We start from the raw sequence: 122,365 nt of genomic DNA, 5'->3' as shown, positions 1-122,365 counted from the left end.
GAATTTTTCTGTTTAAAATTTATCTGTTTATAAATTTATACGTTACATGCTGCGTCTTGACGAAGACTTCAGTAAATGGAATTTACGACCGCATTTTATTAAATAATTCGGAATCACGAAGAAAAGATTTTTATTTAAGTATTACTCAAATATTATTATTATTCCGCCAGAAACTAAGAGATCCGAGAAGTAGTAGCAAGATTTTCAGTATCTTGAAAATTTTATTTAAGTTTAATTTACATTTTTAACTAAAATATTAATTAAAAACAAAAAAAAACATTCAATTTTTTCCTTTTTTTTATATATAGCATACAGTGATGACATGCATAGTGCCTATTGAAACTACAACATAAAAATTCTTTTACCGCGTTTTTTAAAAAACATGTCTAACTGAGATACTTCACTTTTCATCCCGAGGGCAGCATGTTAAATGTGTATTTTTTTGAGTTTTTAGCTCTCATGTAAAATATTATGAACTTTTTTTTCGTAGGCAAAGATTTTTACTTTGTTTTTATTTATTTATCTCATAAAATGAAACATTATTTACAAAAATAATAAAACTATACTGCCAATTATATATAATATATTGATTAATAAAATTTCAAAAAAAGGCTACTCCGCATCACTTAACTTGGAAAAACTATATTTGAAAATAAATTTAAAAAAACGACTTATATTTGGGTACGTAAAAATAATTTTTTGCATTATAACAAATAAAAAATAAATAATCTTGTTAAAGGTAGCATAGTTTATTATAAAAAAAAAAAAACATTTATTATGGCCATGCCTACTCAATGCGAAAGTGTGTTTATCTGTTTGTTTGAGTTTCCTTCACGTCTCAACGGAGCAACTGATCGACGTGATTTTTTTACGTAAGGTTAGCCGAAGAGTTGAAAAATGTTATAAGCATCTTGTTATTTATTCCTAAATTAAAAACGTTATATAATAAAATATAGCATCAATGAAAAATATTATTTGCAAATGAATAGGAAGTAAGGTGGGTTTTAAAAAAATATTTATTTGAAATTAATTCTTCAAACTCCATAATTGACTTGTTTCATCTAAAGGTAGTTTGGTTTGCGTTTCCGTTTATTTTTTGTTATAATATGGTTGTGTATAAGTGAACAGAATAATGATGCTATATCGCCATAAACTAAAAAAAAATGTATTTTTTAAACTAGTGATAGTTGGAGAACCGGCAATCAATTCAGGATACTCTTTATCCCGAAAAAATATTTGCCCTTAATCGGGAAATTTATTTTGGAAAATGAGAAACTAATTAATTTACTGAGTAATTTCTCCCTAATACCATGCGAGAGAAGCCGCGGGTAAGCGCAAGTATAAATATATTTTTAAAAAATCATACAATTTAAAATCCACATTTTGGTTTTTTTTTTCAACACGAATTTATCAAATAATCAACAACGCAAAACATTGACAACTATTTATAAAATACCAATACATATGTTATCATTAAGTTATTTAAACTTTTATTATATTTTATAATATCATTATTTCTTTTATAAGACGAGTGATACTTCCATCTACAAATTTGGTGGCAGTGGTGAATCCTACGCTGATGGTAGGTGGGTATCCAGGCTTAAGAGCAGCATGGTGGAATGCGCTTCCTACGCTGATGGTAGGCCGGTGATCAAGCTTCAGTTTGTAGGCAGCGTGGATCGAAAGCGATGAAGCCAGTCACTGGTTATTCTTAATTTGTGAATTTAAGTATCGCTCATTTATTTCTAAAATAAATAAACGACCTTCCAAAAAGAATTTTGACTAACAAACACGAATGTTTGTATATGTATCTAGGGTGCTATTCTGAACCACACTCATGGCACGAGAAAACGGTTTTTCCCTTTTTTTGTTGAGATAATACGGCCGCGAGAGCATTTGGAACACCAGTCCTGTACCTTAAAAGATAAACCACGGATGTCACATTGAACGAAATGTTCAGGAAACAAGACTTTGTGATTGGAAAATTTCCAAAAGATCATATTTTCTGGCACCAAATGATATAATTTAAACTCTAAACTTTTCAATTTATATTAATCATTATTTTGATGATAAAATATCATATTTTAATAGCGTGCGTGGGGCGACTGATGTTTTTTCTATTTAAACAAAGTGGACTTTTGAAGTTAATTTAACTTAAAAAAGCATTTTTATGACGAAAGGGAACCTCGTTATTTCACGTATAAAACAACTTACTGCGATAATTAATTTCTGTATTTTCAACTTCAAAACAGTAAAAAATGGACTCCCGTGTTTTATCCTCTAAGGTAAAGATATTATAGAAACGAGTTATAAAATTTTATTGAAAAATCATAATTTTAAGTGTAAAAAGGATTAAACAATTATTGTATTCACAATTAAATAAAAATATTACCTTAAACGAATATGAGCCTCCATATGTTTTTTTAAAAATAATCCTCATAAAGATGAATAACAGACTGTGCAAATAGATCAGCCAAAAGCAGAGATTCAGATTAAAAGCTCTTTTTCCATTTTTTTTTATGCACCACAACAGGCCAGGAGGCCTAATTACAGTGATGAATTACATCACAAAGCACCCAGGCTTGAGAAAAATCACATTTTAATTTTTGTGTTCTTACCGGGAATCGAACCCGGAACCTTCCGTGCGTGAATCAAGCGTCTTGACCACTGCACCACGGAGGCCGCCAATGCCACATTTTAATGCTTCGACTTGGGTGTACCCTTAACAAAAATGTTTTCAGTCTCTGATGGAATATTATTCAATAAGGTAAATGTTTTTAGGTAGGTACATCCATAGAAATGTATTCGAAGAACGCATTTTTCGTGTTCCGTGTCTCGTTTAAAGCTGAATCAATTGACAGCGATTGCTATTCATTCGGGACCGTCGTTGTGTCATGATCAGAATAGTTTTATACATCGCGTGCGTAATAATGCACAGCATTTCAAATCACTCGATAAATTATAGTCACCCTGTTTCGTGGCAGTCAACGATGCACTGGGGGCTAATGAACTCGCTTCAAAACTGCACTTCGATTCACTGTGATTCGAAATTCGAATTGTTAAAATATGCAACGGTCGTTTCATGATTGGACAGCAGATTTCTGAGGCTTGAATAAATATTTTAACCCTTTAAGAGATACGAAGTTTAATGATAACATTGCGATTAAAATAAAAAAATTCAATCATTTTTTTTTTTTTTTGACAACTTACTATTTATAACATTGTTTTGAGAGTGTCCAAATGTTTGAAGACAGGCTCTATTTACTCTCAAAAAAGTTATTTAGATCTAAATTTGTTGCGACAGGGAAAGAAAATATTTTAATTTACGCTTTATTAAGTTAGTTCATAATATCTTAAGAACTAATATAAACTTTTAATAACATTACATTTTTTATCAAAATTTCTCAAAAACATTTATTTTTATTTTTTACATTATTTAATAAAATATGAAGTTACAACCTTTTGACAAAAAGAATCACATAATAACGCAAAATTGTAGAAACAAAAAAACGAAGCGAAATACCACACCAAAAAAGAGGTAACCTCTGGTGCTTGCTGTGGGATTATAATATTAATAATTTATGTACAAAATACACATATGTTAAAAATATTTTATTAGTCATATAAATCATTTTTTATAAATACGTTTATATACATATGCATGCAAATGCGCATGCGTGCGCACTCATATATAATCATACACACGCATACACACCCTCTCACATTCACCCTCACGCACATACACATACAACCACATACATACTATAACGTGGTGAAGAAAATTATAAAATGAGATATTTAAGTTGCTTAACATAATAACTTTTGAAAGGTATTGTAGGATTTTTTTTGTTTAAAATATATATTTCCTTCATTTTAACATATAAACTTAAATATGACTTAAATGTTAAATAGCAACATTAAATTAGGGAGATTAATAGACAATTCTTATCAAATTCACATTATTTATCAAATTAATTTGAAATATTTCAATGCCTTTCATTTGTTTTTTCATTTATTTATTTTATTTTTTTATTTATGCTTTATTAAGTAACTTCATAACATCTTAAAAACTAATATAAACTTTGTATTACATAACAATTTTTTTTATCAAATTTTCTTAATAACATTTTTTTTAATTGATTTTATATATTTCGATCTTTTCTATGTATCTCGTTTATTACTCCATGTAACTCATTGTACAGCTTCAATCCCTTGAACAATGAGTTTTGAGATTCGGTTTTTCTTCTCATTGGTAATCTTATCTTTTTTTTATCTCTTGTTTAATATTATATCTCTGGGGTATATTTTTTCTCCCAATATTCATATATTTTGTTTTTGAGATATTAAATTTTAATTTATCCACATTTAAGCATTTTGAGATATTTTCCAAATCGTTATTTATCTTATTTATATTATTTTATGTTTTTTTATTTTTTGAGAGGGAATATAGAAGTCTAGTAATTTACAGAGTTAAAATATGTCATAAGCTGGTTTAAATGGCCATTTTCACTATTTTTCATACGTTTAAACATTCAGATATCTTTAACTCTTCCATTTTTTGACATTTGTGAAGTAAAAAAGCAGAAATTTATTATATTTTACCTACTTAACTAGGCAACGCCTGAAAACATATTCTTATCCCAGTTAGTATTGTTCATATGTTGATATTGTTTTGGTTATGTTCAAGAGTTTACAGACAAACATCCATATAGGTAGATAGAGTGTCATCGGAAACCGTCTGGATTTTATTAATTATTTTTTTGTTTTTGAAGTTATTTTTGTAAATAACAAATATTGCATAGTATATATATATAGTTGTTTATACATATATTTAGCTGTACAAATTTTATTTGTACAGTTTTATTACTTTGTTTTATTTTTTCATTATAGCATGTTTTTCATTTTTTATTTTTATTATTAACTTTTAAGTACTTTTACAAGTTTTCTTCATTTTTTTACTTTAATTTTAATTTTTGAACAACTTATATTTATGTTTATTTTCCTTCTCTTTTTGTACTTTAATTAATAACCTTACATATAATTACTTTATAATATGGAAACTTCACTGGTCCATTAGAGTTAAGTCTAAGTTTGTAAAATATAAACTATGTAACTGAACTGTATGTTTCCTAAAGAAAAGAAAAAATATTTTTATAAACGTATATACAAAACATTACATTTGTGTGTGAGCTGGGGGTTATCTTGGGTTAAATATACGCAGTAGTCTTTAGTCACTAATAGCCGTATGCAGAGACAAAACTTAAGGTGAGGAAAGTACATTCTATTGTTTTCACCTTCGGGTTATTCTCCACATTTGAGATTAGAATGTAGTTTCCTCGCCTTAAGTTTTGTCTCTTCATACGGGTATAGTATCCTTTGCTCTGCCTAGAACAGGATCACCTGGATGCAGACCACAAAAAAATCATGGAGTGCAGCCGCCATCCTCAGTCATGAGGGAAAGGACGAGAATGAATTTGTTTTCGCGGGATCGACGAGTTTAAAGTGTTGAACATTACATGTGATGTTGACGTTAATTGCTAAAACAATACAAACGTAATGAGTCCTGACTCATTTGTGACGCAGTTATATCAAATGGATAGTGAAACTTTGGTCAAGTGTAGTAAACTATGGTTAACCGATTGTCAAAATGTTTTGCTGTGTTGCGTATAGCAGATGGTTTGCGAGTCCGACCCATTTGCTGAATAATATGCTTCATTAGTTCAACTTAAATTTGCTTTTAGTAAAAATTTATTATTGACTTATAAAAAGTGGAATGATAGAATTTGTTCTAAATAGCTATGTCAATGGGGAATAATTAAGTAGACGCGTTACTAGCTTAAGGAAAATGGTATGTCAATTTGTGGGTAATTGCCTACCATGTCCCTTTTTTCTAACGGTCTTTCGTCATGATCAAACGTGAGGATACAGAGAAATATGCTATCGTGTGTGACAAAAACATGCTTTAAAGAAGAATCTCAGTGCTACGGAAAATTGGATATAAAAAATGATTTTTTACGCGCAGTAAAAATTAGAGCATTAAATTGTACGGTGATGTTTCTTGACAATGTATGAAACAAATAATAAAAATGATTCAAATAAAAACTAACTGCTTTGAACGATGCCACTAGTTCTTTCAAATCAATCAATTATAGGGTGTCATGGTATATATCCGGTTTAAGGGAAGTCAATTCACCAATTAGCAGAACGCACACGTGGAGTAATTTTAAAATTACAGAACCTTTAAAAGCCATACCGCTAGTATAACGATATATAAACAAATATTTATTCTCAGATTGATAACCTAATGATAAATAATAATAAAAAAAAAATTCTGATTGCATTGCAATTGTAAAACAGAAAACAGATATACTTATTATATTTATTCGTAAATACAATATTATTTTCGGAACATGTGGATAATTTTGACAGCTGTCAGATAGTGTCTTTTCTATGGTAACGAGTAACACAAAAATAAATATGAATTAAAAAATATGTGTATTTCTTACATAAATAGCTGCATGCGTATCTTGATTTGCTGTGTTTATAAAAAGTCGTTGAAGGCAACTCAATATAAGTAAGTATAAGAATAACGTGTCTATTAATTTACTTGATATAATTAATTATGATATTATTTTAAAACACATAAACAAAAATCAATGTACAGTCTTTAAAACTAGGTAATCTTAGTAAAAAAGGCTCTAATTATTTTGAAATCAGCTTAGTTTCCAAATAATATTAAATAAGTGAATCACACTGAACAAATAAATTTAGAATATCTTATTTTTTTACACCGCAATAGACCAGAAGGTCCAACCATTTACAGTGATGAATTACATTACAGAATACCGAGACTTGAGAAAAGTCAGATTTAATTATTGTGTTTTCGAATCGAACCCGGGACCTTCCTTGCGTGAGTCTTGTGTCTTAACGCTTTACCACGGAGGTCACCTTTACAATTTATGAGATAGCTTTTTTTACTATGAAACTTCTAACTACGACAGCCTTATATATATTACTCCTGAAATTGTAACTAGGTTTCAGGTTATTCGAAATGAAAACATAATTTGATTAAAAAAATATTTTTAATATGAGACCACAACCATATTATTATTCCGTTTCTTTAAAAATATCTTATAAACATAAATCTGTGATAGTATCTCGAATAGAATACATGCTAAAGAAATAAAATGCATTGTGAATAACAATTTAATGAATCACTATCTACATTCATGGTGATTCTAATTCTCACGATAGAATTTACTTATGCATTTATGACAATAGAGCTTCGTTAATGAACGCACGCATTGTGTATCTGAATTATTGTTTGTCTACTAAATGCAGTTTTTTTTCATACAATATTAAAGATTTATACGCAAAAGTTGTTTGCTGTAAAAAACATAAAATGTCTCATGAAAATTACTGTTTTTAAAAAATGATAAGCCAAATATGTGATGCTAGAAAACAAATTTGTCCATCTCCAGCTGCCGTCATTCTTGAGATTTTTGATTAATACGACTACTTATGTCATTTTCCTTAATAATTAACAATTATTAGAATTGGTTTGTGGTCCCATGTATCTCTAGGATACTTAATTTTTTTAAGAAGATGAAGGTATTCTGCAAGATGTATGATTATCCCAACGTAGTGGAATGCATATTTGTGTAATATTTGCTTGAACACGTGTTATGTTATATTGACGCACATTTTTTCCCACTATCATAAATTTTGTTATACATGTTTAATTATGCATATTTAAAACATTACTAAATTTATTTATTTACGTACATAAGTTTAGTGTATAACTTTTGAGACATAAGTCTCAACTCCATGAGACTTAAAATCCTGTGTTAAGATGGGACGAGCAATCAGTTGACACAGATACATGAGTATATCACCACAAATATAGAATCAGAATAATAAAAAATATATTTAAAAAAAAACAATATGGTAAACAGTAAACTCAAACATTCGAAAAATCATCAAGGAGTTTTCTACTCAAAGTAGTTAACTAGTTATTATTTTATCTGATTGTAAAATAACTCGGTATTGGTTATCCTTTATTTCTCGTTTTTCGTAACTAATTTTTCGTTTAAAACATCGTATGGCCTTATTCAAAAAAATATTTTCTTTTTGAAAATGGATTACATTTTAGAGTGCTTAATTCTTATCAACGTGAATGTACTTAAGAGTAAATTATCTAATTAATATTGTATGTAATAGGTACAATCGAAGTAACTTAAAATTTAAGGCCGCTTTATTTTGGGACTAGGTCAAATATTTAAGTACCTTTTAAATGAAAATCAGTCATTTTTATTACATTTGATTTCAACGAGAAACATATAATTGAATGAATAAATTACATTGATTAATCTTATAAATGATTCCGATACTAAAACATTACTTTAATTATAAGGTGAGATGGTATAATATAAAACTTTTATTAGCATTTTAAATTATTTGATTTCATTTAAGAATATAATATCCATTTTTGTGGTCATGCACTGGATTTTAAACTGAGAAGTTAAACCAATTTTATATTTAGAAACCCAAAAAACATGAGACATTTTTGAGAAGAGAAAACGAAAGTCTAGCCAATAACATGTTATGAACCTTATAAATGCCCTTACTTCTGAAAGAATAGTAAATATAATATTTATTTATTATACTTTTAAAGTAAATAAAATTAACTTTTATAAAACTTTTAAAACAAATAAAGGAATGGATGAGGACAGGAATGTTTATTAAAAAAAAAAAGACTTTTTTTTCGCTATATAAATGTCAATTGACAAATGTGATAAATGTAAATCCCGATAGTTATCCCGTAATTCAATTTGATAAAAAAGAAATACCTATTTGCCGTATACTTTTTATAGCGTATTAAATTGATATTTTTTCATACTGTTTTTTTTTTTAAGTACTGAGTTTTTTCTCCGATAACATTCATCTTATCTATATTGATTAGACTAGAAACAGAAGATTACTTCGTATATTTTTTATAAAATTATATTGTAAAGACGTGATTTATTGTGATATTGATTTATATGACACTTCAAAATAAATTTTAGAACGCTGATTTATTTGAGGCATCCAAGACAAATAAAACACTTTTGAAGGTTGCCAAGAGTTTCTAGAAGAAATTCATCTTGAATTTATCCTCAAAGTACTGCTTTACTCAAAGCTTATCTTGGGTCATAAGCTTCTTATGCGGATGCCATTCTTTAAAGAATTATGTCTCCAAAAAAGTTTTCATAATTTCCAAGCGTAATAAGATTAAAACATGAGTAATAAATTTCTATTGCTGTGAAAGAAAAAATATTTTTAAAGGGTTAAGCTACTGAATTATTTTTGTTTTCTTTTACAATTTTTGTTAGTGTTTTTTTAAGCCTTTTTTAAATAGAAAGCGGTTTGATTGGGTAAATAAAATGTTTGTTGGTAATTAAATAAATTTTCATAATTGTTTTCATATTTCTATTTTAACCTTTGTACCTAAAACATGGAATTTTTATATTAATAATTCAATAATACTTGGTACTTAAATACTTTGTGCTTATGTTATCCGAAGTTTTTTCGTGCATCTCATTAATTTTTTGGTAAAAAAAACTAAACAAACATTGATATCTGTAAATGAATATAAACAAAGTAGATAAATACATTTAACGCTTTTTGAATAATCAAAGCCCTAATTGTACATTAAAAAAATACCATTATGCCAGAAAAGTAAATATTATATTATTTTACGCACTTCTTCAAGAAACAAAGTGTTTAATAAATGTTATCAAATATTTCTATATTACCACTTACTAACTTTTATATGTCAACAGGTTTAGAAATGTAATTGTCTCTTCATCGGGATATTAATTGCACTAACTAACGAGGTGAACAGGCAAAGAAAAGGAGGGTACGTCTAAAAACCGGTATGCATAAAAAAGTCGGTTTGTATTTTTATATAAGTATTTATATTAAGTTAGTATTTAAAATATCTATAATATAAATCAAAGTATTCTTCATAGCAGATTATTTAATCAAAATATACCTAAAACATGAAAATTTGTCAAGAAAATGCAAGGTGCAATTAGTTTTTTTTTTTAAACATTTAACAAATGAGGCACAATGAAGAGTATTTATTGTTTATTCCACAAAAAAAAAAATCTTTCTTTTTAAAAAACTAGATGATTTTAAAAAAAAATCAGAAAGTATTTTTTCTTGATATAAATTTTATCCATTTGGACAACCAAATTACAAAAATAATTTATTTCATTTTTGGAAAATTGTAAACGTGCTTCAAAGAAGATAACATCTCAACGTCCTTAAAATTACTGTCTTAATAAGCAACATGGGCATTTTTGAAATTAGCCAGATTTAAAATATCACGTTCAAATCTCGCTCACAATAATTTAGAAAGAAAAGATTTAATGATCACAAGCAAGATAAAAGACAAATTTTGTGAGAACTTTTAGACTGAGTGTTATGGCGATCATAATTAAATTAAGCTAGTATTTCGGTATTTTAGCTACAGAAGCGTAGAATCATCATTGGTAGTGAATTTACCAAGTTATGAGACAATTTGATTACAAAGCCTACGGCAAATAAAGCGCCAAAGGAAAATTATTTTTCAAAGGGACAAGGGCTTGAGAATAAATATTTCGTCGTAAATCTAGCGAAACACGAAAAACATAATATGGTAAAACTGTAAAAATAAAAAGAAATAAAAAAATAATCACAAAGCCAGTCAAATTATTTCACTGATAAAAATTACAAAGTAAATAATGAAAAATAAGTAAGTGTATAATATAAGGGTGAGTGGGTATGTGTACCTGGGTTGATGTATGCATGAAATTGAATAAGTACCTAAAATAAAGATTATGCATATTCAAACGGATAAAAATATCCTAATTAAGAGTAACATAATATTTGATGAGACACACACGTTTTTTTTTTTCATTATAATCAAACAATTATTCTGAGTGGTAATATTTACAAAACTTAATAAAAATTGCGTAACATTTTTCCCTTTAAAATAAGAATGCCTACTCATTTTATTAATATTACTTCAATAAATTTCATTTTCACTTCTCAATTAATTAAGACAGACCTTATCTTAGATAATCGGTTTATTAATAATTTAAAGAACACCTGTTCTTCTTAATTATGTTTGAGTTAGGAGGTTCCCTACCGTAACAATTCAATTTATGTCAAAACAGATTAATTTACGTTTCCTCGCAATTAATAAAACATGACAGATCCGGTGATTACTTTCCACATTTAAGCCTTTCATATTGCAAACATTCGAATTTTATAGATTTCGTTTATTTAAAATAACAAATATTTCGATTTAAGATATATATTTATCTATTTATCTATCTATCTAAAGAAATTTCTTGCTTTAAGCATGTGTATATGTTCAGAAGAATTGAGTGTTATGAATAAATTTGTCAAAAATCATCAATCATCAATCAGCTGTTATCATTGCATAGGTGGTATAGTGTAAACAATTATTTAAAGTATTGAGATAAGAGCTTTTACGCACATGTTTACATAAACTAGTGGCAAGCCTTTTTGTCGTTTTCGACTAGTTTTTAACATATCAAAAATAATATAATATCACCGTTATTTTACTTCATAAAGCGGGCTGTGGGACCGTGTAAGTATATAAAATACCTAGCATTGGCCACCCGCTAGTTTGTGGCTTGGGCCGCTGTTGCTACCAACGATGTGATGAAAATAATTAATTGAAAATCTTAACAAAAGCAATAAAAAGGGATATTTTTTTTTAATGGAAAAGACATTTGGAAAAAAAACTCAAAAATTATACTTTTGTTTTTAAAAATCATATGTTTACCAAAATAATTTCACTGATTGATTAACAAAGGCGAAAAAATTGAAATTGTTCTCGTGTGGGTTGCAATAAAGGTTCATTCAAAAAATTAGTTTTTAAGTCGTTTTGCTTAGTGACAAACTTGTTGGTATAAATAAATATAAAATTGTGCTCGAAAGTATCAAGAATTTACATAAGTTATCTCTCTCTTCTAAGTCGGTCCCTCATTGCTGAGGATCGTGATCACTATGAACACTTCTGATTAGTCTGTTTCACTCCAGTCTGTCCTCAGTCCGACGTACTGACTCATCAAATTTTAGCCCCGTCGCCACCTTTATTTGGTCAGTCCATCTATATGGGATTCTACCCCGGCTTCTCCTACCTTCAACTCGGCCAGACATTATTGCCTTTTCTAGATTGTCTGACTCACGTCTAGCAATATGTCCAAAGAAAGACAGTGTCCTTCTCAAACACATCACTGACAGACGAGTTGTAATATGGAGCTCTTCCAGTATCGATGCATTCGTCCTTCTGGCTGTCCAAGGCACTCGCAGCAGCCTTCTCCAACACCACATCTTGAATGCATCGATCCTCTTCCTCTCGTAGGCACGCATTGTCCACGTTTCAGCCCCATATAGGAAAACGGAGAATACTAGGGCTTCCATCAACCACTTTTTTGTGTTTATTGATATACCTCGATCTCGCCAAATCTTCTCCAAACGGTTCATTGCTTCTTTGGCCATTTGAATCCTGCGACCAATTTCAGGTCTGCAACTGCCGTTGTTGGAGATAAACGAGCCGAGGTTATTGTATACATTAGTTATAAAGGTATGTTATTCTAACTACAATATTATATAATCTGCATATTAAGATGGTTAGTTAATTTGCTATGTCCCGACTACGGTGTTATAAATTTAAGTTATGTATTTAATTTTTCATTTATTTATTGATTGCATATTTACGAAACCTGTTTTTAATTCTTATTTTGTATTTTTATTCTACACACGTTTATTCAAATCCATATTTGGTTGATTGTTTGTTAGTTTGTTTTTCCTTCACGTCGCAACGAAGACACCGATCAATTAGATCATCTAGACATAAGAATAGCCGTGAAGCTGAGAAGTGTTTTAGGTTACTTTTCATTCCCAAACAAATCTCTCTTTAAGGAAAATAAATTATTATTTAGCATTATAACGGAGATACCAATTGACGTATTTTTTTGCAAAAGCATAACCGAAGAGCTGACTAGTGTCACTAACTACTTTTTATCTAATATCTAAATATCACTACCTCGGAAAAATTCTAAGTGGAAAAAATAAATTCATAATAAAACAGAATCACGATGCTATGCCGCTATCAACTAACTGATCATCGGATTTGCATAACGATAGTCAAAGAATCAGAAATTGATGCATCCAATTTTTTATTACAAAAAAATCTCATTTCAACGGAATCTCTCTAATATCACGTTAGCAAAGTCGTGGCTAAAAGGTTATAACTAAATCAAAATGTTTTTGTCATTAAAAAAATTGTTTTCATTTTTATCCAATTATTTTTTAAGTAAACCAAACAATTTTTTATTAACGAAAACACAGTCCGTTCAAATACAAAATAATACGCCATTACGAAATGTTTTTACTGAGTGTGGAAGGAATAAAATATGTAGTAATAAAATTGTAGAAAATAATTCACCTACTTAATAAAACAATATTTGAATGGCTCGTGAAAGTTCAACACTGTATTGAGAAAGCATTGTAAGGAATTCAAGGCTGGTAGCAGTAATCATTTAATAATTATACCAGGCGTAATAAAATGACGAAAATTAAAATTGAGAGAAGGTTCTGTATATTTTACAATAATGCCGTCAGTACAATACAATAATTTATTACTGTCAGAGCGTTCTTTCTAGCATAATGGTTTGATATAGGTGACATTATGTCGTTTTATTTTTATGGTTTATAATTAAGCGAAAGTAAGATGGTTGGTCTGAATACTGGTTTAAAACAATGACTACAAAAATTCTGGAGGATTGATCGTTTGGTGGTGGGATTCTCCTTTTAAGTTATGAAACGAGAAAGAAGAGAACTTTCTCGGAACTGTTAGACTAACCTATGTTTATGTTGCTTGCAGACCCAAAGGTTAGCTCTAGTTGCTGGTTGCGTACTGCGAACCAATTTGTTTTATAAAATAATTCAACATGACATTGGAAAAAGCATCAAATTTATTATGCAACGCCATGTTATTAAATAAGTGTCAAGCTACAATTAAAGCGACAGCTGGGTAAAATTGTTTTGCTAAAATCGTAAACAGAAAGCCTGTTTAAAAAAAAAAAACATTGATAAAAGCGATAAAATATTAATTACAAAAATCAATGAAATAGTTAGTGTTTAATCAAGAATCTTTACGGTTGAATCCAGAAGTTGTCTAAGGACTTTTAATGAGAATCAGCACAGAGCAACAGTAAAACTAACACGTATGTATACAAATTAGTCAAATAACTTAATATTTATTTTTCTCTACTTATTTTTCATTGTTGATGTTTTTGTTCATTAAAAAAATATAATTAATTTACTTATTTCATATTATTATTTTTTCTTTTCTATATAAACATTTCATTAGGCATAACCCGTATCGAGGCATTCAATAACTTTATTTCTTAATGAACTATTATAAATGTTTATACGATTTTTTTGCTATCTTTAAGTTAACCTTATAACGTTATAAAAAACTGTATCACAAATTTGATTTTGAATACAATATTTGGTTCATCATTATCTCTAAAAATAAGATGAAAAGAGACGGTGTAAATCACGCCATCATTCTCAAACCTAAGGTTACCACACAGAGACTCGAGGAAGTTTTTTCTCACAGTATGTTAATGGTTTAAAATCTTAGAGTATATACATATACTCTAAGTTTAAAATACACACTACTGGGAAACTATGTAAAACAAGACAATAAAATATTTGTACAACTGTTTATTGATTTATTCGTTTTTCAAGAAGAAGACTCAACTTTGTTTTGTGTTTGGTATTTATTGAAGAAACGAGTATAATAAGTATAAATAACGTACTTATAGTCACACTAAGAGATAGTATCGATGTCAAAAATTTTGCAATAAGCGCAATCGAGGTGAAAATTAACATGAATCCTTGAGTTTACGTACTAAGTACTAACTAATACACCATACGTTTTAGCGTTGCTACTTTTTTTAATGATTGAATCATTTATTTATTCATTTCATAATCTTAGGCGATGCATAGGACACTATTTATCTTAATCGTTTCTGTTACATGGATGATAAGGTGATCAGTCTTACGTTTCAGCTGCCAGTTCAGAAGCAATAAAATAATGCAAAGTACAACCACATTTAAAACCAATATTTCACCACTATCCTGTGAGCTATAAAGACCAGGATGGCAAGCATGGTAGGCAAACGTGCCAAACACTGCACTTCGGGGTGGATTTACACGCGTTAATTTTTTTTTTTTTTTTTTACCTGAAAGCAGCAATTGACTTGCTTATACTCTCACGGTTCTAAATCTTTTATTTTATGCACAAAACCGTATTTTTTTCTACCCTGACACAGAATGGTAATTTTTAATAGAAATAACAATAAAAATAAAAGGTTAAAAAATTAAAACGTAAAAAAATGTAGACGTGGTCAAAATTGTCTTCATGCAAACGTAATCTTGTATTTTCTTCCAGGAGTATGAAACTAAAGCAATGTTTATTTTAAACACTTTAGATATTAATTGCTGCCGTGTCTTTACTATACGTTTTTTTAGTTGATTACTTGTATTATAAAGGAGCTAAGACCATCCAGAAATTTTTAAAAGCACCTAGTTTTATCACCCGTCTTTGGACGCACGGTATACAAATATGATAATTATTTTGTGCCAACGCTGATTATTTCTTTCAGATACTTTTTCTTAAAAAAAATAACAAAATCAATTCAGCTTTCGGGGTGCGCGAAACGGGAATACGAGACCTCAAGACATGCAGTTTTCTTTTTCGCACTGTATTTGGAAAAAAAATTGCGAGAGAGTGACAGAAAAAAAATATTCAAATACCCTTTCATCTGATCGCTCATCGACCAAACATCCTCTTGAACTTTTTGGTAGTGTTAAACAGTGTAATTCTTTTTGCTACATCTGGCCGGGATGGAAAGTACTGTTTTGTATGTTTTTATTATTATCTATTATCTACTGACAATTTTTTTTATAGAACAGAAAATCACGTAACTCCCCTTTATACCATGTAACAAAACAAAATAAAAACATATCTGCCGTCTCTAATATACTTCTTAAGAAATACAAATTTTCATTTGCGCAAGCCGGAACGTAGGGACTAGAATGTGTAATACGAGCACATGACCAATCATCGCTTGCTAAATGGACAAAAACTACGTGTTCTGTATTTAAAATACATTTAGTTCGAATAACACAATAACATTACAATGAAACGGTCATTTGAGCTGAAGCAAAGAAAGTAAACATATGCATAAACGGAAAATAAGTTTATCGAGCGACGACCACAAAAATATCGAAACCGACAGGAGCAGTATTATTTTTAACAGTAGATTATTTTTCATAATCAAGGAATATTGTACTTTAAAAACCGAGTTTTGTTGCGAATATTTATTTTATTAATAAAATGTCAAAACAAAGTTTGAGTCTCAAAGTGTATTATGCTTTGTTCATTAAGAAAAAAATGTGTTCTCCTGGAACACATTTTTTTTTGTTTACGATGTTTTAGCGATAATGGCTCAATATGGTCTACACCAGGGAATAAAGTACAAACAGACGAAGTTAATATCTAGTAAGTGAATTTAAGAATCGGAAGCATGTAATGTTGTTTATTTGAATATAAAATTTTAAAAAATCTGCAGTTAACCTAAAACAGTATACAGGCAACTACAAAATGAGTAGATAGGTACTAGAAACTTTTGAAAATTTGAAGTAAAAAATTTGAAGTATCATAATAAATCCTAATAATTAAAAAAAAAAATTAAATACTACAAAGAACATGTGTGTACATGTTATGTACTTTATGGGTTTTGTAAAATAACATATTATTTTCTTTGTACAAAATATTAACAATATTTTTGGTAGAATTACCGTACTAAAAAAAGTACTAAGCATCGATAAGGTTTTTTCAGATACAGAGAGAAGGATTGAAGAAATATAAATGAAAGAAAGTTTTTTTTACAGAAAAAAGTTGAAAAAATATCACGCCAAATTAATTCCAATTCCGTCCCTGCTGGCATTTCGTCTCGCTTCGGAAGCTTTGGGTATCAGAAATTAAATTTGAGGTTATTTCTTTTCTGGGCAGTTTTGTCAATTTGCCGAATGGACATCATCCACCTCTGGGATTTAGCTTTGAAGAAATATTCCGCGAATATCATTTGATTTCTCGGCGAAAATTCGCAAAGAAATTTTTGAACTGCCTTTTCGCATCTTCATTCCTGTGAATATCACTTCAAAGTGTTACTGAGATTATAAATACACTCAGATTGTGACAAGTAGTTGATATGGTTAAACTTTACCTCGTGGTACGAAAATTTCGTATCAGCTATAATTTGTGTAACGTGACCTTTGTAATTTTTATCGGATTCATTGTGAGAAAGCGAAATTGATAACATTTAACAAATTTTTTTTTGTGGGCTCTCCATTTTTTTTTCTTAACCCATATAATAAAAAAAAACATTCATAGGAGTATTGTTATTATTATTTTTAGCTTTAAATGTATGTAAAATACTTACGAAACTAAAAGAAAAAAGATTTTGTAATGTCTAAGTGATCGGTCGGTTTTTCTATTCCAACGTTTCTTATGTCTACTCAAAACCTTTTTTTGTGTCAATGTTCACAGCACAAATGCTATATATAAACAAAAACAAATTATTTACAATAAGCAATATAGTATTCTATTACAAAAGTATAAAATAATACAAAAATAGCATACATATTAAACATGCGATACATTATAAGTTAACATACTTAGTTAAATGCAAATAAAGATAACGCACTAAATTAGAAATACCAAAAAATATAAATCTTGATTTGTAAATATTGTTGCAATGTCTTGATATTGAATACGCTAGGTATAATACAAACTTTCCTGGGTTAAAAATTCAGGGGTTTACAATAATTTTAGAAAAAAAAGAGGCAAAAAAAGCTTATTTTAAACATTAAAAAAATTAATTTTAAAAATCAAGTCATACGTATAAATATATATTTAATTCACTAATTTGCTAATTCTCATAAACGTTTAAAATACTGTGTGAAAAACTTCTTTGAGTCACCGTGTGGTAACCTGAGGTTACCTTAGGTTAACTTAAGGTAATCTGAGTTAACCTCAGGAAATCTATGGTTAACCTTATGAAATCTGAGGTTAGGAAAAGATCGCCTGATAATCACCGTCTCTTAACATCTCAATAAAAATATATGTGTGTCCTGCTTAGTGATATAATTATATTACGTCTCTTTCTTTTAAATTACTGTTTTATATATTTCTCTCATGGTATTATTCTCTCTTTTTTTTTGGAACCATTAAATATATTATGAGTGCTTGGTTATTGATTCAAAGCTACAGTATTGTGCGAATTAACGGAATAACAGTTTTTTTTACATGTTTTACGTATAACAACACTCATATGTAAATTTGACACTTGTGTAGCGCCAAAATTATGAATTTGAGTTGATTAATTCTTTAAAAGCTTATACTGCTGTTTGTTGGTGTGCTATTTGTTGTTTTTTTTTTACACTTTCTCAATAAAAAACTAATTTTATGCATTGCTTGCATATTAAATAGTGTTTTCGAGTTTAAAAACTAACTGTGGCTCATATTGATCAAACGGTGAAATATTCAGTGAAGAAGATGTTTTGGGGCTGTTTTTCGTATATGAAGACCGGATCTTTGATACCAATAGAAGGAATGATGAAAAGCCTAAAGTAAAAATCTCTATTGGAGCAAGATTTGGGTACGGAACTGAGTAAATGTTGTCCTAATGGTGTGGCTGTATTTCAACAGGACTGAGTTCCTTGTCACATATCGAAGTTTATGCTTAAGTATATCAATGATAAAACGATAACTCTTTTAGTCTGGCCAGAAAATATACCTGACTTCAACCCTATAGAAAGTTTGTGGACGATTCGTAAATCAAGAATACGAAAATTGGACTGCACCACCGAAATAAAGATGATAGAAGCTGTGCTGATATTCAGATGTGGTTTCGAGATAACAGAATCAAACAACATTGCCAAAGTTTAATTGATTATATACCAAAACATGTTCAAGCCGTTATAAAAGCAAAATAAGAAGGAGAACATACATCCTATTAAATAAAAAATATTTGATGAATACAGGGAATTTTATTCCATAAATTCGCAAATTACAGTATAACCTTTAAATTCATTTCAACAGAGAGGGAAAACATTTTTGAAAAGGTAATATGGAAGTCTCCGTGGTGTAGTGGTCAAGACGCTTGACTCACGCACGGAAGGTTCCGGGTTCGATTCCCGGTGAGAACACAAAAATTTAAAAAATGTGATTTTTCTCAAGCCTGGGTGCTCTGTGATGTAATTCACCACTGTAATTAGGCCTCCTGGCCTGTTGTGGTGCAAAAAAAAAAATGTAAAAAAATGTAAAATGTAAAAATGTAAATGTCTAGGCATTTACAGGACTTATGACCTGTCATTGGCTGATTCAAGTGGCCACTTTACACACTGTGTAATTAGACTTCTAAATTCCCTTCTCAAAAATGTTGAAATGAATTTAAATATAAATGACTCCCTAGGGAGGGAATCCAGCCGGTCTGCAAGCATTTGGACATACTCAAACATTGTTACAGTATAACCGTTCAATCTTTAAATAATATTGTATCGAATTACTCGCTATCGAAATATTGTTTTTTACCAAACTAAGCAACAAGCCGGGTCATTACATATGTTTAAAATATATGGACTGTTATCTACTTAGCTGATAGACAGAGCAGAATAACAAAGTCTCAAGTCACTCCAATTCAGTTTGTCTGTGATTGTGGTTAGGGTCAGCGACACTCGATCGACGGTGTCCCGCATTACGATTCGGTTATATTAATAAATAATAAACACATGAAATGGAACCAATCAAATTTTTATCAGGTATCACAGGGGCGTCAGACCCTGCATTAAGACTGTTAATATCGATTCTTCTATCATATCCAATCTCGTGGTTTTATACATGTTACGTTCGCTCTAAAACCGTGAATCCAAAAAATGTCTTCCTCGCCGCGAGTGGTATAGTGATTGGATTATTTAATTTTGGTTTTGGTGTGCGTCATAGTGTTTACGCCGTGTTGTTTAGTTATGGATCCTCGTGGGTGTTAGGTCCAACAAAAATAAATGTGATCTTGAACTTAATCTTCCACATGGGTTATCTTATAATTGGATATTGGACAAATGATTTTGATTCGTACGAAATAACGTGGACTATGCCGCACTGCGTACTTACTTTGAGGTTAATCGGGTTATCTCAAGACTTGTGGGATGGAGCTCAAGACTATGAATCATTATCCAGTGCAAACAAGAAATCGGCCATTCGTTCCAGACTTCAAATACTCGAACTGTTTGCCTACGCGTTTTTTCCCGCAAGTTATTTAGTAGGCCCCCAATTCTCTCTGAAGAGACTGAAAGACTTTGTAAATGAAAAATTTGAGAACAATTTGAAACCTTCTAAATTGGTTGCCGGCTCACAGCGTGGATTGGTTGGGTTGTGTTACTTAATCGCGTATCAAATTGGAAATGCTTATTTAGATGAATCATACTTCCTTACGCAGGCGTTTATGGATTCCTCTATATTGTGGAAACATTTTATCTTAGCAGCTTGGCTTAAAATATTCTTCATGAAATACATATCGTGCTGGCTGCTGACAGAAGGTGTGCTAATATTTGTGATTGTGAGATAACATATACTCGTATTCATAAATTGATCACACACGATAATTTTATTGATTAACAAATATACATTTTATCAGTTGATTCGTGGTAAAAGATTCAATTTTAGTCAAACTATTAAAATTTAAAAATTTTCCATTTAAACAATTGACAATTTAAGAAATGTTTTACGTATCTTTTATTCACCAGCGTTACTCATATTTTTCAGGTGCCTGCATCACGTTCGGACTAGCGTACAATGGCCAATCGGATGATGAAACAGCTGTTTGGGACGGTTGTCGTAATATAAACCTCGGTATATACGAAGGAATAATACGATTCGGACAGTATGTAGATTGCTTCAATGTCAACACAAACGCTTGGGTAGCTCAATACGTCTACAAGAGAATGGCCTTCCTCGGTAATCGAGTAGTCAGTCAAGCAATTACACTGATATTCCTTGCTGTTTGGCATGGACTCCATAGCGGATATTACATGGCTTTCTTCATGCAGTTTACTATGATTCTCTTAGAAAAAGACTTGGAAAAAATCTTGTATAGCAACAAAGCTTTTACACGTATATCCCAATATAAAGCATTTATAATAGTTTCACTAATTGTTCGTAAAATTTATGTATCAGTTTTTATCGGTTACGCCATAATTCCTTTTGCTCTACTTAGTTTTAGTAAATGGTGGCTTGTTTATAAGTCTCTTTACTTTTCGGGATTTGTTTTGTTTTTCCCGTGGGCTTTTGTATATAAACCTTTTGTGAAAAATATTTTTGGTTCAAAAAAATCTAAAGAAATATCAAATTTAAAAGAAAAAAAATTAACTTAGAAATTCAAAATTAAATCTTGTGATTGTATTTTTATACTTTTAAAATAAAAAAAAATAAACAAAGGAAATATTTTGTCTTGCCCAATGTGTAACTTTTGTATTTATATGCAAATATTTTATGTTATGTCTGGTATTTGATGATTATAATAGTATATTTATCAAATCTCTGAAGTGTAAAAATTTAAAATGATTGACTGTCTCTCCCTCGGCGAATAAACGTTTATTCACTTAGGCCAAGTAGCCAAGTAGGACAATTTTAAGCCGCCCTCTCCCTTTGAAACTTATCAGATAAACAGTTTTAAATTAAGTGAAAAGGCAGAAACATTTAAGGTGGCCCCGACTCTGATATAACCTTCCTTCCTCTTTCCTTATCCCATACAAATTAATTAAGTGCTTTAAAATGTGATAAAAAGCTTCCCTTCACTTCAATTTAATCTAATCAAGATTTCTACTTCACGATTACGTAGATTTGAAAAAATAGTCTTCCTCTTGATTTTTTAGACTTCGTCCATGATTTTCTTAAACTTTTAGTATTGAACATAAAATGATTTTTCCACTCTAGTTGATTAGTGAAAGATAATTCGATAAAACTTTTTTTTTTGTTTTTGACCTATGCAGTATTATGATTACGTCGAAAAAAGTAGAGTTATAGTCCCCTAGTATATGAATAAAAAACAACATTTTTATTATTAACTCTTAAAAGACTGTGGTAAATAATCCCTTTGCACGCTGTAATCGTGTAACTACAAGTAAAAGACGGAATATTCTAAAGTTCAGACATTAAAAAAAAGCATGGAGACATATTGTTTAGTAATTCTTTTTCCATAATTTATGCAAATTAACATGTGATTTGGCTCTGTTATGGCAAAATAAATTTAAAATCCTAAATACACCGCTCATATTACGCGCGTGTGTACCTTGTAACTGTCATCAACCAACTGAATATGTTTTACATAACATCCATCACATAACAGCTTTTCTGTCTTCCTTGTTATGAGTTCCATATTCATGCTCTCTCGTATACAGATATGATGCTGAATTAGCGGACATTAATTCTTTGCGTAGCAAGGATAAATATTTTTTGTATTAACATCCAGCATAGTTATACAAATTTTACCTTCCAAATCCGGTTTTAAAATATCAATTTGAAGATTACAAAAAATACGAGTTCATCATTTGAAAAAATAAGAGAGATGTATTAAGTCTTGTATTCTATGTCGACTAGTGTGGCATCACAGCCACGCAAGAGCATTTGCTTGGGCAAATGGATGTCCAGGCTTTTGGCCAAAAATAGGATGCTTTAAAGATTACGTGACCCACTGCATCATTTACTATGACTCTGTAAATTGTTAACAGTAGACTCAAAATAAGGAGTCAATAAAATAAATTGATCATTTAATGGGGTGCATATAGTCAACTTTCAGAAGATTGCAATTTTGCAATCTTCCGAAAGTTCCGATTGAATTTTTAGAATATTATTATAACATTTAATGAAATTTACATTTTCTGACATATTTCATACTCTTAAAAGATTCCAAACAAAGTATTTTGCTTGAATATCTGTGGTAACTTTTTAGTTTCGAAAAGTATTTAAGTTTGATTACTTAAAAGTAAAATTCAAGACTATGTTTTTACTCAATGTTGTTAAAATAGGTATAAAGATGAAAATTTTAGCACCCCTGCATTAAACGTTTAAAAAAAAACAATTAATTTTGTACCATAGTTTATATTCTTTGTTGTATTTTGAAACAGAACACTTCTTATTCCAGGGTGATTAAACGACTTCTAATTCTAAAATTCATTATATCAAGTTGTTGTATTTATTTTAAAATAATATTTTTTAGTACTTAGATTCTCAAGAAACAAATTGCAAGAAAAAAAACTTATTTCAAACTATTCCATACAATAAAATAATGTGAATTTCTTTTTTTTTTAATTGATTAAAAAAAAGTTTTTTGAATAAGTTTTACAGTCAAAAAAATTTCATCAAAATTAAATTGGGACTTACCCGTGTGAATCTTTTGTGAGTCACCAGCTTCCACTGAGCAACCCAATTTTTATTAAAAAAAGTTAATGGTACAACTTCAAACGTACTAGAGTCAACAAAAGTTAACTGAAACGGTCAAAATGGTTTATTGTCTCTCATTGCCTAAAAATAAAGTATTTATTCTGGACAAAAAGTTTTGTATACTTAGAATAGAGTTTCAAGTTTTATCTCAAACATCATTAAATTGTTTAATTAATGAGGAATAATCTCTTATTAATCGAATTCATTATTAAATTCTAGAAAAAATGTTCATAAAAACAATACATATTTCATTTTAAATATTTCCTTATTATTCTATAAACAGCCTACGAAGAATTTAATTACTGACAAATAACAGCAATGGAGAATCTCTTTGAAAGGGGGAATTAGAAAAAAAATATGTCTTAAAAGACTGTGGTAATTTTTTTTTTGCGAGCGTAGATGCACATCATGCCTTAATCAAAAGACGAAATATTCTAAAGTTTAGAAATTTGAAAAAAAAAAACATGAATACATGCTGTGTAATATTTTTTTTCATTATTCATGAAAATCGTAAAATTATTTTGGCCTGTTACAGCAAAAAAAAAAACACAGATACAGCGCTCATTTTACGTGCTTGCGTCCCCCGTTTTTGTCAATAACCATTTGAATCTGTCTCAAACAAACACTAGCCACAGAACAGCGTCTCAGATTTATTGCTGTATTGATCAACGACCGCTTTTACCGCTCACGCGAAATTATCATTATATTTTTTAATTAGTTTCAACCAAAGGTATGTCTTTATTTGTATTTTATTTATGTAATTTCTGTGTTTTTTCTAATCATTCATAAATAAAATAATATATGAACAGGGAAAAATTTAAAAATGGTTGTGATATAAAAGTATGATTGGCGGAGGGGGGGGGGGGTGGATTTTTAAACTCAATTTATTCCAGAAGTTTATTTATATGATTGTATTTAAAATGATTAACCGGTTTTGTAACTTTTATTACATGTTTTATTTTATACTTTCCTTACCTACCTACTTCTTAAAAAAAATACAAAAATATTTAAGTAAATGAAACTGGCGACTAGGAATTATTTTTATTTTTAAAAACCAGTTGGGATAATTCAAATTGTGAATATGGGACTGTGACCAACCTTTCTCATATAATTTCCCAAGGGGATAAAAATATAAGTGCACAACGATACACCGAGGAGATGAGAGTATCCGATCTCCTAACCTGAACGTTTGGTCACTTTTTCGGAGCATAAAACGGGAAATTTTATTCATGACTTTTTGTCACAAACATAAAAAGGCAAATGATATTTTGTAAAAAATATATATCACACAAAAATATAAATGTCTTATTTGGGTTTTTCTGTGAAATGATATGAATGGGAAAAATGGTGCATGTACCTAAATGATATTAGATAGCAAGAGACAAAGTTTTTTAAAAAAAAAAACTGTTTATAAATAAAACAAACAAAAAATCATCCCTTTAAGAGCAAGCAGAGATGATAGAAAGCCATATTTCTGTCATTGCTTATAAATTTGGTTTCCTCTACATTCACAAATCTTTTCATGCACGCACGCCAATAATTATGACTTTTCAAAAGTCCATCATAAAATATGTGCTGGATTTGGATGTTCCGTGTCTTTCTCGGTCGTCCTCGTTTTCTGCATCTATCAACATTCGCATTTGCGTTCTTTCGCTCTTCGTGTCCAAACCAACGCAGAACTCCTTTCTTAATTTTATCGATAGTGCTGATCTCAGCCTTACCCAATATACGGATCTCGACATTTGCGCACCCATCGTACATAGCATTTCAACAGCATTCAATCTACTTGAATCTTTGTTTTTTCAATAAAATAAAATAATTTAAACCATTAAATCTTGACAGGTATTCATTAGATATTTGTAATAAAATGTATTTTTAATCAGGAAATATCAAAGACTAAGTATTTACAGAGCCAACAACCAATTGTTGGCTATTTTGAGTGATCACGTTACAAATTGCGTCACATTGACTATTGTGCCTATGTTTAAATTTTCCATATTTTATAATTATCACAAATGAGTTAAAACTTTTATTTATTTAAGTGAAATTATGTTCATAAAATGAATCAAAACAAGTTTATTTTTAACAGATTATTTTGAATTTTTCTACCGGCTGGTTTCAAAGCTATACAATAGGGTGGACCGATATTTTTTTTTCTGAATTTTGAAATGAAAGAGTTCTAAAAAGTTACCGTTTGGATTATCAGAATGCAAAAAAATATTTGATACTACTTTTGGCTCTTTAACCAGAGCTTGAAGTTTTCCAAAAATCATTTTTTTAGCGCTAACCCGGCTCTCATTATGTATTTAAGTAAGAAAATTAGTATTATTCAATTTTATAATGTGCATTCAACCTTATTTAATAAGCATCTAAGGGCGTGAGTTGCACTTCGTTTTGTAATAAATGGGTAGCATTGTTTTAATGAGCCATTGTTTTCGAATCAGTTCCGGGAGTGTAAACTTTTTTCGTTTCGGTAGTTTTTAAAACGTGTTTGAATTTGTAATGTAATTAAGCTATATCTTTAATTTAAAAAAAATAGTTTTATCTTCAATGTGATCCAAAATGCAACTTTTTAGACTCCTTTCACTTTGATGTTAAAAAAAATAAAAAAACTTCACACATCATTGGCTTCTTTATTGGTGGGTAGAAAAAAAAGGTTAAAGACAAATCTGTTTTCATTTATTTTATTTTAATAAGTAATCACAAAGTTGGTGCTTCAAATATAAAATTAAGATATTTTTTTTTTTTTTCGAAAGTCTGACTGACAGATTGACCACGCAATCCCATCGTAGCACACTATATCAAAAAATTATCACCTTACGTTAAATATGTACGCTATAAAATGGAAAACCGTTTTTTTAATTTAATCACTGTTTTTCTGGAAAGGGTGACATTATTTGCAGCAGTAATCTAGTTACATTTGCAATTTTCGAATAAAAACGTTTGAAGGAGCGAAGGGTTATGAATTTTCAAGTCTCACTTCACGTGTGAACGCTGGTTATAAAAATGTATGTGTTTTAAAAACTTGGAAAGTTTTAAGTGCTTCAATTAAATGTTATAAATTAATTCAAGGATTTAACGTACGTCAGGTTGAGTATTTATTACTGGGAAATAAAGCTCATGATTAAAGCCGTTAGTGTAACATTAAAAAATTAAGGATTCTAAAACGATAAATTCATGTTAAAGTCCCCTTTATCACTTAGGAAAGTAGTCGTTGCTTCTATAAGTGTTACAACACTTACTTTATTAATATCCCTAGTTAATTATCCTATAATTTATTATTCTATCCCTTAAACATACATACAAATTTTTTCTCTTGTCTATGAAGCCATTATTTCAGTTTATGATCAATGATTAACAAAAATGTTGTAATGGTGACATGTCACTTGTAAAATATACGTTATTTAGTAATATTTTCAAAAGTAGGTTATTTTACAATAATGTGTCAATTACTTAAACACTGGTTCAACCAACAAAATAACAAAGCTATTATTGATTGATCTAAAATATCACTTATTATTTATGTTATTACAATATAAGTACATAAATTACCCGTCTTATAACAATATCATGATATTTTTTGTATTTAAATGAATTAACTACAACTATTTATTTACTATTTTTTGTATTTTAATCCTAATGGATTATTGAATTCATTTAAAATACTACATTTATAAAATAATATATACTCTGTTGTTGACGAAAATATCTGTATCATCTTTTCAAAAGATTGATTTGTTTCGTTTCGTCTGGTAATTTATTGTATAACTTTAGTTTATTAGTCTCGGTTGTCATTGTCTGGTTTTAAAATGTTGTTTGTGATATTGTTTTAATATTCCCGTATTCTGTCCATGTTTATTACAGTTTTTTTTAAGTTTTCGTTATTTGTCTTCAATAGTATTAGTGGCTTTCATAAATAAACTTTACAGAATTCTAGCTAAATAAATTTTGTAACATTAAATGGTTTTTAAATAATTTCTTTAGTTGGTGTTAGATATAGGAGATCATATATTAACTTAAATATTGTATTTTGCTGTCGTTGTAGTCTATTTATGTCATTTTGTTTTCCCCATAGTCTTGCATATAACATATTTGGATTTTACGTAGACTTCGTACATTTTTTTTCCGTTATTCGAATAAAATTTCAGATTTAAATAAACACAACAGATAAAATATTTCAAAAAAAACAATTTTCGTAAATTTTGACAAAAACAAACTTTATGTGATTTTATTTATCCACTAATTATTTATAAGTTTACATCAATGGCACAAGTCTCAACTGCTTGGTATTTAAGTCCTGTTTTAAGTTAGAATAAATAATAAAGAATATATAGGTGAACAAAAATTTAAGCATTTAAACCATCTAAGTGAATATTTAAAAAAAAAAGTTTTCCAATTCGAAAATGCCTTCGCAGATTTTTTTATTACTGTTCTGTGTTTTCGTTCCAAAGATTACTATCATTACTCGCTATCTGATGATTTTAAAAATTAAAATAAAGTTGAAAAATAATATGATTATTTACAAAAAAACGAAAAATCCCCAAGTTTCTAGCTTACGTAATAAGGATATTATTAATATAACAAGCGTGGGTCGTATTTTACTGTCGGTCAAACAAAAGGTAACCTCTTAAGGTTGTTTAGCAAAAAATGGGGATTTTAAAACACAACGCTATAAAAACTATACCTATTTTATAATAGATTATACTAAATAACTAAAAAAAAAAACGTTCTTCCTACTACGAGAAGTGTCTTCTTTTCACATTGTTTTTTTATGTCCTTAGTAGGAATAGTTTTCTTAGAATCACCGTTTTTTCCTTTGTTTTGTTGAAATCTAAACGTTTTAACTATTTAAACCTTTGTTACCAAAATATATAAGAGGAGAAAAATACACTATTTTATAACTGCCATTTATAAAAAAAGAAACCTAAAACACCAAAATTTAACAAACCAATGCATTTTACCTAAATAATTAAAAACGTATTTATTAAATAAATATACTAAATACCATATTTTTTTCAGACAAATATTACTCACCAAATATTTTAACCACGCATCTGTGATGGCGAATGTTTGCACCCTAAAACAATAAATAAATAAACAAATTAAACTTAGGTAAACAAGTCATGCTGAAATTTTTTTAGCTTTAGGTGCCATTTTCAACGAGTAAATAACCCTTTTCAATAAAATAGGAATCAAGTCGTCGTAGAGTACAGTTTGAATCTCGGACCTTTTGATCCGTTAGTCCGCAACTAGCCATGGAACCACGACCCGGTACAATTCAGTTTGGTGATAAAAAAAATACATTGTAAGTTGACTATGTAAAGTTTGGAATTTGGACCTCAAGTATGGCAGGCAATCGTACAAATACCACAGTCAATATATTTAAATAAATGATACGTGTTCTTTAATCATCTACTACATATATGTTTTTGATTGAGATAAATTTAATTAGTTCTACTCGGTACAAAACATGTAATCTATTATTTCTAATCCCTTAAAGAAGATACAGAGGGTGTAGGCCGATAATATATATCACAGATTATTGGCGAAGAGAACAAATCGATGGATTATGTGGATTCACTTCCGCCAGGCCTTTCTAAATAATAATACCAAAACTTAATTTCTGATTGTAATTAAGGAATGGTATTTAACTGTGTGTTCATTGATTAAAAACCATTTTAATAGAGACAAAAAGACATATTTAAGAGATAAATATGACTGTCTGTAATAGTACAGACATACAGTTTTTTTAATTCAATTTGAACGGTCACTTTACAAACTTTTTAATATTAACAATTAAGAACGTTTTTTTTTTAAACACGATGTAAAAGGCGTTTGGTTTTAAAAAATAAATTAAAGCAAATACTGAAGTGCATCGATTGCCTGAAAAAACGCACTAAAATACGCTAAAAACTGACAAAAATATCAAAGTCTTTCACGATAGAATATTGTGTTTTAAAAAAACTATATTTTGTCGTGCATATAACCCCTAATTTCAATAATTTATATAAAGTGCTAATGAAATAAAAATAAAAACTATTAAGTTGAAATTAAATAACATTTAGGTTAAAAAAAATAGAACAAAGATTGTTTACGTTATTTGATGCGAATCACAATAAAACCCTATCTTGACAAACAACCCTTATTACAAAGTAGGTATTTATTTGAAAATTATCTAGCGGACAAAAAAAGAATTTGTGTTTATTTTGTATATTACAAATGTTAATAGTAATATATCTCTACAATTAGGATAAACTTTTCAAAATTCAAATAATAAATTTACTATTTATAGAAAAATAAAAAGTATTGGAATGATAGAAAAAATACCAACACGATAAATTGGACTGTTTATCAAATTATTTTATCATTATAAATAGTATGCTGACACACGTAAAATAAAACTAAAAATAAAACAAAAGGTAGTTATCACGACAATGAAACAAATGCATAAAAAATGTATGTCGTATAATTTTAGTATTTAAAAAACAAAAACCAACTTATTTTCGTTTTTTTACACTTTTGTTGCAAAAAATCAATTTGATCTTTTGGACACGAAACCATAGTCCGATATCAAAATTGTCATTAACATTTCAACCAATAGTTTATAATAACAATGGCAAAATTTCACTCGAAAACATGACAGGCATTTTTAATATTTTGTGCATGAAAAGTAAAACTGATGTTATGTTCGCAAAACACTAATGCATTATATGTATATATTTTGTAACTAAACCTTTGGACTATCACGAAATAATACATTTTTTAATCTTATTGTAAAAAACAAAACTGTCAATTTGAAATCAACTGCAATATATTACAAAGTTTCACTAGAATCTTCGTTAATTTACAAAGTACGCGCAGTGCAAAAAGGTGTGATTGCATCAAAGCGCAAAAAAATGCAAGATGCACGTGAAAAAGTCAACTTGATAATAAGCCACTTAACCCATTTAAACGGAGCAGTTATACGCTTCTCATACCAAGTAGGTGAATTATCTCAAACAAACAAAAAAATACGAGAATATTTACCACTTAGTATAAAGGGCAAAAGTTAAGATCTATTTCAACGGATATAATCAAGACTTGAAATGTGTATTGTTACGTGGTGGTGTTACTTTCTTTTTCATTCAGCACACTTTGGACTAGGATTAGCGGTAACTCTCTCCACGTAGATAAATGTTTATAATGATTGACGCAAATTCTATATTGGTGTCAATTTCAATAATTTCAAGTTTCTTTAATTTCAAATAAAAACTCCAAGTTCAAGGTACTCTCTTTCACAAGTTAATAAAAATATAAAATATGAGTTTAAAGGCAACAGTTGGATAAAAATCATATCTTAACCAAATCAAAATTACCTGCAGCTTTTGTAGGATACTTCCTGCTGTAAATTGTCCATTACAATTTCATACCGCTTTATAAGGTAAGTCACAAAATTTACTTTTAAAATATTTCATTCATTGTCAACCTCTTCTAGGCACGAATTATTATTAACTGAAGTCTTAACCATAGTAACAAGTAAAACACTTACAAAAAATACCTATTTTCAGTAGTCATAGAGAAAAAACAAAAGAGAATTGCAATGGTATATTCTTAGAGTATGGTATATTTGAGGTGTGGAATAGTAATTTGGTGAAAATCTGAATGCACTGTTTTTAAGGTATTCTTTTACAATTTCACTTCATATAAACTTAAATAAAAATATCAAAAAATCGATTGAGCAATACTGTTTCGATTTGTTTACATTTTCGTTTAAATTAAACGGATTCATATATAGCTAATAACTGTATCTTTTTTATTCTACGAGATCTCGCCGAACTCAGTAAAATCTGGTCGCAAATACTGTAACAATCGAATGCCCAAATACCTCATCAATAAAATACTAGTAAATAGAAAAATCATAAGCATGTAATCAGAAATAGGGATTTGATAAGGCTATCATTTAACAAAAAAGTATAAACCCGAAAGAAGATTATGTTTAAAGGTTTAAAAATGTATTATGAGATGCTTGAATGTTTGAAGTATGAAGAAAGTTTGAATAAATTTTAAAAAAATGTTTCATTTACTGCAAGATGATATGAATACAGTTTTCATTAACATATCTGAATAAATTAGTTCATATACTTATTGTAATATAAACTAACTAAAGAAATACATTTGAATATATATATATATATATATATATATATATTTTAATGATTATTTGGAATTATTATAATTTCTATCATATTTTTTTGTTCTAAGAATTTATATATAATTTATATTATACACAGTTTTGTATTATGGTAAATTTTTTAGTTGATTTCTTTCATTTTTTATTAAAAACTGATATTTTGGGCGTATTAACTTCTGCCTCTGATAATTTTATCAACGTTGATCAGATCGCAAAGGAAGATTTTATTCAAATTAGCTGCCGTTATGATTAATATTACAAAATACTTATTCGAGTTTGAATAATGACTTCAATCTGAAGAGATATATCAGGAGTGACCTCCAAAAGACGGATTGGAGTAAAATATTTTGTCAGCACGCGAGTGAAGATCTCAGGAAACCAAATTTCCTAATCTTTCAATTCGCCTACACATTTCCTGCACGATTTCGATTGTTCCCTCAATGCGAACAGATAAACCCACAGTCATTATTTCTTATAAAAAAATCCTAAAGGTGTCAAGAGAAGAGATAATAATACTATTTGACCTTAAGTCTCAGAGTTCGTAGGATATTATCTGTTATATTTTATCGATAATATTAATTTCAGACATAAATTAAATAATAAAACACGTGAAAAAAGTGAGTCTTATAACTGAAATGATTTTAATTTAACAATAATAGTTCATTAATTTATAATATCGTAAATGTACGTTATTCTTTAAAAATAACCAAGTAAACATGTTTACAATACATTTTTAAATATCTCGTGGGTAACAGCTTGCTAGCTAAATACCTCACAAAACATCTGATGACTTAAGAATTCTTAAAGGCGCCCACGTACAAAAAACATCGATAAGATTCTTATCGCCAAACTAAAAAAAACGCGAAAGAGTTTTCTGTAATCTGTGCCGCGATTATGTACATATCGAAACGGTACACTTAAATTCTGTTCTATCTCTATCTACTTTGGTATGTTCTACCGACTTGTCATCTCGACGTCTTATGATCGAATCCGACCAATGAATGACCCCAAAAATGTAGTCCAGATTCTTTACTTCAATTGAAAATAGTTCTAAATTATATTTTAAATAGGCTTCTGTGATAAAAAGTGCCCACTTGAAAGCGTTTACAATCTCATACAAATATCAATTCAAGCAAAAAATGCTCGCTTGAACATGATTTTTACAAAACTTTAGACAAATAGCAAGACGGTATGCATAACGATCATCTGTATTTATCTACCGAGCGATTATAAAGCTGTTTTTATAACTTCTCGATACGTACACTCAGGAAGATAGTCAAACGGATGGGAAAAATATGGTTACCAAATATTATTTTACAGGGGCAACATTTAATGCCTACACCCTCTCGTATGTTCATAGTGCAGAATCAATTCATGAATCTAGGCGCTCGTTTTTAAAACTGACTTATGTTGGAATTCAATTCGACTTCAAAATTTAGTTATTTCTTTCTCATATTTTAAATAAACTTTAAGGGAAAAAGTTCCAACCTCAAAACGATTGAAAATGTAAACAAATCGTAAGGAGAGGAAATTTCTAGGTGGAATATTTTTTTTCATACTTTTAATGCGTAGGTATGCGTATCAAGAGGTACTTGACCCATCGGACCCATCAAAATATAACGATGGGAGGATTGGTAGTATCTTCGTAATCACTCAAGAGAATTTATTTTTACCTTTGACGTCATAATGAAGCTATGTCACCTTAATGCGTAAATATTTGTACCGCAACGTACGCTTCCCCTTGTTACATATCGATGTATCTACTCAAAACTTGAACGGGGGGGGGTCGGTAGTGTATCTTCGTAATCGTGGGAATTTATCTTCAACTGTACCGTCATGGTGAATGTATGACGTTCTTAACTTCCCATCATAATTGCGACCCAGGTAGAAAAAATTAGGAAGTAAATAAATTATCCAGTAATAGGATTGAATTTGTTGTCAATTTGACAATATTGATTTTGCGTCACCGACGCCTTTATTTTAACTTTTAATGTTTACACCACTAAGGTAATGTACAATTTCAAACACTACGTCACATTTGAAACGATATATTTTCGTAAGTTTTTAACAGTTTTATAGTTTTGTGTTATTTTAAAGATAAAAGACTCAATAATTTCGACACTGTTGTGGCATTACTCTGTACAAATATGAAATTCATATTTAATGATTCGTAACAATGTGTTTCTTGCAAAGACTAAAAGTGTATTGACATTCGTGGTAGTATTGAAGTGAATTGTTTCACGTGCAATGCTAACTGCAATGATAAAATGTGTGACTGTAATGGCGTTTCTCGATACTATTTTCCGACCAGTGGACACTGGTCGCTGGTCGCTGGTCGGCGCACTTCTTGTAACACTTTTTGTCCCCTTTCTACGTGATTTGAGAGCAAATTCGTAGTCTCCCGGCGTAATTATTGACTTCGGCTTTCTTGCCGGTGTTGTAAAAACAATCGAATCGCGTCACACCGTATCGATTGCCAAAACTAATGCTTTTCTTCACCCGAATTGCTGACCGCATAAGTTTAGCCATTGATATTCATAGTTGTATTATTGCTTACCTTAATGATACAAACTAGACTGCAATACCAGTCTGGTGTAATTTTATTATGTCGATACATTTTTATGCAAAAATTCTGTTAAATGAAATCAACTTACACGCAATAGTAACTTCTCAATACCTTAGTACGTAATTGTTATGCTAAGAATTCTACGCATTAGTTTACTGACATGTATGTAGCAATACTCGAGATACCTTAAGCTAAATTTCAACCAAAAGCTATTAATAAAAAAAATTGTTTACAAACTAAAACGATATTTTATATCTTCTTCTTCTTCAGCTTTCTGTCTTCCACTGTTGGATATAGGCCTCTTCCATATCCTTTCATTTTTTTCGGTCGGTTGCTACTTGCAGCCAATTTTTACCCCATACAGCAGCTATGTTGTCAGACCATATTTTTTGAGGTCTTCTGACGCCTCGTTTATTCTCGCAGGGTCTCCATCTTAAAATTTTAAGGGTCCATCTCGTGGAGTCTTATTTCGCAACATGTCCTGCCCATTGCCACTTCAGTTCTTATACGCGATTCATGATATCCGTTATTCTGGTTCTCTTCCTAATTTCTTCATTTCTCTATCATATATATGTAATACATCTATTTAAATTCAACTTGACATTATTTATTGAAAGTTAGTAAATTACAGATATTTTATTTCTAAAACTTAGAAAATATGTTATTTCTGGGGAGCAGTGGTCAGCGTGGTTTACTACCATAAATCGGGCAGCTGGTTTGATTTTCAACATGTTAGGCACAATATATTTATAATATATTAGCATGTATATTCCACCTCATAATTCATATACATTCCACCTCATAATTCCTCGCTGTACTTAACAACTTACGGTTTGCGTGACTAGATCAGTGCTATTTAACGTGTAACAGCAAGAGCACCGCGATGTCATGTAGCATTATTTCGCTACAGTATTTTATGAAAAATGTATGAATTTTGAAGAAAACTCAAAATATTGTTAAACAGTGCAAAACGGTACCATGACAATCTTTATGGCGTAATAGTAAAAAAAAAATCGTTTTCATAGCATTTTAGTTAGGGTATTCCAAGTACTTCCCTCCAGAAATCCCTACAGGATTTTTTTTGCGCTTAGGAGTCAAGGAAAAGTTTAAGAGTTAAGAGTGAAGATACCTATCTATTATAAAACGACTATTGTTATTTTATTTATTTATTTATTTAGTTCTATGTAACATAGTCCAGTATATATTTACAACACAATATTTACATCTATACTTATTCTAACATTATTTATCACTAATATACACTTAGTATCCTAATTTATAATATTAACTGTTTCATATGTACATTTTCATTAATTAAATTCAATATTTACACTATAACTATATACTACCTAATATTTTTCATATATATACTTTTTACATTTAATTTGTTGATAATATTAAATAAAACCACGTGTTTATTTTTTTTCCTTGTTCTAAGGAAACATTTTACTTTTTAAATCCATTTATGCCATAACCTATTACTCAACAATAAATTATGATCTAAAACTATTTTTTGTCCAAACACACTTCAAAATTATGGGGCCAGGTTAGACAAAATACGCATAATAATTCGACCAGTTCGCGTCCTTCCAAAAATGTTCAGTAATTTCCATTAGAAACGTGGGACCAAAGTTTGGTTTATTCGTTCTATCACAGCTGTGCTCACTTTTAATTGTCCCCTACCATTTTAAGTGTACGAGAAAATATTATAAATGCAAATTACGAAGTTTAAGAACAGCAATTTAAAAGTTTGCCTCGCCATAAACGCCCCTCGATATAAAATAAACGTGTCAACAATAAAAAATTTAAACTTTATAAATAGGTATTTTCTAAATACATTTTTATAAATTATTTTAATGTGAGTCGTTTATTTCTTAAACCCGCTATATTTCTATGGCCGCATAGGTAGATAGTGGATTGTGGAAATATATGACTCTGTATTAAAGAAATAAAGAAGTCCAGGTATTGAAAGGGTTATGTTTATGAATGATTTTTTATTAAAAAAAACTTTCAACAGATTTAAAATTAAAATTATGGTTATTTTCTATCAGGTGGTTTGTGAATTCAGTTTACTCCCTCTAGTTTCACTCTTGTCTAGTTTCAAATATCACATCCATCTCACTCCACATCTTTAATATTTACAAGAACAATATGACAAAAAAGGCTTGACTTTAGGTTTTAGATTTTTTTTTGTTTATCCCACTGGGAACGAACCCGGAACCCTCCGTACTTAAGGCGAACGTCTAAACCATTACACCCCGACGGTGTCAACACTTATAAAGAAAACTTATTTTGATATTATTTAACTACGAGCTTCTTCATTTACTGTCAATAATCTTATATTTCTAAATAATAAAAAATTGCACCACACTAGGAATGTATAAAAGACAATGTTTTTTTTCTAGTCATAAATGTTTAGAAATTAAGTTCTGTAGTCTTTTTTCCATGTTTATGTATCGAAATTAAACAAAATATTTATGGCAATAGTATTAGGTTTTTTTTGTGCGGATTCAACAATATAAAACGGATTGTTTATTTATTAATATAAATAAAAGGGAATAAAAATGTGCTAGTCATATTTTATTCGTATCTTTAGAAATATATATCGATCTAGATAAAATTTGGCAGGTGAATCCAGAAATGAATATTACAAGAATCGACATCCTCAAATTATAGTTTACACATTTACACATACCCAAAACCATATGTTTTTTCTAGTATCGTAATTCAACACAATTATTTATTGAATTCATAATTTTTCAAGGTAATAAACCTGGTATTTGTAAATTAAATTAAGTTATGCCGTATTATTTACGGATAATGTAATAAAAGTGCCATATCAAATGTAATGAATTCTCGACGTTGTGCATTAATAAATTAAATTAAAATAACTTACTGCCTTTACGAATTTTAAATGACGCTTGTTAGTGCAGGAAAAAATAACGTAGCAAATAAATACTCTACGTTTTATTTGAAACAAGTACCAAGCCAAAGCTATAGTACCTCATTAAAATAATTTAATTATTATTTCACAGTTAAAAGCGTTTCATAATAATTGTACTGTTTTAAATAGCATTTTGTTACCAGCAGGTGGGCGTATTTTGGCATTGAAGTTATTCATATATGAGAGAATCTCTCTTATTTTTTTATATTGTGTATGTCCGCCTATGAGCAAAACATTGTTTTGTGTAATCACGATAGATTTCTAAATTGCGCAGACTCGTTATTTGATTACAAGAGTTTTACTTCAAAACTAGCAGGCAATAGTCGGCTATCGCAGACTGTTACACGGTAAGAACTTTGGCTCTTCAGGACTCATTTGATTAAAATTCCGGAGAGCATAAAATATTGGCCCTTTGGGCCTCAGGTTTAATTTTTTGCTGTTCAAAACAGCCTTAGTGTAGTTAAGAAGAATTTATTAATTCAAATAATATTACCAAAACCACAAAAAACTAACAGATACATTAAATAGAATAAAATTGAAAAATTAACAATATTTTATTAAAAACAATGACACTCAGCTATCGCCGAACGTTGCATGATACTAAATTCATCCTCAATAAGTCGTATGAAATCGGCCTTTAGGGCCTCAGTTGATCGGTTCCTTGGAGCTCGGACGCTCTCTAATACAAATTAAAATCAATATTCATTAATTTTGGCACTGTATAAGTAATTCATTGTAATTTCAATAAAACAAGAAATATTTTATCTTATTTAGGATACAACTGAACTATTTTTAACTTTCAAAACAATTTAAACTCATAAATTTAATATTTGAAGCACTAATTTTGTGGATATTTATTAAATTTAAAAAAACAGCTTGGTGTTTAATCACTTATTTTTTTCTACCGAATTTTTCAATTATTTTTTTTTACTCTGGAGTTTTTAATGTTTAAAATAATATATTTAAATAAGACAACTAACAAATTGAAAACGCGATTCATAATAAGAAAAAAATAATCAATAACCAAATAAACAATATTTCCTCAAGTCCAGTCCTGTCCAGTTTTAAAACCATCTCACATTACGCTTCCTATCCTTGCAAGACAAAAATACTTGATTTATTAGCTCCAAACGTAGCATAATATTAATAAAAATAAAAAAGGATAAAATTAATAAGTTAAGAATACACTGTAAAGAAGCCTGTCTATGAAACCGCTCCTTGGAAAAAAAAAATAGGAAGTGATATTCATTCATTCAGTTCATATTAAGTTTATTATTTTTAACTTATGCTCAGAATTACACGTGGATTATATTTGTGAACCGATTTTAAGCACCTATGTAAGATAATTGAATTCTATTATTTAACACTTTGATAATTGTGTTATTATTAATTGGCAAAAAACATAATCAAATTAGCACGGGTAATTTATATAAAAAAATAATTACTTTTTGCATCACAGTAATTATTATTATTCAACACAAAAGTCATAAGAAAGTAATTATTGCACAATTTTTGACAAAAAAGGCATACTTTCTATATTTGGTTACTGTCTGACAAGGCGACATTTCTTATTGTATCACATTATTTCAAATATTCCTACCTATGTACAAGTGCAGAAGGAAAGTATTTTTCAATTGATGAAAATTAATTTAAAAAAACACTATACGGAATACATAAATAAGTATTTATTTTAACACTTTATATACACAAACAGCTTACATACATATACACGAGGGCGGGCATATTGCAATAAGGCAATTTATTTCTATCTTCCCAAACTGTCTAATTTAAGAAAATCAGTGGTTTATGAACATATTGTTGGTTCATTAAAAAATAAAATATTCAGAAACACACATATTTTTTGAGAAATAAAAATTGACTAAATATCTACACTAGACTATACAGAGGGGAAGGGGGGGAAGAATTATAAACAAAAGGGAAAAAAGTTGGTGTTCAATTTTTCATTTTAATATAACGTGGTTTAGAAAATTGTACAAGATCTCTCGTAAGATCTTGTTCAGTTCCTTGTGCAATAATTAGCGTACCAAATGATTTGCAGTTTTACACAGGGCAATTTCTGAGATTGAAAATCATGCGTAAGCATGCGCAGTACGCAGTTATTTTCTGTGCCATGACAGATATCAGGCAGTTTCTCAGTTGACAAATTGTGCTATAGTAGACTACGCGACTGCTGACAATAACCCATATATTATTCTGCCATCAAAAACAAACTCCAGGTTTCTAAAATAAATTGGAAATTGAACCTTATTAAAAATCAGATTTTAAGAAAAGAACAGCAACCGTAAATTCAAAAATTGCAGTAAAACAAAAAATAAACAAAACATTGTTAATAGTATCACAAGTTGGGGATACGCACGCAGATATTTACTCAAACACTTGTTGAGCTTGTTTTTATACACCTGAATGGACTTGTTCCTATTCATTTATGCTTCGAATTCATAAATAAAAAATAAATAGTAGTGTTTCTACGTCACAAAACGTAAGTACGCAATCTAAAACAAGTGGTTTCATCTTAATTTCCTAATTAAAAACTATTACAGCACAACATCATTATACTTACAGGGGAATATTTTTACTCAATGAAAAAAAATATTGCCGTCAGGAATACAACATATTTAAGAAAGAAGTGAAAAGTTATATGTTCATTTTTGTGTAGCACTGACTTTTTATTTTTTGTAATTTATAGTTATTTTAAAATTTATAAAATTTTATCAATCAAAAATAAAATGAACAAACTATTGTAAGACGTGACTCTTTCTTTTACGTAATGGGAATCGTTCATGTTAATATGTGTATTGAGTTAATATAAAAATTGAATTTACATTTTATACTTATATTTGTTATCTAAATTTTATTTATTTACATACAAAAGTTTATTGTACATTATTTGAGACAAGTCCCAACCCCATGGAACTAAAAGTCCTGTGTTGAGATGGGACGAGCAATTATATGACACAGACACATAAGAATCTCATCACAAATATAGGATTAGAAACATAAAAAACAATTAAAAATTATTTAAAAAAACAAATATATTGCACATCAATATTGCACATCAATAAACTCAAGCTTTTGAAAAATCATCAAGGAGTTTCCTACTCAAATCCCTCCCACTGAGGAAAATCCAGTCCTTAACTCCTTTCTTGAAAATAGTTTTTGTCTTTAAGAGCTTATTACGTTCTTCCAAAATATTGAGCACTCTCGGTGCGATAAATGAGAGATGTCTCTGAGAAAAATTCGTACGGGTATTGGGTATGACATAATTCATGCTCTGGTAAAACCTTGTACGGACATTCTAGTGAGACCTCTCCTTATTGTTTCACCAGAAGTATGTAAGTGATTTTTTTAGATACAGTTGTCTCATATTCAGCACCTTCATGTATTGAAACAGCTGTTCTGACGGGTATGTTGGAGGGCGCCGGAACATTATTCCCAATAATAATTTCACAATAATTATGAGCGGCTTGAAAATGGATGCCGCACAACCCCCCTAGCCAAATATTCCAAAGGTTGCCGTGGATTAAAACAGATCAAAGTACACACTTCTGAGAAAGTCAATATCCAGAATTTCTCTAAGAGAGCAGAAAAGATGGCACAGCTTTCTCAACCTGGAGTTCAGTGACTGGACCTGAGCCTCCCATCGCAAATAAAAAAAAAAATTCTCCCGCCATTAACATAATAATTCGAATTACGTGCTTTGAAATAAACTTAAAAGCTTTTTTTCTCCACAAATTCCGCATAAAAGAGTTATAATTCATATTTGAATATAATAATGCTATCGTGTTGACTAATTAAAGTGCTAAATTTGTTATAAAATAGTTACAATATCTCAAAAAGACTTTTGGTTTGTTAGAATTGCTTTTACAAAGCTAATGAAGATATTAATTTGCGCATGCGTAGACTTCAGTACTGGGCTACCGCCTTAGGAATTATGGCCTGTTATAGCAAAATACGACTTCATTATTTAAAAAGTAAGAGACGCGTATCAAGTCTTGTATTTTATGTAAACTCATGTGACATCATAACTACACATGGGTTAACAATGATTATTTTATGTAAGTATGATTTTTTACAAATTATTATCAGTGAGGTACAAATAATAACAAGGCTTATCGTATATTCTCACGTGTAAAAGTGCCTATTTTCCAACAAATTAATCAATTATTTGGTTATTTAATGTCTCTGCTCCTTGTAATTAAAAACATTGACTAAATAATATGTTAGTTGTTAGTTTTCAAGAATGTATGTTAGCGACTACATAATAACGTAATAATGTAGGTTCTAGAAGAACCCTTTAGTTAAACGTAATTTCGCCCTTCCTTTCAAGCTCGGAATCCGCCATTAATTATTCTCGAAAAAACTTTACTGCTTCTGGAATATTCTTCGTACGTTCACAATGGCCGGCTGCTCCATTCCACATTCTTCTCTGCTGTGACGTCACATTCCCTTTTTGCAATTTATGACATGTAAGGACTGGAATATATTACATGCCATCTACGCGTGCTCTCTAAATGGAGATGAGACAATAAGGGAAAAGGTAAAACCGAAAAAGAAAAATAAATAAATGCTTTTTTGCTTAAATTCATTTATTTTTAAAACACCAAATACCAGGTTAGATGTGTAAGTTGTTATGCACAAAAATAAAATGTAATTATTGAAAGAATGAGGAAATATAATAATAAATAAATAGTCATTACTGTTATTTTCAATAACAGTAATGGCTATTTATTTAATTTTTTAATTTTTTTTATTATTTTCAAAATTTGTACATACTCTGTACATACGAGTATGTACAATCAAGTTTTTGATATCTGTTGTACAGACAAAGTTAAAACAGATTATGTTTTAAAATGTGATTTTATTACAAACAAATCAGATCCAGTGGTATCTATAGATCCTTTTTGTGAGTGTGCTCCCTTTACGTACTATTTTTCATACCCTTTATAAAATTTGTAGAGTAAGGTAGAACAATTTGCCAAGTATTTCGTTCACAATAAAGTTTTCGCTGACTTTCTGGAAGGGGAATTTCTTATGCTAGATTTGCCTACGCCATGCCAGGCGGACATTTTATAAGTAATAAGAGATACCGTAACAAATAAGTTTCCAATAGTTTTTTGTTAGCCCGACAAAAATTGTTCTCGTGATTTATTTTATGATTTTAATAGTTTCAATATACGATGCTCCTGACTACCCTTTTCGTAGAAAATTACTGTTTACTGAAGCGTTTGTCTAAAACTATTTTGAAACCTACTTATAGAGTTTCACTTTTAGTCTAGATACGTTTTTATTCAGTTTAATATTTTTATTACTTTATGACACAAAAGAATCTGGTATCTAGCGTTTCATTTTATCACTCCACGAAAACTGGTTTTGATGTCGCTTGAAATACAATATCCTGCCATTTTCTTTTTTTAAATATTTGTTTAATTTTCTACTCGAAGTATTCAAATTTCTGTTTTTATGTCCCCAATAACAATGGATTATATTTGAATATTTATTGCTAATATGTGTGAAAAGGTTTAAATTGTAAAACCCACAGCACCTTATCCTTTTTGCGAATATTTATGAGAGCTTTACATAAAATAATTTTTACATTGTTTTTTTGTTCGTTCGTATTCTTAATGAATATTTTATTATTCAACTTTAGTTTCTTAAGTAGCCATCGAATGCCTTAATTATTGTTATTAATTGTTTTTTTTTTAATATTCAAATACGCCGATTTTCACTGCGTTTGGTTACGTAGCGAATGAACTTGTAAATCTGTTGAGTTAAGAAGAAAACCACGTTAGGGGGAAGATTGACGAGTTGAGTTGTCAACTTGACGAAAAATAAAACCCGCTCTTCTTTTTAGAAAATCAAGTGAGAAACAACCTTTCTTGAACGTTTCCGACCATATGGACCAAACATTAAGTGTGGTTATTAACATTTTTTTATGGTAACATTAGTCAGATATTATAATTGACGCAAGCAACTGAAAATTGTACAAAATTATTTTTATTTTTGGATAAAAAAAAAAGGAATAATTAGTTCACAAATATGAAAGGTCTCTGACCACTTCTTTGATTGGCCAATTTTGAGTCGACCACATAGAAGCCACAAATGTGAAAAAAAGTTATAAAATTCGTTAATCATAATGGTATTATTTGCATGCTTCAGATACATGCAGAAAGGTCTCGGACGATTCAAAACTCTCTAATTATTTCTAAATCTTAATACTCAAATAAAATTATTCAAATATTCAAGTTATTAAGAAAAAAAACGTATTTTCTAAAAACTTCCCGGACCTTGTAGATGATAGATGTATTATTATTTGTATACAATTTTTATTAATGAAGAATCATTGTGAATTTTAAAGTAGATCCTTTGATTTTGAGAAAATTTTATCTCAAAACGTTGTAAATAATAATTTTGTTCTTATTTTGAGTAATTAAGTTTACAATCATGAGTAACTACGAGTATTAATATATTGCATTTGGTAAATTTAATATTACATAAAAAAAAACTAGCTGCTGGCGCACTTCACATCACACTACATCTTGTCTACATATATGCTCTGTATAGAATGAAAGTTACAACTTAACTCGCGTAAAATAATGTTTGGACAGTTCTTGTTACTTGTTAGACATGTGCAGTAAAATTGGCAAGTCTCGCTACTTAACTAAACGAAGTGTAAATTGCAAACATCTAAATTAAAATAATAGAGAATAGAAAAAATATAACAGAAACAACACTTTACAAAAATAAATGCTAACATGCTTGTTTTGTTAAAAATTAAACAAATACATGTCATTAAACGTTTTACGAAAATATAAGTTACAAATTAAAAACAACTAGGCTTATTTTATCAGCATTGTTAACTCTAGTGTGGCTGTGATGTAACGCGAGTCTTTATAGAATAAAAAACCTAAAAAATGTCTCTTATTTTTTGAAATGATAAAGTTGTATTTTTTTCAAATTTCAAAGGGATATTTTTACACCGGATTTGTAAAATAACAATGTGTTTAATTATGCAGAATTTTTATACAAATAATATTCTTGCTATGTAACATACTATGATATGAATGAAAGTTATGCCAATACAACAGAAAATCCTGTATAAGAAACAGCACGAAAATAGAACTTATGCCAAGGAAGACAATGATACTATTCTCTAGACAGTTTATTCATTCGTTCAATCCGTCGGTTGTTAGCAGTGAGCGGGAGTGTACACTAGTTAAATGGCGATTGGTTATATGATACGATTTTTTATTTATTTAGGTATAACGGGCCTCAATTATATTAAAATTTTTATAAAATATGGAAAAAGAATTATGAAACCGTGTATATCTGTTTTTTTTAAATGCCTTAACTTAAAGATTAACACGATGTTACAGCACCGCGCCCAGCAAGCAATTAAGAAAAGGGAATGTGAAAGTCAAGGTATTTACAGGTCCTATGAATGATTTGTTTAACTGGCTCCTTTACACATCGTGTAAAAAAACTGTTTGTCGTACAATTATTTTAATTGAAGGAGTACGTATGTTCAAACATAAGCGAAATAAGGACTGTTACACAGTGTGTTAAGTGGCCACTTGAACCAGCCAATGAAAGTTTATAAAAAAATACGAGAAATGCATTTATATTTCATGCGAGACATATTTCCGTTCTTTCGGATCTAGGTTTATAAAATCATAAATAGTTTTTTTTTTTAAATCTCACTGTTTCTTATCAATTGAATGGCATCACTTTCTCGCAATGAATTTGATCTCTTTTTTTATTGAATTGATTTGAACTTATTCTATACCGCTTATTGTATAACCGTCTTGCATATTAGCGAACATAAAATATTATAAACAAATACTCACAGTATCCGGCCAAATTTTCATTTTATAATAGCTGTCATTTTTTTCTTTTTTTCTTTTTTATCCTTATCCTATCCTTAACGTATTTTAGACCTTAATTTTAATAGGTATTTGCAATTTTTTTTGTAGATATGAATTGAAATTTTCGATTTAGTTTGTTTTTAATTTTTATCTTGTCTCGTTTACATTTATGAGCACCCACTATTTTTTAAAATTTTATTTATTTTTTAATTTTATTTAATTTTACAATACGCCCAAGGGGCATTTACAAAAAATATACGGGTAAGTACAAACATAGTAAGTAATAATTTAAAAAATAAACAACGCTTTTTTGTATACATGTAGAAACAATAAAAAGCATACTACTATGCAAAATAAAAAGTGAAACTTTACATGGTAAATAAAAAAAAAAATGGATTTAAGAAAAGTGATTGAATTAAAAAGCAAATTGTAAAAAAACTTGTAAAGAATTTAAAAATATATATATACGTAAAAAAAAATGGTATTAAGAAATTAATGTTAAAAACAAATAAAAAAAAAATAGTTTACAGTAAGTATATATAAGATAATAATATAATTTCTGGTACACAAAAATATTTGATACATTAATTTTAGAGAAAGATAGGATAATAATAAAACACATCAAAAACAGAGAAAAAATTGTATGAAAAAGAAAGTTTCATTACGATATTAATAATTAGTTTTTAAGAACGAATTGCATTTAAGAACGTTTTAAAATGGATAATTGTATAATTCGATCACAAGTTAATTTGTATGTGTACATATTTTTTCTCATGCTTAAACTTTATTCAAGTAAATGGCTATTCTTTAATTTTCATAACATTATTTTGCTCTATTTTCCTACTTTATTTTTTTTATTTTAAAACATTTTATCTAGTTTTGTTGAGTCCTTTTGTTTCTATCTTCTTAATAATATGCTTTATTTTTCAAAGCATCAAGAATAAAATAACATATGTCAATTATTTTTAATGTGAACAATATTATGCCTGTACCCTTTAATTAGATTTTTTATTAAAACCAATTTCTGAGTACCCGATAACAAACTTTTATTTAATAGTTTATCGGGACAAAATATGAATAATACTTTGTTTTCTTTTTATTATGTATTAAAATTGTAATATTGTGTATTTTATTGAAAAAAGATTCTTAACTATACTATAATAACCTTTTTTTATATTGACATTTTTTTTATGTAACTAGTAATGGAATATTCATGATTTTGTCAAGAAACAGTAGTGAAATAATAAATTTAATTTTGAAAATTACTTACTTTGCAATACTTAAGTACAGGTTCCAGTGTTCGTAAAAAACCCAATAATTTTAAATTCAGATCCTTACAAATAAAGCCATTTTGAGAAATTTTAATGTAATAATACACGTATTATAAACTATTATATTTTGAACAAATTTCAATTCACGTCTCATTTTTTTAAGGTTTTGCTGGGTTTGCAAGTAATACCCTCAACTAATCCACGAAGAAGTATAAAAGTTTGATATTTTTTCAGGCGTTGGCACTGTCTGGTAAGTGAAATAGTTTAGTCAGATAAAACTTACGTACATCAATAAAGATTTTAGCTCTTTAACAAATTACTCATAAAAATGAACAAATTGACGAATCGAAGAAATATGGGTGTTACATAGGCAAAATGATGAATATTACACACGATAATGATGATCGACTTATTTATGCAGTACTACTAAATTATCAAATTTAATTTTTGAGCATTTATTTCTAGATTGTGTGCACAAAATAAAATAGAACAATATTATTATCGGCATCAGATTTACTTTTTCTACACCCAGTAGCCAACGGGACTTTATTGGTGCGTCAATAATGCAGGGTATTTAGATCATTTGTTACTTCAGTTTCAGGTGGGAAGTATAACGTTTTAGGTGCCAGTCTAAGGACAGTGAAATATAACAATGAAACGCCTTTAAAATATATGTTTTACGTCTACCCTGCAAGAAATGAAACCAGGTTATCTATAGTCGATTCTCTTTTAAGAATCATAATATTACCTAAGAGTAGCCATTGAGTCGTAAATGCTATTTCAGGGTTCTGGTCCTACTTAAAACAAATGAGTTTATGGTATTTTTAATCCACCTGGACACGGAAAAAAATATAAAACCGGAAACCCAAATATTTTCTTAACTAATCTCATATTATGGCCAACGATAGTTTCGGAGTTTCGCTTTCACCCGAGATAAAAAGGAATTTTTGCAATTAATCATTTTGTCTTTAGTATAGTATTTTAATCAACGACGTGCGTCAGTCAATCGACTTCCAAATAATAAAAAATGTACAACTTTATTTCCAACATAAGTTTTTTTTTATAAAGTCTGTTCATCCAAAGCATTTGAAGTCGTAGGAAGTGAAAAAATATGTTTGAGCAATTATGTTTGAGTATTATGTAACAAAATTGATATGATTGAGACGATTACATCCAATATAAGTGTATGATTGGTAGGAAATGAGTATTTGCAATGATCAACGAACTTTCAATAATTTATTGCTATTAGCAGACACATCAAAGAATTGCCCGCGGTTAAGTAATTTCTCTTATATGTCTCGCTTGTCATTTATATGAAAAGTAAAAAAGGAACTTTGAACTGTTGCGTGTCAAAAAAAACTTTTGATTTTTTTACAAACCTGAGTGTGTTTATCCCCTCTTTTATTAACTAACGAACATATATTTTTTACAGTTTACAGTCAACAGTACGGTAAAGCTTTGCCAACAATTTTCCATGTACTCATTTTCATTTTTTTTTGTAGATATGTCTGGATTTCACTCCGCAAAATGTTCAATTTCGATAGTTTATTCCAGCAAAGATAGATAATTTTTGGAAAAAAGAATAATGATTTCGTTTCTGTAACATCGTAACAAAACTATTTTTCCAAATTTTTTTTGTTTCTAAAAATATGTTTTTTTTTTTTGTTAAGTTAAACATGTTTCTAGGGTAATATTTCTACTCGGCTGTTATTTTTATCATGCAAAATTCAATAAACAATAAGAATATATTTTTGTTTAAAAAAACAACATGTGTTTATTTTCATTTCAGAATAATAATCATCTAATTAAGTTGATGAAATATATCAGAATACTGTTTTTCAAAAACCAGGTACGGTTGTTTTTAGTAAGTGTCGCCGACTGATTGATCGGAAGTCAAACTTTCGAGTTCCGCTCTACCAAAACTAGATTCCTATTTTCTAGCGCAGAAAATGATAAGAAATTTTAGAAAATTGTTTGAAAATTAAAAAAGATGGGAAATAATTAATCGCTCACATATTAATTTTAAATAAATAAGTTTGATTGTTAAAATTTTTGGAAATGTTTATGACTACAGAAATACATTTTTCTGTTGGTTTAATGTGTTTTCTTTTCGGTTTTATTATTGTTTTTTTTTTCAAAATTGCCTTGATTGTACTTTTAGATTACCTCTGCATTCATTATTTTTTTTAAATACTTGCAAAAAAATTAATAAGTATGATTTTCGGTGTAATAAAAACATGTTATTATTTTTGTATAATATCTATATGAGTGGCCCTTGGGAAAGTTTTAAGTCATCAATGCGACCCGGGGTGCAATTTAAGTTGACCAGGCCTGCTGTAGAAGAATGCTTAAAATATAATTAATAAAAAAAGTTTGAAATGTAATTTAGACGTATGGGGAAAAAAAGCTTCAGAAAATACAATCGAGAAAAGAAAGCTGTGAACGTTTTATGCGAATTATATTATAATAAATAATTGAAGAAAAATGCTGTGTAAGAGAAAGCATATCTCTGACTTAAGAGAGTGGTTCCACTTTAGCTCCGAATTCGTATTAAGAGCGGCTGCGGACGTAATCAAAATTGATATAATATTAACCAACTTTATCTTGAAGAGTCACAAAAATAAGTGAATATGATTTATTAAGCTTTTAAATATTGAGATCGTACGTTAGTTTGCCGGAATTTTAACTATAATGTTATGCCTCAGCTTTCAATGGAAAATCGTGTGCGACCATTTGAGATTTCTTCCGTATACTTCATTAATGTACTTTGACTTTGAAGGACATGCACAAAGCATTAAAAACAAATGCTGATCGATGTTTTTGACCGAACTAAATAAACATATTATATCAATAAACAAAAGAAACTTTTTTGGAACAATACAGATAACAAGTAACTCTTACATAGACACGAATACATGTCAAATAATTTATAATAATAACCTTAAAGTTAAATAACAAAGGTTTTCTGTCCAAACGTTGGCTTGCCTTTTATTAGTTTGGAAAAAGTCTTTTTATTAATATGTAGACACGTTTATGATTGAATTCCAAAATTAAAAATTATTAATATTCAAATATTGAATTTAAGAAGGTACCTACAAACTTTTATATGGTTGAGTTCCAAAACATAAAATAATCATTTTTCAAATTCAAACCTGTTTTTACAAATTTCAAATTCTGCTATTATAACAACAGGAGTGCACTTTATTTAGAATTGCGATTTTCAAAAATGTATTGAATTTCAGTTAATATAATTTAAGTATTACCAAAAATCCAGTTAAAAGAAATAAATGGGGATAAATTACAGAGAATTTAAATAATCTGATTGGGATCCATAAAAATCAAATGTTGTTTGTAAACATTAAAAAATAAACCTTTTTTTAAAACAACACACATCCATTTTTTTTGTAAATACGTTCTCGTAGAATGCAACTCTGGTAGGTCGACGAAAAAAGAAGTTATGCTCCTAACTTTTTTAACAGGTTAGATTGAAAATTTATATTAATATATCTACAAACACGCACAGCGCAAAAACCTACATTTCGCTGAAAACTGCACGTAAATCGGTTAAGCTGTTTTGGAGGAGTTTAGTGACATTATACCTACAGAAGGATTATCTACATAAAGATAACAAGTTTGCCACCAAAACGTTTGCGCCAAGGTTTTTTTAATGCTGAATGATGATTTAAGGACAAAGAATTCTTCATCAGGACGTAAGATAACATAATAATAATAAAAATAATTTACGTTGACAAGAAAGAAAAAAAAGTAACTGAAACAATGTTTAACATATTAAACTTAAGTCAACATTTTTATACACTAATTGGTATTTTTGGCAAAAGCTTTTAAAAATATGTACATAACGTATTTATTAAATTAAAACAGAATGGTGAATGTTATAAAGTGCATAAAATGGCCACTTAACAATCCAACGGCAGGTCATAAACCCTGTAAATGCCTAGACTTCCATATTCCCTTCTCAAAAATGTTTTCCCTCTCTATTAATTAGATTTAAATAAAAATTAGATCTCAATAACTTTCTAAGGAAGAAATCCAGTCTGTTTGCAAACATTTGGGCATACTCAATACATTGTTGCTTCAACTCACTGGTAAAAGAAGTATTAGAATAGGAAAATTGTTTTCAGGCGTTGCTAAGTAGGTGAATTGGTTTTGCCGGATGAATCTCACCCTCATAATAAAGGTTTCAGTTCTTTTGCTTCACAAATGTCAACAGATGGGAGAATCGAGAAAATGTGGATTTTTAAACATGGGCAAAATGGTGAATGTTACACAATGTGTAAAGTGGCTACTTAAACCAGCCAATGAAAGGTCATAAGCCCTGTAAATGCATTGACTTCCGTATTTCCTTTTCAAAAATGTTTTCCCTCTCTAAAATAGAATAATATTGAAAGTAGCTTAGATTTTTTTTTTTTTTTTTTTTTTTTTTTATTTTATTTATTTAGGAAAAACAATCCTTGTTATTTAAAAAAATTTGATACAAAAATTCGTACATACATCTAGTCAAAGTTTTTCACAAATATAATGAGAGAACATGCTGCACAGTAAAGATAAAAAATAATATACTGCAGTATAAGACAACAATATGAAGGTTAGGGGATAAGGAAATATAGCGGAGTGGTGAAGGAGAGGGATTTTCATAATATAGTAGACCAATTTCAAATTTAATTTATTAAATTTCAAAATATTGATAAAATATGTTTTAATACACATTTTTCATGAGTTTTTACAAGCATTAATGTTTCAGTTGCAGATAACTTTATAAACAAAACTGAAAAATTTTATATTGCTGTTGATACCCAGTAAACTAGTGTAAAAACTATTAGGAATCAAAATAACCTTCGTATTTGAGTATATTACTAGATTTATCTGTTAACTGCACGCCATTGCGTGAAATAAAGGCCGTGAGATGAATTAATATGAGCATAAAGTACGTACCTACATTGTTTCATTGCAAATACAAATCAAACTGAGTTCTAGAAATAGCTTGTTATATAAGAAGGAATTTCTCCATGATTATAAAGACGCTATCTAGAATCACAGATTGCAGGGATTTCAAATTATTGAATGAGATTTCTTAAACAATAGACTATATAATAGATATATAACTCAACTTAAAAGAAAAGCTTTCCATAAAGATTTTAAAGATAGCGTTCCTTATACGAGTATTACACAAGTCGCTAGTTCAGTGAGACTTTTTTCAACAAAAGGAATGTTAACGACGAAATGAGCATTAGTTTAGTGACAGAATGACATCAGAAATAGTAAGGAATGGTTGCTAGTCTCGTTTTTCTAGTAGATAAATCGTGATAGGTGGTATAAAATATGGCACAGAACATGTCTTATCAATATGCAATATTAATAATAACGTAATAAAGGAATTTCATGATATCATAGATCAAGACAAGTGACAGCTAGGCGTTATTAAATTAAAGGTTCGTTCGATTGCAAAAAATAAACGAACAAATAAGTTATTATATAACATATAAAAACAAACGCAATTTCAAGTACCTACAGCACTAGCTGCGTTTCAAACATTAAAGTGTATTGTTTAAGAGGATATGCGTCGAAGAACGGTTTGATAAATATGTATTTAAATACTGTACTGTCACTCTCGCAGGTACCTTCCCGAATACTGTGCGAAAATGACAAATGCGTGTCCAACTGATTATATCTTACTAAAATTGACAAAATAAGGTTTATAGATTCCTCTTTTTTCAACCCCAAAACCATCTAAAAGAAATTTTCCATGTCGGATGGTTTGATTTTTTTAAACCGGTTATTTGTATGACAATAGACAAAAGTAGACGTTTTTAGGGATTTTTGGATGGTCTCTTATAAAAACACGTAAAATAAAAAATTAAATAAACAGTAGTTAGGCGCTAATAGTAGACACCTATAGTGTGTAAAAAAAACATTCCTCTAGTGCCATAATCCAGGGAGAATATACGAGAGTACATTCCTATGAAGAAAAGTCACAAAAATGAATGGAAGTAACTTGAACTCTAACTAAAATGTGTAACATTCTTTTACGCAGCCACTAATTATCATTTCACAGCCAATTGAATAAGCGATTAGAAAAAAAAGAACAGTGAATACATTTAAATAAAAATGTACTTTTGTTTTATTGCGTAAGATTTTGTTTTGAAATCATCAACTTATTTTTTTCATTTTTTTTCATTTGCAAACAATAAATAATAATACGTAATACACATAAATATTGAAACAATAAAAAAAATAGTCACTTTTTATTTTTCATCAATTACACATGTTAACATTAACTTAATACATATATATATATATGTATAAATATATATATATATTTAATATATATATTTAAAGATGTATAAAATGAGCAAAATAAATTATTAAATTGAATTTTAATTATTGTAAAAAAAAAAAAAAAATGTAAAAAAAATGCACAAATTAGTAATAAAATAAACGTTAATAAAATATTTAAGTTTGTTAGTGAAAATTCTTTATGGAAGTTGTAATTTTGTAATTTATTATATAAATAAAAGACGAGTGATACTTTAATCCACAAATTTGGAATATCCAGTGACCGGTTGATGTCACGAAAGCGATGAAACCGGTCATTGGATATTACAAAATTGTGGATTAAAGTATTACTCGTTTTTTATTTATATAATAAAAAATCAACAGAATGAAATACGTTTTTAAATCAAATTAATAATATAAATTATCAAAATAAAATTATTTAAAAAAAACATTTATTAATATTAAACAAATAATAACAATTTATAAAATATTATAAAAACAATTAGCAAAATATGCATTAAAACAAAACTAGCATTGTAATCCATCAAAATTAAATTTTAAAAAATAATTTATCAACTTTAAACCGCATTGTGTAAACACTTCTCAATCAAAGAAATCAGAAATTAAAAATATGTAAATAATATATGATATAGCACACATTGGCATTTCCTAAAGAATTATTTTGAATTAGCCGTATAACCAATTGCGATGTTCATTAAATGCATTGGCTGCATTGTTTTGGACGAGTGAACTTATAAAGTGAAGATTCCATTGTACTAGACCGTTGAACCGAAGTAGAAAATTCTCGAAACATTCTTCTCAACTTAAACCGACAGTATGAAGCGACGTGTTCCGTTTGATAACTCGGAGCACGTACATCTGCAAAGAGCGTATTTGTCGTGATACTCTCCTACTATTACTTTACATCGCGTAACAAACCATTAGCCATCATTTTTAGATCGAGACTCGTATTGTATAGATACAACATGACGGTGGTTACCGAATTCCGGCGAATGGACAACATGGCGGATCTTTTCAGCTTCCAGATTATTGGCGTGAAAGTATCGCTGTTTATTTTTGACCATAGCAAATGGATAAGTAATTTAACGGGTGAATTTCGTTCGCCGTCGAATCAGGTGTAAATGAAAGTTTTGGCGTGTGGCTCTACCGAGGTATATTAATTAAATCATTTATAAAAATCAGACAGCCTCGTGCGACTGAAAAAGTTTACAAGTGTAGTTATGTAATACTAAAAACGGTTGAATACTGTTATTTGTTTTATTTTTAATAATAGTTTAATTTGATATCGTTCGACTGGTACAAATACGGATCATTTGTTAAGAATTTCTGCGGTTTATTAAATACATAGCCGTGAAGGCCGAAATATTTTCGAAATATATGTATATGCAATAAATGCTATTGATAATTACATTTGTTTTCGTAATTGATGTTAATTTGTATCACAATAAACTGTATAAATGCTTTCAAATACTTGGCGTCGTGTTATAACGAAATGTTATAATATTCACGACAAAAACACAAAAAAAAACTTTTTATTTAAATAAACTAAAAAATATTTAAAACAGAAAAAATATGTAAAAATAAAGGTGTTCACATAAATTTTTTAGGCAATTCAATTGCCTTTTCCTTCGATTTTATTTATACTTTAAACCACGTTTTATATGATGAGTAATTTTTGTTGCTGAAAACTTTCGTTATAAAAGGATTTAATAGAATTAAATGAAACAAATAATAAGTGGCAATACAGCTTACCAAAAAATTTCAATTTGGCCACAAATATCAGTAAAAATACTTAGCATGGATATGAAATGGAAAAAAAAAATCCAAAAAAATGTTAAATAATCTAAATATTTAGTGTCCACGACTGAATTAAAACTGTTGCAATCACTGTTGCAATCACAATCACTGTTTAAAACTGAAATATAAAACTGTTAACTGCTTTAAAATAATATTATAAAAAAAAACTTATAATTTTTGACGATGAAACTTAACATATAACAAGTTATACAAAATGTTATAAAATATTTGTATATAATATTTTACTGACTATTTTAGGTCTACTGGTTTTGAGACGTATCCTCTCTATTTGTCAGGACACCAATTAAACCAACTTGCAAACCCCACTCTACTCCTTCACCATGGTTGTTGCACAAAAATATTAAACCAACAAGCCATGCATTTTAATGAGCAACCCTTATATGCACTGATTAGGTTACAAAAATACTTTGTTGGAGAAAAAGTTACAGAATAAAAAAGGAGGGGATGAAGGGAGGGTCTAAATTTATTAAGTATAGGGCGACTATTACAATGAAAACATCATATAATGGGCTATATTGAAAGGTCGTCTGATTATTGATCAAAGGAACCTTATTTTTTAATGCTTTCTTTATGTAAAATATTTCCTTATTGTTGATTTTTATCACATTATTATTTTTTAGTTAAATTTTATTTCAATTTTAACCTAATCAGTGCATGGAAAGGTTCATTATTAAATTATATTGCATGTTGGTTTTAGATTATTTTTCAACAACTATGGTGAAGTTGTATAGTGGGTTCTACATGTAGGTTTAATTGGTGTCCTGACGAAGAAACGGATAAATCTCAAAACCGGTCGACACAGAAAAGTCGGTATTTTTACATTTTTACATTTTTTTTCATTTTTTTTTGTACCACAACAGGCCAGGAGGCCTAATTACAGTGGTGAATTACATCACAGAGCACCCAGGATTGAGAAAAATCACATTTTCATTTTTGTGTTCTCACCGGGAATTGAACCCGGAACCTTCCGTGCGTGAGTCAAGCGTCTTGACCACTACACCACGGAGGCCGCCAGGTATGTGGTAATATACAAATATTTTATAACATGCACAGTAAACAAAAACCTCACCGCTGTAAAACATTTTCTTCTACTTGGTACTTAACAGATGATAATAATAGAGGTACTAAATTACCCGGAAAAAATATCGTTACTGAATGGGACAAATTAACACTCACAATACTTTTTTTAGGGATCATCGATTTTTTCCAAATATTACAAAAGCGTATTCGCTTTTCTCTTTTCTTTCAGTTAATGTTGTCGGTTGTTTTTTTAAGAAAACAATCTTCATTCTTTTACGAAAATAATCTTTTTTTTTTACGTTGTCCAACCTTGTAATTGAAAATGAAGGAACGATTTTGCGAAAAGCGTCTTCATATATAAATTTAATTCTGAGAGACAATTTGAAAACCAATTAAAAAAGTGGCTATTCGTTTTCTACTTGACACATCAATGAATTTAGATACGCTAGAATAAGATAAGTGAACAGTGGGAGAAGGACGAAATCCCCAGACACAATAAAAAATCAAACGTTGTTTATGGGTCCTGCCAGAGAAGGCTTCCATTTATTTTAACAAGGGTCCAAATAAACGAGATACGGTTTTGTCACGTAGTTGGTGATATTTTAGGAAAACAGAACAATATTTTAATGCTACAGACAAAAGCAAATACAATAAGAAGAACACTTCATCATTTCGCTTTTACTTATTTATTTATTTAATATTGCTCTATGCCTTTACTGTAGAAAGAAAATACGCATTTATCAATAATCAATATACAAATATCCAGCCAACATTTATATGCACATTTATTTCAGGTTATGGTCTTGTGATATTTATCCAGGCTTACGGATCAGAGGTTCAAAGATAGAATCCTGTTTTTTTACCATTTGTTTACTTTTTTCCAGCACAGTTATTTCATAAAAATGACACTTAAAGGAATTATTTAAAGAAATCAAAGCGACTAAAATATTATATTCATTTTAAAATTGATAATTTTGTGACGAGATTGAATTTTTTTATTGGCATTTTTTGATGCCAGTTCATTTTAATTATAAAAATTAACACATTTATTTATTAATTACTTTTACTGGTGATCGGATTTTGTCGTGACCAATATCGTCTGACTGGTCTAGTCCAGTTATAGTAATCAGTTATTTTATTGTGTTTTATATAATTTTAAGTCCATTTACAAAATATTTTGGTATAATTAATTGATTATAAGAAGGGGGAAAATAATAATATGAGTTTTGAATTTTTACGCATATAGCATTCGGGGATCGTCGGCGTCGACTGTTTTTTGCAAGTATTACATATTTGTTTCCAAAGAAATTCTAACCATTTGTTGAGAAATCAAAAACTGAGGGGCGTGTTTCTCTGTTAATATTGTATGTTAGTAGTGACTACAAATTTCCTGTATATACGTATGTACATAATTTGTTTTTTACTAATAGTATCGTTATATGTTAAAAACCTTAAAAAAAACGGGCGTCCTTTCAATAATCTATGCAGATACTCAATAAATCCATCGCATTATTATTTTTATCGCACCTTTAAGCAGAACCATTTATGTTATCATGATTGTATTGAAATAAATACATAAATATATACGGAATACGCAATATTGAATATTTAGTAATGTGATTTCGTTTAGTTAAAAATACATATAAAAAACATTTTTTTATGAAGATTGAAGAGGCCATGTCGTGCTGACTTTCTTTACTTTCATTTAAAGCGTGTACCTATTGAGTTTATCTGCCTACTGTGAAATGTGGTTAAAAAGCATATCAATAATGTATCATACAGTTGGGCCGAAAGACTGAATTTGCTTGAAAAATAAAGTTTAATTGATTAATTCATAGTTAAATTAAAAACACATTGAGCTGCATGATCACTTTCCACTGGTAACAAAACAAACCCAATAAGAATATAAAGACAACAAAATAGAATTATTAAACTTACATACTACTTATCCTCTCTGACCCTTACGACTGATTATACGAAAAAACACAACAATTTAGCATAAAACAAAAACTTGACGACAATGAAGGCGATAAAAATCGTTAGCAAAATTGCACTGGGAACATACAAAATGATAACATAGCATTAACCAAAAATGCCAATATACACAAATATAATATACCAGACAACAACCACAAAAAGCAAAAACAGACGTTGGACTGTCAAAAATACTATTTAATCGACTTTAACACTACAATGGCCTACCTTAGCACTCGAGACAAATTTAAAGTCAATCTGAAAAAGCAGTCAATGTCTACACTTTCCAGACAAAATAAAAAATGACTAGACCTTACATTCTTTCTTATATAACTCTTATGACTTTTTAAAAATAATAAATAAATAATGAAAAAACCATATAAGAAAAAAATACTAAAATAACGTTTTTCAAATTCTTTACCAAATTTAAAAGAATTATCAACATTTATCTCTCAGCGTCTATTGCTGCAAAAAGACCTGTAATGGTGCAGAGGTGAGATGATTTGTCCTTCTTATTAGGCGCCAGTAGAGGGAGGGCGAAATATTTCAGGGTAAAACCACCTTTTAACCTAATACTTCATGTCCACCATGCCAAAAATTAAGCCCAGGACTTAAATAGTGTAGGAGAACGCGCCGACCATTTCGCAACGAAGTCTTATCTATTAATTTTATTTTCCGAGTTTTTGCCTGAGGTAGCCATCGAATAAAAAACACTCGTTCGGAATCCTGGTTCTAATTTTTACACAGATCTGTATTTTTCGTTCATCTTGACATTTTAAGGATTCCAAAACTTATATTTTTTTGTTTATAGAACCTACATTTTTTTATATATTTTTAACAAAAATAAATATTTTTTTTGATAAGCAAATATAAAGGTCTATTCATTTATCTGTCATTGGCTGTTTAAGGTTACCACCTTACACAATATGTAATATTCATATTTTTTCCAAGCCTACAATTTGCACTTACAATTTTATTAATTTGTTTATTCCCAGAACAGTCAAAGTAGAAATAGTAATACGAAAATTATTTATTTATTTTTTATTTATTTATTCATATTTTTCGCTTACAAACTATAAATTAATAATAAAAATAATGTGACCTCACTGGGGTTTCCCGTGCCGAGGACACTTAACAATTTGGATTTTTTTTTATTACATTTGAGAATAAACAAAGAAGACTCACTTAAAAAACAAACATAATTAAACAAATATTCAGACAGTTTTAAAAACAAGGTATTTATATACATCTATATTATTTATATTACAAAACACTACAAAACACACAATGAAAACAACAAAAACCTAGCAATAGCCATACAGTTGTGGAGCAGTTGATTCAGCATTGGTATGGGCGAATGAGACAATCCATTTTACTTCTACCTAGCTCCACTATCCATTTTTTTATAGCCTTTTTAAACATTTTCTCATTACTAATTGCTTTAATAGATAGTGGAAGTAGGTTATAGATTTTAATTGAATAATACTCAAAATCCCTTTGTCTGAAAGTGGTATTAGTTTGTATTTGTTTAAGTTGTTTATGTGTTGAGGATCTAGTGATTATATTATTTGTATGTGATGTATTGTGGGGGTTATGTCTTTCATTTGAGTAAGAGTAGTGTTTGAATCTATAAGTGAGTATTGTTTTAGCGTATAATTGTTTTGGTGTCATAAGTTGTGATTTATGGAATATTTCTTCAGTGGATGTCTGTATCGGGACTCTGAGTATTATTTTAATGATGGATTTTTGTGCAACCAATACACTATTTAGAACTGTGTCACTCGCACCACCCCAACCGATTATACCGTACTCCAAAATTGATTGGCACAATGCAAAATAAATCTTTAAAAGTTCCTGTACATTAATTATATTTCGAATAGTTTTGAATAAATACGTTAATTTCTTAAGTTTATTAGTAACATTTTCAATCTGCTGTTTCCACTTTAAATTTATATCAACAATAACTCCTAAGTATTTGACATTGTCTGTCCTATTATCATCTGCATCAATTGCTCATCTTCACCTAATAATGCGTAGAATACTGCACTTATAAGTATATCTGCCGCAGCGTAAATACATCATGATTGTTTCATAAAGGTATGTATTTTATAAAGATGAGTATTTTACTTCAGGAGCCAGTCGACGGACCATAAAAATTGTATCTTATATAAAAATACTTAAAATAAAATAAATACGTTAATCAGTTCGGGGAACGAAGTCGAGACTTCTTGCATGATAGGCAAACGCAGTGACCAGGTGTTGAAAATATCATTAGCGGAATACGAAAATTGAAAAGTATTTTTTTTGTGGCATAACTTTGATTTTCTCTTTACCTGCATCACCTCAACTGAGAGTTGTCTGACCATAACACGTTTACGCAGAACTAAACCGGGTCATTGGAAATCTCGTAAATGCCGTCAATAGTCCATAATAAAGGTTTTCCTATGACAAAGCATGCTAACAAGTCGAGTTACTAGATCCAGATAAATGCACCCACATAATACACTTGCATACAGTCGATACTTGAACTTCAATCTATAGGTCTTTAACAGATCGAGTAATACAATAATAATTACATGGTATATTATCTTGATAACGTTGTCTGATATTGATTTATTCTCATTATTAATAATGTATTGATTGGACGGCCATGTAAGTAAAATAGCCAAAGTATTTTTCAAATATGGTAACATTATCTCTTGTCAAATTAATACCAGTTTTTTTTAGGTTTTGTCGCATCGTCGCACCGGAAGATTTTTTAGAATTATAAAATCTTTTCGGGATGCATTTAAATTAATAATAATTACTGTAAGCACTAAAATAATAGCTAAAAAAAGATGCTATATTATTGAATTTTTTTTTTGTCTGAAATATTATATATAGGTATACAATATTTGAGTTGGTCCAAATGTTCGTAGACGAAAGACTGGATTTCACCTCCTCTGGAGTTATTAAGATTAACAAATTACAACAGGGATGGAGAATACCTTAAATAAGAGAATATGGAAGTCTAGGCAATGCCTAGTATGTCAAATAATTCAGTCAGATGAATTTCTTCGCAACAATAAAGGTTTCAGTTCTATAACTTACTTACACTAAAATCAACAAATGGAAGAATGGAGAGAAATATGGATTAATTGTGTATGCAGACAATTGGTAGAATTCAGTATTTAATTTAGTGATGTATCCAAAATAAAACAAGTTTACTGGATTATAATTTTACTTTATTTTTTATGAAATATACAAAGGGTATATTGTGACGCGTTTCGTCTTGTTAGGACATTTTCAAACAAACTCACTTAAATATTTACAAAGTTTCCTTATTTACTAAAAATAATTGCTATTTTATGTTTGTGGATTTTTAGCCAAATCAGAACAGTAATTAAAATTCAATTAGGGTATACTGAGTATATAAGAAGAATATTTTGGTTATGTTGGGGAAAACCCTTCCATTATTTAAAAATATTTGTAATTGTATGACCATAAAATTAATATAATAATTATAAAAATATTGATTTCATTTATACAGGATTGTATTGAAAATGAAAATTTTTGCTGTAACTCTTTATTGGTGTTGAATTTTAATTACTTTACTTATTTTGGCTTGTATAATAATCCACAAACATAAAATAGTATATAAGGAAACTTTGTAAATATTTAAGTTAGTTTGTTTGAAAATGTCCTAACAATATACCCTTTGTATATTTTATAACAAATAAAGTAGAATTATAATCCAATAAACTTGTTTTATTTTGGATACATCACCAAATGAGAAAAAATATGGATGTTCAAACATAGGCAAAATGGTGAATGTTACACAGTGCGTAAAGTGGCCACTTAAAACAACCAATGACAGGTCATAAGCCCTGTAAATGTCTATACTTTCATATTCCCTTATTTAAGGTATTCTCCATCCCTGTTGTAATTTGTTGATAAAGGTTTACGATTACATTAGTTAATTACAGTGACACAACTAGAAACGACTCACGCCTGTGAACCTCCTCCGACTCACTAGAATATCCGTGTTGAATCGGAGCATTTACAATGCATTCATTAATAAACATGCACATTGCACACACATGCACACACACACACACACACACACACACACGCACACACACACATACATATATATTCACACACATATACAAGTATACATCGGTAGTCAGATGGCAGAAGGGACCATCTGTAATTTTCAAAAATGTTCAGGAGAGCTGGAATACGACTCAATTTCAAGACTTCAATCCCCAAACTAAAATATTTTAGTGTTGTTTTTCGATAATGAAATACCATTCTTAATCTATATGAATGTATTTAATGTAAAAAAAAGTAGATTTATTTACTGAAATATTAAATAAAACTTTTGAAAACTAAAAAATAGAAAAAAGTACAGATGTTCCCTTCTGCCATCTGACTACCGACATATTATAATTTATACATAAATATTATGTTTATATATAATGCATCATACAACATTTACATATTATTATATATTGTATAACTTAATATATTTATTTCTTTTACATTGTATCTATGCTGGTCATTCACCAGTTATTTCATAGTTTATCTCAGTTATCTATTTCCATTACATATAAGGGATAAGTAATTTTTTTTTTAATAAAGAAGATAATTTAAACAATGACTTGTTGGTGATGAATTTTGTTAATGTATTTTTAATTGACAGCAAAAAGAAAAAAAAAGGAAATTCATCAAAATGGTACATTTGAGTATGTTTTGTTAAAACAAAATTGTGTAATCTAAACGTTAAATAAAAAAAAGTTTACTAACGAAAATCGCTTTACAGATATTGCAGGCACTACGACGAATCGTGATTTGTAACAATATTAACAACGAATAACACTTGTAAAATGTAGAAATTAACTTTTAAAACAATATTCAGTTCATCAAACGAATAGGGTACTTGGTAAAACCATGAATTTACTGTGTGAAAAATTTGGTCAGAACATTATTTTTAGAAATGGTTCGGTTGATAGGCTTCCACGATCAGGTGATTTGACGACATTTATTTTTTTATTGAACTACGTTAAGTCAACTGTCTGTTCAAGTAAACCCGTAAGTTTTGAATCATTGGAAGCCAATTTAACGTTGGACATTTCAGACATAACCGAAAGCGCTACGTGATTACTAGTCGCGGAAGACATTTTTGGGATATTGTTATCAAAAAAATAATTTGTGATTAAATGTTTTCGAACACAATAAAAACAAACTTAGCCCAAAAAATATTTCCTTCATTTATTCTATGTAAAGTTATTTCATGTTTAAAAAAACACCGTGAATATTGAATAAATTATTTGTGATCATTTAATTTATTTAGTATATTAAATAAGGGGCGTTGAGACTAAAAGCGAATGCTGTTCATTTTGTAGTGAAATAAAGTTTTTATACATGCACGAGGTCTTGGGTTTGATTTCCGACATATCTATTTATTGAAAAACTGTATTTAATTTCAACTATGTATTTCATTTCAACGTTTAACTAAAAATCACACAATCGTGTAGATTAACATATAAGTGAAATATGTAGGTTTTCTGAATATAATTAAGAAATCTCATACTATCAAATTTGATTGAAGTCTTCCAAAACGACATAATAAAATTTAAAAATACATGTTTACCTACATAAGATTTGCTTTTTTAAAATTATATCTAATAGATACATATATTTTTTTTAATTCACAAGTAGGCAGATACCTATATTTTGGAGTGCAGTGAAGTAAGTATAGCGGACTCACGGATCAGAGGTTCAAGGTTCAAAACCCGCTCTACCCCAACTTGATAATCTTAATAGTGTATTATTAACAACGCATTTAAAATGCCCCAAAAATTAAAATATTTGGGTAAATGATCAAAGTGCAAATATTTCTGCAAACACTTTTATTTATTTAATATTCATTTTTTATTTACTATTTAAAAATAAATAAAAGCACTTTTTGGTTCGCAAATTTCAGTACTTACTTAATAATTACGGAAGTTACGCCATTTTAAGCATGTTTTTTTAAAAAAATATATAATTTTAAAGTAAAATATAAAAGTATTCAAAGGCATAATAGGATCGAAGAGCATTAATAAATCAATACTAAAACCTCTCAAATCTGCTCCAAAATCGATAGATAAAACTATTTTTAAAAAGCTATTTAGATACCCCATTTCAAATTGTTTGAGGAATTCGGGATCTAAGAAATAAGGTAAATTTATATAAAAAAAAATATTGTATAAATTTGTTACCCAAACATTCCAAAACCCCGATTCAATTAAATAAATTTAAAAAAAATGGTTACAGGGTTTTGGTAGAGAAAAATCAGAAAATTTACCAAGATAAATTCTTAAATAATAAATAGTAGATTTTAATATTATATCACGTTATAATATATTAACTAGTAGGTAGGTTTTTTTTATTTATTTTGCATCAAAATGTCTACCTTAAAACAGGTTGTACATAGTAAGGCAAATTAGACATAATCCAGAGAAATCTATTAACTAAAACATGTAGTCGACAATGAAATTTAATTATATTAATAAACCATGATTATTATTTTAATTCCATAAAATAAACATTTTGACTTTTTCACTCTATTCATATTATAAATGATATTTATTATCTTCACAGTCTAGATGGGAATCATAGTAGTATAATGGAAAAACCATAGCAGTTGTAATATAACCGGCACTCTGAACGCTAAAAAATAGCAATAATGCTATTAATTATCTTAATTATTTTTTTTGATTTACAGAAAAATTTATTTTGTAAAAAAAATTGTACGTAAAAAATGTTGCTTGAATTTCTAAGTTATATCAATGAGTATTCAGATGCTTTGAAACTGTGATTCACGAAATAGGTGAATGTTATTTTTGGATGTGACATCCTGCTAAAATTTCATTTTTAAATTATCAGGGTGTAACAATAATTCGATACCTAAGGTACTCAATTTGCCCAAAAAGGTTTGACAGTCGAAGAATTAAATACCATTTATTTAAAAATTTCAAATAAAACCGTCGTAATGGAATGTTAACAGTCGTGTTATCAAACAGGTTTAGGTTCGAATACATTTGTTTTTCAAAATTTATGTATGAATAAAAAATAATTACATCAACTTAAATTCTTCTCGACTCAAACTGTAAACACTTCGTCATTGCTTATTATTATACTTTACATTAACAAAAAGTTCTCGAATGAAACGAGTTTAATTTTTTTGTATTGACTCATCTTTGATAAAGCAATATTTTGTTGTTTTTTTTGCTTAGTCTGGGAGTTTTTTCTCATAAAACCCACGTAAAGTGATTCTCGTAATAAAACAAAAGAAGTAATATCTCAGTAATTTTTAAAAATAGATACTCGTTATGATTTTATTAAACAACATTAATACGCGTACGTTAATTTAACTCATTATTTTTTTATAATTTCAAAATAAATTCACGCAAATAAATTAAATGACTTAGCTGCTTGACTCACGCTCGAAGAGTTTGATTCTCGATAAGAACAAAAAAAAAATTGTTTCTTAAGCCTGAGTGTTCTGTGCCATTCACCAGTAGTTGGGCCTTTTGGCCTGTTGTGGTGAAATAAAAAAAAAATAACAACGTAATTTTAAAAATATAATAGATACAAGTCAATACTCGAAATATGTATTTTCGTGATAATAATTATAGTCATATTATATTTACATATTAATAATTATTCATTTCGTAAGTTTTATGAACTTATTCTAGTTGTATACACGTATATCCTTATTTATAATGTTTACAATTATGTTTTATGTGTACCTTTCTTTATAATTTATCTATCTTCACTACTAAAAATAAAAAAGGGTAACTAAACGATAGTTTTTTTATTAAAAATAGTTCGAAAGTTTTTTTTAAAATTTAGAAAAAAAATCCGTCAATCAGTTTAAAAAAAAAAATAAATTCAATTCAGTAGTTTTAATATTCACATTTCATTTTAAATATCATATGTGCATATTTATATAAATATATAAATTTATTTTATAAGTATGAGTATATTGAAGAATATGAATAAACATATTCATATTATTCAATGTACTAACATTATCATGTTTTAAAAATCCCATCATTAAAATACACTAGGTTTTAAAATATAACGACAACAAATAATTGTATTAATCTTTTGGCTAAAAATACTGACTATATAAATTCGATTAAATATCATAAATAAGATCATAACAGTAATTGGTGTAATTTAAAATAGCAGCGTTAAATAAACAGAACATCAAACATCCAAATAACTGAGTTGCCGCACTGTATCTGATCAGTGGAATAAAAGTAGTACACTTTCGCTTCACTTAAATGCGTCTTAGCTAATAAAACTTATATTTGTTTTTTTTGGAGTTTTAAATGGAACATTGTACTTCTAAAAAATAACTAAATAGGATTGCTTCGAACGATATAATGGTTAATAGCTTATTTTACACTTGATTTTTTTTGTCATGTATTCCCAACTTTTAATACCAGCACGTAATTTAACACAATATGTTTACCAATTGATTATAACCTATCTCGGCAAAAAAAAATTTAACATAAAAAATTGTAATTCTGTTTTCATTTTTATTTATAAAAATATGTATGTCACTGAAAAAAAAACTATGACAACTGCGGGAAATTGTATATCTCTTAAATATTTTTGTTGGTTGAGTTAAAAAAAAATTAACATAATTATTTTTAATATTTTTCTATTATATTCATTAATATTTTTAATTTATTTATATAAGATATTTACAACACAGGTGTCTTATTTTTCTGTGATTTTTATGAATACAAAAACGTTAAAATTTACAACCAAGTTAGCCAAGATTTCTTCAACCATCGTAAATAATTTATGATTGAAATAAGGGTCGATGAAATGCGCAATTAAAGTGTCAAAATCGGAACATTTTTGGGACGTAGTAAATTATTCACTATTAGAAAATAAGAATTAAGTTGGGGTAGATTGGGGTTTGAATCGGACGGATCTCTGATCCGAGAGTTTCTTATACCCAAGTATATATTATACAACCTGATGCAATTTTGTCTTTGAAATATTTTTAAAATCAAAAAATATATGTACTCAATTCATATTAAATTAAATGCGTTCGTGTGTAAATGCGTTCGCATTTTTATACGCTTTAGGAATGACAAATCTACCATTAGTCAATTTAAATGGAAATAATCACAAGACATTGAATAGTAATAGAAAATAATTTAACCATTATGAATTCTTGATCCTCTGTATGGGTTTCTTGTAGTTTTATAAAATCAGTATCGGACCTCAGCTGCTTTGAACTTGATATGCAAAAACCAAACGGCGGTCAATGTCAACAGGTTATTGAGTTTATTTGGACTTGGCTATTTTGTATACGAAAACCAGTATGCAATTATTGCTTGCAGTATTTGATAGATGTGTTTTGTAGATAACAAAGATAAAAAAGAATAGTTTTTGTTTACGTGATAACATGTTTTTTGATTTTGTGAATATATGCAGAAAAACGTTTTTAAAAACATTTGAATGTTATACGAATGAAAATTATTTATATTATTTAATACTTATATTTATTATTTTTCTGACTTTATATAGAGTTTTCGTCCCGTGGTTAGTGTTGCAGACTCACGGATCAGAGGTCCGAGGTTCGAGCCTCACTCTACTTCAACTTTATTTATTTTTTCTAATAGTGAGTAATTTACAACTTGTTGAAAATGACCACTAAAATAGAAATATTTGGTCAAATTACAAGGACGCTAATAATGATTTATTTTGTATAAAAAAAATATATTTCTCTAGTAAACATAAAAATAAGTTTTATTAAATAAAACGCAGTTCGTTTAAATTTAATTATTTAAATATTTAGTAACAAGATTGTTTCATATAATTTACACAAGAAACTGGGAAACAAACTGATGTCAATCAATAAATCATTTGATTGTTTTTGTTTAATCTTCAAGAGTAAACTTAATTAAGTAATTCTCATTTGTGTATTTAAAATATTGTATATGCTTCCACTTTTGGTTTTATTATCTCACAACTCAAGACAGGCCAGACAAACTCACGAAGATAGGGATAAGTTTGTCTTTTATGTTATATGTATATATTTACTTTGTAATCAATTAAATTAATTGATTAAAAATAAATAATAAAATAATAATGATCAACTCAAAAGATAAGTTTTGCACATGAAAAGTTAAAATCGAAATTCACAATAATTATTCATTTGGTATTATAACAATTTATTAATAATTCACTAAAAATAAAATACTATGACATAAATTTAAAAAAAAAATCAAAAACTCACCGGAACTGATCAAAGTATCCTAGCAGAAACCACTAACACCTAAATGTATTTTAATCAACTAGTCAGTAGTAAGATGTCACTTGTCCGTTAATTATAAAGTTCACTTAAAACAGTTTAACAGTCAGTCAAACTAACGTAAAGAGGGATACTAATTTTAAAAATTATTACGTTTTTTTGTCGTCAGTTCGCGGTTAAGGTTCGTTAGGTCAAGTCGCTGTGGGGGTACAGCGTTGAGAATGGTACAGATAAGTTTAGTTGTGTTGTGTTCGTGGAGTCATTTAGGCCAAGCGATCGGTGCGGAGTACATTAACAGACTGAAGACATGAAAACGGTTGCCGCGCTTGCCTGTTAGATTTTGCCTCGAAGAACTCTTTGGCTTCGGTGACTTTCATTCTTTTGCTTGGGAGGGGGCGCGGGGCGAGGTACGCTCGGACAGCTGAACGGAGAAAATGTTAGCGAGAATAGATGGATTTTACTGCGGAATATGACAAGTCTCCTCATCAGAAGACGAAAAACAAAGTTAAATCTTTAAAAATTGATAAAACATCGCGCAGCGTACAGAATTCTAGAAAAATAACGAATTTTATTAATGATTTTTAACGCGAGTTGTGTAAATTTATTTCAGATTGTCAAACGTCAATTAAGAGCTTTGATCATTTAAAAACTATAAACAATAATTAACTGCAATGTAATTTATCAAAAATACGTGAAAATTTAATACCATCATGTATGGGATTATTTTGTGTAATAGTTTTAATTGAGTAGGCCAAAATTTCGAATTCCATAAAATGTTGAAATTATACTTATTTATCATCCAAAACAGTGCTTAGATATATTTTTTTTAATTGGCAAGTGACGTTATTGTTTTGTGTGCCTATTAAGGCAGTTTTATTTCTCGCGAGTGACACGAGGAAGAAAGTATCAAAAGTGATTTAAGTGATTTCAGTTGTGATAAAAATAATTCAATTTACTACAATATTTGAGTTTGTCCAAATGTTCGTCGTCATAAGACTGGATATCACCTCCCCGGGAGTCATTAAGATTAACAAACTACAACAGGGATGGAGAATACCTTAAATAAGGGGATATGGAAAATGGTGGATGTTACACAGTGTGTAAAGTGGCCACCTTAACCAGCCAATGACCGGTCATAAACATTGTAAATGCATAAACTTCCATATTTATTCCTTTATTAAAGGTATTCTCCATCCTTATTGTAATTTGTTAATTAAATTTATATATATGCGCCTTGAATTATAACAATGATTTAAAAAAATAAAAAAGACTCCCGAATAAAATAATGGTTCTAACACTTTGTTACTGGCTGGTATTTTGTAACTGTCAACAAGATAACTTTAAAATATATATTTAACTAATTCGAATTATTAGCTATTTATTGACACTGCAAAAATATAGCTTGCAAATTTCCTGATATTTATTTAGAACCTAAATTATTAAAACGATTTATTTTCCGTATTATTTTTATAGATATTGAACGAAATTAAGATCTTATCATCCGTAAAAATATTTAATGTGGAATCAAATGAAATAATAAGAATTCGAGATACAAATATTTCAATAGTAAAAATGATAATATGACGCAGAGATATCAAAAACATTTTTGCCTCTGTTTTTGAAGGTTAACGATAGCTTATATTTAAAAATAATGTATACCACAAAAATAGCAAAAAAACGTTCCGAAAAAATCTAAGAAACGTAAAAAAGATACAATTTAATTTTAAAAATAGGTTGAGGATTTTTTTATGTAGGAGTTTATTCTGGTGTAATATATTTCAGTATGTCGATGAAATCAGAAATAATTTTCAAACACCCGGAAGTTTGTCATTTCATAATAGTTATATTGGCAAAGTGGATCAGAATAATGATTTTATAGTAGTAAAGGTGATTAGTTGCTGTTCAATAGATTATAATGTATATTGTATTAAACGTGTATCAGTTCATGTGTGTACATAATAATGGTAGGAATATAATTAATGATTACCAAATAAAAAATGACATACGCAATTGTATATACTACACCAGTGACCTAACTAAAGGATGCATATTTGCAATAAACACGTTAAGGTGATTTCTTCCTATAAAACATTGTTTTTGTCTGATTTCATATTCTGTGAGTACGCTAAATTAAAGTAAATATTTAAAAATCTTTTTTTTTTACGTTCAGCTAATTTCTAAAAAACGAATAACATGTTTTTGAGAGAGTTTGTAAAGATAAATATTTTCGTATTTAAAATTTTATATATTTTGACATACAAAATTACCAAAAAAAATATCTCAAGGTCTTTAGATAACTTATCTCAAGATATTTTTATCATATTCATTGAAATTAGTATATTTTAAATAAATGCATAATAAAAAAATAAAAAATGCAGGCTTGACAACTCATACTCGTAGTTTTTAATGTTGAACACAGTTTTTTTTATTATTTCGTTTTTAAACCTTTTCATTTTCTTTTCAAAATTTTACAAGAACAATTATAACGATGTAAACGCACACTTTTTAGCCATAAAACCAGATACATTTAAATTATGCGGTGAAGTATTTTATGTTGTATAACTCAGCAAAATATTTTCATAAAGTAAATAATTGAAATTTAAATTCGGAAAACGCTGCTTATATTTTTTACCGAAAAGAAATCGCTTTTACTATATTGAGAACAAAAATTTAGATGTATTTGTAGTTCTAAAATAAATAAAAATCAGGTTCAAAATACATGTCCATTAGTGTTCAAATATTTTTTTTGCAGTATGTAGACGTAAACGGTTAAGTATTAATTAATCTTCTTAATGGTTTTGCTTCAAAGTACACAACTAAATGATATTGAAAATTTCATTATGGTTTTATTTAATGAACAAGTAACATAAATAGCTTTGATACAAACATGTGCAGTAAAATTCTGTCAATATTATCTTTTGTTTTCAACGTTAAATTAGTATATATTTCAATAACTATTTATTAAGTATTTAATAACATTATTTAAAACTTTAATTTGAAAGTAAATTGTTCAAATGAATAAATTTAAAACCTTCATACGTTTATTAAATGAGAATACCGAATTACGAAAAAATAAGTATAATTTTTTGCATACGATATTATTGCTTTGGTATTGAAGCGTATTTCCAAATATGAAAACATTTACCGTCTTTCACTTTTATATTATTAATTGAAGCATATATAACATTACGAAAAATTATGTCATTACCGAAAATTTGTTTACGTTTATTTTTTCATGTCAACTTTCGAGAATCTAATCAAACATCAAGATAGTCAAACGCGTTAACCACAATACGATCAAGAAACTAGGATATAAAATTTCTATCTGATGTGATCCTGTTGCGGTAGTGAACAAAAGATACGAGTTTCAAGGTTTTTTTTGGCATGATCATCATGATCTTACCCATATCTGAACTTGATGGTGCATAAGGCACTGAATCAGCTCTCCACTTGTAGCGTATATAATCTCTTGCGTAAAGGAAAGCTGATCAGATTAATGCATCTAATTTATTTATTTTTCAGAAACATCCAGTCAACAATGATTTAATGATGTAAACATAAGATTTAAAGACAGACCAGCAAAGTTTCCAAATAAAAATAATACCATATATTTTAATACCAGGACACTGAAATATTGCAGGGAAAAACACATTTAAAAATTTACATTTTGCGTTGACCCTGCCAGTAATTAAACCCGAGACCTCAAGCATTGTAGGCAAACGCGCAAACAACTACACTATGAGCCAGACATATTCCGAATCAACGTGCTCTTTCAGAGTGTTTACCTGAGAGTATTCAAGTCGAAAAAAATCGTTAAGAATTTTCGTTCTATTTCAGGTACATAAATATATTATTCATCCGTCTGGCCACGGACATTTTTACAGTGGATCCAAAATAAACAATATTTCTTGTCTGAAAAAAATATGTAAAATCCAAAGGTTTATTTGTAGTGGTTAAGTCAAGTTTTGTTAAAAAATGTTATTTTACGCATAAAACACGGTGCATGAGTTTTAAGCATTAAGTTCTAAATTCTTACAGTAACTCCAGAGAACAAACATTTAGAAATATAATTTGATTTCTTTTTTGGCACTCTTACCGAATAAAATAAACACCGAAGCAAGTGATTGATTTTGTAAGCAAGTGAGAAAAATATTGAAAAGAAATAAGACAATGCTAAAAGAAAAATGCAGCAAATAACTAAAATGGCGAAACACAGCTGATCATTGATGCGAATTAACAAGATTATTTATTAGAAATTCTTCATACTAACCGGTTTGCTATAGATCTTTGCAGTATTTTTGTAATTATTTGCTCAAACCATTGCTTCATAAATAAGTAACTATTTTTATTTATATCCCTACAGAGATGAGGTAGAATTTTTCAAATTCAGGATTATGGATATTCGAGCGTTTACAGGGCTTATGACCTGCCATTGGCTGGGTTAAGTGGCCATTTTAAGTACTACAACATTCCCCATTCCGCTTATTAGCGAACATCCACACCAGGTAACATTTTTGATTTTTGTATTTATGTTACGAATTGAGAAACCATCCACAAGCGAGTTGGAGCTCATAAGCGGAATAGGGAATGTTGTAGTACTTAAAGTGGCCACTTAACCCAGCCAATGACAGGTCATAAGCCCTGTAAACGCTCGAATATCCATAATCCTGAATTTTAAAAAATTCTACCTTATCTCTGTAGGGATAAAGATAAAAATATATACCTACTCCCCCTTGGGAGAAAATCCAGATTTGTGTGTGTACAAGTACACGTACCAAAAATAATGTTGTGTAATAAGTAACTTTGTATTTATATTATAAGATAATGTACTATTTCTTCATCCCAGTCATTAAAATTGCACAGGGCAATGCGTCGGCGCTTCAATTGCAGCGTATTTAGATCATTTTGTTGCATTAAAGGGAAGGATGCGTCTTTAAACTAATATTTTAAGTACACGCTACCACGAATCCGCGTACTCAAAAACGCTCGCCTAGAGTTCTGGTTCCTTTTTCTACTGACTCGATGGCTCTTCTTAGTGGAAAATACTGACTAAGGAAATCGAGTGACGATAAGTGCGCCTCGTAGTACAGTGGTTGGCGCATTCATTTTACCACCATACTTTACCTATGTGTGCACAATAAAATAATGTTTTTTTTTTTTATTAGTCTAAGCATTCTATGTCATGTGTATTAAAGCAAATACTTTAACAACAATATTTTGAGTTTGTCCAAATTTTTGTAGACAAGGGCTGGATTCAACTCCCTGGGGAGCTGTTTATATTAACATACTACAACAGAGATGAATAACATTTAAGAGAAGGTAATATATAAGTCTAGGCATCTACAAGGCTTATGACCTGTCAATGGCTGGTTTAAGTGGCCACGTTACTCTCTTAACTGTTCTTCATCTCTGTTGTAGTATGTTAATATAAACAACTCCCCAGGGAGTTGAATCCAGTCCTTGTCTACAAAAATTTGGACAAACTCAAAATATTGCTGATAAATTACCTGGTCCAGGAAGAAATATAGAAATTGAAAAAATAAGATTTTCAGGCGTTGCCTAGTATGTAGGTGAAATAATTCAATTATATGAATCTCACCCGCATAAATAAAAGTTTCAGCTCTTTAACTTCACAAACATGAACAGATGAAAGAATTGAAGGAATATAGATGTTCAAATATAGGCAGAATGGTGAATGTTACACAGTGTGTAAAGTGGCCACTTAAACCAGCCATTGACAGGTCATAAGCCCTGTAGATGCCCAGACGTCTATATTACCTTCTCTTAAATGTTCTTCATCTCTGTTGAAGTATGTCAAATACTTTAATTAAATGAAGTTTGGTAATCCTTGGGTTTAAGTAATAAATCAATAGGAAATTTTATAACAGTAGATAATTATACATAATCTATGTTAATCTCTTTTTAATTACGTTTTTATCGTGTTTTTTTAAACCGATTTCTACTAACTTGCAATAAATAATATTGAGAGCTCGCATAGTAAAAACTGCTTTCTCACAATAAAAAGAAAAATGCTATTTCTTATTTCATTTTGTTTATTCATATAAATACAAATAGGTTACCGTAACTTAAAAACAATCAAACTTAATTGAATGTGAATTTAAAAATACATTTATTTATTACAATTTTCTTATTGGAAATAATATATTTTTCACGATGTTCCATTGAAATGGTCACCCTAAACCTATTAAGCTCACCCCCTCCCTACATCTCCTCTTCCTTTTTACAACGATTTCTCAAACAACATATAATATTTTCATAATTTAATCAGTGCATGTTTGTCCTAATCGGTGCAGTGCTATTTAAATGCACGTCGTGTTGGTTTTATAGTGGGTTTTGCATGTTGGTTTAATTGGTGTCCTGACGAAGAGACGGGTATGTCTCGAAACCGGTAGACATAGAAAAGTCGGTAAGTGGTTATTTACATTTATAATAATTTTCTTTCGGCGACCACAGAAAAAGATTGATTTATTTTATCAATTTTGTACTAAAAACTCAACGCTCGGCTAAGGAAGGAAACTTTCGGAGTTTTTATCAGAAGCATATTTATATAGAAGGCGATGTTTTGGTATAAATATTTGAATTACGTAAAACACAAAAGTATTTGGTTTTATTTTTTATTTAACTACTTAGACGAAGTTTTAGACGATTCAGTAATTATTTAATTTCTTGAGTTGATTTATAAAAATAAATCAACAATTTGAGGGATCAAATTAATTTTATCTTACAAAATATTTGAAAAAAAAACACTTTTTATTTTTTAAACGCCGTAGCATGCATAAAGAATGCTTTGTTACCATGTATTAAACACGTAAATACGCGTTGAAAAAACATATCTGAGCGCGTCATAGGATTCAGAACACGAAAAATTGCTGATTTAAAAAATAAAAAATGTCTTTAAATGGCACTGTAAGTATCGTAATTTACTAGTCGTGAAGATAATTTTTGATTTTAATGGGATGATTAGTTATGATTTTATCTAACAAAACTTACAAACAAAAATTGGCTAGCGAATTGATTACATGTTTTTTTGTGTTGCATAATTGAGTGTTTCTTGTCATAATTGGACAATGTTTACTATAATTTAAGTACAATCAGTATTTTAAAATTAAATGTATGTACGCAAAAAGCAGCCGGCCGAAAAAAAAGTAAAACTAGGTAAATATCACTTTTGTGAAAAGAGTGAATAATCAATCGACAATGTTTTTTGCCAATAATATATGTATAACGCCAATATTTACTTTGTAATATTTACTATCGGGTGCCGTTAGGTCAATTCCATGTTTTGCTAAAATATCTGGCTCGCTTTAATACAAAAAACTGTCATAATCACCTTCTGCAAATAGTGGTTTTCACAAAAACGTCATTTCTCAATTTGCAAAAAAAACCCACAGTACTAAAAAAATCTTACAGTATAGATGCTGATGGTAAGGCCTCCAGAAATCTAGTTTACTTAAATAAATCAAAACGGATAGTTCCATAACTATTTTAATTTTATAAATTCATTTATTTAAAAATACTCACAGTAAAAAAAAACTTTTTAACACATAACGTCACCTCATACATTCAAAGTTGGAATTAGGTTTTTTTTTTGTCTTGGTATTTTTACAGGACCTCGACTCACATGTTTTATACGTGTATGATTCATATCATTAATGGTAGTGTTTTCACACTTATAGATTACGCAGACAGGGTATAGTCTAAGCTTATAACCGAGTTACACAGTTTAAACCCGCGCTGTGCCAGATTTGGCTGTTCTCTGCGAAATGCATATTTTAGATTTTGTGGTTAGCCAGACTTAAGAAATCATTTCAACTGGTCAAATACATAATTCAATTGTTTTATGTATCATTAGGAAAATAAATTTTTGAATTATTTATTATTCATCAAAGCAAATAAACATTGTGTAGATTTGAATATTCACTCTTTTCACAAAAATGCTATTTACTCAGTTTCCTCTTTCTTAAGCTGGCTGCTTTTTGCATAACTCAATGAGTAAAACAAAAAAAATGATTAAATGATTCTCATCGGAACATGATTGGGTTGTCGGATAATTTTAAAGCTTCAGATGGTATGTAAAAAAACAAAAAATAATTTATGATTGATCTAAGTAGGAACAAAGTTTATAGTCAAAGCCGCAGAATGACGCCAAAGTTATTGCCAAGATTGCTAAGATGAAATTTCCTCTTAATCAAAAATTTTTTGTCCACTCAAATAAATTTATTGATCAATATAATTTTATGTTAAGATTTATTTTAGCACCCTAAGAAGAATACAACATATTTGAATTTATTTTTACATTACCTGATTGATTTTAAAGAAAACGCCAATCAATATTGAACAAGATCCGGACAGCACATAAAGTTTTTAGATCCTGGTTATATTTTACGATCAAATGTATTTATTATGTCATGGATTTATCCTTAAAATCATTCCCATTTAAGATTTTTTCAAATATTAATGTCACTCAAACACGCACGCATCCACATAATACTGGTTAATATTTGTACGTACCTACATAAGTATGTGTAGAACGAAAAAAAATAATGATTACATTTTAAAATATTAAATTTTTGGTGCTGTTAAAAACAATTGTGTGAATCTAAAAAAATGAGTCTATTCCGATTTGGAGAGTACCAAAAAGTTGCAATAAACTGTATCAAAATCGATTTATTGAAAATTGAGATTTGAACATTGTACCTCTAATCCGGATCAGGTGATACTACCACTGGGCGACCATCTGACTTTGACTAATGAATATTGTTTTTTCAGTTTTTCTTTTATCGTTAAATTCAATTACTTAATCCACGCCGTCTCTCGGTAGAGCAAACGATGTCCACATATTTAAATCGGGTTGTGATCCTGTGGTTAGTGTCTCGGACTCACGGACCAAAGGTTTGTGGTCTGAATCCCACTCTACCCCAACTCGATTCCTATTTTCTAATAGTGAGTTATTTACAACTCGTTGAAAATGGCCCTCAAAATTAAATATTTGGGTAAATCATAAGAACGCAAATGTTTATTATTAATAAAAAATATATATATATAAAAAAAATATAGCCTCTGTCGGTAATCAACTCATTTGCGTCATAAGTCAGGTCCACGTGCTTTAGTTTAGACATAGAGTGCCAACGTGAGCAAACATAGTTATATATTTCCTCTCTTTAGAATTTGGTTGCGGTCCCGTGACTAGTGCCACGGACTCACGGATCAGCGGGCCGAGTAGGTTCTCACTTAACCACAACTTGGTTCCCATTTTCTAAGAGTGATTTATGTGTAACTCGTCAAAAATAGTCCCCAAAATTGAAATATTTGGATAAATCATAAAAATGCAAATACTTAAAATAAAAAATGAATAAAATATTATCTTAAAATATGACATTTTCTGTACGTAGCTCAGTCATCCAAATTGCTCGATTACAATAGCCACAATAAGTTACGGCATAAAAAAAAACAAATAATATTTATTATTTTATTTACCTTATAAGGTACTGTATCGATACGCTGATTACAGTGATACATTATTAACATTTTTTTTTTTGCATTAACATTTTTTTTGCACCACTACAGGCCAGGAGGCCTAATTACAGTGGTGAATTACATCACAGAGCACCCAGGCTTGAGAAAAATCACATTTTTAATTTTTGTGTTCTCACACCGGGAATCGAACCCGAAACCTTCCGTGCGTGAGTCAAGCATCTTGACCACTACACCACGGAGGCCGCCATGACCAGATGCTTAGTCTTGCGCTTAAGATTTAGTCCAAAAACTATGAAACATTGCAGTTATGATACGTTCAACCAATTATAATAATGTATCTTAAATATTAATAATCGATTCAAAATAATAAAAAAACATCAATTATGATTATTTAAAAAAAAATGCAAATAAAATTTTATAATTAAGATTGCTTAACATTTAAGTGATGAAATTCAAAATTGGTTTTACGACATGTTGAATTTTTGCGGAACGTCTTGAAATTTCGCGGCAATCAATCACTTGCGCCTGAGAACAATTTTTATTTCCGGGTCTCCATAATCCAATTTACTTAGATAACTGCGAGTATCTACTTACATATATTACTTAGATACTCAAATTCATATTAAAAATTGCAATACACGCAATTTTAACTTCGTCATTTTTTAAAAATATCTGTTTTACATTGCAAATAAACATTTAGTAGCCGTAATACATAATGGTTTCATTTTTTAAATAAATGTAAAACACTCGTGCGCACACCAAAAATATTATTTACAGAGACATAATATGAATGATTTTATAATGATTTGAATGATTTATATGAATGATTCAGTATTTTGAAAAACTATTTTTTTTTCTACTATCAAACTTATCCAATTAAAAAAAGAAATATATTTGTGTGTATTGTTTTAACAGCGATATGTTTTTTTTAGTTAAGTTATTTCGAAATCACTCCGCGCGTGACGTGACAAATTATATTCGGTGAGTTCTGCTGATTGGTGAGTTGACTTCCTATCTATCTATCACAGCATTCTATCATTGGTTGATTCAGAAGAACTAGTGATGTCGGGCGTCATTCAAAGCAATTCATTGTTTTACTTTTTTCATACATTTTCAAGAAATTTTGCCGTACAATTAAGTGCTCCACCGGGCGAAAGAAAAGTTTTTTTCACATATTTCTCATATCACTGAACTTTTTTATTGCAGAGTTTCAAGATTTTTTTATTGCACGGCAATTAAAGGGATCGGTCTAACGCCTCAGACGCTAGTCTAGGAACATTAAAATATTGCAATATTTTACTCCACTCTGCCAGAAATCGAACCCAGAACCTCAAGAATTGTAATGAAACGCGTCAATCATCACACGACGAGGTAGATTTGTTTTCACTCGATTCCTTTTTTCAGGATTTTTTTCAAAAAGCAGCCTTTGAGTCAAAAACGCTCGTCCAGGGTGGTTCTGGTTCTTTTTCAAACTTAGAACTGTACTCTTCATCCACCCGGAAACAAAATAAACGAATTATACGAAATGTGAATGTTTTGCAACACTGGGGAAAAACATAAACTATTATAGAATTTGGAAGTCTAGGCATTAATATAGCTTATGACCTGTCATTGGCTAGTTTAAGTGGACTCTTTACACACTGTGTAACATTTACCATTCTGCATGTGTTACATTAATATTTTTTCATCTCTACCATTTAATAACTTTTGTAGGAAACCTTTATTAAAGTGGATGAGGGGAAAATCGAGCTCACCTGCAAACATTTTAACATGATCTAAACAGTCTTAACATTGTTGATACTACAAACTGTTTGTTGATTTTTTCATTTTTACATGTGGTTATGGAAGGTTACTATTTTTAATATTCTTAAAAGACATGAAACGCAATTTTTTTGTTTCCTTAAAAAACTTTTTTGAGCATTTAAAATATGTTTAGATATACAGCAGCCCTCGTGATATAATGGCCATGGGTAACACACTCGCACTACCCACTGAATGTTCTGGGTTTGATTCCCAGGAGATCACAAAATTCAAGTGAGGTTTTTATGAGGTTTTGTGTTTTTTAAATTTTATTCACCACCACTGTAATTTTTTTGGCCTGTTATGATGTAAAAAGAAACACAAACCAAAATAAATGTATCACACACGATAATTTTACAAACAGTAAGTTATAATACCGCCATCTTATAAATATTCATAAGTGGCGCAAACTGGAGCGAGCATCTAAGCCAAATAAGCGAAACAAAGATAATACGAATTTTTTGCTTGGTAATGTATGGGAAATAGTTGGAATGATCAGGATCGTCATTTAAACCAATGAAAAAAAAAATATTTGTATTATTAGACTTAATAGGGCTTAGCCTTAAAGTTTTTGCTGAATTGCCATACAAAAATAATCACTTATACTCTTCGTGGGCATAATTGAATCTAAAAACATTTATATATCATTTGACACAATGGCACGTTTTTCTTAATACCGGTTTAATTTAATAAATAAAAAATAAAAAAAATAAAGAATATAAAGTTGAAAAAAATTAGCAAGATATTGTTAAAGAAAATGCAAGTCGGCAGAACAAAACGCTTTAGTATGTAGGTACATTACCCAAGATTGAATGCAATACCAGGGCCCGTATTTCAATGGAAAATTAACAGTTATCTTCATTTTATCTGTAAATAAAAATTAAGAATGAAAAATGGAATGTGCACACATTTTTTTTCTTAACATGTTTAATTACAGGTTACCGCCAAAGACACTGAATTTTCTTACAAATATACACGTTTTCGCACATAAATTTCGATTTTACTTTACGGACAGTTGAATGTAATTCATGTTTAAATTTTAGTTAAAAGAAAGCATTTTAATTTTAATTTCTCTCAAGGACGGTATGTTGAAAACCTATGTCAATAAACGCCTCGTATATATATTAAGGTTTCATGTCACAATAGCGCTCTAAAAATTAAAATATTTTTATTACTTTGTATCATTATCAATTGAATAGTATTGGGCAAGCATTCTGACCATAAGCCCCTTTATGGTATTTCGACATTAAAACTTATAATTATTATTTCTTGTGTGCCTTTTAAATACATTTTTTATCCAGCTATAAGAAACATATATGTAACAATTGAATGATCAAAGTGTTCCAACTTAAATGAAATGCATAGAAAAGTTTAATTTGTTTTGCTCAAGGCATCTTATATGATCAGTTTAACTGTCAATTTTTTGCTAATGCGTAGTGGTTAGTTTTCTGTTTTCAATTATTTCCATATTAAAAACTTTCATATTACAAGTCAAAGATCTTTGTAATTATTTAACCACTAAAAGTAGATAGTAATTACGATGATTTGAAATACACCTGTAATTAGATTTATTTAAAATTATTTTTTATTTTGCTTGTTTTACGCAACGATAATGACAAAATATTACAATGAAATACAAGCTGAATAATATTTTAGTACTCTATATGTGTAAAAATGCGAAAATAGGAAGGGAATCATCTTCCCCCCAGTATAAACTATATCATTGTTTACAGCATTACTACAGTATCTCTGCTTAAATCACACCTGGAAAAACATCTTCATTCTAAACAATTGTCTGTTTTTTTTCCTTATTTTTTCTACTTCCTTTCCCACTGAAGACTATTATCGATATTAGTAAATTTATATACACGTATTGCTAGGTTTATTTTTGTATTTTTTTTCTCGCAAATCTAGGTTTAAATTACTAAAATTGTATGAAAAAACACGATTTATTTTAATAATTGGTTGGAAAAAATATAAACCCTCCAATGTACAAATATGTATGTACAAAATTAAAGTACAAAGATTTAATAAAGATAACAAACACATTATGTTCTTACTATGTGCATCTCCGTGGTGTAATGGCTCGAAAGATACTAGACTTATACATGGAAGGTTCCGGGTTCGATTCCCGGGGAGTGAACAAAAAAAAATCTCAAGCCTGTGTGTTCTGTGCTGTAATTCACCTTTGTAATTGGGATTCCTGGCTAGTTGTAGTTCAAGTAATAAATAAAAAAAATACAAATCTCATATTTGGTGAAAATCGCACTTCCCTAAATAATTGAGTAGAAATTGTGGGAATTTAATTACACACCAAGAACGAACTATACAAAAAATTGTGACAGACAAATGTATTCATATCTTCTTTGGCGTTACAACACTGGCCGTCTGGGTTATTACTTATGTGCTTTTTAATTGATAAAAAATAATTTTAAGAGGTAACCAATTAAGCATATTTACTTTAATATAATTATCGAAGCCTTATTGGTCCGGTAATATTTAATGTATAGTATCTACTGGGCCACAAAAACACAGTCAAGCCAATTCAATGATCTAGTATTTGCTAACCCAAATTGAAGTTTTATACTTGAGATGAAATCGTCAAAGGAGTTCTAAATAAGTTTACCCACATTTCAGGATCCTTCCAAATTAAATCTGTTACCCTTAGATATTTCCAAGGAGCACGAAAACAACCATGATATGATATAATTTATTTATAGAACCCGCTTACCTCTAAACCAAAATTTGATTACACGAGACGCTCTGATTTTAATATAGGTGAAGTTATCTGACTAAATTTGTTTTACAAATTGTTTTCATAAAACAAGATTATTAAAATGATTCAAATCAGTCTGAAGAAAATTAGGATAGAATCAATAAAAAAAATATTTTAGTTGCTTAGAACAGATTTTTCTCTAACTCGTAAATTAATGAGAAGGACTTTAATATTGATTTTCTTTAAAAAAAAAAATATTTAGCATAAAATAAAAAATACACATAAAGTTAAACTTTCATAAAGGACTTTGAAAAAAAATCAAGATCATTTTATTTTTAAAAAATAATATGATTATTTCTTAATTTAAGTCATTTTTTAACAATTAACGATGCAGTAGTAATCTTATACCTTGTGTTACAATTTATAAAATTAAAATGTTATTAATATATAAAGCATTAACTTTGTGGACAAACATTTCAATTAATGTTAGAAAATTTAATATTTGTACATAATGTAAACGGTAAACGTGCAGTGTAGGATGAAATAAATTATTTGGTCCCAGGTGGGCGACATTATGGAGATAGATTATCAGAAATCAATAAGCAAATTTTTAAGATTAAAAAGAATAATGCAGATAACCAAATAAAGTACCTACAAACACTTACCATTGCACCAGTTTCGCTCAATCGGCAAGAAAATGAGATTTCTCTAAAAAAATATAAGATTATGTTGTATAAATTAAACTTAATGAATGAAATCAAAAACGTTATCTTTAAAATACCTTGCTGTTAAATGGAACAAATATGACTTAAAGATCTGAATTTTATGAAATAAACAACTCGTTAGTGAAATACAAATTTTAATAAAAGAAGCAATTCTCTACAAATGTACCAAGATTAGTTAGTATAAAAATTCAGAATTCTGCATAGCTAATATGAATGAGTGGTTGACAATAAATTTATCTAAGAAATAAATATTTGTAACAATAATAATGACAAGTGAAATAGATTCTTGATTTTTTTCTTCTCGAGATGATCTGAAATAATGTTGATTTTACAAAATACGATCCGCAGATGGAACTCGATTTAAAATGTCTTCAGTTGGTGTATTTTTACTCGTGGTTGCCTCAGTTGATGATTTCCCAGAAGATTATTTGTCGACATTTTAATTCAGTAAATGACCGTCTGCTTCCTTGCATTTGTAAATTTGTGTCTCACGATCTTGAAAAAAACTTTAGAATGCCGACATCGACTTTTCCAAATATTTTCGAATAAACTTCGTAATAATTAGTGATCCATTCGAATCATGGAGTAAATATACTACATTGTAAATATTTTATCATCGGACAAGGTAGATAAAAGATGGAGTAAATAAAATAGAATAAGGTGAACAATTGTAAAATCTAGAAAAGGGTATAAAAAGGTAAAGAAAAAGGTAAAGATAAAGGTAAAGAAAAAGAGAACCGGTATAAAATACAATCTCATTAGAATGTGATAACTCTCTCTACAAGAATTTCGGTAATAAATTTAAAACAAATAGGCTAACGTTACGTTGAACGTTCCCTTTCTTGAAGGACTACATTTTTGAAATGTGCGATCGCCTCTCTTTGAGTCTTCGCGCGACAATTGGACTGTTTGTCTCGAGTTTTCAAATGGAAAGAAATCTACTTCTAATGCACGGATATTGTATGGATGAGTTACTACCGCAGCCGTCAGATGGCGCTAAATCAGGCAACTTAGAATTATAATCCAGTACTAAAATGCTTTCAAAACGGGGTACGTTGGACTTTTTTTTACATTGTTACAATAACCACTTACCGACTTTTTTATGTTAACCGGTTTCGAGTTGTACTTATATTTTCGTAAGAACACTAATTACACTAACATGCAAATCACACAATACTCGTATACCTTCACCATAGTCATTATCATCGTCATTCCCCTTTCTTCACTCAGTGGTGCATAGGACACTTACTCCAATTCCAGCATATCTTGATTATTTTTGTAGCATGTTAAGTAAGCTGATCAGTATTGGTCTTCAGGTGCCAGTTTAGAAACTATAGAACATTACTGTTTTGAATCACATTTAAAATCAATATTTGATGTCCACCTGCTAGGTATTGAAACCAGAAGCTCAAGAATAGTAGATGAACGCGCCAACCACTACACAACGTGGTGAACTTATTTATAATTGATTTCCTATTTGAGGTTGTTTACCTGAGAGCAGCCATCGAGTCGAAAACACTCATCCAGAGTTCTAGTTTTTTTTTACATGCCTAATTGTATTCTTCACCGGCCTGGACTCAAAAAATTCACAAATATAAGTTGCACAAAAATAAAAAAAAACGTGCTGATAGGAAAAATGCTTATGTTTTTGCCATATAAAGTTAAGTATTGTTTTAGGTAAAGTGGTTTATTTGCGTATTGCACTAACATTCGTGAAGTTTCTGGTTTGATTTTAATTTATTGTCATTAAAATAGCAAACTATAGCTATGAAAACCTTCATTCTAGCAAACTGGTATTTACAACAAAGTTTCTGTAGTAACAAATAATTAAGAAAAATTAAATGTTTTTTTTTTTTTACCGAAATTCACTTGGTAACACGTTGTGTTATGAAGTTAATGTCGAATCAAATTTTATTACAAAAAAAGTATTTATTTTGTATACGTATCAACGCAATGCTGCGTTCTATGTAAAATTTTATAAAAAAATCATAATCATTCCCTTTCCGTATCTAATAGTGTATAGGACAAAGCCCAAACACACCAATTGAAGGATATCTCAATCATTATTGGTACATAAATGTAGGATGATCAGTTTTACGCATCAGGTACCAGTCTTAGAACTATGATATATTTCAACGTAAAACACATTTAAAATGAATATTTTATGTCAACCATGTCGGGAATTAAACCCGAGACCTCTTACACAGTAAACAGAAAACTACAATTGAGAAATTGTAAATGTGACTATTTATTGTACATAATTTAAACTTTTTGGATGAAATCGAGCGATTTTACCATTCTTTTTAACAGTTTCCAATTTATTTACGTAAAAAAATGTGGTTGTGATATTGCATTGACTGGCTCATATTTTATAAGCCTACTTGGTACTAAATATCTGCATTAATTAGCCAACACAAAGCCAAATATAATTATGTATCAATCTGTACTCAACTCTGATACATAAAAGGCCGTAATTAGTATGGGACAACAGGATCAATTTCAACAGAACTCAAAGAGCTTTTGTATGTCTATCGAAATTGGTAAATTCGTGATATAAAATGTAATCCCGAAAGCACGTTTTAGCAACACGTTGCATCTGCACGTGGGATATTAGGTTAGACCTATATCAAAAGTGGTAAAGTAAAGTTTGACCTACTACCTTTATTTATAAAACAAAGCAATAAAAATTCAGCGGAATGAAAAATTAATCAGAAAATAGACCTTTTTTTTGAACAATAGTCATAATGATTTTTAATTGTTTTTTTGAAAAACCAGGGTGAGTGTCTAGTAACTCTAGTTTTTGTGTTTGTGTCAAAAGATGTAATTTTTAAGAAAATCGTTGAGTTTTAAAACTGCCTCTAACTGATTTTTGACAAAATCCAGCTTTGCCTACCATTAATATGGTGGTAGACAAAGCTGGATTTATATATCGTATCGTAATCGAGATTTTTTAAAACACATGTAATGGTGCTGAAAGTTCTTCCAAAATCCGTCCTGTTTCCTAGTGAAATTCTTTCAAATATCAGGCTGAGTTCCAAAATGCACTGCGTTTGTAAGAACCAATAATTGTATGTTATATACTGAACAAATATTTTTTGCATTTTACTCAAAAGTAGGAAAATCTACTAGGGCGTTTTTTGGAACCCGACGACTCAATTGACATAATATCCTTTATTATAGTTGTGGAACCTTTGCATGAATTTCTTGAACAGACAAAAATATACTTTTCAATGCTTGTCGGGGATACATTTAAAAACTCTGTTTGATTTCTTAATAGAAAATATAAAAAAAGTTGCCTGGAATATACTGTCTAACTAATTGCAGTACAAATTGAATTTTTGTGTACAAATACACAATGCATATATATATTTAATGTAATCTGAAAAGATTATATTAGGCCAAATAAATAAAACAACAACGTTTTCAACCACCTTTTTTTTCTACCGACCGGTTTCAAAGCTATACAAGCTTCTTAATTAAGGTTTACTTAACTTATAAATTCTGTCCTTTTTCATTTTATTAATATAATGCCATGTATATGGAACTAATAAATTCAGTCTTTTTGTCTTTTAAGGATAGTTTTTTAGTCCACAACTAATGTCTAGTTTTAAGCGTACCCATCTCAAATTACGCTTTTCATCATTAAAAGACAAAAAAACGTGATTTATTATTTTCATTTGTATAGCATAATATTTACTAATAAAATAAAAAAGGATAGAAATTATTGGTTAAGTGTATCTTGATAAAGAAGCTTGTAAAGCTTTAAAACCGGTCAGTAGAAAAAAAAGTGGTTCGCAAGAAAGTTATTTTATTTTAATAGTATAGTGAATAATCACAAACCAAGTGTTTTGAGTTTTTGAGTGTTTATTTGTTTTACGGAGTACTCATTTTTTTTAGGACAGCGATAAATACCGCACAATATTTGCGTTTCTTTGCGCCTTATACTAACATCTTGGTGACAGCTTATGACGATTTTCGTCTTCTCCAAGCGGATATATCTAATATATCTGAATGGGGAAGGCAAAACAAACTTAGGCTTAATGTTTCCAAGTGTTCAGTCACGTCCTTCACTAGGGCCCAAAAAACTACAAAATTATTTTTCGCTACAAAATGAATAACTATAATCTGATACAAACATCGAATGTTAAGGATCTGGGCGTTAGATTTGTGGGCACTCTGACATTTCATGAACACACAGAGACAATCAGTGGTAATGCATTGAAGATGTAAGGATTTGTTCTGCGTACTACCAGGGTTTTCGAAAATACCCGCGTACTAAGAACTCTTTACAACTCCTTGGTGCGAAGTAGACTCGGGAGTGGCTCGATGATTTGGGGGCCACATGAACTGAAGTACTCTCTTATGATAGAGAAAATTCAAAAGAATTTTCTGAAATATCTCTACATGAGAGAGTGCGGGTATTATCTCTGGCTCTACCCGACCGAGTTTCTTCAGGGTATGCTTCGCTACAACAGTTTAGAGACAAGAACGAATTTTTATCAATTGTTTTGAGGTATGATCGATAATTCTAAAATAATGATGAGCAATGGTTTGTATGTTCCTGATAATTACCTAAGACAGCATAGATTGTTTCATATTCCGATATTCAGGACCAATCCGCCTATGGTTATGCCTGTTGGAAGAGCTACCGCTATGCTGAACAACATCGCTCTGGATATTGATCTGTTCCATATATCCAAAGGGGTTTTCCGGAGCAGGATTCTTCTACTACTTTGACACCGTCTTTCGTGTATTTTTTTTTATTTTTTATAATATGTACGTATTAAATATAATTTTGTAATGTATATGTTATATTTAAAAAAAATTAATTGAATTGAAAAAAAAAACATAAACGTAAAATAGAAAGATCATAATTTCCTATGCTATAATTCAATACAAGTCCTGACTTCCATATAATACATTTAACTCTTCGTCGTCTCCGGTTTTCTACTGTCTCCGGTCTTTGATACACGCGATCTAGTGTATCTCTCTCTTCTTATCTTACCGTCGTCATTTTCGGCATTGCCGACATTTTGTTGTTCCATTAATTTGTTATATTGAGGCCTTTTAGATAATCAGTTGTCTTCCACATTTGCGAGATGCCTTGCCCAGCAAAGTCATCGTAGTTTATGCTGTTATCCAAATAAAAAAAATGTGCTAAATTTGTTGCAACAAAGGGAAAACACTTTTGAGAAGGGAATATGGAACGTTAGCTGGTTTAAGTGGCCACTTTACTCACTCTGTAACATTTACCATTCTACCTATGTTTAAACATCCATATTTTTTCAACTCTTCCATCTGTTGACTTTTGTGAAGTGAAGTAGGTGAATTGGTTCAGCCGGTTAAATTTCACCCACATGATAGAGGTTTCAGCTCTTTTACTTCATAAAAGTCAACTATGGTCGAGTAAAAATTGGGGAAATGTGGATTTTAAAACATTGGCAGAATGGTGAATGTTACACAGTGTGTAAAGTAGTCAATTAAATTAGCCAACGAAAGGTTGTAATCCATGTAAATGCCTAGGCTTCCATATTTTCATCTCAAAAATGTTTTCTCTCTGTTGCGACAAATTGAGATCTAAATAACTCTCTAGGAAGGAAATCCAGCCTGTCTGCAAATATTTGGACATAATAAAAACATTGTTGTTATTTATTAAATAAGTTAATATCGTAAGATTTTCAGTTTTTAAAAATGCAATACAAAGACTGCAAAAAAATAAGCTTTGTGTTTAAGATTATTGATTGATTCGACCACGTTTAATAGGATTTCAATTCATTGTATATTCAATTGTTGTTATAACTATTATTTCAATCAAAATTGTCTTACATTGAATTGTATTCTGTATGATTTTCTATGAGAAAATAGACGCAACAAAAAAAGAAATCTCAATTCGCTGTACGAGTTTTAGTAAAGTACAAAGAAACTCAATTTAAAGAGTTTTTATGTACGTGATTACTTATCAAACTTTTATTGTTTAAAATAACCATTTCAAATAGGTTAAAGAATTTTAATTTATTCTGAATACAAGCATTTTCCAAATAACAGAACGTCATATATTAAGTATATTTATTATTAAAAAAAACTTTTTTTATAATACTCGTATTTCATTATATTTATTATGTGAGTACGTTTAATACGTCAACTTTATAAAATACATTTATGAATAAATTGTTCCTTTGTATATGAGATGCATTGACATAAAATTTTGATCTTATTCTTCTTCTAGTGCCTTGCCGGGTCCCCCGACGTTGGCGATTACTACAGCGAAAGCATATGTATCTGTCCTGCGCTAATTTTACATTTCGCAGCCAGGACGACTCCTAATTGATGTTCTCGCCGTAGTAATTAATGGGAAATGATGACCAGAGTGGTTTATCGTTGCCTTCTCTGGTAGATTTTCTGTCGTGGTTACCTTCACTTAGCTGGTTGGTTTTGGTTTAGAGGCGCCAGAAACTCGCCTTTCATCCTCTCGATATCTGCTGTGATCACACCGTTATGAGTGTGATCCCATTGCCCAGGGTTCGCGACGTGGACGCTAACGAGTTGGACTAGTCAGTAGTGTTGCCGGTGGAATGGTATAATCATACCATTTAGTATGCCGAACATATAGATGGAGTCAATATTAGTACTACATTTTTGTAGACTAGAAATATTTAACATTAACTCTATTTCAGCATAAGAATAATTATCTTTCTCTAGTCCAAGCATCCACGCTATTTTTTGAAGTGTTGTTGTACTGATTCAATGTGATTTATGCGATTGACATGGAATGGAGACCAGACCACGGAGGAATATTCTAGAAAAGGGCGAACAGTTGAGCAATAAAGAGTTTTGATGGTACGGACATTAGTAAAATCAGAGGATATTCTGTTAATGAAGCAAAGTAATTTCAGTGATTTATTTACTGTATTATCTATGTGCTCGTTTTATGTCAGTTTATAGTCCAAAACAACTCCTCAATCTCTGATGGACTTAACTACATCAATTTTGGAGGTTTTTAATAGGTACTCTAAGGAAATTGGTTGTTTTGTTCTATGAAATGACATTATATTGCATTTTTTAATATTTAATTCTAATTTATTGACATTACACCATCGGTTAAAAGAGTTCATGTCTGATTGAAGAAGAAAACAGTCTTGTAAAGTTTGAATTATTTTAAGAATTTTGTTGTAGTCCGCGAAGAGCCAAAAATGAGAGTAAGAGAATGATTTAGCAACATCATTAATAAACAAATTGAAAAGCAGTGGTGCCAAATGAGCACCCTGAGGTACACCCGATGTAACATCAACACTGGTTGATAAATAGTTATTTATCTGAACATTTTGTTTCCTACCAGTTAGATACGATTCAATAAATGAGAGTAATGGATCTCTTATTACCAAGACATGTAATTTATACATGAGAATTTTATGATCTACTTTGTCAAATGCCTAAGAAAAATCTGTATAGAGAACGTCAATCTGCTGACCATTTTCAAGTGCTATGATTATGATAAAAATTTTAATTACATTATCAATGAAACTTCTTGGTTTAGTTTTACTTTTTATTATTTTGACCAACGAGCGCTTTCGCCTAAGTAGGCATCTTTAAGACTGGTGAATTGTTAACAACGTTTACAGTTTTTATACTATTCTTAACATATTTTGGAGATAAGATCAAATAATCATTTTAACAGGGGACAGAAAACATAAATATTTACAACTAGTTTGCTAAACAGTTTATTTTTGGGAATATTTGGACCGAAATTGGGATTAAGCTTTTATTATTTAAAAGGTGGGAAAAGAACAGAAAAGAACACATGGCAAAATACAACAGAGTAGGAAATACACATTTTAACAGATAAAATTAGCACAATACTTTGATTTTTTGACTAGAGGACTATGGAGTTGTATCAAGAAATATCCACAAAAAACATCAATATTATAATGTAAATTACTTCATTGAATTATCGTTTTTGATGATTTTATGGCTTATATAATATTTTTTCTGGTTTTAAAGGTTTCATTTTTATGGTAAGTATTTTACTAAAAAGGAGAAATTATGTTGGTTAGTATATCTACAAGAGAGTGGATTAATTTATTTGTACATTTGAAACCTTAAAATTTGTGACCAATTTAATTAATATTTTTTTATAGGTAGAGCAATTATTTATTTTATTGCTTCCGTTTGGTTATACAGTTTAATTTCAAATTTTAATTGAATGTTAAGAGATAAAAATAATTTCATCTTGTTATTTTGTAAACATGTACGTACTTCTTCAAATTAATAATACTATTCACTATCAACCATTCAATCAATAATAAATAAAGAAAAGTGCAACACAGATGGTAAATAAAATACACTTATCCCTTAGGAGAACGCTTACGTTTGATTCATAATTTATTTTAGTATTTCGTAATTGGACATTCAAAATGCTTCAGTAATTGGACATTCTAAATCTAATGGTGAAAAAAAAATAAATATAAAGCGTTCATTTTATGCAAAAACCACAAAAAAAGTTTTTATTCTATGGTGGAGATAAATTCTAACGTTCACTTATTTTTGACCATTAGATTTAGAGTATTCAATTACCATACCAAGTCAAATAACTGTAACATCCACCTTTAATGTATATATTTACCATAAAAATCATCCTTTTTATATATTAACACTTTTTTTTAATAAAATATTTCATTTGTATTTTTTATATTTAAAAGCCACGTTCTCAATACTTTCATACATCATACAATTATTTTGTATGCAATTCTAATAAACAAAAGGGAATTTTAGGTCAAATGTGACAGGTTAGAACATACGTGTAATATACAAGTAGTCTGTAGTACATACTGTTATAATGAATCAATACGTAATAATACCGCTTCCTATATATAAAAATTGGTAAGGTACGCTAAGTTCCTTCACTTTTACGATTTTTTCTATATTAAGCAACGTGCAAGACCTTTGACATCTCAGCAAATCACATATAATTGCAAAAGTTTGTTTTTATTGTGAAACAAAGTTGGATAGCAAAATTGATTTTAATAAGATATCAGTTATTCAAAAGTATGGTGATTCACATATTTACTGAATATCTGTGTTGATAAGGCAAAGGAAATTAAATCAACGAATTAATTATAGTATATTCGTGGATTTATCTCCCTTAGCCTAATCACCGCAGATTTATGATTTATATTTGAAGCACTTACTTTGTGGGTTTTCATGATATAATTGTTTTTATTTTATTTACGTATAAGAAGAATGCATATTCCTTCCTATTTTAGCTACACGAACCTCACTCGCATAAATAAATTTTTCATCCATTTTACTTCCAAAAGTCAACTGAGTTTGAGAAATTACGCAGATATAATAATAAGCAGATGGGTGAATATAAAATGATGAAATAGTCATTTAAGGATATTGTCTGTTCTTTTACAGAAAATATCCTTTAATAAGCATTTCTACCACTATTTATCGCCACTTTTACTCATTGTTTGACAGTTTAAAAGGTGTTCTGGCTAGTCTGTTATTTATGTTTCTAGCAGTGTTAACTCAAAATTGAGACAAATCTAAATATGGAGAGTTCATTAATATATAAGTTTCTGAAAAATTGCTTTTTTTTTAACCATTCATACTAATTTCTTTACATTTTGCACTAAAAGCCCCAAAGATTAAAATGTTGTCATAAACAGCAAATATCACACAAACATTTTTATTTCATATTTAAACAAACATGCATTTTTTATAAATTGTTCAAGTTTTATTCGGTACACCAATAGTAAATCTTAGAATTTATTTTACTTAAAGCCATGAAAACCAAGATATTAAGTTTAAAGACTCTCCTTGTGACTATTGGGTTGTGATATTTGAGGTTTTTAAAATAAGGTCTTCCTTCAATTTAAATTTATAAAAGAGTCTTTATAAAATTACTCAATAATTAAATCTAGTTAAAAAGATTATGCAAAACTTTACTTGAATAAATAATTAAACAACAAATTTAGTCTGCGTAATTTGATTTTGTTAAAAAATGTGTCATTTCCAAAGCTGGAATAAAAAAACCCAAGCGAGCGAATAACGTGGGAGTAACTATATTTTTCAGAAAATAAACTAATAAAATTATTGCTGTACCTAAAACTCAAACAATAACTGGACAGTAATTGAAACTGAAGGATAAATTTACAACTTTATTTTGGATGTTATTGGCAGCATTTCTTCTCAAGGAAACACAATTCCTTTCTTTTTTTTTGAATACTTTTTGCTTAGTAAATATAAAGTACCTTGTTATTTTTATTGAGGTATTTGCGTGAGAAATTGAAAATAAGCAATTAAATGTTAAAAAAAAAATATTGTATACGGCCGCTTATCAATTTTACTATGCCAACCGGTTTCGAGACGTATCCGCCTCTTTGTCAGGACACTAATTACACTAACATGCAAATCTCACTATACACCTGCACCATAGTAGTAGTTGCACAAAATTATAAAATCAGCGTGCTTATAGAACACATGCTGCTAGTAGTGTTAACGTGCACGGCATGTGTCCTATAAGCACAATTTATAATATGGTGAGGGTGAATAAGAGAACATTCACGTATTTTTTTAATTCTTTATTCGGATAACCAACAGCTACATTTATCAAATATAAAATACAACATTAATAACAAACATGGCGATTACAGGTTTTCACAAGTAGCAAGACTGTAAGTTAAAATATATTCTCAAACATAAAATGAACAATGATCTCAATCCAAAAGAAAAAAAAACATGACTAAATTATTTCGAAAGCAAACGCAACACGCCATTATGATTATTACCAAATAAATCTATGTTTACTGATGTTAGTATAATTTGTGTCCTGACAAAGAGGTGGTTCATCTCGGAACCGGTAGACATAGAAAAATCGGTAAATGGTTTGTACAATTATTTATTAATATTCCATTAAATGTTTAACGACCTTTTTAAAGATTTTAAAAAAATAAATTTTTGCGTTTTTCTTATTTACCCAAACATTTAAATTGCTGGGGCCATTTAAACATCAATATAATAAAAATAAGCTTACTTAATTGACTGAAGGTATTTATTGTTTTGTATCGACACATATAAAACGGAATAGGAAAGACAAGGAGTATCTCGGTTTTGATATCCGAAATGTTTGACAAGTCCTTAACGCTTATCCTGTCTCTATATACTGCACTGGCCAATTTGTTCGCCAGAACGTTGGCAAATACGTATTGGCAAAGTAGAGGGGAGTATTTGTGGCTGGCACAACTGGCACACGCGCTGGCTCATGCGCAGGAGCGCAATTCGCCTTTTGTCGGTTTTTAAACAGAGATCAATGGACGCTGGCTGAATTACTTATCAGAGCATCTACGTACGCTACGAACTTCTGGAGAGGACGCACGCGATTTATTGTGCGCTTTTGACACCAGGGCATTGGCTCGCACGGGCATACTGAACGACAAGCCAACGTGTAGTCAGTTAAGTAATTTTGTAGCCAATACTGGTCGACGTATTGGGCAGCGTGTGGAGCCACCTTTAGATTTAATGTCATATCAATACAATATAAATAAATTGATCGATTATGTACATTATTTCAATGCATGCTTGTCTAGTTAAAAAAAGAATGAGGAAGCTGAGCGGTTTTTTTATTATTATTTGTTAATTGAGTATCAAACTAACCCAATAAAAGCATATTTTTACTATCAGGTATTGCATAATTATCGCTACGATTAAAAAAAGTTGTGTTTTTTTTTATTACTCCCCACGTGACGTCACTTGTTCTCTTCGGTCAGTTGTCTTAATTAGTGGGTTGACTTCTCGAAACCAGAAATACATCACAACACTATATCGTTGGTTGAATTAGAAGAATTTGTGACGTCATTTAAAGAAGTTCATTATTATTAATTTTTTCAAACATTTTAGAGAACCTTCGCCGTACAATTGAATGATCTAATTTTTACAGTGTGCGAGAAAACATTTTCGGTATCGCGCAATAGATGATCGAAAACGCAGCATTTGGTTCACAAATACAGCGCCCTATGCACAACTGGGTACGGAAAGGAGGTGATAGTTATGGATATTATTTATATGCGTGTACAATTTGTATTAAAATATAATTTACTACAAGTAGTTTAGGATGATTCCATTTTATTTACACTTTTACGATGTATTTTTAACAAGATATTAATTTAACGACGCGGAAATCATATTAGCCATTACTAACTTGCCTCTGCAATATTCTTCAATATCTTGAAATTTCCAGCATCTACGTGGTAGGTCATAAAAATACTTGACTTATGGCTACGTGCAGTGAAACGTGTGATTCTTCATCACATGGTTTAGTAAGGAGAAATCGAGAAAGAAATATTTCAAACGAACAAACTAAATTTGTTGTAACAGAAAGTCTAGAATTCCATATTTCCTTCTGCTAAATGTTTTCCCTCTCTGTTGCAACAAATTTATATAATATTTGGGTTACTTCAAGCAAATGACAGAAGACTAAATATTCTGAAGTTCAGACATTTAACAAAAAAGTAACATAAAAACGTACTGTTAAATATTATAATTTATAAAATTTGAAACATAAAAAACATCCGTTATTTATTTTATTTTTTTATTTATTTTCAGTTCACAAACAGTAAAAGATATCACAATATAATTACAATTTATAAAATAAAAAATTACAACACTAAACATGATTCACCATTATATGTATGTGAACACCAATAGTCGCAAAAGAAAAATTAAAAATTGTATATGGACCAAAATTTAGTTTTCATTTTACGTTATTAAAGCAATTTATTAGAGTTTATATAAGATTTATTTTAGTAAAATTTTATTTAAGATATATGCAATTTATACAATCGAATATAATTTTGTTATAAAAAAAATAGTTTGAAATCATAAATACGCCTGTACCCCCGAGAATTAATAATAACCGATTGATTGAACGAATTTTTTTGTCTCTTTCCCACAAACACCGGCCACAGAACCACGTCTCTGTCTTAATTGTTTAAAGTTCTATTTTAGTGCTTTTTCTTATACAGTAAAACAGATATATTATGGTATTGGCGTCACATTCCTTCGTATAAATATTCTTCGCATAGTAAGTAAAATTATTTTTTTGCAGTACAATTAAACAAAATTTACTTTCCAAATCCAATGTGAAAATATCAATTTGTAGATTGCAAAAAATACGACTTTATTATTAAAATAAATAAGAGAGATATATCAAGTCTGGTATCACATGTAGACTTGTGTTACACCACAGCCAAACAACAGTTAAACATCGTTTACTTACTTTATAAGGCATACAACAGTTAAAGACCTTCATAACTCTTAAAAACGAAAATACTTCTTTGCCATTTATTATGGACTATTCTTTAAAAACTGCAAGCAATTTAAAATATAAAGTTAATCTTTTTGGAGAATTTTTTTAACGTGTATATGAACCAAATAATCAGCAAACCAATATAACTGTGATTAAAAGAAATGCAAATTTTAAACTATCCTGTCTGAATATCGAAGTGTCAGATTTTGAAAGAACCATTCATCAATTACAATCCAAATGTAGTTATTGACCCGACAAAATACCATCCATATTTACAAAAAAAATGTATCGATTTTCTTTTACATCCACTTCATATAATTTTTAATAAATCTTTGTCAGGGGAAATTTTCCTGAATTGTGAAAACTAAGTTACTTTACCCTAATACTTATAAGTGGAGATAGGATTGACATCACAAATTACAGAACAATATGCATACGATTCCCTATTTCAAAACTTTTTGAAAATATTTTTTTTTGTTAAAATATCTTCTTAAGTTAGCCAGATGGTAACCACTTCTTAACATGGATTTATGTCATCTAGATCAACTCGAACATACCTTATTTCATATGAAAATATTATTTCAGATACTTTTAAAAAACGAAAACAGGTTGATTCGATTTGTACTGATTTTAGCAAGGCCTTTGATAAGGTATGTCTAAAAATTATTGTGCATCAATTATCTAGTTTGGGTATAAGTGGACCTATTCTTATGGTTAAGTGATCATTTGGCCAGTAGAAACCTTAGAGTAAAGATTGATGATATTCAATCCCATTCCTTCTTAGCAACAAGTGGTATTCCGCAGGGATCCCACTTGGGTCTAATACTGTTTATTATCTTTATATTCGATGATGTTGAGATAATGTTGTTTTCTGAGGATATGAAGATTTTATTGATAAGTAATAAACACTGTCAATGTTTGTTTAATTCTTCAAAAAAATTTAGACACATAATTTATATGATGTTCGCAACCAAACATTAAAAAATGTCAGGTAGTGCGATTTTTCAGAATAAATAAGCCTATCCTCTTTGATTATTCTATTAGGAATTAAAAATAAGTTTCTGTTTTTGAAATGCGAGATCTAGGTATCATTTTTTATCAAAAGTTGTCTCTCATCAGTCATATAAACTGCAAAGCCAATAAATCCTTAAAAAGGTTAGGATTTATTTCAGGAGTGACAAAGTTCAATAAAAATATTAATACTTTGAAATTAATTAGTTAGGAGTCAGTTGAAATACAACTCAACTATATGGACTCCGTATTTCACACCAATATTCTCTTGAAAAGTTCAAAATATTTTTTCAAGATATGTTAACTTTAAACTCGGAATCAGATGTGAATTTACCAACCATGACTTCCTATTAAATACTTTCAACTTGTCAAAACTAACTAAGAGAAGAAAAATTATAGATTTATTGAATGTATTTAAGATTGTCAACTTTACATGGGACTGCCCGAATCTATTAGCTCTGATTAACTTCAAGGTACCCCGACGAATGACTCGTCAAGTACCTTAGTTTATTTGCAACAATTCGCGAATGGTATACTCGTATAATGCTATTCTGAAAAAACTCCATGTATTCGGCAATTACTATTCTTTCTTTGCTCATATGTATTTTAAAAATAAATTATAGTTTATATAAATCCACTCTTATTAATTATTTCAAAGATGGTGAATGGTAACTTACATTGGTCAAGCTATAGTTATGTACCTTTATTGTATTTTTCAAATTCATTTTATTTGTTTTTAATTTTTTTTGGTTTTTGTATATTTTGGGTGGCCTCTGTGATGTAATGGTCAAGACGCTTGACTCACACACGAAAGGTTCCGGGTTCGATTCCCGGTGAGAACACAAATATTAAAATGTGATTTTTCTCAAGCCTGGGTGTTCTGTGATGTAATTCACCTATGTAATTGGGCCTCCTGGCCTGTTGTGGTGCAAAAATAAATAAATAAATATCTAAAATATTTTTGTAAATATATATTATGTTATTTGGATTCTTATTTTCAACTTTTAAAAAACATTTTTTTCTTAAAGTAAGTATAATTGCATTTTGAATTTTTTTTTGTTCGAGGTACTTATGAATGAAGATATACCTACCAGTTTTTTTTTTTTTTTTTTAATCTTTTGACAAAAAAATAATGTTTAATATTTTTAAATTTTTATATGCCTTTTAGTGATTTATTTTTTACACAATATGTTAGCTTGTTCACTAAATGTAACCATTGTGTTATAATATGTACATATACATTTTTCATGCTTTTTTTAAAAATGTTTATCTACTGTATATTATTTGAAGTGTTTATTTCAACACAACATATATTTTCTGGAAAGTAAAAGGCACTACGTGCCGTGTATTTAATACCGTTTAGTAAGCCGTAACTCTGTATGTTTTTGTTCTTCAACAAGAAGCCATATTTTTACGTTTTTAATCATTTATTGTATTAAACTCATTCAGGATATAAAAAAGGCACTGATAACTAAAAAATCTAAAAAAACGCAATTAGCTCGTTTATTTATCCCTTTATTTATTTGTTACGGAGCCTTTGCCAAATAATGACATTCAAAAGTCTTATTTTATATATTTTTTAATTTAAGATTTAAACCTTACTTTTTTATCAAACAGAAATGGACATTTATTTTTATTTTTTATTAGCAGTTGGTTTGAATTATTATTCATACTCGTATCTAAAAAATTCTCCTTTACTTACAAACAAATTAAAATTTCAGCTTAATGTATTAAATAATTTTCTTTATTATTTTCTCGCAATACTAATTATTCCTTTATATACTTACTCAGAATAGAGGCTATAATATCGAGGCAATCAGCTATGTGTTATTACAGTGAAGGGGAAACTCATTGTATTTTATCACAATATATTGACCCTCTAAGTAGATCAACGTATTATTCGTATCGTAAACAACTTGTTAAAACATGTAAAAACACTTAAATTACTAAGACACCTAGGGTAATTGGATCATTTAGATAACTTTTATTGAAGAATAATGTTTTATGAACATACTGTTTTTGTCTCAGTAAAAAACCTTTTACCGAAATACAAAATACTTGAGAAAAAATTGAAACTTATATTATTATTTTACCTTAATAAAAACGAACCATTTCCGTAAGATATTAATAATTTCTGGTTAAATTTAAATAAGGTTTGTTTTTTAATCCGTAAATTGTTTTTCCATAAATATGTTTATGATATATATAACATCACCATAAGATTAAAATAGATAAAAATAAATACAAAACAGGAATACCAAAATTTAAAATAGAAATGTGTACATAACATGCATTATGACTTTTTTAAACATTATTTCTATTTGTCCAAATCTTTGGAGAAAAATTCATACTGAATGTTAAATTCATTCTCTATTTACAAGATAAAAGTACCTATCTGAAATGGAAAGAAATTTTTTAGATAATATCATAACAATCTTTTCGTTCACAGTAATTTGTTTATTTTAAAATAGTATTTTGATTTTACCAAAAAATTTAAAGACAAGTACTGAATTTCATCCGTAAAGGAGTTTTTTAAATTTACAAATTTAATCGTAACTGTATATTATATTTTTTTAGCTTTACGAAAATCTTCAGTGAAAGTGCTTCTTCCACACACTCAAAACCGTTTTAAAGACCCCGGGTTTTCCTTCGGTCTACAAAAAGCAATGTTTTTTTTGTCAACAAACGCCTTACTACTTTAAAGTATTCAATTTTATACACCGCGATTTTAATTGAATTTAACGCAACTGCTCTCACTGCCCCTTTAGCTGTGAATTTGAGAAATTATATGGATAGCCTTTCTCGAATATTATCATACTCATGACTATATTGCAAACACGAAAAACTGTATTTACTTGTCATCACATGCTTTGAACGGGATGGGATGGCAATTGATGGGCAACAAGTGTGTCCCGTAGTTTTTTTTATCCACTAATTCTTGAAAATATTAAAATCTAGTACACATTATTTCTGAACATACCTCGTACCTATTAATGATAAATATTTTAAATGAATCGTGAAGTTTTCGCAAAAATATTAACTTTCTCAAATTACTTGGTTTTATCTGTAAGCTAAGAATCCCATATAAATATCCGTATTCAAATATCTTAATATATATATTTTTTTAATTTATTTCAACAGAGAGGGAAAACATTTTTGAGAAGGGAATATGGAAGTCCAGGCATTTACAGGGCTTATGACATGTCGTTGGCTGGTTTAAGTGGCCACTTTACACACTGTGTAACATTCACCGTTCTGCCCATGTTTGAACATCCACATTTCGTCAACTCTTCCATCTGTTGACTTTTGTGAGGTAAACGAGCTGAAACTTTTACCACGTGGGTGAGATTCATCCGGCTGAACCAAATCACCTACTAGGCAACGCCTGAAAACAATTTTCCAATTTTTATACTTCTTATTTTACCAGGTAGTTTATTCAACAATGTTTAAGTATGTCCAAACGCTTGCAAACATGCTAGAGCCCAGCCAGTCTGCAAGCATTTGGACATACTCAAACATTGTTGATCTTTAAATAAGACAATGATAATTTTACAATAATTATTAGGGCTCAATTTAGTGCCATATAATATAAATAAATATTTTTTGCTTGATAGTTTGTAGGATGGGTGTAGTAAGATTTTTTTTAAAAATGTTCTTTTGTTACCACAAGATTTTATTAAATTCTCTAATATATTATATTTCTAAAATATCATCATAATTTACGAAAGCACCGCTGTTTCTAATGCTAAGCTGAAAAATAAAGGTTATTTCCACATTTATCGCTTCAATTTCATGAGCATAATAGAATTCGCAATTTTAATAAATAAAAAGCAGTTTCAAAATGAATAAAAGTAAGAAACGAGTTTGTGTCTTATGAAAAATGTAGCGATTTGAAGTACACGCCGTAACGAGTACGTGAGAGAAGATTAAACGCTTTATTCCACTCAAAAAGTATGAGTTCCGACCCCATCTCAACGCAAAATTTTATTTGGCCAGTGACATATCACCGCCGTGAATCTAAAAATGCCAAGAAAATGACTGGGGACGACTCGCTGGCTTCATGTATCGCATGAAAAACTCAGTTATGATCCCCCGGAGGAGAGATTAATCGAATTTTCTGCTCCAACTATTCCGTGAATTTTTGGTTTATTGGGTTTTCTATTTTTGCAAATATTGAATCGGCTTATGGGTTTGAATAAGAAAAATAATGACGATGACCTATTATTAGAAATATCATAGCGTTTGTTTTCTCTTCAGTTCATTCAATTATTTTTTCTGACACTCCAAAGCTTTCAATTTCACCTGTTTTTATTATTTTCAAATGCCTTCTTCTTTTTTTGATATTTTTTCCTTCTTTCATATACGTTTTTGTTTAAATTAGTTTTGTTTTCATGTACTGAAATACATATTTAACATACCCTTATTTTTTTAAAATTATATATGAATTATGGCTTATTTGTGTTATTATTCGTGTATTATCTATTCAGTGGATTTTTCCATCTGGCTGCGATACGCTCCCGCTTACTTTTGATGCACATTGCACACGCTAACACATATCCAAAAACTTACTTCCATACAAATACGCACAAACAGAACCTCTTACATACATGTTTATATATATACGCACGCACACATATAGGAATGTACCATAATTTAATATGCATGATACATCATCTTTCCCTATTCGCACCTAATGGTGCATAGGACACTGCATTGTAACACCAATCGTAGCGTATCTTGATCATTTTTGTGACATGAAGATGATCAGTTTTATGCTTCAGGTACCAGTCCAGGGACTATGAAATATTTTAGTGTGAAAACACCCTATTAAATAATTATTTCATATTAACCCTGTTGGGAATCGAACCCGAGACCTCTTGAATGGTAGGCAAATAAGCTGACCATTACACAAAGATGCTGACATGCATGGTTGATGTATTATTTAGATACTTCGCTGGTCAGTTTTTTAACGTTATCTTTAATATTATGTAATTAAATCATTATTGACTGTATGTTTCTTTAAAATAAACAAATACTTTTCAACTTAATAGAATTAACATTCACCAAGTAATTTTTGGTTGCGAATTTAATTGAAAGGTAAAAAACATTTTATAGATAACCTTTGTAGGCAAATGGTGGATCTTTTCCTGGCGGGATCGATATCAATAAGAGACACTTTTTCAACAGAGGTAAAGCTGTTGAGTATATCGAAGTCTAAGCATTTATAGAGCTGATGATATACCATCGACTAGGTTAAGTAAGCACATAACACACTGTAATACTCACCATTCTGCCCACAGGTAGTTGAATTTCATATTCACGAGTGTCATTTTGATTTTTTTTATACGTATGCATGGTTTGAATATAACATTTCCATGCGTGTTGGTTTATTTCATCCAATAAAAGTTTGGAGAAAACTAGCAATATCTACTTTTGAAAAGAGGCAGCTTCATATCTGTATGAAAATATGAAATATTAATAAATAGGTTCAATGCCCTTTTTAACTTTTAGTTAAGAATTTTTTTTCAAAGATACCAATTTTGATATATTTGCTGCACTTCAATACTTTTGTAAAAAAAAATAATACAGTTTATGTTTTTAATTCTTTTATGATTTGCAATAAACATTATATCTTTATGGATGTACAGTAAGAAATTAAATACATGTATCTATAGTGTTTGTAACTGTGGGTAATAATGTACTTGTATTTTGTTATTCCTGTTTGTATTTCAGTTTGTATTTTCGTATCGCCACCCTAACCTAAAAAAACTCTTAAATCAATAAAAAGTATAAAATTGTATCTGGGCGTCTTCTGTTAGGACTTCCGATAATCTGTATTTCGTCACCTCCTAAGTATAATATCATCCTATATAATATATCCCATAAATGATCAATTTTGAGTTTTTAATGGATTTCGTCTAAACAGCAATATATATTTAGTTCGATAAAAAAGAAATATTTTCAATTAGTTACTTTTGATTTTGGGACGCATATTGTCGTATTTCATATTTTTTAGAAAGAATGCCACTGTATAAACCCATGCAATTTATACGATTTGCGTACAATTAGTATATCTGTACAGTGTTACATTATTTAAAAAATGTATTAGTAAAACTAATATTCACTTACAATTTGCTATTTACTGAAGAAAAAACTGTTAAACTCTCTCTCCTGGAAAAAGTGAGTTTGTGATTTTCGAGTTTTACAAGCTAGGACGACGACATTAAAAATCGAAAAATTAAAAAATCTAATTCTGTCTCCTCGGCACGAGTTACACCGCAGTGAGGATACATTATTTTTCATGTTTTTTATTTTACATTATGCAAAAATTACTAAATAAAATTGACAAAACAAATACAAATTTCCTCTCAGACTTACCTCACCACACGAGGAATACGATTAATCTCCGATTGTAATCGAATGAAGGGGAAGCTGATGGACTTGTAGACGGCGTTACAGTAATATACTAAGCATGCAATCATGAGCAATCTCCGCCAGAATCCTATTAAGCGTAACTCAGTTTGAGAATGAGATTACGATTTGCTCAGGGCTGACTAGAGACTAATGCAGAGGGTACACGATTGAAGTACAATTTGCAGCCAATCGTTTTAATATAGTCATGCCGCTGTACCTTTACTCGATTAAATTTTCTAGAAGTTGTTTTTAATTAATAGTTTTTTGATAAACCTGCTAGTTGTTTAATTTTTTTTTAAATGAATTGGTTTCATGTAATTTCAGAAAGGTTTCCAAAATGTGTTCAATTTTAGTATTGAATCTCTGTCTGCATGTTAAGTTTAGTTTGTGCGGTAGGTCACTCCAAATGAAAAAAAAATTGGCTATTGTACTAATTTAAAATGTCTCCATAAATGAGTAAAGTTGCGTAAAATATAAGAATACTTACACAGAATTATTTATTCTAATGTTGTCATTAAAAAAATATAATCACGTGAAATTTTAGTTTTTTTTAAAATAAAATAAGTTTTAGTGTAAAACTCTGTCTAAAATTCTAATTCATGGTGTCCTATAGTTAAGCATTTTTTTTTTACAAAATTCAACAAATAAAATGATTGAAGATATAAGTTTTAAAACTAGTGTCTAAATTGATTACTTAAACAAGTCACTGATATATCAAACGCGCTGTAAATGGCTAGATTTCTACATTTATTTCTCAAAAATGTTCTTATCTCTCTCGGGAAACCCATTGCCTAACATTTCATTTAACCATAATATTCCTATTGGTTTGTTCTTTAGTGTTTTATAAAAACTGCTTCTGTTTCAAATTTAAATACTAATATTTTACAATAAAAATTCGCAAATTTCTTTCACTCCTTAGTTAGAGCGTATGGTATTCACAAAATAACTCCAGGCCTCTATGTTTGTGGCCAATTCCCATAAGTTCTCCCAAGTCAAGTGCGTGTCTCGTAGTTCAAAATCCAGTTGTGAACTGACGACGAACTTGCAGCCGTGGGCGTCTAAGGCGACAAGACAAAGTTTTTTGGTACGATAAGTCTATATTGTATTTAAATAATACTGTATAAGAAAATACTGTTTTAAAAAATATATCAAAATTGCAATAGAGACGTCACAAGAGCAAAATTTTACGCGTATGCATTAGTGTATACGGATATGTTCATGTGTGTATGTATGTGTATGTATGTATGTTTGTATATATATATATACAAATATATATATATGTGTATATGTATATGTATAAATATATATATATATATATATATATATATATATGTATATATGGATGTGTTGGTGTATGTTTATGTACGTATGTTGTATGTGTACATTTATTTACATTTTTATTTCTTTTTTCATTGCTTCATATCAACTTACTATTTCTTGTTTTCCTCTTCCCTCCCTATTTTACCATCCCACATCTTTTCACCCCTTACAAACTGTACGTTTTTGTTCCTATATAAACCCATAATAAGTCTTGTTATTTGTTGTTATTCTTTACATATTGTTTATTTTAATGACTGTGTTGGTTTCAAAAAGAATAAAATAAATGTTTAAGCCCTGTGTTGAGTTGGTTTACAACATAAAAAAATGTTGAGTTGGTTTACAACACAATGAAAAGTAAAAGCGTACGTATCATTTAAAAAAAAAAAATTTCGTTTTAACAATTCCATATCATCGTCTGATAAACACCCAGCACTATATTATGTGTACCATAAATATTGTCATAAGAAAAAAAATCATGATGCCTTGTGAAGTGGGCAAGCGTGGTTATGACTCTGGGGAGGCATCCACATTTTATTCACATTTTATTCATACAACCTTATCGCCTCCGTTTGATACCGGTTGTCACTGATATATCAAATCATTCAAAGCATAACTCACACAAATTTATAAAATATTCAGAGCATCGCGTACTCTGATTTGATGTACACACTGGCATAAATATATATTTAGCATAAGACCGATATCATTTAGTGAAGAAAAAAGTAGCGTAATAAACTTACTGCTGCACTTTAGAAGCATTCCAATATATTATAATGCACGTTCCACCTTTTCCGTGTTGAAAAGTTTAGTATTTTCCTAATTTGCTCCCAACCACGAGGTACAAATTATAAATACCGCCCCCATAAACTTTACTGGACGGGTTTAATATCCTGATATCAAAAAGTGGTTGAATTTTACTATTGCGTGATCATTTTCTGTGTCCGGGTGGAATAAAAATACAGCTCTCTATGAAAAATTTATCCAGAATCTGGACGAATGCTTTCGACTCGATAACTACTGTCAGGTAAAAAATTCTGAGTAAAAAAATCGAGTGGAAATAAATCAACGTTATAGTACGGTTGGCGCGTTTGTCTACCATGTTTGAGGCACCTATTTCTATTTCTAGACTTAAAATATTGATTAAAAATATGGTTATACACTGCAATATTTCATTATGTGGAACTGTCACCTAAAGCGTAAGGCTAATCACCTTACCTACCATGGTCGAAATATATGATCGAAACGCACTGTTCGTATTTTTACAATACAGTGCCCTTTGCACCATCAAGTGTAGATTAAGGTTTGGTTATGACACTGCTTTTCAAAGCATTAAAATAATTAATGTTGAAAATATTTGTCGATCTTGAAAATTATTACTGGCGGATTAAATGTATTCATGTAAAAATATACCTTTGGTACATACATTCATATTTATACAATGGCGAGTTTTTTTTCCCAAATGCCATATTTTTAAATCAAGTATACTGGTATTTTTTAATTTTTTATTTTTATTATTTTTTATTTTTTATTAGGGGTAATACATGTAAATAAAATATTACAAATAAAATATACAGAGAATAAAACCAATGATAGACATCCACAGAAATGCATTAAATACTCGTACAATACATGCCAGTATGTTTGTGTTAGTGTAAGTGTGTGAAAGGGTGGGTGAATGGGTGTTATTATGGCATGAGGGTGGACATATGTGTTACTATTATTGCACAAGTGTCAAAAATATAGAAATATATAAAATATTAAGAATTACAGATAAAATAAGATTTTACTATGGAAACCAAGTAGAAGAAAAAAAAGTTTGTTTTAAAACGCGCATTTTAAATGTTAATTTGTGACATGTATATATGTATTTCTACAAAAAATAATAAGTTCTTTAAACATGATAGGGAAAACTTGACTTTCAATGAAAACGGGATAACCTTACGTTGACAAATATTTGATTCCGATTTCCAAATTATTTATTTTATCAACCAACTCAAGTGTTCATGCATTTACCAGTGATGTGATATTCTTGTTTAGATGGGTACTATTGAAGCACATTAACCTTCAGGAAGCCCTACTGTCCACAAAAACATTTAACAGCAAGTTATTTACTTACTTGTAATAATATTTGACGTCCATGAGAAAAACAACAAAGTCAAGAAGCAGAACCTTCTCGGTAATTATTGCAAAATCATTTATGTAATCATTTGCATGTGTCCAGGCGGATGAAAATTACAATTATGTGTGTAAAATAGAACCAGAACCCTGAATGACTGTTTTCGATTCGATGTCTACTCTCGGGTAAGAATCCTGAAAGAGAAAATCGAGTGGAGATAAGTCCACCTTGTAGTGTAGTGGTTGACGCGTTCGCCAAAATGCTTTAAGTCCTAGGTTAATTTCCTAGTAGGGGAACATGAAATATATATTTTTACGGTATACACTGCTACATTTCATTGTAACTGAATAAGTAAAGTTACCAAACCTGCCATGCAACAAAAGTTATCTGAATACGCTGCAATTTAAGTACTTTTGCAGTGCCCTATGCGCTGGCTGTGGAAACGGAGGAATGATGATTTATAAAACATTTATTCAAAATTTACCTCCGTATTTAGTTGAAGTAAAATCACTAATAATTCTGTGTGTTTAGACAGATAGTTTCACAAGGCTTAAAACTAAACCAATACAAAATATCAGTATTTTTATATCTTCAAATGTTTGAAAAGTTAAGGATTGAAGAAAGGGAATTATTACGATCAATATATTACAACAGAGATAGAGAATATTTTAATTAGGGAAATATGGGAATTTAGGTTTATGACCTGTCGTTGGCTGATTAAGGTGGCCACTTAGCACACTTAGTATTCTAGTGTAGTGAAATTTTGTTTTTTAAAACATTCTAAAATCAAATTTCATGTCACCATACCGGGAATCAAACCCGAGACCTCTAACATGGTAGCGTTGACTACGTTGAACACGAGGTGGACAAAACTAATTTATTTTATCTTTCCTACAAATCTTACTTAACTACTAAAACCTTTTACTAGCTGACCCTTTTACTAGTGGCCCTCCGGGCGTCAGTTATTTAGGATCTCGGGCACTTAGAAATATTGCGCCTTTATGGTCCATGTTTTTTTTTTGTTCAGATAATCGAAATGTGGGTAATAAAAAATTATCCGTCCCTCAAATTAATGTAACCAAAACCACATATTATATATTATAATTGAATAGTGAAAATTTCGTCTTTTAAAATAATAAAAATCAGCTGTTGCAACTATAACATGCTAATAAATTCAAACCTTTAGGCCTTCATAAATCCGTCCCCTCGGCCTTATAAAATCGGCCATAGGGCCTATAGAGGTCTTAGTTGATCGATTTTTCGGGCCTCGGTTAGTTGGAATTCTGAATGCTCTATTATAAGATATCGATAATTTAAATAGAAATCAATATTTATGTATTGGTAAAGCGCCCTTGAGGGATTTTATTATAAAAATGGTGCTGTATTAGTTATTTATAACGATGCGCCGGCAAAATCTATCTAAAATATGATTATTTAAACGTACCTCTAGATGACGGTTTTTCTTAAAAATTATTTTTTTATTGATGGCAAAAAAGGGGAAAGGGTTTGTTTTATTTTGTAATCTTAATTAGCAAAAAATATTCAGTAAGCCACCTAATAAAAAGTTGGAAAGTTTAAAAAGTGTTTTCAGGCGTTGCCTAGTAGGTAAAACAATTCAGCCAGATGAATATCATACACATCAATAAAAATTTGATCTCTTTTACTTCACAAAAGTCAACAGATAAAAAAGTTGAAGAAATAAGGATGTTGAACATAAGCCAAATAGTGAATGCTACAGAATGCGTATAGTATCCACATTAACCAGCCAATGACAGTTAATAAACTCTGTTAATGCCCAGACATCCATAACTCCTTCTTAAAAATGTTTTCCTTCTCTGTTGAACTAAATTATGATCTTAATAATTTCCTGGGGTGTGAAATTCAGCCTGTCTGCAAATATTTAGACATGCTCAAAACACTGATTGTCAAATATTATTTTTATACTTCTGCATTACAACAATAACCTTTGAATGAAAAAGTTATCCGTTTATGAATATTGAAAATTCTATTTATTTATACTAACGTATACAACATACAAAACGTGTCTATGTTTATCATTGCGGTAAATTAGTACTGTAAATACGAGTGTTCAAAATGTGTTCCCTCAACCTGCGGCCAAATGTGTTCCCTCAACCTGCGGCCAACTGGCATATGTTTGATAAAACGAACTTTAGTCTGTTGTGAGCATTCCCCGGCTACTTTTCTGCCCACAATTACTAAAATGCCCACATGTACGCTAAGATACTGCACAAATCGATCTGGAAAAGATAGAAAAAGTGACGGTATAACCTTTCACCGGTGAGCAATATTTTATCTTAATCAATACTTGCTTAAAATAGCTATTTTAATGATAAAAAAACGTTTTATAAATATGCTACCAGTCGTGAGCTATCGCCTGTCTCTATCCTGCTCAGTTAGTCGGGCGTATAGTAAAACGATAAACAAAGGTGATGCATATGCGAAAGGGAGCGACAAGGCGAATAGAATTTACCCTAGACCGATGTAAACAGTCCGTGCTTTTTACTGCACTACTTGCTTTGCTTGCCTAAGTCGACGTGATATGACGTGATGATACTCTTTCCCTCCTCTGGTCATTATCTTTCCTTTAAGGACGACTTTTTTGCTCGGATTTGTATGAAGTGTGATCTCTACATATTAAATCTCAATGATAAGTACTTCAAAATATGTATTTATTAATTCACACGGCACTTTAACTTAAATACTTTCCAAAAAATATATATTGTGTAAAAATAAACACTTCAATACAGTTGATAAAAGAGGAAAAAAAAGAGGATAAAAAGTTTATATGTACATATTATATCACAATGGTTTTATTCAATGAACACGCTAACATATTGTGTATAAAAATAAAAAGTCATTTTAAAGAATAAAAGATAAATAAAAAACATTAAAAGGAATATAAAAACTAAAAAGTACGAAAAATGTTATATATATATATTTTTAAAAATAGGACAGGCATATCTCTTAATCATAATAAAATTGAACAAAAAAATTCAAAATTACAAAATCTAAGTTAAGGAGAAAAAATGTTTTGTTTTTTTTTTTTTTTAATATGTTGTAAGATTCATAAATTTAATATGTATCTTACATTGAATATTAATTTAACCATGTTATAGAATTTGTAGAAATTGGCTACGGCTGTTAATAAATAAATAATACCAATTTCCTTTTATGTTATTTACAAGTAATTGTCTTCAAACTGTTTTTTATAACTATAAATTGAATTAAAATTGTGTATTTTGTCGGCTGACACGTACACGTTGGCTTTGTGGTGTAGTGGTCAGCGCGTTTGCCTACCTTGCAAGAGGGTCGGGTTCGATTCCCGACACGGAAGGCATTAAATATTAATTTAAAATGTGTTTTTACACCAGACATTTTCATAGTTCTTGGACTGGCACCTGAAGCGTTAGACTGCTAATCTTACCTTCATGCAACAAAAATGATCAATTTACGCTGCGATAAGTGTACCAGTGCAGTGCTCTATGGACCATTAGGTGTGGAGAGGGAGTGATGATGATGACGCTGTGTATTTTGCTCTCATTGTATTTTTTTAAATGAAATTTTCTTAACTTAAGACCCACTCAACTTTTCTATTAAGATAACTTTTGACATACGCTATTAAAGAACGACAAAGTTCGCAACGACTGAATGAAGGTCGCTTTTATTTCTCTTCCAAAAAGAGAAAAGTTGGTAATTGCGCACTGATCTTGAAGTACCTACTATCATCAGAGAAAGATGCCGTAATTATCCGTCAATCTTCATATACTCCTGCTAATGGAAAGTGCCAAAGTTATTACTAAGTTTTCGGCGTCATATTTGGTATCCCGTGATTCTTCGTCAAGTATTTTGTATCAAGAAAAACACGTTTCTTTACTTTATTTTACTCGTAGATGAGAGTTGCTTTTTTGGGTTGCTTATATTTTTAACTTTTTTTGTTAATATTATCTTTTTTAACAAATAAATAACATACATAGTTATATTTTTGTTTTCGCAAAGCCGATGCATGTCTGCGGATTATATTACATTTTTTTTTTTAATTTATAAAACGTAAGTACATAGTTAAATAATAAATTGACAATATAATATATTTATCTGCATACTTAAGTTTTAATAAACTTTTGATATAAAAAAAATGTTTTTTTTTTATTTGAAAATTTATTTATAAACCCTAACGGATTATTACATTTAGATTTTTTTCCTCATGATTTTCAACAGGTATTAAATTAAACATTTTTGGTACTACACTCCCCATTGTTCTATCTCCATAGTAGTTCTTGTGTCATGGCATCGTCGGCTACTGTGCCGATACTTGTCGGGTCACGATCTCTTGGGTTATTTTGGATTTAAAACTGCAATCGAGAAAATGATCTGTCATTATCTTATACTGACACTGTTTTTTAATAGGCAAAACGTTAACATTATCAAATAATATTTTACTGTTGTCTTTTGCCTCAATCTTTATTTTTACAGGTACGATAGTTTTTAAAATTTATACTTGTAGGTTCAAGACTCTGTCGGTATAAGATTTGAAACTATGTACGGTTCATTAAAATATTTTATAAAATTTACTCATGTGTGCGTAACACAAATTTTTCATGTAAATCATTAAAATGTGCGTACTTACACCATATTTTTTGTAAGGTTACTTTATTCACTAACTTCAGATACTAGGCAACACTTGAAAACAATTTTTAAATTTTCATTCTTCTTCTTTGAATTACTTCAGCCAGATGAATCTCACCCACATGATAAAGACTGTGGAATTATCTCCCATCCACTATCAAAGATGTTACTACATTATCTCTGTTTAAATCACGTCAGAAGAAACATCTCAACTCTCTTCCTCAATCTCTCTTCTTTTCCTATTTCCTCTGTTTTTTCTTTTTCCCATTAAGTAATAGTATTGATTTAAGTTAATTTAAACACAAATACATTTATTTCTATTTTTATTTATCTTTCGCTTTTTTTATCTTTATTTTCAATTGAATATGTTTTAACTTGAATTATATGAACAAATTTTTATTTTTCTGGTAAGTTGGAAGAAATTTCCATTTGACAATAAGCCCGCCAATGTAAAATTGGCCTTATCTACAAAAAGTTAAAACCAAAAAAAACCAAATGTTTCAGCTCTTTTACTTCACAAAGGTCAACAGATGGAAAAGTTGAGAAAATTTGGATATTAAAACATAGGCAAAATAGTGAGTGTTACACAGTTTTTAAAGTGGCCATTTAAATTAGCCAATGACTGGACATGAGCCCTGTAAGTGCCTAGACTTCCGAATTCCCTTCTCAAAAATGTATTCCTCTTTTGCAACAAATTTAGATCTGAATAACTCCCTTGGGAAAAAATCCAGCCTGTCTGTAAGCATTTAGACATACTCTATACATGTTTTATCCACGTTAATGAAATATTTGTCCACTCAGCCATTCCCTCTATTATGTCAGACAAATCACAGAGGGCGCCCCCGACGCCGATGGGAGTATTTGGAGCAAGTGTGCGAGGATTTAAACTGCGTATCATATACCGAGCTAAAGAGTGCTGCATATAATAAAGACCAATGGAGGACGAGATGCAGGACTTTGCTGCAAACCAATCCCCAAGATTGAAACGGCCAAAATAAGATATTACGTGCGGTGCTAATAAATAAAGTATTTTGTCTTGTAAGTATGGGAATCGTAATATGAGTTGGATGAAATAAAATAAGATAGAACCCATTAGTTTGTGATAAAGAAGCTTGTATAGCTTTGAAACTGGTCGGTAAAAAAAATAAAAAATGGTTGGAAACAAATTTAGCTTAATTTATTTTAATATAAGATTAGTGATTCAAATATAAAATTGAGACTTTCAATTTATATTAAATATTGAATCAACTGCTCCACAAGTGTCAAGTGTACAGCTTATGTTAGGTTTTTGTTATTTTCATTTTGCGTTTTGTAATATAAATAATATAGATGTACATACATAACTAGTTTTTAAAACAGTCTGAATATTATGTTAATTATCTCTGTTTATTAAGTAAGTCTTCTTTGTTTATTCTTAAATGTGAAAACATTTCAAAAAAGTATATCGTTAAATGTTTTTGGCACGGATTACTCCAGTAAGGTAAAATTTTTCCTTTTTTTTTTCTATAATTTGAAAGAGGAACATATGAATAAATAAATAAGTTAAAATAGCCGCCAAAATTCGGTATCAGTTTCGGCTGAAAATCACGTTTCGTTTGATCACTGCTGGATTTCTATCAATAAAATAGTTATGTCTGTAGCAATAAATGAAAAAAAAAATAATTCCTAAGTTATATTGTTATAAAATCTAGTACCGAAGAAACACTGGAAAAAATGAGTTTTTAGAAAACGTATTTTAGTTTTTTTAAATTTATAACATAAGAAATTACGAGTAATTTTCATTATTTGCCATATAAAAGTTCATATATTTTCATAGCGTATCTAAGAGCCATGCATTATTGCCTGTTAGCAAGCAGCAGTTACTCGAATGTGGACTTTTCTTTTCGTTTCTAGAAACACAAAGAACGTTGTAGGACATTATGTTGTCTCTGCCTCCGTAAACTTTCAATGCAAAGCCGACATATTGCACTTGTGTTCAATGAAGGGGAATAACATGAAGACAATGGGCTTCGGGAGTGAAATTGACTATACAAAGTCTTATTGATTTTCTTTTCAAAACTTTCGTCTTTAGAAATCCACTATTACTTATCTATCTTACAAAAGTACACCCCACCTTAAAATGATTCATCTCAGCCACTAGTCGTTTATAAATCAATTATATACTTCGATTCAAACTGTAAGATATTTATTTAACACGTTATAAATATGGCATTTTAACTAATAATATTTTTTCTATATAAATTGAGTTTTGTGTATCACATTTTACACTAACAGTTTACATAGCTAGTTTTTTTATTCAGTCAGCAACTAGTTTTTCTGTATTTGCTCTAAATGTAACCATTTTTTTTGTTGATAAAAGCGAAAATCGTGGTTAATGTATTATGAATTTTTTCTTTTGGATACCAAAATGCATTTTTGTTAGCAACTTAATTGAAAATTATTTAAATAGAAGAAGAGTTCTTATTAAAACGACATATCTGATAAGATGACATATCAGTAATAAACATCAACCCATTGTCTAAAGAATCTTTAAATAAAGTTTAAGCAACGCGCACAGATAGGGCCTGCTACTACAAACATATGGAGTAAATAGTGCTTACAAATGCGTTGTTTTGGTTGGGTGCTTGTCAAAATCGAAATGAAAATACTTATTTTTACTATTCAATTTTGGATAATATCTTATAGCAGGTTTGTGATAATTTAAGTTTTATTATAATATTAACTTAAGTGGATCTTGTTCTTGGAATAACGTGAAAAAAAAGGATCGTGTCAAGATTTTTGGAATAAAATAACATACATTCTGTTTTTTTACGTTCCTGGGTAAAACGATAAAATGTAACACGGTCTAAGAAAACACAAGAAAAAATAGAAGTAAAAAAGAAAAAATATCAAAAAAAATCACAAAAATAAAGTGTTCAGAGTCATACTTGAGGATCTCTCTTTTTGCTTTTGTTTCCAGTAAAGATATGGCCCAAGATGATGACCCGCCATGCATTAATTGCAATAATATGTTCAGCAAATGAAAAACCAGGAGAATATTGAGTTCTTTGTCAATTATGTGAAAGGTGGTGCCACATTTAGCGTGTTAACATACCATCTAAAACAAAAAATCATATCTGTAAATTATGCAAGATGACATGTCATCTTAAACGGATGTATGTTATCTTGAGAACATTGAAAATGATTTGTTGTTTCAACCTACGTTAATTCCAACGAAATTCAATGTAAATATATATATTTTTAAATGACTCAATAAAAAAGTACATATTATTTTTTGTTTTGTTATTGAAAATAAATAACAGAAATACAATTTTTCAAATTTAAAAAAATGTATGTTATAGCAGAATCTCCTTTCTCATAAAAAAGACTTAAAAAATCTATAAAAACGGTATGAATTATAAGTTTTTTTCATTATTTTATCAAGACATCAAGAATAAAACCACATTTCAGCCAGCCAAAAAATAGACTGGTCAAAGTTTGTACTTACAAATACTTATTTCTGATTTACAATATATGGAGCTTATACATTATGAATTCATTAATAAAAACACTTCCACTACAGATATCATTGAAGAATGTGGAATCAGGTTATGAGTGACAGAAAGATGATAAAAAAGAGAAGGAATAAAACATTGATAGGAAGTTAGGGTTCTAAAGATATAATAACATTTCAGTCGTTTTAGTTGACCAAGAAAGGTGCATTTTTTTACATGAAGAGGCAGCTCACTCAAAAGTCTGGAACCTTGAACAGAAAAGGAATTTATTGATTAAAATGTGGTACATCGAGGAATTGAATGTGCTTTACTTTGAAAATAATTGCCAAATAAATTACACTAAATAATATTATTGACAGTTAGATAACCCGCTGAAAACAATAAATTTTCTTTCTGTTTAAACTTTTGCTTTGCTCAACTCTCAAACCTGTTTTCCATTTCTGCGTAAGTTTTCCATTTAAGCCAAGTAAGTGTACCACATTAACAATTATTTTGCATAAATCTAAGTAAGGTACATAGCCTTGCTGTGATTCCAGTACTGGGGAGCATAAGAGCCGTTGTACATGGATCGGAAAACTGAATAAAAAATCGTCTAAAAATCTGAACCGATATTATCAGCGAAAATTCTCATTTCAACTCACCTCATTCCATATCACAAAAACAAAATACTACAAGAAAAAGACTTGATTTATTGCCTTGATATGTATAAGATTGAGTATTTAGTACAATGTTTAAATAAAAACATGTGGCAATATTAATTACTGAATAATAACCCCTTTTGTATTATGACTTTTCTCTATTGTTTCTTATTATGACCTTTTTCTGTATGCGAGTGGATTAAGAATACAATTTTACGTATGAAATAGAATTATAAATATAATTTTGACTCAAAGGCTTCTCTTAGGTGAAAATATGGAACAATCAAATGGATTGAAGATAAGTCCACCTCGTAATGCAGTAGTTAGTGAGTTTGCCTATCATGCTTGAGATCTCGGGATCAATTCCTGGGAAGGTCGACATGAAATATTGATTCAAATGGTGGTTCCTGACTGCAATATTTCATGATCCACTGGCATCTGAAACGTAGGGCTGATCACCTTATGTAAATTAAACGAATGATGGATAAACATTGCATTTAGTGTACTGATGCAATACCACATGCGCCATTGGGTGCAGACGTGGGGTATGTTGATGATAAATTATATTTTAATACGAAAGCTTGTGTTCTTTTGAAACAAGTAGGTAAAGTCATAAAAAGTATGTCCTTTAAAACAGAGCGTTTTGTTGAAATTGATTTATTTAATTAAATTACATTTGTTTACATATTCATGAGCTTATTAAGGCTTTTTAAGCTCTGCCCGTTTTAAGCCATTATAATTAACAATATAAAAAACATATAAAAATTAATTAAATTCTACTATTATGTCATGCAATAGAATAACAATTCAGTAAAACAAATTATTAATAATAAATAATAATATTTCAAAAAAGATAACGTAAAAAATAATCAGATATAAATATTAAAATATCAATTATACATAATCAAATAAACAAAATAATAGTAAATAATACAAAAACATATTTAAAATTACAATTGAGATATAGTATCTATAAATTCACTCTAAACTTTAGTAAGAAATTAACACTGAAACTGAATTGAAATAAAAGAACAGTGAGTACTTAACTAAATTATACAAAAATAAATAATTAAAAACCATTAAAAAATATCAAGATATATAATAATCAAATAAGAGCATGGAAGGTAAGCAGATTAGTCAATTTTCTCTAGTTTCGAACTCGATTAGAATTCTTATAGTTAATTTTTTGTTTATTTTCAGATTTGGAATAATTACTATTTTGTGGGCGTGGACATGCGCCATAAGCAGGTGGTTGTCTTGTTAAAATAGAAAGCGTAATGTGAGATGGATAAGATCTTTAAAAATAGACTAAGTTGAAAAAAACAAAATTTATTTGGTTATTTTTTGTTTATTTCTTCTTTAAAAAAAAATATTTTTTTAAAGTTAAAGCTTCAAATATACATTTATCAAAGTTATTTTACTAATCACCAAAAAATATAATGCACTCGTTTAAAGTATTTTTAGTCTTACTTGGACAATTTTTTGATCCGTACAATACGGCTTTGACGCATAAGGTGATTGTCGGAATATATTTTCCTTCCGTTCATAATAACAGTTGTGAAATTAATTCGTATAACCTCTATTGCGAGAGTGTTTTCCGTTCCGACCGGGGCGTTGGGAGTAGACGGGAAGGCGTGAAAGAATTTTGCATACTGAACAATTTCATATTGCAAAATTAATGGGCTAAAGCTTTATGATTAATGAAATATTTGAAGGACTTTTGCACGGCACGGTTTGCGTTCATTATTGCTCTACCAAATTGGCTAAGAATAATAATACAAATTCGTTTGATTTCTTAATTAAACGCTGTTTTAGTTAAGTATTGATTTACTGCTGGCATCGATTTAAATTGTTCATGGTGCAAGTAATTGGCATGATTAAATTACATTGTTATTGGAGAAGACATTCTCTATCAAATTTATCAAAGCACTCGCCGACTCAATGACGCGAAAAGGTAGATGCGTAACATAATAATTTACACTTATATAATGTGGTTTTTATATAGGACTAATAAACAGAAAAACAACTCTTTTCTGTGATTTAAATAAATATTATTGCCATTATTATTACAGATAACTTATATAGCACCACCCTTGTGTAATATAATACCTCAAAAGTGCTTTACAAAGTCATTCAATAAATATATAAATTCAATTTTATATTTTTAAATTTTTAAATTGAAGCTCAATAATAAACTTTGTTATTACATGCTACGGATTTTTTCAAATAATTTAAGAAACAAGAAGGTTTTTTTTACAATACATCACTTCACTTCCACAGTTTTGCCCTTCTGCTGGGAGAGCATTTCATGCCATGAAGCCTGCAACCACAAATTCCCGATCACCGAATTCAGTGCGCTGTTGCCTAGAGATTTTATTACTGTTTCTCTTGCCGTAGATTTGCTGTTCTAAGCGTCAAACGCCTGTTAGCTAGTTTATCTGGAATGCAAAGTTCCCTTAGATATTCCGGAGTAGAGTTGTGCAGTGACTTAAACACAAACCAACATAATTTGTATTTCACCCTCTATATTATCATCATAATCAGCCTATTTTGGTCCCCTGCAGGTCATGGACCTTCCTTTCGTCTGTGCGCCTTCCTCATTTGCTTTCTCATCACATTATTGCTAGCTTACAATGCATTACAATTATCTAATTTTAAGATGAAAGGTGCAATAAATGAAAAAAGCTAACCAACATGGACTGATGATTCGCAAGCGTGAAGGCAATTGGTTCCGAGCTGAGGGTCCGGCTAGGCAAAACACGATATCCAAACCAAATGCCTCCTTACACCTGAGTTTATGTACAATTAGTTTTAAAAAAATCATTGAATAGCGACATCATTCGATCGTTATTTTTGTGGCCTGTCTCCAGGCAGTCTAGTTCTGGGCAAGGCGAAGAACATCAGTTACTGAAAACCTCAGAGTAGATTTGATTAAATCGTTCCATCTCATCGAGAAGAAAACGACCTTTAAATATTATTTAGTTTACTCTGCCAATCGCAAACAGTTTTTTTAAGGCTGTCTGGTTCACTGGTAATATGTGGTTGACAGTCGATCCCCAATATTTAATAAATTCAAATGGACACATTTGCACGTAACACCGGCCCCGTCCACGGAATCCGGAGCATTCTTCTCCACCACTAATTCATTTAGAATTTATTTTTAAAAAAAAACCTATTGTGATTATTACAAAACAATGCTATAAGAATTATTTTGAAAAAAAAACTATATATTATATGTTAAATCAATTTAAAGTACTAACACATATTCAAAAACATTTTTCAACACGATGGTATATGTGTATAGTATTATCAATTCTTCAATCAAAAAAAAAAACATAGAATTTTGGAATAGAATCGATCAAAGCTAACATGAACATAATCACAATATCAGAGAAAAGGTAAAAATCAGCTTAAAAAAAGGTGAAAACTCAAAATCTCATATTATGAAATTGTATTTATGACAAAATGTATAAATAAATTAATAAAAAAATATTGTTTTAAAATTACGACATGGGTAAAAACATTTATGAAGAAAACAAAATCAAAATTCAAACTGAAGGTTAAGAATTTGTGTTAAACAAATTACAAATTAAATATACTTACGTTGTTCATTTTTATTATAAGAGCACACAAAAGAATATGTTCATACGTGCCATTCTTCAAGATTCAAAATAAATAAATTAAAAAAAAAAAAAAAAACTAAAGATAAGTACAGAACGTCAGATTTTAAAAGCACATAATATAGTTTCATGGTAAATATTAAATAACACTGAATTTAGAAATATCAAGTGACACATTTTGTTCAGAATGACTTGAAAATCTGCGTCGAGTCAAAGAACATTGACGCGCACAAACCTTAAAATGTATATTTTCATATATAAAAAGAATATGTCTGTTTACATAGAACGGTATAAATGTGAAATAAAAATATATAAATAAGTTACCTAAATACAAACGATTGCTGATATTGGAGTACCAATGCTGGTTCTATTTATTATATTTACGGCCTAAGCCAATTATTTAGTGCTACATGAAGAAACATGTACACAAGAAACTGAACAAAAGTACATAAAACTATGTAGCAAAGACAAACAAGGGCAATAAAATGATGGTATACAATATATTCATAAACACAATAAACATATATTCTATGTTTTATTATGGAAGACGATGATTGTATCCACTTGTTACATATAAAAATATTTTTTAAATATATAACTAAATAATTACCTCAACAAATATTAAATTGCATTTTATTTAATTAGCTATTCAAATTACAATCAAATTATCCAAGCAGTTTTCAATGAAGTGTATAGTTATAGAGATGCTGCATTCTTTTGTTAACATTTAATTGATCTGGCATTAGAACATTTTGATGATGTATTTACTTGACCATGTAAACGTCAAAATAAATTGCCTTTATTACAAAAATTGCTCCATTTCAGGACTCGATAATTAAAATTACAATCTTATTTATGTCTAAATAGATTAATCATTATTTTTGAAAATGTTAAAGGTCCAACTGCACTACAGCACCGCTGCACTTCAGCAACGGTAAGATTTTATCCAAAACAGTAAAAATAATATTTTGTGTAGACCCAACGCAGTGCAGCTCTAGTGCGGTTTGACCATTAAATTTAAATATTATTGATACTGTTTTGAAAATATATTTTATTTGTTTTATCCATTACGTCATACAAACATACTGTAAATATATGACAAATTAATTAATAAAAAGCAGATATTATAGGTGCGAAGGTTTTTACGGTCAGTCACTGTTATCAATATGTTTTTGTTATACCGCGTGTGTTGCATTAGTTCCGATGTTACGACAATCATTGGAAATCATCTTTAGGGTAAATTTTGTGTTTTGTAGAAAAAATGAGGTGTTTATTTACTAGTAATTTGTACCGAGTCGCAGTTGGCAGTGACCACATGATTTTACTAACAGGATCGCCAAAGTGCTCAAGAAAAAAAATATTGTAACAACGTTTGGGACTGTAGGAAAAATAAAAAAACATTTTTTAAACCCAAAAGATAAAAATCCCTAGGAAACGGAAGATATTTATAAAATAAGTTGCCAAAGGTGTGATAAAGTGGACATAGGACAAACAGGGCGCACGGCAAAGAAAAGGATTGACGAACACAAAAAAGCGTGTAAACTTGGGCACCCTGACAAATCCGCAATGGAGGAACACTTTACAGACACCGGAAATTTTTACACCTTAAAACCAAATTTAAAAAAAAAAACATTTATGACAGTGCACGAATAATAAGAGAGGCAATTGAAATACACAGACACCTAAAAAACTTTTTTTAATTTTTTTTTATTATTATTGTTTTTTTTTCCAAACAGATATTAATTTACATAGAATTAAAATTACGAAAATACACTTTAGAAAAATACATCTGAAAATTAAGCAATAACATGAATTGGAAAAAATGCCCACAAAGACTACAGCGTCTGAGCGTGAGTCATTCCTTTTTAATTAATAAAAAGTTTGTACCACATATATATGGTATGACATGACTATGAAAAGAAAAGAAAACAAAAAAAAAGAAAAATTAAAGAAAAACCAAATTTACATATGCTGATATTACGAAAATATGATTTATTTGCGGTATGCATTTATTTTTAATTTTAAATATTATTTTATTTTTTATTTTTATTAAGAATGTGACCATCTGCTCCTTCCACGCTGATCCAAGACCAAACTTACATTAAACTGTACCAGCAATTTAATCTTTGTAGTTCCTTGGTTAGAAGATTGAAGGATCTTGGACTAACATGTATAGAATGCCCCTGTGCAAACTAAATTCTGCATCCTGGAACTGACAGTACACTCAGATCTATTACTAATACGAATAAAACTAACATAAACAAAGACGACGGGCTACAATAAACTCAACATTGTTCCCAGTAATACATACTACAAAAACGAATTACAATATGCCTACTGCCGATTGCGACACGGTACAAATAACTAGTACATAAACACATATTCTTGGCCGGCTTCTCTTAAAGAGTTTTGAGTGGTTTCTTCTCCACATGAGCAAATGCTGAGAAGTTCCTGATTGGCCCACATCAGTATATCCCTCCTGATCCCAACAGTTTAGATACATTCAAAGAAATTTAATTGCAGAAAAGTCCACTTTTATAATATAAACCTTGTGTATTATAAGCAAGGTAAATAATAAAGCAACTCCTGTATATATAAAAAAAGCAGTGCATGTTATTTCGCTCTTGTATAGTTATTGGGAACAAACAAACTGTTCTCTTATAGTATCCAGAAATTAACGTATAGTTTCCCAAGAAAAGTATGACGACGGAATTTGCCCCAGGATAGTTTTGCTTATGTAGGCCGAATGCTTTATACATATAAACTAGTTTTCAGTTTTTTGCAAGATGTTCTGCATTTGCACAGTTTTAAAACTCAACACGATAGACGATTATAGAAAAAAATAACAGTAAATATCATAGGGACCAATAAATTATTGGTTTATTTATGGAATGTTTATTTAATTGGTTACTTTGCATATAAATACTAAAATACGCACACGATGAAGCATTTACAAACTTAATTTTTTTGTTTCACTTTCAGTTTGTAAGCATGCAAAATCGTGCACACATCATAATATATAACTTCACTAGATGAAACATTTATTTTGTTTCGAGGATTTTTAGACAAACAAAAAAACACATTTTTTACCAGAAAAATCATCTTGTTTTATGATTGTAAGTAATCCTTTAAGTATTTACTCACACGAATAATTTTAA

General features: G+C 29.5%; 1 protein-coding gene and 1 long non-coding RNA gene across 2 annotated transcripts; one reads left to right on the top strand and one right to left on the bottom strand.

Moving 5' to 3' along the window:
• The first annotated feature begins 18,356 nt into the window (after positions 1-18,356).
• LOC148282795 (lysophospholipid acyltransferase 5-like) lies at positions 18,357-27,644 on the top strand. The gene is made up of 2 exons (XM_088224538.1): positions 18,357-20,733; positions 20,960-27,644. The coding sequence occupies exons 1-2, from the start codon at positions 19,935-19,937 to the stop codon at positions 21,565-21,567; spliced, it is 1,407 nt and encodes a 468-aa protein (XP_088080664.1). The 5' UTR covers positions 18,357-19,934; the 3' UTR covers positions 21,568-27,644.
• On the bottom strand, positions 24,950-68,208 carry LOC148282794 (uncharacterized). Its single transcript, XR_015822020.1, has 2 exons — positions 67,891-68,208; positions 24,950-28,712 (listed from the first exon to the last, which is right to left on the bottom strand). It is a non-coding gene; the product is annotated as an uncharacterized LOC148282794 (long non-coding RNA).
• Positions 68,209-122,365: the final 54,157 nt, after the last annotated feature.

The sequence above is a fragment of the Micrasema longulum genome, unplaced genomic scaffold (genome assembly GCF_059751315.1).
Source record: "Micrasema longulum isolate JH-2025_06_02 unplaced genomic scaffold, ASM5975131v1 h1tg000293l, whole genome shotgun sequence".
Lineage (NCBI taxonomy): Eukaryota > Metazoa > Arthropoda > Insecta > Trichoptera > Brachycentridae > Micrasema > Micrasema longulum.
Note: the sequence above shows the minus strand (reverse complement) of the source record. Positions and strands in the feature narration are given on the sequence as shown.

What these genes read in the sequence shown, in the direction of transcription:
- LOC148282795 (XM_088224538.1), top strand. Translation starts at nt 19,935, where the DNA reads ATGGAACCAATCAAATTTTTATCAGGTATCACAGGGGCGTCAGACCCT. An exon ending in GTGCTGGCTGCTGACAGAAG is followed by an intron (nt 20,734 to 20,959) that starts GTGTGCTAATAT and finishes CATATTTTTCAG; the next exon opens with GTGCCTGCATCACGTTCGGA.